At 44.5% G+C, this 143,231-nt stretch overlaps 5 protein-coding genes and 2 long non-coding RNA genes across 11 annotated transcripts; 3 read left to right on the plus strand and 4 right to left on the minus strand.

Moving 5' to 3' along the window:
* The first annotated feature begins 1,140 nt into the window (after positions 1 to 1,140).
* Positions 1,141 to 15,159, plus strand: LOC127578933 (dysbindin-like). Its single transcript, XM_052031522.1, has 4 exons — positions 1,141 to 1,274; positions 6,069 to 6,218; positions 13,719 to 13,859; positions 14,239 to 15,159. The coding sequence occupies exons 1-4, from the start codon at positions 1,238 to 1,240 to the stop codon at positions 14,469 to 14,471; spliced, it is 561 nt and encodes a 186-aa protein (XP_051887482.1). The 5' UTR covers positions 1,141 to 1,237; the 3' UTR covers positions 14,472 to 15,159.
* LOC127578934 (uncharacterized) lies at positions 14,318 to 19,194 on the minus strand. The gene is made up of 3 exons (XR_007957597.1): positions 19,093 to 19,194; positions 15,330 to 15,411; positions 14,318 to 14,454 (listed from the first exon to the last, which is right to left on the minus strand). It is a non-coding gene; the product is annotated as an uncharacterized LOC127578934 (long non-coding RNA).
* Positions 19,195 to 31,920: 12,726 nt separating this feature from the next.
* LOC127578989 (uncharacterized) lies at positions 31,921 to 38,373 on the minus strand. Of its 2 annotated transcripts, XR_007957616.1 has the most exons (3): positions 38,209 to 38,373; positions 36,403 to 36,627; positions 31,921 to 32,005 (listed from the first exon to the last, which is right to left on the minus strand). It is a non-coding gene; the product is annotated as an uncharacterized LOC127578989 (long non-coding RNA). The 2 variants fall into 2 exon arrangements; XR_007957615.1 differs by lacking the exon at positions 31,921 to 32,005 and having other exon boundaries at positions 36,177 to 36,627.
* Positions 38,374 to 38,500: 127 nt separating this feature from the next.
* On the plus strand, positions 38,501 to 48,288 carry LOC127578988 (cytochrome c oxidase subunit 4 isoform 1, mitochondrial-like). 3 transcript variants are annotated; one of them, XM_052031601.1, is made up of 5 exons: positions 38,501 to 38,562; positions 39,988 to 40,078; positions 42,606 to 42,770; positions 43,757 to 43,888; positions 47,961 to 48,288. In XM_052031601.1, exons 2-5 carry the CDS (start codon positions 39,988 to 39,990, stop codon positions 48,095 to 48,097), a joined length of 525 nt encoding a protein of 174 aa, XP_051887561.1. In that variant the 5' UTR covers positions 38,501 to 38,562; the 3' UTR covers positions 48,098 to 48,288. The 3 variants fall into 3 exon arrangements, with proteins under 3 accessions (XP_051887561.1, XP_051887562.1, XP_051887563.1); XM_052031602.1 differs by lacking the exon at positions 38,501 to 38,562 and adding an exon at positions 38,573 to 38,738; XM_052031603.1 differs by lacking the exon at positions 38,501 to 38,562 and adding an exon at positions 39,389 to 39,412.
* A 767-nt stretch (positions 48,289 to 49,055) lies between these two features.
* On the minus strand, positions 49,056 to 69,744 carry LOC127578997 (bcl-2-like protein 1). The gene is made up of 2 exons (XM_052031619.1): positions 69,218 to 69,744; positions 49,056 to 50,286 (listed from the first exon to the last, which is right to left on the minus strand). The coding sequence occupies exons 1-2, from the start codon at positions 69,671 to 69,673 to the stop codon at positions 50,146 to 50,148; spliced, it is 597 nt and encodes a 198-aa protein (XP_051887579.1). The 5' UTR covers positions 69,674 to 69,744; the 3' UTR covers positions 49,056 to 50,145.
* Positions 69,745 to 99,620: 29,876 nt separating this feature from the next.
* tpx2 (TPX2 microtubule nucleation factor) lies at positions 99,621 to 124,334 on the plus strand. 2 transcript variants are annotated; one of them, XM_052031284.1, is made up of 16 exons: positions 99,621 to 99,779; positions 104,052 to 104,234; positions 107,657 to 107,747; positions 110,045 to 110,158; positions 111,024 to 111,116; positions 111,997 to 112,133; positions 115,685 to 115,830; positions 117,889 to 118,066; positions 118,269 to 118,404; positions 119,493 to 119,709; positions 119,880 to 119,978; positions 120,566 to 120,742; positions 121,363 to 121,509; positions 121,689 to 121,800; positions 122,772 to 122,956; positions 123,985 to 124,334. In XM_052031284.1, the coding sequence occupies exons 1-16, from the start codon at positions 99,680 to 99,682 to the stop codon at positions 124,093 to 124,095; spliced, it is 2,226 nt and encodes a 741-aa protein (XP_051887244.1). In that variant the 5' UTR covers positions 99,621 to 99,679; the 3' UTR covers positions 124,096 to 124,334. The 2 variants fall into 2 exon arrangements, with proteins under 2 accessions (XP_051887244.1, XP_051887245.1); XM_052031285.1 differs by lacking the exon at positions 111,024 to 111,116 and having other exon boundaries at positions 99,630 to 99,779.
* A 134-nt stretch (positions 124,335 to 124,468) lies between these two features.
* Positions 124,469 to 134,833, minus strand: eapp (e2f-associated phosphoprotein). The gene is made up of 6 exons (XM_052031286.1): positions 134,471 to 134,833; positions 130,404 to 130,582; positions 129,634 to 129,738; positions 127,605 to 127,725; positions 126,481 to 126,594; positions 124,469 to 125,591 (listed from the first exon to the last, which is right to left on the minus strand). Exons 1-6 carry the CDS (start codon positions 134,542 to 134,544, stop codon positions 125,324 to 125,326), a joined length of 861 nt encoding a protein of 286 aa, XP_051887246.1. The 5' UTR covers positions 134,545 to 134,833; the 3' UTR covers positions 124,469 to 125,323.
* Between the last annotated feature and the right edge of the window lie 8,398 nt (positions 134,834 to 143,231).

Below are 143,231 nucleotides of genomic sequence, written 5' to 3' on the forward strand. Positions count from 1 at the left end.
CATTCCAAAAGCAAAATCTGAGAGTCTGCATCTGATGGGACAGTGTAAAGTCTAAATTAATCAGCTTGGGATCACAACCCAGTTTGGAGTCACAAAGATAAAAAAAATTGATTCACAAAGATGTTTGAAGTCTAGTTTTTCTTCACTTGGCAATGTAATTGATTTACTAACAGCTTCATTTTTGGGGTTGCAAAATATTTCCAGACTTTAAATGGAGTCATGTTGAGGAAAATGTTGAGAAGTGCTAGTGTAGAAGAAATATGACTCTGTATTTAACCCATGCCCTGGGAATATATGCTTGATTCAGTGTAGAGGGAGTTTTACTCTGTATCTAACCTGTACTGTTTCTTCTCTGGGAGTATTTGATGGAATGGTGTAAGAAGGAAATTTATACAGTATTGAATCAGCGCTGTCTCTGCCCTGGGAGTATTCAAGGGGACGTTGTAGAGGGAGGTTTACTCTGTATCAAACCAGTGTTGTCTCTGTCCTGGGAGTTTTTAATGGGACAGCGTAAGAGTGAGGTTTACCCTGTATCTAACCCTAACCTTTGCTATACCCGTCCTGGAAGTAGTTGATGAGTTATTGGGTTTCTGAAATGACAGTGTTCCAACAGTCCAATGTTGTCCAACGGTCTCTCGTGTTATGGAAAATGTTACCAAAAAAGTTTGAAACATTAAACATGGTGTAATGTGACTGGAGCTCTTACTATGTTCTCACAAGGACTATTAGTGTAAGGACAATTTTATAGTATTACTCATCTGTTAATTTCCAGCCTTCTGTTAAAACTCCTGACAAGAGCCCAGAGAGTGCTTCTGAGAAATGAAGTGATTTAAGGAGCTGGCTGGCTGTCCTGATTCACACTCTGCAGCAGCAGGGGAGGGAACAGAGCAATGGACAAAGAGAATCTTCAAGTCTGACCCTTGCCCCCTCAGCAAGAGACATTTACATAGCTGATCCAAATGTCTTTATACAACTCTAGCAACAGTGAGTGCAGAGAGGCTGGCTAGTGTACAAGAAAGCAATGTGCTGCTGCCAGTACCCCTGCGTGTGGTTTGAATGGTTGGTGCCACATTAGCTATGAGATGTGAGAGCCTGTGGTTAATGTGCAGCTGTTGCCAGTTCTTGTCAAACACTGGGAAGCAGTCAGTCCAGCCACAAGCTTCAGCTCGCTGCCAGAGGCTACAGACACCTGCTAATCACCCTCTGGATTCTGAGAAGTTCCTATTCTTCTGTAGAGATGTCAGGTCAGGGGACATCCAGCAAGAGAAACCCCTGTAAGTAATAACCTACCCCAACATTCCATTATATTATCTATCTGCTGGGATCCAGAGGAAGGATGGCTCACAGGAAAGGAATGTGAGAAAATAACCAGTCTTAAGGCGTATCAAAGAAAGGCAGGGGCTGATGCTGAGTCACTAGCTCCCAGCATTTCATCCTGCATTTATTGCACCTCAGATTTGAACAGCCGGCAACTTGTCAGTAATGTTGCAAAGAGGGGGAGATTTTCAAACTCAAAGTTGTGTGACAGCGTGAGACAAAACACTGACATGGTGTGCCACACAGTAAGTCAGTCAGACTCCTTCCGTGTGAGGTTTTTTTAGTAAGTTTAATATTTAGCAGTGTATGGCAGTAACTAAATATTACACTGAATACAGTACTCAGTATGACAGTGCTCCGTGTGGCAGTGAGTGAATACTGTATCCAGATCTAGGTGCCACACTTTAGGAAAGATGTAAGATCTTTAGAGAAGATTGTTATTTAAATGATTTCTGGGATGAGAGACTTTAGTACTGTGAGTAGAGAGGAGCTGGGGTTGTTCTCCTTGGAACAGGGGAGGTTGAGGGAAGATGTGATGCAGTCAATTAAAATCATGAAGGGTTTAGACAGTTGATAGATGAAATTGTTCCCATTGGGCAAAGGGGTCAAGAACGGGGAGACATAGAATGAAGGTTGTTGGCAAAAGAACCAAAATTAACCTGAGGCAAAATGTTTCTGTGCAATGAATGACAAGGCTCTGGAATGTATTACTGGGGGTAGTGGAGGAGGCAGATTCAACTGTAGCATTCCAAAAGGGAGTTTGTGCTGCTCCCATCATCATTTCTACACTCCTCATTGAACCTTTGCCTCAGTAATACAGCTAGTTCTGCTATAACACGTTTCCAAAGTGCAAATTGGATATAATGCGAGTGATGAACTATGGAACACTATTTGTGTTACACAGGCTGAATTGTTTATAATGTGATTTCGATCGGAATTAGAGAACCACTTCAGATTTACTTTGGAAAGAGACAAGCTTAAAAAAGTTGTCTTGGGGGGGGGGGGGGGGGGGGAGTCTTTGAGGACAAAGAACTGTTTCCATGTAACCTCCCCGCAGTAATCAGACACCATTGTCTCTAAAGAACACAGGCTGCTAGTTTCACTGCAGGAGGCATTTGGAAATTGACAAGCGATCCTATTGATACTTGGGCGAGGATATTTTATTAAAGGATGTAACGTACAGTTTTTAGTATTTTTAGCACTGTAACAAAATTAATTTATAGCTCTTAAAAACACTTTTATTTTTGAAAATCCTGCAGGAAAAATATCTTAGTTATTGCGGGTCTGAAACTTTCTAGTTCCTAACTTCCTTTTTCCCATTGACACGATTTTTAATCACACAGTTTTCTATAAGATGAGGTTTTTTTAGAAGCACAACTATTGTGTTATAGCAGAACTACCTGTACTGATAAAGTGAGGTAGATACACAATGACAAACATTTAATGAAGTATTTCAGCTGGGAAAAGAAAATCCATAAGAAAAGTGATCGATGTGAGATTACAATGTTGCCATGAAGAATGGTGAGCCTGAAGGGAAGCAGTAATAAACGACCATAGAATTTGGGTAAAGGGGGAGATTACATAGAACATTACAGCACAGTACAGGCCCTTCGGCCCATGATGTTGTGCCGACATCTTATCCTGCTCTAATATCCATCTAACCCTTCCCTCCCACATTGCCCTCCATTTCTCTATCATTCATGTGTTTATCTAAGAGTCTCCCAAATGTCCCTAATGTATTTGCCCCCACAACCTCTGCTGGCAGTGCGTTCCACATACCCACCTCTCTGTGTAAAAAAAACTTACCTCTGACATCCCCCTTGTATCTTCTTCCAATCTCCTTAAGATTATGCCCCCTCGTGTTAGCCATTTTCACCCTGGGAAAAAGTCTCTGACTGTCCACTTGATCTATGCCTCTTATCATCTTGTACATGTCTATCAAGTCACCTCTCATCCTCCTTCTCTCCAAAAAGAAAAGCCCGAGCTCACTCAACCTATCCTCATAAGACATGCTTTCCAACCCAGGCAGCATCCTGGCAAATCTCCTCTGCACCCTCTCTAAAGCTTCCACATCCTTCCTATAATGAGGTAACCAGAACTGAACACAATACTCCAAGTGTGGTCTAACCAGAGTTCTATAGAGCTGCAACATCACCTCGTGGCTCTTGAATTCAATACCTCAACTAATGAAGGCCAACACACCATACACCTTCTGAACAACCCTATCGATCTGTGTGGCAACCTTGAGGGATCTATGGACGTGGACTCCAAGATCCCTCTGTGGTCCCGCAGAGCCAATGACAGCACCAATTATAATGGGGATTAAAGAAATGGCTGAGGCATTGAAACTAATATTCTGCAGAAGATACAATAACTGTAGCAGAAATGGAGGGAAAACAATCAATAGTCTAAGGACAGTGAAGTACTTAAAATCATTAAATCACTAAAGAAAAAGTACCGGAGAAATTAAGGGGACTAAAACCAAATAATTCCTTGAACCTGATGGCCTACATCCCAGATTTCTAAAAGCTGAGATAGCGAAGGCATCAGTGATCATCTTCCAACATTTCTAAGATTCTGGAACAGTCCCAACAGTTTTCAAGAGAACAAGCATAACACTTTCTTCTTAAGGAAGAGAGAGAAAAACTAGGGAACAGGAGACCATCTGTGGTTAGAAACATTAGAATTCTTCATTAAGGATGTCGTAAATCATAATATGATTAGGCAGTGTTTATGAAGACCATATTTGATAAACCTAAGAGTTTTTTGACGGTGCAACTGTAGATCAGAGGGAAACAATGGATGTAATATATCTGGATTTTCAAAAGGCATTTTATAAGTACTGGGCTGAAGGTTGCTGCATAAAATAGGGGTTAAGGAGGTTATAAGTAACGTATTACCAGAATTGAAGATTGGTTAGAGCTTTGGGAACTGAGATTTGGAACAAATGGATTGTTTACAGATTGTGAGCAGTTTTGGTCTCTGTACCTAAAAATACGTATTGGAGATAGAGATTGGAATCAGTGCAGCATAGATCCACTAGGCTGATTCTTGGGATGGGTAGGGAGGAGGGAATACTGCCCATTGTTGAAAGATTGTGGCCCATATTCATTGAAACTTAGAAGAATGAGAGGCAAATTCATTGAAGCATACTAGAATACAATAGGGATTAATAGGTTGGATGTCAATAAGCTGTCTGCCCAAGCTGGAGAATCCAGCGGGGAGAAATGAGGAGAAGCAAGATGAGGAGAAATTTTGAGGATTAAATATCTTTGGAATTTTCTGCCTCAGAGGGTTGTAGATTCTCCATCACTGAGCATATTCAAGAGCAAGTTCAAAGGATTTTGAACAGATGAAATGGAGGTCATGGGAAAGTAGTTGAAGTCAAGATCAGATTCAGTGGCAGAGCAGGTTTGGGGGGAGGGTGGGGTTGGGATGAATGGCCAATTCCTGCTCTGATTTCTTAGTTCTTATTGGCCAGGTCATGAGGATAAACATTGTGGCAGAATATAATTCTGCTGCAGTCGATTGCCCACAGTGTATCAGGCATGCCCAGTTCTAAGCTTCCAGATTAGTTCTGAATCAATCCCATTCACCTCAGTAACTGTGCCACACAACGTGCTGCAGGGTGTCTTTAGTGTGAACTGGGACTCCTCCCAACAAGATCTACTAGGTGGTCACGTCCGACAATATCGTCATTGAGATGTACCTTGGGCAGGTAGACGGATGACGTCAAATAGATTTCTCCCATGTGCTGTTTCCCTTACCACTTTGCACTGCAGTAGTATTATTGCTGCATCCTATGGGACACAGCCAGAACTCTTGGTAATAGATATTGAAACCTGCCATACAAAGAACATTCTCTGCCCCTGCTGATCTGTGCTTCTTCCCAGTGAGATTCAACATGGCGGAACACTGATTCATCTGTTAAGGGAGAAGACTAAGTAGTAATCCACAGGTTCCCTTACCCAATTTTAACCTGTTATCATGGGAACTTCATGAAGTTGTTGATAATGTTGAGGACTCCCAACGCTACACCCTCCTGACCACAGACCAGTGTGCTCCCACTACTATACTACTGGTGGGACAATATAGCTTGAGTACACTGTTAATGACAGAGCAATCTACAACACTTCAAATTATGGTCCTGTGAGTACAATCGTCAGACTATTTCTTGACAAGACTATGGGAAGCCCCTACTAATTAGGCACTATCTCCTAACAACTGGTGCATAGGGCTTTCTAGGTCCATCTGGTTTGGTCTGCTGTTTTCTTACCCAGATCCACTACCCAGTAAAATGCCTGGTGATTTTACCCTTACTTTGCTTTTTCAGAATGGTGTAATAAAATTCCATGGCTTCCAAGGTCATTTTAGAGAGCAGAAGATTCAGCTGAATTGCTGAGAGTTTGGACTCAGAATTGTCAGATACATGGGGATTCCTGGTCAAATTGGAAAAGCATCCAACAAGTCAACTGGATTTCTTCAAAGGGAGTACATGGAGGACAAACACACTATCCCTTACTACCCATCCACCCACCCCATTCTGCTCATAAAAACAGGAGTGGAAGCAAGTCATCCGTGACTGTCTGAGAAATAGAAGGTCAGATTGAATATGGACACCAGGTTTCCTTCCCATTAGAATATTAGCAAACCTGATGGGTTTTACTGAAAATCAGGTGGCTTTGTCTGTGCCATCATTGATATTAGCTTATTTATTTCCAGACTGTGACTGTTATGCTCATTTTTTCCAGCCGAGCCGGAACACCCTCTGAGGTTGCTGAGTGCTGAGTACACCCATGCGATGAAGCTCAGGGACCGGCAGAGTTTCTTTGAAGATGTGTTCCAGCCTGATGCAGACTGCTGCATCCCCAGATCATACTGGCAGATCAAGCCACAGAGGCGTGAGTAGCAATCGGTCTCTTCCAATATCACACTGCACTGATTGCTTCGATTTGGTGCTCCAGATGCTGGAGCAGGACCTAATCCTGACACCATTCTGACTCAACAAGTGCTGACTTTTTTTCTTTTTGTTCCTTCATGGGATCTAAAAATCACAGGCGATCCTGGCATTTATTGCCCATCCCTACAGGCTGCTGAACTGAGGAGGCTGATAGATGTGGAGTTGCATATTGGCCAGATTGATTGACCTTTTCCCCTTTGAACAACGTTAGGCTAACTGGATGGGCTTTTATGAAGTGATGCTGCCAGCCTTCCCTTGCTGTTGGTGAGCGTAAGAACATAACAAATAGAAAAAGGAATCGACCATTCAGGCCCTTGTGCCTTGTCCACTAGCCAATAAGATCATGGCTTACCTCCAGCACTAGTGAAATATCCTACGATTCCTTTAATATCCATAAAATATCAATATTAATCTCTTCTTTTGAATGTAATCAGTGATTCAGCCTCCATTGCCTTCTTGCATATTGAAAAAAATTTCTTTTCTACTTAGTCCTGAATGGCCCATCTCTTACTTTGAGACAGTGATCTCTGTTTCTAGAGCACCCCCCACCACCGAACCAGAGGAAGCATCAGCCCCACATCCACCCTGTCTGGCCCAGTAAGAATTCTGTGTTTCAATGAAATCAACTCTCATTCTTTGTATCTTAAGACAGTACAGCCCTAGTCTGCTTAACCTCTCTTCATACGACAAACCCACCATGTCAGGAATCATTCTGGTGAATCTTCATTACGCTAACTCTTTTGCAAGTATATCCTTCCTGAGAATGGGAAATAGAGAAGCGTTTACAATCTTTTCTTTTGCTTCTCATTAAATTATTCTTTTATATTACCTTTCATTTCCTTATTTCTTGTTTTTTAATGAATTCTGAAATGTTCCCAATTCACTTACTGCTCTTTTTGGCAATATTATACGCCACTTCCTTTAATCTAACATTTTTAACTTCTTGTCAGCCTTGGCTGGATCACTGTTCTGATTGGGATTTACTGCTTTTAAAGGGATATATAATTTTTACAAACTATACATTAATTTGTTATATGTCTGCTGTTGCTTGTTGACAGTTATACCTTTTCATGTTGTTTCCCAGTTTAGCATAGCCAACTCACACCTCATGCCTTCAGTTTGTTTTGTTTAGATTTAAGACCCAAGCTTCAGAATGAACAAAATCAAAACTGAAAATGCCAAAAACACTCAGTGGGTCAGGCAGCATCTGTGGAAGGAGAAGCAGAGTCAATGTTTAAGGTCAATGATCCTTCATCAGAACTGGAAAATTGAGAAAACAAGTGAGTGTTTAAGCTGCAGATATGGATAAGGGAATGTCTGTGGCAGACTGCAGACCATATTGCTTTTAGTGCTGGTTGTTAGAGAGACAAAGAACAAAAGAACATGCTACAACAGTGAGATGCATAACTCTACAGTTGCCTGCAATCTGATACAAAAGAGGATATTGGAAATACCCAGCTGGTCAGGCAGCCTGGCATCATACAGAGATAAAGCAAGGAAACAGGCCCTTCGAACCACCATCCATGCCAACCACCAATTGTCTGTTTACAGTAGTCCTACATTAATCCCATTTTTTAAATTCTCGCTACATTCTCAACATCTCTCTCCAGATTCTACCAGTCCCCTGCACACTTGGGGCAATTTGCAGTGGCCAATTAACCAACCAACCTGTACAACTTTGGGTTGTGGGACAGAACTAGAGCACCTGGAGGAAACCCATGCAGTCACAGGGAGAACATGCAAACTCCACACAGACAGCACCCAAGGTCAGGACTGAACTTTGGTCTCTGCGAGACAGTGGCCCTACTAGCTGTGTCACTGTGCCACCAATCTGTGGAGAAAGGAAAAACAGGTGGATGACCTGACACAAACACGAAAGGCTGGTTACTTGAAACTGTAGAGTTCAATACTGAGTCCCAAGGAAGGATGAGGTGCAGTTCCTTGAGTTTACATTGGTCTAGTGGCCATCTTATATTGGTGACTGTTTTGTATTGGGACTACCTTCCACTGCTGAGTGAATTTGCTGGTGAGTGCTTTATGCTGTTGAATGCCATGTGTGGATGAATGCCTTCTGCTAATGACTGTTGTCCCGGGCTATGCATTCTGCTGGTGTTTGTTTTCTGCTAGTGATTACCTTCTCTTAGTGCCTGCCTGGTGTTGGTGACTACATTTGGCTGTTGAATGCCTTCTGCTGATGATCATCTTATGTTGGTGACTACTCTGTGTTGGCAGTGCCTTCTAGTAACTCCTTGCTAGTGACTCCATTCTGCTGGTGACTGCCTTCCCTGGTGACAGTCTTCAGCTGGTGAATGCTTGGTTGTCTTCACCTGATGACTGCCTTCAGCTGGAGCCACCTTCTGCTGAAGATCGCTTTCTACTTTGGTCTCTCTCCCGATGATTCCATTCTGCAGGTAACTGCTTTTTGTTGCCTTCTAATGTTGACTGCCTTTTCCCAGTTCCAACTCCCGGTACCTGTCCTCTGCTGATAACTGTCATCCTCAGCTCTGCACTTTGCTGGAGTCTAGCTTCTACTGGTGACTCCTGTCTGCTGGTCAGTGCCTTCAGCTGGTTACTGAATTCTGCTGGTGTCCCCTTCTCCTGGTACCTCTCATCTTCTGAGACTGTGTTCTGCTTGTGAGTGCTATTGGCTGATATTAGCTTCTGCTGGTGACTAGAGATTTGCTGATGACTGCTTTCAACTGGTAATTGAATTCTGCCAGTGACTGCTGTTTGCTAGAATGATCTTCTCCTGATAACTGACTTCTGTGGGTGACCTGGTTACCCTCAAGTGCTGGTGAGTATCTTCCCTGGTGTCTGGCTTCTGCTGGTGACAGACACATACTGGTAAACATTTTCTGCTTGGACTGTCATCTCCTGGTAAATTCTCTCTCCTGGTGCCTGCCTTCTGGCACTGACTGCTTTTTGCTGCAACTGTCTTCTGCTGATGACTGTCTTCATCTAGTGACTACCTTCTGCTCATGATCATCTCCATTTGATTACCTACTCCTGGTGCTTGCCTTCCCATGGTGACTTTCTTCTGCTGGCATCTATTTTCTACTGGTAATTATCTTCTATTGAGACCTGTCTTCTGATAACTGCTTCTGCTGGTACCCAGTTTGGCTGGTGACCCTGTTTTGCTGGTTATCCCCATCTGCTGGTGACTGGTTCCCTGGTGTCTGACTTATGCTGCTGACAGATAACTACCAGTGAACGTTTTCTGCTGGTAACTGCCTTCTCCTTTTGGCTAAGTTCTGTTGATGATTAAATTCTTCTGGTGCCTGCCTTCTGCGAATAACTACCTTCACCTGGTGGCTAACTTCTGCTGTTGATCTCTCTCCTGGTGATTATATTCTGCTGGTGACTGCCTTTTGATGTTGACTTTTCCTATTGCCTACCTCCTGGTAGTAAATGTCACCCTGAGTTCTGCATTTTGCTGGAGTCTTCCTTCTACAGGTTCCTATTGTCTGCTGGTCACTGGGATCAAATGCGGCAGGAGACTGACTATATGAATGGCTCCATTTGCTTGACTTCTGCTGGTAAATGAATTTTGCTGGTGAATGAATTTTGCTGGTGACTGCTTCCTGCTGGATCTGTCATGTCCAGATGTTGGCCATCTGCAGGTCGATGCCTCCTCCTGCTACCTGCTTTGCGCTCATGACTTAATTCTGCTGGTAACAGAATTCTGCTGGAATTGCCCTCTGAGGGTGACCCCATTCTACTGGTTACCTCCAAAAGCGAGTGACTGTCTTCCCTGGTATTTGTCTTCCAGTGACTGAATTCTGCTGGTGATGGACATACACTGGTCGGAGACAGCTGCTGGGGCTGCCTCTTCCTGGTGACCGCTTTCTGCTAGGGCTGTCTTCTGCTGGTGACTCCTGTTAGTGACTACCTTTTGCAGGTGATCAACCTCACACGGTGCTGGCCTTTTCATAGTGATTACCTTTTTCTGGTGCCTTCCTTCTGCTGGAACAGTTTTCTTCTGGTAGCTGCATGCTGCTGGTGATCTCCATCTGCCCTCAACTGTCATCTGCTGAAGACTGCCTTCCCTGGTGTCTGGCTTCTGCTGCTGCTGATAAATCTGATGACTATTTTGTTGTTGGTCACTGCCTTTTTCCAGTGACTATCTTCTGCAGGTGATTATTCTCTCCTGGTGCTTACTCTCTGATTTTACCTTCACTCAATGGCAGAATGTCTTCTCTTGCTGAGTGTCTTATCTCCATGACTGTCTTCTGTTTGTGACATCCTTCTGCTGGTGTCTATTTTTCTGCTGGTGATTATCTTCTGATGGTATTGGTATTGGTTTATTATTGTCACTTGTACTGAGGAACAGTGAAAAGCTTGTCTTACAAACTGACTGTACAGGTCAATTCATTACACAGTGCAGTTACATTGAATTATTACAGAGTGCATTGAAGTAGTACAGGTAAAAACAATAACAGTACAGTGTCACAGCTACAGAGAAAGTGCAGTGCAATAAGGTGCAAGGTCACAACAAGATAGATCGTGAGGTCATAGTCCATCTCATTGTATAAGGAAACCGTTCAATAGTCTTATCGCAGTGGGGTAGAAGCTGTCCTTAAGTCTGGTAGTACGTGCCCTCAGGCTCCTGATGGTGGCTGCCTTCTACTGGTGCCTACTTTCTGGTGGTGACAGCCTGCTCTTGCTTGCTTTCAGGTAGCGACTGCTTTCTGCTGGAACTGCCTTCTCCTAGTGACTTCCTTCTGCTGGTGATGTCCTTCTGCTTTTCACTACCATCTTCTGGTGACTTATGTTTGTGATGACCTTTTGCTGGTGATTCCCTTCTGGGTCTGCCTTTTGGTGGTGTGAATTCTGCTGGCGACTGCCTTCTGCCAACGATTATAATCTGCTGGTGACTGCCTTCCCTGCTGACAAGCATCCTGTTGGGAAATGCCTTCCGCTGGTGACTGCTTTCTGCTTGGACTTTCTTCTAGTGACTGCCTTTTGCTGGTGTCTCTTTTTTGCTGTTCACAGCATTCTCCTCAGTAACTACTTACTATTCATGACTACTTTCTGTCACTCACTGAATTCTGCTAGTGACTAATTTCTGCTGGCAGATGCTTCTTGCTGGTGACTACCATCTGCTGGTGACTATATTTTGCTAGCAACTTCTCCCTTCTGGAGAATGTCATGTCCCGATGAGTACCATATGCTGTTCACTATTCTCTGCTGGTGCCTCCCTTCTGTCTATGTTTGAATTCTGCTGATGGCAGCCTTCTTCTACATAGAACACTACAGCACAGTACAGGCCCTTCAGCCCACAATGTGGTGCCGACATTTTATCCTGCTCTAATATCTTTCTAACCCTTCCTTCCCACATTGTCCCATTTCTCTATCATTCACGTGTCTATCTAAAAGTCTCTTAAATGTCCCTAATGTATCTGCCCCCATACACCCACCCACCACTCTGTGTAAAAAAATTTACCCGACATCCCCCTTATACCTTCCTCCAATCACCTTAAAATTATGTCCCCTTGTGTTAGCCATTGTCGCCCTGGGAAAGAGTCGCTGACTGTCTAGGGGAAAAGGGGGACACCATTTTCCCCTGGTGTCCCCCTTTTACTGGTGTCTCCATTGTGCTGGTGACTGCCTTATCATGATGACTATCTTCAGGTGGTAATTGAATTTTCCTGGAGACTACATTCTGGTGTAGCTGCCTTCTGCTGGTCAATACCTTCTCCTGCTGACTACCTTATGTTGGTGCCTGCCTTCTGCAGGTGAGGAAGGGAGAGTCAGAAATGGACTGAAGAGAGGCATGGAAATTTGAAGCAAAGTTGAACAAGTAATGCCAAGATAACAAACGGCAGTGACGTTACCTCCTAGTTTGATACATTCAATAAAACAATCGACACACGTTAATTCCTTCTTTCTCAGTGCAGACAGAACTCAAAAATGGAACAGAATCAAAGAAGCACAAAAATCTACAGGTGTTTGGGCCCTTGTCAGCTGAAAACAATTTATTTCCACTGATTCAATGTTGAGTTCCTTATGGTGCAGATCCATAGTTTCTCAATGTTGTGGGTGTTTTTGCCTCTACAATCCATTTAGACTGACTTCCAGGCCTAACCTATTTCTTTTCACTTCCATTAATTAGCTAAATACATGCCATCAATGATATACCTCTCTGTAAAGAGAAATAGGTTCTCTCCATAAGCTCCAGGCCCTTCATTATTTTATGCATGTCATTTAAGTCTCTCCTCAGCTTTCCTTGTTCCAAAGAAACACCTCAGTCCATGCTATCTTTGCAAAGATATAAAATTCTCTAATGTTTGGCAATATCCTTGTGACTGCTGCTGTGCTTTCTCTGGGATAATCACATCCTTCCTGTTATTATGGTGGTCAGGACAGTACTCATTATAGGTATCTGGCTAAAACCTACTTAGTGTTTTAAATAGTTTTAGTGTAAGCACCCTTCACCTTTAGAGACAATCTCAGAGAAACATCATAGTGGGAAAAAAGGATGGCTAAGACACAAATAAATCCTTTGCATCTGCCTTTACTGCAACAGACTGGATTCTCCAACCCCCATTCTGGCAGTGACAGCTCTTATCGGTACTTTATGTTGGTAGTTCAATAAAAGCATGTGCTTCCTTGCACCACCAACCTTCTAATTTCACCAGCTATTGAAGCTGCTGTCCCCCCGCGAGGAGCTCAATGTCCTCATGGAATCTTTTGGTCTTGCATTGGCAAAGGGTCCCCAATCCATGTAGTGCAAATATGAGTCAGCTCCTTACCTCAACAAACCAGCCCATAAGAAACGTGGCAACCAGGAACATACCATAAAACATATAACAATCTAATGTAACACAGCAGATACCACAGCAATGTGGTCTGCCCCTCAATATGTAATTATTGGCTTCAACATCTAAGCGAACATAGCCATACAAAAGAAAGATGGGGAAAGACCATGTGTCAACAATCTCAATACTTTTAGTTAGCTCTGATTGTGCACGTTTACAGAGTATCACTGACTGGGAAATTGACTTTAGCAGCCAATTTCTCTTAGTTTTCTTGGTTATATCTTCAGGATTAAAAAAAATTAAAAGCTACCGGGGCTACAAACATAGTTAAAAATAATATGCATGAGAAAGGCCTTTAACACATTTAAGGTAATTCACAGAAGGCTCATACAAAGGCCACCTCCAAAAACAGTCCTGGATAACTTGTCTTGCGATAGTCCTAAACAGTGAGTGGGAAGAGCAGGGAAGCATAAGAGAAGGGGAAGAGGAATAGGCAAAGTAGTACAGAGGTAAACTGTGAATCTATTGTGAATCCATTTTGAAAATACATCCTCTTCCAAGCTTTCAAAGGAAGAAAAAAAAGGTCAGTTTGGAACTTGAAGGAAAAGGAAGACAGTTATGATCTCTGGGCCAGGCAGGCAATCTCCATTACTTGTGGCTGAAGAGTTTCCTTTCTCCCACAGCACCACTGGAAAGTGTTTCCTCAATGGAAGTTAATGTGGACATGTTGGAGCAGGAGGACCTCTTGGACATGCCTGACCACGAAGTACTTGATGACTTCTTCAATTTCAACATGGATGGCTTTGAGGTATCTGCACTGTCAGGTAAGCAAGAAGCAGAGGGAAGCAGTGGATATTTGGGTCTACTCTTGTCACACAAGTGTTACTGATCAGGAAACCTCAGAAATCCTTTGCCAAAATACCTGGGATATATAGCTGGCTGAATGACCCAGGCAAGTGGGATTCCCAATGATATTCTAGTGGAAGGTATGTCAGTTTCCATTATACATGGGGATATTGTGTTGGAAGTCTAGAGTAGCAACAGCTATCCAGGGTCTAATCTATGTGAGAACCTGCTTTGTCCAGCTGCTTCTAATCTTGGGATGGTGGATATTAGCAGTTTTGGCTTTGTGAAAGTATTTTCTTAAATTGTTTTTGAATGTTTACTATTCCCTTTAATAACCAGTGCTATTTCTTCACACAGAAGAACAGTTTTATAATAGTCAGATTACTCTTAAAGGTCAAAATTCTTCAGAAATAAAATCCAGGATGTTATCCATCTCCTCTCATTCCACGGACCCAAAGAGCCTGAATTCAGCCAGTGGAGCCGAGACACCAACTGTTCAGTCAGATGAGGAGGACGTCCAGGATGACACTTCTTTATTTACAGCAAGCACAGACCAGGACATTGTGACACAATCTGGAAAGGAAAGCTAACATTGAATGCCAGCACCTGACAGAGAACAGCACAACTGAAGTAGATGTGCAAATATCAAAGGGGATAGGAGCAGGAGTGAATAGAAATGTGTTTTTTTTACTATTGTTGCACTAAGTTAAAAATGACACACGGATTCCCAATAACATAGCAAATCTTAGCCAAAGAGGGATTCTGTCATCCACAGACTGCCAATCACACACAGACTCTGGCACACACAAGGACTCCCACTTAAAAACGGAATCCTAGTCACATACTGATCCAGTTATGCGTGAAGTCAGAGTATCACAGTTCCAATAAACAGACTCTAACATAGCCAACAGATAGTATTTTTGTTGCATGTAGGATATAGATAGATTCAGTCATGCCTGTATCCAAGATCATTGATATAAACACTAATGCTTTGATACAGATAGATGCCAACATTTATGGAAGGAAAATCATATAGACTCATTCATTCTTATACCAGTACCTTAAGGAGACAATTCCTTATGGGGCTATTAACATTTGGAGTAATATCAGATGATGCCAATCAGGCACTAGGCAACAGCACAGGTTACTGATCTGAGACAGGTTGTAACACGAAAGCACTATTGAGGTTCCAATACAGAATATTAAATGAATTTTCATTACAAAGAAGTGATACCTCAAAATGTGGCTTAAGGAAGAGAACTGATTGTTTGTTGGAACACAGCGACCTGCCATTTAATAAAATTGACTTTTATCACGAAAAGGACACGAGTGTATGAAGCTGTAATAGAGATTTATTTCATTTTTTTTAATAAACAATGATAAATATCTAAGTTACAGTATTCTGGTCTCAAATGTTTTACATAAATATCTATTTTAATGTGCTTTACCTGTGGAATACACAATAAAGAGCCATCCAAGTTTTTCAACGTTCAAATCACTTCCAAGTTGTTTCAATGTCACACTGGTGAGCTATATGGAACATAATTTCTCCAATCAGAAAAAAATGTACATTGATTTATTACTGTCACATGTACTGAGGTACAGTGAAAAACTTTGTTTTGCATGCCATCTATACAGATCATTTCATTGCAACAGTGCATTGAGGTAGTACAAGGGAAAACAATAACAGAATGCAGAATAAAGTATTATGTCAGAGAAAGTGCAGTGCAGGCAGACAATAAGGTGCAAGGCCATTAACTATAGACTGTGAGGTCTTATCGTACTGGGGGACTATTCAATAGTCTTATAACAGCAGGATAGAAGCTGTCCTTGAGCCTGGTGATACATGCTTTCAGACTTTTGTATCTTCTGCCTGATGGGAGGGGGAAAAGGGAGAATGTCTGGGGTGAGTGGTGTCCATGTGCTGAGCTGTGTCCATAACTCTCTGCAGTTTCTTGTGGTCATGGGCAGAGCAGTTGCCGTACCAAGCTGTGATACATCTGGATAGGATGCTTTCTATAGTGCATCGATAAAAAATGGTGAGGGTCAAAGGGGACATGCCAGATTTCTTTAGACTCCTGAGGAAGTAGAGACACTGGTGCACTTTCTTGATCATGGCATCTATGTGGTTGGACCAGGACAGGCTTTTGGTGTTGTTCACTCCTAAGAACTTGAAGCTCTCAATCCTCTCGACCTCAGTACCATTAATGTAAACAAGAGCATGTGCACCACAGCTCTTCCTGAAGTCAATGACCAGCTCTCTTGTTTTGCTAACATTGAAGGAAAGGTTGTTGTCATGAAACCATGCCACAAGGTTATCTTCTTCCTGTACTCCAACTCATTGTTATTTGAGATTCGGGCCACTACAGTGGTGTCATCTGCAAATTTGTAGATGGAGTTAGAGCAGAATCTGGCCACGCAGTCATGAGTGTATAGGGAGTAGAGGGCTGAGGACGCAGCTTTGTGGAGCACCAGTGTTGAGAATAATCGTGCTGGAGGTGTTGTTGCCTATCCTCACTGATTGTGATCTGTTGGTCAGGAAGTCAAGGATCCAGTTGCAAAGGGAGGTGTTGAGTCCCAGGTCTAGGAGTTTGGAGATGAGTTTGCTTGGAATTATAATATTGAAGGCGGAGCTGTAGTCAATAAGCAGTAGTATAATGTAGGTGGCTTTACTGTCTAGATGTTCCAGAATGTAGGGCCAGGGAGATGGCATCCACCATGGACGTGTTTCAGTGGTAGACGAATTGCAGTGGGTTGAGGTTGTCTGGGAGGCTGCAGTTAATGTATGCCTTGACCAGCCTCTCGAAGTACTTCATGAATGGTAGATAACAGAGCCACTGGGTGGTAGTCATTAAGGCACATTACCTTATTTTTCTTAGTTATCGGGATGATAGTGGACTTCTCAAAGCAGGATTTTTTGCTTCACAAGATCCTCCTCTCAACAAGTACATTTTTTCATATGACTGTATCTGTTTTTTCCTACCACCCTTACTAGTCCAGCTTCCACCTACAAAGATATGTTCCAATTATCCTCACCCACTCTGATGTCACTTTCCACACATTGTCCACTCTGAGTAAAGAATTCTCTCCTGAACTGCTCACTGGAACATATCACTCATTACGATATTCTTCTGGCCCTTAACTTTCTCTCTCAACCCGAATACTTTGGGAATTTTTATTGAAGTAAATTGAAAATGTAAAGAAGGTCTTTCTTCACACAACTTATCCACCCATGCATCTCACAATAGGTGATTAATTTCTCTCAGCAGTAGGACGTGTGTAAGCTGTGCCTCAAGGACAGTTTTCTAACTAGTTGCCGTATAAATTACTCTTTCAGATCTTCTCAAAACCTCCTCTGTTCCAAGAGCACCCCTGCTTCTGTCTATCCACATAACTAAAGTCCCCTGGAATCATTTTGGTGAATCTCTTCTACACTCTCTCCAAAGCCTTAATGTCATTCCTAAGATGCAGTGCCCAGAACTGGACACAAGACTCCACTTGTGGCCAGTCCAGTGTTTCATATGTATTTATCATAATTTCCTTGATTTCATACTCCTTGCTTCTATAAAACCAAGGATCATGTATGCTTTTTTAAAACCACTTTCTGAAGCTGTCCTGCCTCTTTCAACAAACTCTGCACATGTACCCACTAATTTTTTGATCTTTTGCCTCTTTTAGACATCCTCTTTTGAGTTGCCTCCTGTCATTCTTAGTACCAAAATATAACACTTAATAATTCTAAGCCTGAAATTTCATCTGCCACCTATTCACTCATTCCACCAGTCTGCCCTTATCTCCCTGAAGTCTAACCTAGAGTGCATTTGAAGTGATGTTGACGACACATGTTGACTATAGGCTGAATGGTACTTCATGACCAGCACAGACACGATAGGCAGAATGACCTCCATTGTTATTGTAAATGTATAAAGATTCTACCCCAATCTGCTTTACAACTAATTGATTACTTTTCATTGAAGAGTAGCCTCTGTTGTAATGTAGCAAACAGGACAGTATATGTATTAAGAGCAAGATTTCACAAACAGCCAGATAATCTACTTCAATAACATTGATTGAGGGATTAATATGGATCAACTGATACAGAGGAACTCCTTATTCTTTTTCCAAGAATGCCTTGGACTGTTTTGACTTCACTTGAGAAAGCAAAACAACACTTAAGCATAAAAACAAAGCCCTGGAGGAAATCAGCAGGTTAAGCAGTATCTGTGGAAGCAAAGGGATAGTTGAGATTTCAGGTCATGGGTCTACATCATGACTCCTGGTGCAGGGTCACGACCTGAAACATGGACTATCCCTTTGCCTTCATAGGTGCTACTTAACCCATTGAGTTCCTTCAGTAGTTTGCTTTTTGCTTCGGGTTCCAGCATCTGTAGTCTCTCATGTCAACACAAGGAAATACACTTCAAGAGCTATGCCTTGCAGGCTATGGACCATACACTGGAAGATGGGGTTTGCCTCTTCTGCTGCCGGCTGAGACACAATGGGCCAAACAACTTTGTGTCATAAATTTTCAATTAATGTCTCATTTGAAAGAGGGTACTTGTGTTAGAAGCTCTAGAGAGCATCACAAAGACGTGTATGTGGATCTTTTCAAGGCAATGAAGAAGAGTACAAGAACCTCCTCACACCCGGCACATTGTTCAGCGTTGGGTTACAATGACAAGGATGCAATGAAAAGAAACATGATGTCATGCTGATATGATGCAAGTCTTTACACAAATAGAAATATAAATGCATGGTAGTTGCAAATATTGCAAATAAATTATGATGGGGGGGGGGGAAGCAAACCTGTAGCCCTGGTGAGCTGGAATCAGTGGGGAGGAAGGGGCAGAGCAGGAGCGGAGGGGAACCTGGACCTGCGGTGTAGGGGTTACCGAGACCCACGGCGGTGGGGATACTGAGCCCCGCCGAGAGCTGGAGGTCTGGGCCCTGATAGGCCGCGGGGCCGTCACCTCACCTCACCTCACCTCACCGGGCCGGACAGCCGCAGTTTGTGACGCGGCCTGTGCCCGGCCCCGTCACCCCAACCCGCCAAAGCTTTGCGGCTGAAAACCCGTCCCCGGGAATGGGATCGTGCCCGCGGTTCCCGGAGCCGCCGCCGCCGCCGGATCCAGGCCCCCCGTTCGCAGCGCAGGTAAGGGGAAAGGCTAGGCTGAGGTAAGGGGGTGGGGGGTGAAAAGGTGACAGCCCCACCTTACGCTCCGCTCCCTCTTGTACTCCCAGGCCGCCGCCGCCGAGCCGGAGACTCCTGAGGACCGTTACCGCCAGGACATGAACCACCTGAAGCAGGTAAACCCACGCTTGTCCAGCGCGCCTACCCCTTCCACCAATCGGCTGCCTCGCCACCGTGTGCCTGCCCCACTTCCACCAATCGGCTGCCTCGCCACCGTGTGCCTGCCCCACTTCCACCAATCGGCTGCCTCGCCACCGTGTGCCTGCCCCACTTCCACCAATCGCGTGCCTCGCCACCGCGCGCCTACTCTCGTCACCAATCGGCTGCCCTGTCGCCACCTGCCTGCCCTCGCCACCAATCACCTACCCCCGCCACCGCGCGCCTATTCTCGCCACCAATCGGCTGCCCCGTCGCCAAGTGCCTGCCCTAACCACCAATCGGCTGCCCCGCCCTCGCACGCCTCTCCCCCCCCCCTCCCCCACACACACCGTGCGGCGGCCGCGCTGCTGCCGCCCCCGCTTTTCCCGCCTTCTCGCCCACGGCCGTCGCCTGCTCCAAGCCGGCGCGACGACCCGCACTCGGGGCGAGCCCATCTGTTCTGTGGCGGCTACTCCCATCGGGGACGTGATAACTGCAGCCATTACCATATCCACCGGGACCCCGATGAGTCGGACCTCTTCACTGGAGGATCGAGGGTCGGCTGTCCTGTGTGGAGCTTAGCAAATAAATCCCCCAACAGGGTTCGGTCGATGCTTCTGCAACCATGTCAGCCCATGTGCGACCTCTGTGAATCCAGTGCAGTTGTCACTATAACAAAACCATTCACCCCCAGAGATGGAGGGGCTTTCAGAGGGGTAGGGGAAGCTGGCCCCACCGTTCTGTGTCAGTTCTCGGGGATATCAGTTGGCAAAGAAGCTTGGAAACTCAGCAAACAATAGTATTTTTCCCTTCAGCTCCAGTGACGCTAACGATTTTTGCTCTAATTTATACAGATACGGAGGGATCTCAAATTATTGCAAATGTTTAATTGTTTGAATGAAAAGCTCTTCCTCCTGCAAGAAGTAGTCACTGAGAGTTGGAAACTGCTGCAGATGGACCAGCGTTATTACCATTACCTCAGCACTGCGAGGTGAGGAAACATAAACACATGGGCAGAACAGATAAGCCTGCTAGTTTAAGAGCCCATGTTTAAATATTGTGAAGTTTATCGTTTATACAAATTAGGAGCAGGAGCAGGTCATGGCCCCCTTAGCCTCAATCATTCTATTTGCAAAACAGATTCAGTCTTATCTCAATCTCTGTTAAAGTGTACCATACCCGGTGAACCATGGTGATAGTAGTGGCTCAGTTGATTGCACTCATCTCTGATTCAGAAGGTTGTGGGTTCACGCTTCTCGGGTTAGTGACATAATTGAGTTTAAAATCTCTGTGTAGTGGTCAGGGAGTGCTGCATTGGGACTAATTTGGGACTAGAACCATGGTCAGCATGGATGAGTTGGGCCATGCTGTGTTGTTCTATGACTCTAGGTGTTGCCTTAAACAGAGCCCTGTGTAAAATATTCCATAATATTATTTGTAAAGCTTTGAGGTTCTAACATCCAGGCCAACATTTATCTTTCAACCAGCAGTTGATCTGGTTATTTTTTCACAGCTGTTTAAACTTGTTATATGCAGATTATCTGCATTGTTTTGCATATGTTAATAATGACATCAGTTCACTGAACATTCCAGCAAATTTGGAGGATTTTGCGGAGGCACCATTGGCAGCATCATTCTGGGGCCTTAAGGTGCTTTCTGAAGGTAGTACAAATCTCAGAAGCAGATAGGATGGCAGGGATCACAGCTGTCCAGTGGACAATGAGTTCTGTGCCATGTTTGATCTTCAAAGACAGTTGGCCAGAGGCTATGCATTGAAGGCAGTGGTGAATTTCATCATTAATGTTTGCTTTCACTGAGAGGTAACCCTTGAAATACGGAAAGTGGTCTACGTTTTCCATGGCCTCACCATGTACCTTTATTACTGAAGAGTGGGGTTGTACTGCAGGGGCAGGTTTGTAGTGGACATTTGTTTTGCAAATGTTGGAAGTAAAGCCCATAATCTCATATCAAGGCTCTAATTACACACAATCAGCTTTGTGGGCAAATCACATAGCTTGCATGCATGGCTCTAGACTCCCAAAACGAACACTCTATTCTGAGCTTTGCCATGGAAAGAGGAAAAGTTTCCAGGATGTTCTCAAATCTGTCTTGAAAAGAAAATTGCAAAACTCCGGGGCATCCCTGGCCCAAATTCACCCAAAATGGAGAAGGAGCATTGAGGATGGTACTGAGAAGATTGGGGGTACACGGGAGCTCAGCATAAACAGTGGAAGGAGTAATCCACCTCACAAACTACCCACTCACCCATCCTGCCGGGCAGCTCCTGCCCATCAGGTAGAGTTCGCAGTCCCCTTGTTGACCTAGAGAAACAAAGGACTGCAGGTACTGGAATCTAGATGAAAAACATGATGATGCTGGAGGAACTCAGCGGGCCAGGCAGCATCCGTGGAGAAAAGCAGGCGGTCAACGTTTCGGGTCAGGGCCCTTCTTCAGTCAGGAATTGAAGGGTTCTCCATCCCACCCTTATGCCTTGTAGGGGGTGGGATGGGTTTGGGATGTCAGGATACCAGCCTCTCATTTTTGTAGACTCACATTTTTTCAAAGAATGCTTTATTCATAAAATGTTGAGATCATTATCTCATTTACTGTGCCAGGTAACTTAATACATTCACTTATAATGTGTCAACATCATTAATGTTTCGTTCTCAAACATTCCATAAGTGAAATGTTTGAGAGGCTATTACACAGGGCCCAGCCCCTCAGAGTCCAGTTGCAGCAGGAGCCTAGACTGTGGTCCTTCCCCACAGAGCCTTTGCTGTGGCTGCACCAACCCTCAGTGCATCCCTCCGCACAGACTGTGGCACCGTGGATTGTGCCAGTTGGCAATGTTTGCTTGCGGACATCTTGCGTTGGAAGAGTAAATGTTTTCAGCAGACCCGACTGTGTCTTTCACTCAATTAATGATCTTCCAGCAGTAGTTGTTTCTTTCAGTAGCATAGCGCACCAAGTCCTGTGATATGCCGCTGTTAGGGATCAACCTTAACAAAGACCACTGCGTCCTTTTCCAAATTTTCTTGGAAATCACACAGTCCATAAGGAGGCGGTCGACCATCTCATCTGCATAGCAGCCACCTCAAGGGCAGCCTTTTGTGGCCTCGGTAGCTGATCAAGTTGCAGAAAACTGACTCTGGTGGATTCATCAATAGTAATGCAATTGAATATCAAGGTGATTGGCTTCCTCTTGTTAAACTGTCATTGTGTGACAGTTGTCTGGCGCAATTGTTACTTGCCTCTCAATGTTGCCCAGGTCTTGCTGCAGTTATGGATGGATCACTGAATCTCTGAGGAGTTGCGAATTGATCTGAATAATAATCAGCAAACTTTTTGTTTTGTGATAGTCATTGATGAAGTGGGTGACAGTAACTTCATTGAGTGGTTATTTCCTTTGGGTTCACGTGATTTACCCAGCTCTGGTGCAGCAAGTGAATTTATTCTCCCTCTAGTCTGCGGTGTTTTTTTCTCTATCAGCATTCAGAAATTTCTAAGTGCCTCAGATCCTCCAGGGAAAGGATTTAAAGCTCCACTTTAATACTTGGCTTCTTTAGTCTAACATTACTGAGCTTCCAGCTGGTAGGGTTCCAGACAGACCATAAAGGAACATCAGATTTGTGTAAGTTTATCATGAACTCAGTATTTCTGTACTTCTATAAAACCTAGGATCAAAAATGTTACCAAGAGTTTTGTTAACCTGTCTTCTCACTTCTACTGCTCTACTATCTGAATCCTTAATTTCTCATGCTTGTTTTAGGTTTAATCATTTAGTGGTTATGTCACATTTTCTTATGACAGAGGAAGAACATTTAGTCCATGCTGGCTCCCAGAGCAAATCCCATTCTCTCACTTATTTACTATTAACCTGTTCTCTCATACATGCCCATCAATTCCTCTCTGATTCTCCAGTTACCCACCTACACTAGGAGTAATTTCACTGAAACAATTAACCTACCCTCGTGCCTGTAAGATCTGAGAGGTAACCCATATCATCACTGGGAGGATGTGCAAATTCCACACAGACAGCACCAGAGGTCAGGATCGAACACAAGTTGCTGGAGCTGTGACTAACTGCTGTGCTATAGTGCCACCCATCTTATTCTTCTCCCAAAGTGTATTAGGATTTCAGCTCCCAACTATCTGGGCAACCTTTTTAAATCTACCCAAAGTGGCACAATCCTCTCATGCTAAAACACATCCTGTATTAACTGAAAATATTGGTACTCTTTCATAGTTAACCTATGTTCAGTTTATTTCAATAAACTGAGAAGAATAAGTTACTGTTTAAAACCCTCCCGATTAAAGATATCCATTAACCACAGTTCTTTACTTTCTATTATTTAATCGACCTTTAATCCTGCCACTGCATTCCTGCCTTTAATTAATTTTAATAACAAGCCTCCTATGTGGCACCTTATTAAATACTTCTTGGAAAATCCATACACATAACATCCAGTGCATCTCCTTTATAAGTACACTCCACTGTTTGCACAAAAATCTCCATTAATTCTGTCAGATGTAACTTGCTAGCTGATTTCCAATATCCCATGTCTTTTGAAGTGAGGATTAATTTCTGTCCTGTGGGTCTAGAAACTGTATTTATCTTTATACTTCTGTGAACAATTAGGAATCCTCAACTTTCTTCTGATTGATTTGTATATCTGAACCAGGAGATAATTTTGTATATTGCTGCGAATGGTATGTGCATTATATTCATGTACACATGCCTGAAATTCTTCCCCTCATTTTCTCAGCCTCTCTACTCCCTCTCTCTTTCTCCAATCCTTCTTAAAACTTACCTTTTTGACCAAGTCTTTGATTACCATTCTATTATCTCCTTCTGTGATTTGGTATCAAATACGGTTTGATAATGTTTCTCTGAATAGTTGTGGGATGTTTTACTGTATTTAAGTGCAGTATGCTTTTAGTACACAAAAACTAGAAAACTGCAGATGCTGGAAGTTTGCAATAAAACAGAAAATGATTACAGCACTCAGTAAGTCAATTCAGGATCTGTGAAGAGAGAAATGGCAAAGTGCAGTCAGAACACAATGAATTTCAAATGAAATGTTCTCAGATGGAGAGAAAAGATCCCGTAGCCGTATTTCATGGAAGAGCTGAAAAGTTATCGCTGTTATCCTAGTCAATATTTATCCTTTAATCAGCATAGATAAAATGGGTTATCTTAGAATTATCATACTGCAGATTTTAGGAGTTTGACGTGTGCACATGGGTTGCCATGTATGATATATTACAGTGGCAGGAGTTCAAAAGTCTTGTCAAGTTCAAATATTTAACTGTAAAGCAGTTTGGGGTATCTCAAAAGGGATGTGCTGAACCCAATATAGATGCAAATTTTTATGAATATGAACATAATAATATGATTTAGTGTACAAGTGTCATTAGTTCTCTTCCAGTATGTATGATTTGTTATTCATCAGCAAACATTGCACATCCACTTAATTGTCTCTGAATACTCTCAATCTCCCCTAAACAAGACAATGACATCATTGGGGAATTTGGTATAACTGGAAATTCCCTCCCTTGCCACTGAAAATTCTGCACTCCACCTGACACCACTATCAATCTCTTACCCGTTTTCCATTGTCTTGCTTTAAATTTCAGGCCACTTTCAGTTCAGCTCATTGATTCATTTCGCATCCACTTTAAAAGGTCTACAAAAATTCCTTTTTAAAAGGAATCATGATTTTCACTTTCACTTCAAGAAGCATCAGGAATCTTTTTAAAAAGTGTCCAATAGTTAGCTTGCCCCTTCCAAACACTTCTCTTTGGATACATGCATTCCCTGCCTCCAAGTTTGGCGGAAGCGGTTTTCAAAAAAAGCATTTGGTGAAGAGGAGAAATTTGCAGGGCTGTGAGAAGTGGTGTGTAGTTAGTTTAGTGCAGTGCTGTGGGTCCCTCCTGCCTCTCAAGCCATTAAGCTCTACCTGGAATTGGTCAGGTTATTATTGCTGGCAATCATAATGTTTGCATTTTTTTCCATGCACTTGGGTTTTATAACACCTTGTAAATGAAATAAAATCTAACTTAAATATATAAATATTACCATGAAAAATTTAATTAGGGGGTTAAAACTTTGTAGTATAACTGCAGTTACCAATAAAAACATACACACAGAAAATAAATATGCATACAAAAATTACATTTAATATTTGGTTTAAATAGGTATGTACCTATGCACAATGTGTATGTTTACATCACTTCAATGTCAAAGTGCTTCAGAATACATTATATTTCTTTCTTTTGAATCCACTAAGATTATTTTTATCTCCAACTCTGGAGCAACCAACATGCAGCTGACCATAGGAAAAGCATTGAGTTTCAAGATTAAGGCTGCCAGCTTTTAGTGATTGGCCTTGCGCCTCGTTAATGCTCATAGCAAAACTAAGTTGAACAAGGAACTGAAGTCACTTGTATTGAAAGGGTAGATCAGATGGGATAATTGGTATCTGAGAGATTTTACCTGTCATTATTGTAGCCTCAGTTACATGTGGTGGTAATATTTGAACTGATAATCTTGTGCCATTGAAGAGTGTTGGTGGATCCAAGTTCCCGAGTAGCACGATTGGAGCTCCTTTTTGTTCAAGATTATATGATGGTGACAGAGAGCTTAAAACTTCAGCAGGAAAATATACAGCCTGATTAACGGCTGTCACACTGTCAATAGATTTATATTGTGCAGGTTGTCCAGGAAGGTTTGATAGAAGGTCTTTATTCATGGCCTGCACTGCATCATTTTTTGGTGCTAAAATTGCTCTTTCATGCAACTATTGGTAATTCAAATAGTGTCGAGCGACATTTGGGAAAACAGCTTGCATCAGATCATGAAGTGATGTAGCAATTTGTCCCAGGTTTTTCATCAAAATCATTCCTGTTGAGTCTTCGTTTTTAATTTCCCCTTTTCCTAATTTGAATAAATTCGAAGCAAACTCTCTCACAGATGGATCACCTGTCAAATTCAAGTGTAACTGTTTAATATTTTCCCAAATATACAATGCTTTAATACAAGCTTTCAATACATCTGCTTTAGTACCTCGTGGAATTACTTGTAGCATTTGACAAATATCTCCAGCTCGCACTAAAGTAAAACCTCCCATTAATTTATCATTGTGTCTAAGATCTTGCAACATTCAATCTAATGCTTCAGTGGTTGCTTTATGAACCACTGTACATTCATTACAGACAATAAATTTACAATCTTTTACATTTTTTTTACTCTGCAGTTCCCCAACTAATGTTATATGTTGGAATCTCCACACTTACTAAATTTAAGGGGAGTTTAAAGCTGAATGTGTAGTTCTCCCCCCATCAGAAGTGTCGAAGCAATGCCTGACGATGCCACGGCCAAGGCAATCATGTCATGTCTTTGAACTTTAGCCAAAAGTAAATTAATAAGAAAAAATGTTCTCATTCCGCCAGAAGTATTGAAAAAAGTATGATTCCTTCATCATGGAGCGATGGAGGATGAGGGGGGACCTGATAGAGGTGTATAAGATGATGAGAGGCATTGATTGTGTGGATAGTCAGAGGCTTTTTCCTAGGGCTGAAATGGTTGCCACAAGAGGACCCAGGTTTAAGGTGCTGGGGAGTAGGTATAGAGGAAATGTCAGGGGTATGTTTTGCACTCAGAGAGTGGTGAGTGCGTGGAATGAGCAGCTGGATACGGTGGTAGAGGTGGATACGATAGGGTCTTTTAAGAGACTTTTGGATAGGTACATGGAGCTGAGAAAAATAGAGGGCTATGGGTAAGCCTAGTAATTTCTAAGGTAGGGACATGTTCAGCACAGCTTTGTGGGCCGAAGGGCCTGAATTGTGCTGTAGGTTTTCTACATTTCTATTGTAAACAGCCTCGTTGTATCTAAGGCATTTGTTTAATGTCTCATTTAACTTGGTTCTTTCTCTTCTATATATACTTTTAACTGGTTTACATTGTAGATCATGTCTCTCATAAACTCGGTGCACAAGTCTTCAGTTTCTATTTGTGGTTCAGGTTGACCAAAAGTACTTGGGTCAGGTCCACCCAAATATTTAGTACCTCAAAAACAGAATCTGAAAAAAAAATTGTCAATTTTCAATGAGGAAAATTTAAAATTAGGTCCTCTTTGGGCTGTGCAGTGCCTCCTGGGGGGGGGGGGGGGGGGGTAGAAAAACTGACAGTGTAGCACACATCCTTATGTTGAACATCACTTACGTGAAAAATTTCAGATTTCTAGGTTGTTACGTTACTGAGTTATGCGCAGGACGAAAGGACATTCTGTATTATAGACCTTTAGATGATGCTTTCAGATCAAATATTTCTTTATCCTTTTTCCACATTCTTCTGTTTCCTGTTTTAATGAGGCAACCCACACCATACTATACCTTTGCTCTTGACTCTTATCCCCTCTTCTCAGATTTTTCCGATGGCTTCCTGAGCGTATCCCACTTCCGTGCCGTAGAATCATGTGCCGACCTTCGCCGTGCCGGTCAGTAAGGCGATGCTGCACTCGATCTTGCTGGGAAAGTTTGCTGTAAATGGTGAGTTCAGAGAAATCAAACACCCACACCTAATGCACAGCAACCTTGCTGTGTCACAGTGTGAGGCTGTTAGGCCTAGAATTTCATTATTGCATCCCTTTTGAAACAGCACATCACACCAGTTACCCTTCAGCCAACCATAGTTTAGTCCATGCCAGGAAGGAACGACCCATATGAACCACCCCAAGATCACCGACCTCAACACCACCCACCTCACCCTTCCCAAACCCACTGCACCCTCATCCCAACACCACTGTCACCCTGCACCCTAGTCCCAACACATCCCTAATCTGGCCCATCCTAACATTACTCACCCTGCACACGAGTCCCAAAACACTCCTATACTGTCCCTTCCCAATAACACTCAGCCTGCACCCTAGTCTCAACACCCCCACACCCTGCCCAATCCCAACACCTCTCATCTTGCATTCTAGTCCCAGCACCGCCCCCACTCTACCCCATCCCAACATCACTCATCCTGCATTCTAGACCCAACACAACCCCACCCTGCCAATATCCCATCCCAATACCGTCCATCCCACCCCTGTCCCAACAACCCCCACCTTATCCTTATTTGCCAACCTGCACCCCCATCCCTATGCACCTATATTGCTCCTGTCCATTGACGTTGGCAAGAAAGGAGCAGAAATGTCCAGGCATTCTCCTGGTGTTACTGTTTCTCATTGGCCTCAATATTTCAAACATCTTGCAGAGTTACACTGGTGTTGGGTGGATGGTCAGAGCTTCACTTGTGATGAGTGCAGGTTGTGTTCCACGTATGGAATGAGCCTAGTGTCCTGATGGGCTATTTTGGACAGCATTGTGGCTCATGCACACCAGAATTGCTACATTCATTATTTATTCAGATAGGTTCCTCAGAGAATATCCTGACTGCTGACAAGGCTCTACCTGCAATGCGCTGCACACTCATTTTATCTGAATGCATCTGGGATCCTGGGCCTGACTAAATCAAATATTCTTTCAAAGGTAGGTTTATCATTTTATCTAGAGCTCTTTGTATTTTCTTTTAAGTTTGTCAGTTTGTGTTTGTGTGGCTTATGCTTTGATTGGACATTTTTTGAAGTAGCTATTTCCCTTCAGTATTCTTCGTTACCACAGTCATTTACTTCACAATATGCAAAGTGCTGAGCCTTTCTTCCTGTTGTTAATATGAGGAAGATAATTTAATGAAAGCCCTGCAAATGTAGACATAGCACTGCCTAGGTTATTCACCTGCATTTATCACTGCAGAGGATTGCACATGTTCTTTGAGCTGTCAGAGGAAATCATACTACACAAGATGAACTGCCACAAATGCAGCATACAACCTATGAATATGAGGGCTAGCACACCATGAAGTATTCTTGGTATTGCTCACTCAAAGTAGCCCAAAGTTTATCTGCTACCTCAGACAATCTATAGTTAACAGCTATCTAAACCAAGTGATAGAGAACACCCTGAGTTTCTTTGGATGTTACTTCCTCTATCAGGCACAGCAGTGTGGATGTTAGGTAGTTCTTTTTCACTGACCTTCCGATCCTTGGCGGTGTCACTGAAACATCAACATGCATACAATTGGTCACTTCCAGTGAGCAGTCCACTTTGGGTATGTTATTGTGTGAAGAAGCCCCCAGGATGAGGGAGATGAAGGATTTGCCTCATGTATGGCTTTTAGTTCTACTGTGCGGCCTCCAATTCCAGAGAATTGCTTTGCTGGAAGTCATAATTCTACCTGTAAGGGAGGTAACATCCAAATCTAGCACAAGGTGTGAGGATGACGGTTGTGTGCAGTGGTTGAAATGGCATCATCCAGGTGGTCTGGGAGCTCCTATTCTGGGATGGCACAATATTTGATGGATTCCACAGGAAATGTGCAGAAATAAGAATGTGCTTACCTTTGCTCGGGTCCTGTTATCAACAAGATTTATTCTGCAGCCAATTCTAGGGGATCTTGAAGAATATATTGACTTAGGTGACACCCTCCCTGCATCCATTTTGCAGTTAATAGTGCTTCCACTCCTCCCCTCAACCGTATAGACACCTTCTAGGAAATTATCCAGTTCTCCAATAACAAACAGAGAAACGAAATACATGCTTCTGTTGTGCCAGCTTGATCAGTTATTTCTGTGCTTTTGTTCCCACTACATTTCTGACACCTGCTGCAGCCCCTTAATGCTTGCACATTGCAGGATTTTCCAAAAATCCCTAAAACCTGTGACTAAGCCACAGCAGGAACACTGTGTCCACTTCTAGGCACTTCACATGAAGGAAAAATGGCCAGGGCTTAGAGGAAGATTTACCAACAACTGAAAGTTACATAAACTGAGGACTTACTCCTTTAGTGCAGAGATGATTATTATTACAACACAGAATGGAGTCCATGCTGATGCCCAGAAGGGCAATCCCATCAGTCTCATTCTTCCTCTCCTTAATTCCTGGTGCCTCCCGCAACCTATAGGAGCTTTGGTGATATACTGGCATTCCGTGGACAAACCCTGTGATCTTGCCAGCATTAATAACTTCTCATCCACCCAGTGGTTTAGGTCCACTCTGACCGGGAGCTTGGTGGTGGTCAAGTGCAGCATTGTAGTCAGGAATATTCGTAAACACGTCAGGGTAGTGATGTAGCCTTGCTTGACTCCTGCCCTAACCTCAGTGAGGTTTGTGATGGGTCGGATACTGATAATCATTCCTCATACATTGTGGAGCCTGTCAGCAATGGTGATTGTCTCTGAGATGCATCCATACTGACTGCAGAAGGACAGCTCCTTTTGGGCTTGGTGAAGTCAGCAAAGAGCAGTTCTATGTTGTTCCTGACATTTTTCCTGTAGGCAGTAAGTCGTGAAAATCACGTCACTGGTACTTCTTGAGGACCTGAAGCAACATTGAAATTTTGGGAGGACCTCTTGATCAAGTAACAGGAGACAGTTCAGAAGGGCCATTGTAATGCTCTCTGTTACAAAGAACAGTAATTTGAATTTTCCTTTTGTTGAAGTTTGTCACGATTGCAGCCATTTGGGATTTCCTTGCCCTGCCACATCCTCACGAGGGTGTGACAGTGTGGCACAAGTTCCACTACACCATCAACTCCAGATGCCTCATTATTCATCAGGTTTATGGTATCCTCACCTCATAGTTCCTGTCCTACTGCCTATTACAAGTTGGATATTTCCATTCTTGTTGACAATGGCCTTGATTGATAATCAAGGAACTGATTACAGGTATTAATCATCCAAGTAACCAGATGCACCTAATGCATAATAATGTTATACAGCAGGTGGTTGTGATCTGAAATACATCGCCTGAAAGTAGATTCAAAATTAGATATTGGGTAAATATTTGGAAAGGAGAAATTTGAGGGCCGTGTGAAAACAAAGTGAGACTCATTGGGAAACCTTTTCAAAAGAATCAGCGCCAGCATGGAAGGGCCAAAGGCTTCAGTGCTGTATCGTGCTAGGATTCTATAAGTACACTACAGCCCAGTCTCTCTTACCGTGGCTTAGGAGGAGGTTCACCAGCCCAAAGATTAAGGATTTTGTGTTTTTTTTCTGTGCCAGCTCAAAAGCATTTTTATGATTTTTACCATTCTTAGAAAACCAAAATATTTAACTACAATTCCTAGGTTCATTCCTGATATTGGAAGGACTTCGACACCTAAGGCTGTGGACAAAATATTGCAGTCACCCCCATACTTAAGGGGATGCCTGCCACACCTTTATGATATGTGGCAGACACTGCACCAAGGAAGTGATCATTCCCGTGCCTATATGTCCTGCTTTCCAAATCAGAATGCTGAAATAATCATACCAATAGAGAACAGAAGATTGTTTTAGTGGTAGAAGGTTAGATTTTCACAGTTGCATGGAGCTGAACTTCCGTATCTCACTCTTTCAGAAGCAGAGCACAGATGGTAAGAACTGTTCATGTTCGGGCACCACCTGCTGATGGAAACCTGAAACACAAGGAGCATGTCTTGCAGTAGTTAATATAAGAAAGTCTTAACTATGAAGTGAAATAAAACTATGCATGTTTGGAAATATGAAATAAAACAGAAAGGCTGCAACATACAGCGAGTCCAGCATCATCAGTTGTCAGTCAACACTGGCTGTGACCAAGTTCCAATGATAAATCAATCAAAGGTATTGTTCAGGATTTTGTGGCTTTCCTAATGATGACTGGGACAAGACTGTGAAGGGGTGAGGCGTGTGCTCATTCTCAACTCCCATGCAGTCACACACGCACATACTGAAAACGGAGCAGAAATAATTAGGTCATTTTTCAGGTTGCCACAATGCAATAATCAAAGCTTAGCCTCAGCAAATTAGAATCTGTATCAATGACTTTGATGAAGGGTCTGAATATAGTACATCCACATTTTCTATTAATACAAGAGGGAGCGTAGAAGTGAGCTGTGAGCAGAATACCAGGGTATAGATGAGCTAAATGAATTGGTCAAAATATTGTCAATGGAAAGAAGTGTTGTTCACTTCTGTAGAATAAGTAGAATAGCTGAAAATTATTTCAGTAGTAAAAGGACTGGGAGGTCATTCATTGGAATCCTTTTAAACAAAAGTTATGCCACAAGTGCAACTAAGTGGATTAGGAAAGTCACTGGCACATTGCCTTTATTAAAAAAAACAGATTGGAGTGTAAGAGTATAGATATACCTAATCTTGATCAAGGATCTTGATAAGGCCACACTTGGAGTACTGTGTACAGTTTTGGTATGTTTAACCAAGGAAGGATAAATTTACCATGGAGGGTATGCAGCAAATAATCACTGGGCTGAGACAAAGCAAATGCTGGAAAACTAAAATAAAAACAGGAAATGCTGGAAAATGCTGAGCAGATTAGGATGTGTCTGTGGCAACAGTGTTAATATTTTAGGGCAATGACCTCCAGAACTGGAAAAAGTTAAGAGGCAATCTAATTTAAAGTAACAGAGAAAGGAGGGAGGTCTGTGATAGGGTAGAAGGCAAGAGAAATTAAGTCAAAAGGGCTGTTTGTGCAAGGTGAAAAAGAGTGTAAGAGATAAATAAAGATGAGTCCAGATGAGGTATAAGTGGGAATCATCATCTGATATCACAAATGGAAAATACTGCAGATACTGGAAATCTGAAATAAAAGCAGGGTGGGTTGCAAATGAGGATTCAACTTTTTAAACTGCATGACAGGGCATTTGCTTAGAAACATTTCCCTACCTGGAGGTGACTAAAACAAGGGGTGGCAGATGATCACTGAGGACTGAGATAAGAGTCATAGAGCAATACAGCACGGATACAGGCCCTTCGGCTCAACCAGTCCATGCCGACCACAGTGCCCACCTAGCTAGTCCCAATTTCCTGCATTCGGCCCATATCCCTCCAAGACCCGCCCCTCCCTGTACCTATCCAAGTTCTCCTTAAATGATACTATGGTATCTGCCTCAACCTCTGGCAGCTCGTTCCATATACTCACCACCCTCTGCGTGAAAAAGTTGCCCCTTGGGTCCCTTTTAAATTTTTCCCCTCTCACCCTAAAACCTGTGCCCTCTACCTTTGGTCTCCCCTACCCTGGGGAAAAGACTGTTACTGTCGACCTTATCTATGCCAATATCTATATCTATTATCTACATTGCCCATCCCTAACTGTCATTGAGAAGGTGTCGGTAAGCTATCCTGAACCACTGCAGTCCTCTGCTGAGAATATTCCCAAAGTGCTCCCAGGAATGGAGTTCCAGGATTTAGACCCAGCAATATCCTTCCAAATCAGGATGGTGTGTGATTAGGAGGGGGGCTTGCAGCTGGTGTTCCCATGTATCTGCTGCCCTTGTCCTTCCTGGTGATGCAGCTCACAGATTTGGGAGGCGCTAAAGGAGCAACCTAACCATAGTGCATTTTATATGTGGTACACACGGCAGCCACTGAAGCCAGTGGAGGAGGAATTGAACGTTTAGGATGGTGCCAATCAACAGGCTGCTTTGCCGGAGTTGCTCTCATGCAGACAAGTGCAGAGTATTCCGTCACACTCCTGACTTGCAGCTCATATATGGGGAAAAGGCTTTAGGATGTCAAGAGGTGAGTCACTCACCACGGGATACTAGCATTTGATCTGCGCTTGAAACCACCATACTTATGTGGCTGGTTGAGTTTCTGGTCCAGCTTATTCAAAATTTCAAAAGAAAAGGCAAAAGAGGGAAAGGAGATGGGGTAGCTTTGTCTGGCAACAGAGTTACACAAGGTGGTGAAGAAGGTGTTTGGCACACTTGCCTTCATCGGTTGGGGAAATGAGTACAAGAGTATGGATGTCACGTTGCAGCTATGCAAGATGACGGCAAGACCGCAATTGGTGTATTGTGTGCTGTTCTGGTCACCAAACGATATGAACAACGTGATTAAGCTAGACTGGGTGCAGAAAAGATTCACAAGGATGTTGCTTGGACTGGAGGGCTCGAGTTATGAGGAGAAACCGGATAGGCTGGGACTGTTTTCCCTGGAGCAGAGAAGGCTGAGAGGAGTGACCTTATAGAAGTTCTTAAAACCATGAGGAGCTGTTAGTTCTGGAGATGATGGGGTTGAAATGAAATGATTCCACCTTATAACCACGATCATCTTCTTTGTGCTGGGCATGACTCCAGCCAGTGGAGAGTTCCCTTGGATTTAATTAATTTTTCCCAGGGTACCTTGATGCACTGAGAAACTTCTTCACTCAAAGGGTTCTGCTTCTTTAGATTTTTTATCTCATAGGGCTGTGGGATATCCATTTGCTAAGTATATTCAAGAGAAAGATTGATAGAGGATATGGGGAAGGTGGATTTAAAAAGGCTGCGAGCAGGTAAGACCTCATTAATGTCAGACCGGCAATATTTGCATGGAGGGAAAGAAGCAAATTAAAAAGGTTGTGAGCTGTAAAAGAGTGGCCATTTTGAGAAGGGCTATTTTGAGGGTGGAAATGCTGTGCTTGAGGTCTAACTGCAGAGGCTTTTATGAGTGAGGCTTAGGCAAGGAGGTAGTCAAGGTAAAGTCCTTTTTTCTTTAAAGCCAGTAATAACTTGAGGAGTAGAAATGGCAGTCATTGGAGTGGTATGCTCCATCTGTGAAATAGGTATTGGTTTATTATTGTCACTTGTACCAATGTACAGTGAAAAACTGGTCTTGCAAACTGATCATACAAATCAATTCATTACACAGTACAGTTACATTGAGTTAGTACAGAGTGCATTGATGTACTACAGGTGGGTGAGGTCAAATGTCCCTGATGACTATGTTTGCAGGAATTGTATCCAACTGCAGCTTGTTTCAAACAGTGTGGATCAGCTGGAGTGGCATTTGGACTCAGGAGCATACAGGAGGCAGAAGGTATCATAGGAGTTCCAGGGAAGTGGCCACACTGTAGGTTCAGCCAGATAGAATGGGTGATTGCCAGGAAGGGTAGGCAGATATACGGAGTACCATGTGGCTATTCCCCTCTAGCAGGTATACTGCTTTGGACACTGTTGTGGGGTGGGGGGGGGGGTGGGTGGCCTCTCAGAAGAAAGCCGCAGCCAGAGCAGTGGCATCAGGGCTGGCTCTGTCGTACAGCAGGGAAGGTCAAAGACTAGACAAGTGGTAGTGATAAGGGACTGCGTAGTCAGGAACACAGATAGGCATTTCTGTGGCTGCAAGCAAGACTCCAGGGTGGTGTGTTGCCTCACTGATGCTATGGTCAAGGATGTCTCTGAGTAGATACAGGTCATTCTGAAAGGGGAAAGTGAGCAGCCAGAGGTTGTGGTCCATGTTGGTTCTAATGACATAGGCAGGAAGAGAGATGAAGTCCTGCATAGTGAACTTAGGGAGTTAGGTGGAAAGTTGAAAAGAAGGACCTCTAGGGCTGTAATCTTAGGATTACTCCCTATGCCATGCGCTAGTGAGGCCAGGTGTGGCTAAAGAAAGGGCTTTGGATATCTGGATCATTGGGAACTCTTCCAAGGCAGGTGGGACCTGTACGAGAAGGACGGATTTCACCTAAACTGGAGGGGAACCAATGTCCTTGCAGGGAGGTTTGCTGGTGCTACTTGGGAGGGTTTAAACTAGTGTGGCAAGGGGCTGGGAAATGGAGCAGTAGGTCAGCAGGTAGAGTGATTGAGAAAAGAAGGTAGAGGTAAGGTAAACCTAATAGGAAAAACAGGCAGAACCAGAATAATCAACATGGCAAGAATGATGGTCTGAAGAGTATTTATTTTAATGCAAGGAGTACAGCAAGTAAGGCAGATGAGCTTAGAGCCTGGATTAGTACATGGAACCACAGTATTGTAGCCATTACAGAAACTAGGTGGAGAGGAGAGAAAGAATAGCAGCTCAGTGTTCCAGGACACAGATGTTTCAAATGGGAAAGAGGTGGGGTGTTGCATTTTTGATTTGGGTGTCGTTGCAGATTAACTGGACTCTGACAACTTGCACTCATTTCTCACTCCCTTTATTTACTTGTGCACAAGGAGAACACTTCAGCCCCTGTCACCGAATCGCTCTAAAGCTGCAGTAGAGTTCTCTTTTTATACAGATATTGACCAATTAAAATCTTGTGCACCTTAGAATCCCTCATTTGCATACATAAAATACCAATCACCTTACATCAATATAGGTGCTAATAACCAATAGAAACTATACGTTAATGGCCAATAATACCTTAGTGTTAGTAAAGTAATTGTCCAATAGTTAGTGTGTGCCTTGCATCCTTCGTTTGCATCCTTGTATTGGTGTGCGTGGTGGCCTCGGCTCCCATGCTGTACAAAGAGGAGCTCTGCCCTCAAGGACCTTGCTCAGCACGGGTGACTGCACACTGCAAACCGTCTCTGCTTGCACATCTTAAACCTCACCTTGCCGCAGCTTTCACACGTTCTCCCTTTTGTCCTGGAAAAGATAGCACAAATCTTACTGAGTTTCAATAGCACAGAGTTTCTGGAACTCCGTAATGACTTCATCAGGGGCAGTTGGCTGTTCTGTGGGCCATCAACCCACAGAGTGATCTCAGGCAACAAATATCACAACCAGCAGGCCCCTAACAGTAGGAAGTCTAACGCTAATCAGTTCTGGAGGGCCACAGTGCGAATTGCTACCATCTCAGCTGTAATGTCCTTAATGGCCTGGCTCGAGTCCTGTAATGCTAGGGCCGTCTCAATAGCCAATCTCTCCATTGCCGAGGCCATGTTTTCATGAGCTGGTCACCAGAATGGAGCCGCTATTATCCTGAGAGGCTGATAGAAAGGCTGATACCATCCCTCAAAGCAAGTGCAAAGCCAAGGCTCGTCCTTATGGGCAGTGCAGTTTCTTATCTCCCTTTGGCTCTGGTGTCGTTAGCAAAGTAGAAGACGGAATGGAGTTAACTATGATTAATGGCTACTGGTGTTAATGTCAAACAGATGAACATCCACACCACGAGTGAAAGCATGTTGCAGTATTGTGTGGCACTAACACAAACTCTAAAAGGTTTCCATCAACAGGTAATTGAAGCCCAAAAGGTCATAACGACTACAGAATGTCATGCCTGCCAGTCAGGGAATTGGGCACTCGTGAAATCCTATCGACTGAAACATTGCCTTGAACCCGGGTGGGAAGGTCCATTATCAAGTGTTGCTGACCACCCATTACTGCCGTGAAGGTCCAAGGGAAGCTGACATGGGTCCATGCATCACACATCAAACCTGCTGCGCCACCACTGGACCAGGGAACCAGTGGCAAAGACCCCAAAGTCAAGAACTAACTAACGGAATTATTTGGTCATTACTGTACGCGGTTTTAGTTATTATGTGTCTTAGGTTATGGATATTCTGTGTTCCTGTCCTTTACTTAAGTGCAGAACCACATTATACCATCTCATGTGGAGATAGGCCTGTCACACGGTATGGAGGGCAGCGGCTCTGGCCACTTGCTTCCTTCCACAACTTAGCCCGTCTGTTTGTCAGGATTGTGTCGCTCGGCCGCCCCAGTGGATTGAGGGTGGGTACGGGCAGGTGGGGAAGCGTTTACGCAGTAAAGCTTTCATCGATTGCGGCACCACCTTGCCCGTAAAGTGTGGTCTATTGTCACGACATCTTCTCAGGGATTGCAAACCTTTATCGCTCAACCAACGTTGGGCAAAACCAGAAAATGTTGGCCTCAGAAAGCCAAGCAGCATCTGTGGAGAGAGAAACTGGGGTTAACGTCTCAGGACTGACGACGGGTCATTAAGCTGTTTCTCTGTCCACAGGCGTGGTCGACTATGAGTGTTCCCAAAATTTTCTGCGTCTTTTTTTAAATTTCCGGTGTCTTTTTTGTTCTGTTTCCCACATTACTCAAGCCGTTTATCGACAGTGTTGTGCAAACCAAATTCCAACCCAGCAATGGATTCCGGCAGGTTCAGAGATGAGCTGGAAGTGGATGGGAGGTGTTTACGGTCGGGGGGGAGGTGCAGTCTGTGTGGATCGCACGGGAGCGCTCACCCCACACACCCACCGGGGTTCGTGCAGCGCCAGCGGCCTGGGGAGAGGCATCAACCTGGTCCCTCCGTGAAACTGCCGCTGCGCCACCTGCGGCTCCATTCCGGCCCCGCCCCGCGCTCTGAGTTCAACTCCGCCCTCGGCGAGCGGCCAACGCCAGCCCTTGGGGGGGGGCTACAAACCAGGGACCTACCCGCTCCCCAACTATCGCCGTAAAAGCGCCGGGCGAGAAAAGTTTGGAGGCGTTTGGTAAAGTTTGGAAAAGTTTTGGTAAAGTTTTGGAAAAGTTTGTGGCGGCGGCTCCCATGATGCCGCAGAGAGCCGGCGTGGCCCCGCCCGCAGCCTGTGCACCCGGGGAGGAAGAGGCACGGTAGGTGGAGGGCAATCCGGTGCTGGGCCTGGAGCTGGAGCACACCGCACCCCCCACCCCCCAAAAAAAACCCGCGCTCACCCCGGGCGGATCTGGTCCGAGCAGCGGACTGGGCGCTGGCGTCGCCCGCCGGCCCCGGATCCGAGAGCCGGCCGGTCGGCCCCCCGCCGCTGGAGGTCAGATCGGACGCGCTCCCTCCATTTCCCCCCCCCCCCCCCCCCCCCCCCCGACGCCTGGTTCTCGTGTTAAATACAAATCGCAGTGGTGCAAAGCCGAGGAGCGCAGGAGAGGGTGGCGGGGAGTGGGCGAACAGCGAGACATGAGGGGGTGGGGGCAGGAGGGAGGCGAGAAGTGAAAGTAGTGGCTGGAGGGAGAGGGGAACTGGGGGAAAGGAGACACCTGAGGTTCTGCAGCAACACACACACACAGTGCTGGAGGGACTCAGCAGGTCGGGCAGCATCTGAGACCCTTCATCGGGATCCGAAACGTTGACTGTTTATTTCCCTCCATAGATGCTGCCTGACCTGCTGAGTTCTTCCGGCAGTTTGTGTGTGTGTGTGTAACTGGGTAAAAGGCGGGGGTGAGGGAGGAGGTGGTGAAGGGTTGAAGTGAAAGAGGGGAGAGGGCTCGGGGAAGTGAGGGAGGGCTGCCGGTGAGCAAAGCGGTGAATCTGCAGCGAGGGAGGGAGGTGCCGAGCGCTGGGTCTGTGCCCGTGTTGAGATTGGGCTTCGGTTGGTGGGCAGGATACCGCAGTGCGCAATAACAGGCGGACCTGAGCAGCAACTGGTCCTACGGCGAGGTCGCAGCCGACGGGAGCCTTGTGATCATTTGTCATTGGGGAAACGGGAAGGTTGGTCTGGTCTGGTATTCTCTGGTACAGTCACGTTGTCCAACGACACCGGGTTTCGGCGCTGTTGACTTTTTGTCTTGTTGAGGTTTAATTTCCTCCAGCCCGTATTAATGAAACGCAGGGAGCGGGAAGGTGATTGAGGACAAATTGACAGTGACGCCAAAACCTGAAGGGCGTCCCGTCACATCTTTCTGCACCGACGCGGGTCACCAGCTGGAGTTCTCTGCTCCCACGCCCCGGCCAAGCGATGGCAGGAGATGTGCGCAGTGAAACTCGGAACAGCTTTCACTAGGCGTTGATAAAATCCGGGCAAGCAAAGTGGATTGTTCTCCTTGTAACGTGCCAGCTCACCAAGGTCTTGAAGCCCCTTTTGTCCCGCCAACAATTTGATTCGGTAATGTCCAATATTTATGAAGGGAGGGGGCAGAAGCTCCCCAATAGGAACATTAACCAAATTCGTCCCTCCATCAGTGTCCAGCTGCCGTGTTTAAACGATTCCCGTTGAGCCTTAAAGCTTCACTGTGTCCCTAACTTTGCTCTTCTAACAAAACGAATTGTGTGTTATTTGATTGCAGATGTTGGGTTTTTCTGTGTTTCGAGGGGCTAACCTCCTGAGAGCCCGGAGTCTGTTATCTGCTGCCTGTGTTCGAACAGTTCACGGACATGGTGAGCACCCGTCCCTTTTGCATCCAAACTACCCCTGATCCCAAGTCATTGGTACATGATCACACCTGCTTGTAATGAATACCGTGGTCTGAGGGGGAACTGTGAGATACTGGACGAGTTATGCAGAAACCTGCACGAATGACCCAAAGATACAGGTTCAAATCCCAGCACAGTAAAAAGGGGATTAAAATTTAATGAATTCTACAGAAACGTGGGATAAATAATGGTGATTAAAAATTGCTGGAACGTGATTGCTTCTGGTTCACCCTCCTTTAGGGAAAGAAGCCTGACCTGTCAGGGACTCCAGATGTTAACTTGCCTCATAAGTAGTTCCTCAAGTCACTCACTGCACTGAAATCCTCAAACAAAACCGATGAGTAAAACTAGATGGAGCTCCCAGAAGGCATAACTGACCAGATGAAGTGCACCCAGCCAAAACTGGGTGAAAAATCCGACCTTTTGGTCACCAGCCAGGAACACCTGCCAGATGCCACCATTAGATGAAAACTGTGATGTGGTGCAGGGTTAAACAGATAGTGGTAATTGAACACGTGGTTGACATGTGAAGACTGGCCACTTGAGCAGGACATTGGAATGCACTTGCTAATTCTGGAATAACATTTTTGGATTTTTATTATTGTCACATGTACTGAGATACAATGAAGAGCTTTTGTTTGCATGCCATCTAGACAGATCATGTCATACATAATTATATCAATGTAGTAAAAGGAAAACAATGCAGAATATAGTGTTGCAATTACAGAGAAATTGCACTGCAGGCAGACAAAGTGCAAGGGCCTCAGTGAAGTAGATTGGGAGATCAAGAATTCATCTTTTAGTGTATGAGAGGTCCATTCAAGACTCTTAACAGTGGGATAGAAACTTGCCTTGAGACTGGTGGTTCTTGTTCTCTGGCTTTTGTATCTTCTGCCCAACGGGAGAGGAGAGAAGAGGGAATGTCTGGGTTGGGAGTGCAGAGAAGGAAACATGAGGTGCAAAACATTTGTGAGGGAAGGTTATGACCTCCTGAAGCAGATCCTGACTGAGACCCCACTGGTACAAGTAACTCTTCCAACCCTTCAACTGATTTATGGTCTAGAATAACTGAACCAGCTGTACCTGTACCAGTACCAGGGAAGGGCAGGCTACCCCATTCACTGTTACAGTGGTGGCCACTGGCCAGTGATACAGTCTACGTTGTGACTGATCCTAATGTGTGCTGAACATCGTATAGTGATCAGCTGACAGAGTGCTGGATTTGATTTTAGCTCCTTCCTATAAGTGTGATTGAAGCAAATCTACCTCCAGAACATCTACTTTTCCAAAATCTCCCTTTAATTTTATTTGAAGTTTGAGTCCAGTGAGGGATTATTTTTACTGGGGAGCAGGATGGCAAAGCTAAGAAAGGACAGCACAACCCAGTTACTGAGCAGCTACAGGACAGAGCGGACACAAAGTAAGGCTTCAGCTATCCTATTCTAAGTATTAACACAACTCTAAAATAATTCCCATGTGCATAAGGGAAATCAGAAATAAAGCAGGAAATGCTCAGCAGATCAGGCAACATCTATAGAGAGAGAAACAGTTAATGTGTTTTGTCAATTATCTTCCATCAAAAGAATTATTTATTTAAAGAAACATTTCTGCTCCACCAGTGTGATAGGTTTGCAGTTCAGCACCGCATTTTCCCTCCAGGATATTTATACAGGGTTGTGGTGGGAAGAACACTGTAGAAGTTAGTGTTCGGTGACAAGCCAAACCTCCTTAACCTCTGAAGAAAGTAAAGATGCTGGTGAATTTTCGTCCACTGTTTCATAAAGACCTAACAAACTGGAGCAAGTATCGGCCAATTGACCCATTGAGCTTGGTCTGCCACTGAAGTTCTGCTGGGACTTTATTCCTTGGAGCGTAGGAGACTGACGGGTGACCTTACAGATGTGTATAAAGTCATGTGGGGCATAGCCAGGGTGTCTTTTTCCCAGGGTTGAGGAATCAAGAACTAGGGGGCATAGGTTTAAGGTGAGAGGGGAAAGATTTAATAGGAACCCGAGGGGCAACTTTTTCATGCAGAGGATGATGGGTATGGTAATTGGTTTATTATTGTCACATTGTACTGAGGTACAGTGAAAAACTTTGTTTTGCATGCCATCCATACAGATCATTTCATTACATCAGTACATTGAGGTAGTACAAGGGAAAACAATGCAGACGTATGTGGAATGAGCTGCCAGAGGAAGTGGTTGAGGCAGGCACAATAACAGCATTTAAAGGACAGTGGGACAGGTACGTGGATAGGAAAGGTTTAGAAGGTTATGGGCCAAACGCTGGCAAATGGGACTCGTTTGGATGGGGCATCTTGGTTGGCATGGACCAGTTGGGCTGAAGGGCCTGTTTCTGTGCTGTGTGACTATGAATGAATTATGGAGATTGTGGATAGAAGGAGCAGGAGATACACGCTGACGGGGAATGAGAGGGTGGGACTCGCTGTGTATGTGGTATGCTAACAGCTCTGCACATTATTATTCAGAGATTGTCCAGCAGGAAGACCTGTCAGTGCCGATGTACTGTGATCGGAGGGATACACCACTCCCTGACGTTCCCTATTTCAAGAAGCTGAACGCGGAGCAGATGGCACTGAAAGAAAAGGAGAAGAGTTCCTGGACCGATCTGACCAATGAAGAGAAGGTCGCACGTAAGGCAACCTGAGCCGCTTGGCAAATGACATTTCTTCACGTTGATTGGACGTTGGTGCTGAGAAACTGAACATCGTGCATTCTGTCAAGCCAGTATTTAAACCGAGTGCTCCCAGCTGAGCTATGGCCTTTGTTAGATCCAGAGTAAACCATCATGGTCAGCTTAGTTGTGAGACTCACTCCCATAAAGGGAAGAGAGTCATTTTGCCCATCTTGGGCAGTGGAGCAGTGTCCAAAACTGCCGCTTGGAATGGATCCAATGTTCATTTCTGGAGTATGTGTTGGCCATGCCCACTGGGACCCAGAATTGGAATTGGTTTATTATTGTCACTTCTACCGAGGTACAGTGGAAAAACTTGGTCTTTCATACCGTTTGTACAGATCAATTCATTACACAGCGCATTGAGGTTGTACAAGGTAAGTCAATAACAGAATGCAGAATAAAGTGTCACGGCTACTGAGAAAGTGCAGTGAAGGTAGAATTGCAACACCTGCAGATTATCCTTTAAAAGAAACCCATAAAGGCTCTGATACTCTAGCCCATTGGTCTAGGCTGGATTCAATAGCACATCAAAGGAGCAGGCTAAGCTATCTTATTACTTAATTGCAGGCACTTGTACAAACATTTGGCCCATTGGGTCTGTTGGTGATGTCACTTTCATTCCTGGGTGAGGAAAGAGAGAGAAACTGTACATACCAAACAATGCAGCTTCTCCCGGGAGTGAGAAGGCTCTGACCTCACCCAGGGCCATGTGTGAGACAGCAGAGAGGCTCATTCGGGAAGGACTGCAAACTTCAAAGACAGACGATGGCCCCTGAATCCCCACAGCTCTTTGCAGCTCAGAAAATGGATTTTCTTTTTTTTCCCCAAAAATCACCAAAGAGAATTTCTGACCGTCTCATTTGTCACCAAGAGGAGGGGGTATAATTCAATTAATATTTTTTTGCCTGCTTATGGATTGATCCTGTGTTTGTTTTATTCTAGTGTATCGTATAGCTTTCAACCAGACCTACACGGAGATGACCAAAGCAACCAATGAGTGGAAGACTGTGCTGGGTGGTGTGTTTGTTTTCCTCGGATTCACTGGCCTGATCGTGTGGTGGCAGAGGATGTACGGTGAGCGCCCCCCCCCCCCGCCCCCCACCTTTCATCAGCAGACTTTACAAATTACAAGATGGAGAGATTAATTGGGAGACTTTGGAACCTGTGTTACTGATTGGGTCTGACTTGCTTGGCAACAGGTTCAAACACAGCCATGCAACAGCACTGACTGCTGCCAACTGGGGCTTCAGAACTGCCTGGTATTTGGGGTTGAGTGCTCTTTGGTTTCTGTTTGAGGATGCCTCCTCCAGTTTTACTTCAGTTCACCCAAGGCTTCTGTGGAGGCTCCTTCAAAAGAGTTCCTCCATCACTAGCAACAACTTTACTATAAACCTTGTGCCTGGAGTACACACAGTCACAAGGTGCTTGTAACTCATCTCTCAATTCAAACATTTTTTTCTCAATATAAAGGCTCTAACTATTGGTATTTCCTCATTTCTGCTGTTCCCTGCTGCCAAACAGTATATAGTTGTAAGCGCTTGCTCACTCTCAACTGAGACTGAAGGTTGAGAGTTGAAGCCCCATTTTGGCACAGAATCCAAGCCAATATTCTGCACTGTCGAAGCTGCCTGTAAACCAAGGGGGCTTCTCAGTGGATGCAAATAATTCCATGACCTTATTTGAAGGCAACGTGGCAGTTTGTTCAACCGACTTCTCGAGATGATCTGGTTGCTTTGTCATTGATAATGGTGTCATCTTGGTGTGTGAAGGGAAAACTGCAGTTTTTCCTATTTGTATCAAGAACTATACTTCAAAATTACTTGATAAGATTTGGGGGTAAAAAAATCTACAGGACACCTTGAGGTTATTGCAGAAGAGTCTCCTTCAAAGGCTTGTCCTCCTTCTGCACTGTCACCCATGCATTCCTTGAGCAATGTCTTTGTCTGTGGGCTAATCCTCTGGTATATCCTGTATCCTAGCAAGAGTATCAAAAACAGCAACTGTTTCCACGTGGATCTAGACATGCCCCTCCCTCATTGTTAAAATGCTTGCCAATGTCCACTTCTGAATGGGCTGACACCCTCCAACTAAAGCTTGGAGAAAGCAAAACCATTATTTTTTTGGTCTGTGTCACAAATTCCATGCTTCTCCAGTAACTTACGACCATCCCTAGTGACTGAGGCAGAAGCAAACAGTTTGGTAGCTTGGCATTCTGTTTAACAGCACAGTTGTCTTTTGTATTTATCAGGCCTGAATCCTGTCCAAACTCATCTCGTTCTAAAACCCTCACTATGCCTTTGCCACCAGATTTTGTATTTCAATGCTCTCCTGGCCAGGCCAACACCTAACAACCCCTCCATTCTAATATAGGGTCTTGGATCTGAAACATCAGTCTGTCCACAGTGCAGCAATACTGTGTCTCATAATGGCTTGTTACATAGTCAGGTGACACTGTCTGGTGACGAGCTTACTTGTGGTTTTCTGCAGTTGACTATCTTTTGCAGAGTGTCTGGTTCCCAGTCTGATGCCTTTTTGTTTCAAGTCCTGCTGCCTAGGTTTCTCCACCCAATGTCTCTTCTTGTGTTATCACTAACGTTGGCCATTTCAGTATGAAAGTAAACAGAAAGGGGTGTCCACGTAACTGAGAGTCTGGTGATCTTTGTCTTTCTGTTTATCTATCAGAGCAGGGACTCACAAGCTGGAGTATTGTTCTTGCAGTGCATCAGGTTAATTCTGCCCATTGACAGCCTCCAGTTTTGATACCTTCACATTTACAAATTGAGTTAGGTTTGTGTTCCATTCCGTGTCCCCATGTCTGTCACTCTTATATCCTCTAGACTTACCCTATGTCCATGCATACACCATGGATCAGGAATTCTCTAACCCAAGGTTGTGTCCAAGGTTAGGCAGGCTGTATGTGTTAACAAACATTAGGGTGTGGCCTCCTGTAATGGTTGGATCATTCACACTGATCCCAGCTGGTACCTACACTGGCCCCAGGGCTCCTGATGCATTGCCATCATTGGGCAGTGACCCTTCCATGAGGTGCTGTGGGCTGTGTCCACAAAACCACCCTGATAGAACTTTGGAAGCAGTTGAAGAAAAAAAAGTATCATTTATTTGAAAACAAAGAAAATTACCAAAAGGAAAGTCTAATCTCACCACTTAAATGAAGGTTGGAGACTCTATGCCACTGACTGGGGCTACATTACAGGTGTCAACCAAAGCTGGTGTAAAGCTGCAGAGCCATGTGTCTGACCCCTCCACTCAGCAATTCACGCAAGCCCCGTCCCTCAATGGCAAGGCCAGGGCTGGAACAAGAGGTTGAAAGCGTGCACATTCGACCTCAGCACATTCCCTCTGGTTCCGCTGCTGGTTGTCAATGAGCCTGTTGCCCAGACATCAGCACGTTTCACCCAAGACTATTTGATCTGGTTTCCAACCCCACAAGACTTGGCTCTTGGACATTTAGTTGGAAACTCCCATTGTTGGATCTTCAGATTTACTCCTGTGTACACTGGTAGCCTGTAGAACACTTGACTCGTTAGTGTTCTCATTCATCCAGTTTGACTGTGTCTGGTTAAAACCTCTATCATTAACTGTTGTGGTCCTCACTGCCACATTATGAACCTGTGTCAAGGAACTGGGAATTGAGGGGCATTTGAAGGTTGGATGTTGAAGTTCTTATTGCTCAGTGCCAAAAGACAAGGCTATGATGATCTCCCTTGGCTCATCTACTGTGGCTGCCACTAATGTGACTCAAACCAAAAAATACTGCCAATGCTATAAATCTGAAAAACAATGCTAGAAACAGTTGGGTCAGGCAGCAACTGTAGAGAGAGAAAAACAGTTAACATTTCAGATCATCATACTGTTAGTGACAAGTGTGCTTTAAGTTGCAAAGGGGGTGGGAATTTTGTTTTCTGCCCTTGTTCATCTCCCTCATGTACAATTCTAGCAGATCAGGAAACATTCATTTCTCGTACAACATCTGTCACCTGGATTCTCAATCTCCACCTTATCACAGATATTCCTTTGTTCTGTCCAGCTTTCCCCACTCCCTCCCCTGCAACTTAAAACAGGCTTGTTCTGACTTTTGCAGTTCCAGTAGAAAATTGTCTACCCAAAGGATTGTTTTTCCCACTCTGCACAAGTGCTGAGCATTTCCAGAGTCACTTATGCTACTACCACCACCAGCAGAGCAATGTCTAACCCCATCTGCAGAAGAGTATTAAAGTTATCACTTGTCTGCATCTTATTGGTTATTGCAGCAATGGCTTGCCACATCTTTTGACTCAGGTTTTCAAAGTGTCACAAGTTCAGATCCTGTTAGTCTCTGTTTTTCCATCACCCCTTGGGGATAAGATGTTTAGCTTCACATTACATTGGCAATCCCCAGCTGCACCACTCAACTGCCAGACTGCTTCAATGACTGCAACAAAGCTGAAAAAGCAAATCTATTCTTGGTTTCAACAGCACCTTGGGTGGCAGAGGACATGTTTGGCTCAAACAATAATCCTAGCCATCAATGCAAAAGCAAAAATACTGCAGCTGTTGGAAATCCAAAACACAAACAAGGCAGGAAATACTCAACAAGTTGTATGTGTGCAGTTGAAACTAGTTTTCACATGTGTAGCTATTTCTTTCCCACCTTATGCAACTTAATGCTGGAGGGGCTGTCACTGACTCCTGTGTTACAAATAATTTCAGCTTTTCCCCCACTCGACCATTAGATGTTTCTGACAGACACCTCCATCTCCCAACATATCAAACTGAACCGTCATCCTGGCCTGCAGTTCCCTTTTCAGGGCCTCATCTATTCCTGTCTGCATTCTAAAGTCTGCAGCCTCCCCTGACCACACATGCACTATAACATTTGCCACCCCACCCATTATCTTGAGACCCCAGAGCTGTTCCAGCCCTCTCTGCAAATTTCCACTAGCCTAACTTCTCTCCTTTCGTAATTTTTTTTTCCCCCTCCAAGCAAACTTTCAATAACCCCACCTAATAGGTCTTCCTGGATTAGCAGCTCCTTTTCCTTCTCTTCAATGCTGACAGGGATGGCATGCTGCCTTAACACTGGGTAAAAGCTGTGTGATTCTTGCTGTGCTATGAACTAATTGTGGCTTTCCTATTTATTGTTCAGTGTACCCTGATCAACCACACACCTTTAGTGAGGAGTGGCAGCAAAAGCAAGCCCAGAGAATGCTGGACATGCGCATGAATCCTATCGAGGGATTTGCCTCCAAATGGGACTACGAGAAGAACGAGTGGAAGAAGTGATCATTTTCACTCGAGCCTGAGATTCCAACAGATCCTCACCAATAGAACTACTTTAAATGGCCTAACTCCATCCACCTGTGGTGTCAAAATGAAATGCAAAATAACCGTATATGTGCCTTCAGCAGCATTTAAATATTGAAAATGTCACAGCAGTTACAATGCAACTTGTAATAAAGGTTGCTCTTATAAAATTCTGTTGTACTCATGTTTGAGAAATATCACCAGCACAATTCACTATGTGAAATGGATGGGATCGAAACAGTCCCTTCTTGGTAGGGAAGTGTCCATGAACTTGCACTCTTTGTTCCATGTACACACACACATACACTAGGAGGAGGATTCCGCGGTGTGATTATTGGCATACATTATCCCTATCCAGGACCAAATAGGGAATCAGCTGTAAATTTACATAAAGTAACTGCTCTAAAGGCACCATCCATCTGCACTACTGGCAATGAAGTTGCAGGCACAGCTCTGCACCAGTTCCACTGCTGACCAAACATGTGACCCCACATAACTAAACAGGTCCAGGCTCACTTGCTGTGGGCCAATTTGATCCTCAGAAGGCTGAGGGAAACAAAATTAAACAGCAAGTTATGATCTGGAATGCAATGCTTGAAAAGGGCACTGGAAGTAAACGTAATTGTAACTTTAAAAGGAGTTTGTTCTTTAAAAAAAATTGGAGAGTTACAGGGAAAGAGCAGAAGGAACGAACTGGGAAATGCAGCAAAGACAGCACAAGCCAAATGAACTATTACAAGCAAAAGGACAGATGTATTTGTGCTGCAATTGGCTTCTGGGATAAAGTAACCAGGATTCTCCCTCCAGATCATTATCCATTGTCAACTGGCACACTATGAGCACCCAGGTACAGCAACAGGCTTTTCAATGCCACAAGAGTTAAAATTGTCAAGCAATGTGTGCAGCATCAGGGAAAAATGCAAAAAACACCAGAAAGCAGAATTTTAATGTTTAATTTAAAAACAAATCATTTTAATTTAAATTTTAAGATATTCTGTGTAAAATAAGTCTTACTCCTAATGTGGTGTAAGCAGCAAACTAACAAGGAATGATTACAATGAATAGTGACCACTGTCACACTTACGGCATTCACATGATCCAATATTTTAAAATAAAGTTTGTACAATAAGGAAATGTGGGGACCTGCACTCCACACAATCTTTTGCAAATGATCATTTCACATCATCTTGAGAAAATGGTAAGACCCCTTTCGAATTCCTGCTGAGAAACAAGTTGAAGCTTCAATCTGCAGACTGCACCGTGAAGGCTGACTCAAACTCTTCCACATTATCCTTTGATTATGATCACCTAGGAGGCTTCAAGAACATACCCCATTTGAAACTGGCTTGGTGTCAGCACTGAGTGCACGCCCCATCCAACCACATCAATTCCAGCCAATTAGAAAGAATATTGAATGTGTAAGTAAAACGTCAAAAAGGTGCACCCCTCTCTATCTTGTAGATTATTCTCCCAGCTCCTGGAGGGCATTTCTCACTACTTTGGTTTTTAGGCTTCAGATGTCCTGGGAACATGCAGCAGCTTTCTCCTATGCTGCAGGTACATCACTCTTGAATCCCAAGGACTTGGTTTTCTTCTGATACAGTCTCCCTCCCATTCTGCTCAGTCATTTATGACAGGGTGCATCTCAAAACTGTCAGAACAGCTCTGAAAGCCTGAACTCATGTCCTCCACCTTTGGCAATCCAGCACGAGGTCACATCAGCGGCAGAGGCACAGTTTATGTGCCCAATTCCAAATTCCTCAATCAAATCTTAGCTTCACTCATTGTAGTTGACTTTCATGCAGATAATCTTCATTCTGTCACAGCACCAGCCTGAATGGTTCATATTTGTAAACTGAATACACATACACAATGCAAAACGTACGAGTAGCTGAGAGTTGGTCCCATTACAGGAATAAACTGCGATCCACTGCAGCAGCTTTCAGAGTCGCGCCAGTCCAATGACAGCATCTTTGTATGTAGCGGTTGTTGACCGAGGCTCGCTTCTTAGTGTAGTTTCATAGCCGTTACCTTCTCCGGGCCAGGTACACAGCGAAGGCCAGTGTCGCACCCACAGCCATTACGGCCATAAACCATTTCAAGGCCATCTCCTGTAACTCACGGTTACGAGCAGCAGCATTATTCCCATATAGCACCACAAAGGCATCCTGGGGAAACAAAGCACAGACAAGTCAGCTGCCAGCGCCAGATCAACACTTCAATTATTCACGGTTTCAAAGCTTATTCAAGAGTCCAGGGTTGAGTCCTAGACAATCATAGCAAGATCCTTTTCTAAACCACAGCCAAGGTTCCAGGTTTAATCCTTGCTCTTTACCACTTAGATGGTGGAAACCACAATAATAATTCATTTTCTCTATTTACGTGGTGATGTCAGTAAGATTGAATTATTTGCATGCATCTTCTTACCCAGAGTAATTGAATGATTCCTGCAAGTTACTCAGAAAATTGGAAGCTGACTATGGAGTGCCTGACCAGAACTAAATGTAGGTCATAGCAGGCACAGTTCCCAAGGGATACGAGTTAATTGATTAGATTTCACAGCGATCATGCAGCTTTCATTATCCTTCCAGTGCCATCTACAGATTTATTGAATTCAGTAACACAATGTGGTACTGAGGTGGGATGTGAACTCTCAACCTTCGAGTTGCTAGTCCAGTGAGAACATGCCCACGTTACCTGTGTGTCACTAGTTGATAATTAACCTCACTGGAGTGGAGGGACACACCGATAAAAAACACACCAAATAAAGACAGGAACAAGGAATGAAAGCCCTACAGCCAAACACACTAACGAGCTTCACAGGAAAGAATGGAACTTGAGGGGGAAGGTGTGAAAGCTGCAAACAGCTTTAAGTGTTAGTCTGTTCAGTCACATGAGGCTGAAAAAAAACCTGGCAAACTCTCATGAAGAAGCCTTGTTCCAAAATACAATCATAAATGAGTCACTGTGTAGGATGAGCCAATAGAGTGCAAAGTCACCAGGGGCAAAATATCTTGATGCTCTGAAGCCGAATTTAACAAACTGCAGTGACTGACCATGAGACGAGGGAACCCAGTTACTGTCGTACATACAGTGTGTGATACTGCTATTACTGTTATTGTTTGGAATATTCAACATTTTAACTTGCCTTTACATCTACAAGGCATACTGAATGTGCGTGTGCAATGCAAAAAACACTCTGCTGGAGGAACGCAGAGGGTCAAGCAGCATCTGTGGGAGGAAAGGAATTGTCGACAGTTTGGGTCAAAGCCCTGCTGACTTCTGCCAGCATATTGTTTGTTGCTCCAGATTCCAGCGTCTGACGTCTCTCGTGTCTCCACTGTGGGTGCAATTCCCTTCAATCTTCAGTTATTGAAGCAGTCCGTGCCCACGTGCAATATTCAGTCTATGGCTGATTAAGTGGGAAGTGACTTCTGCAGGTCAATGACCATCTCCTATAAGTGGGCATCCTTCCATTGCCCTGTAATATTCTGTTGGTTAAAATAAAAATCACCAATGACCAAAAACATAACTGGACTAACCACAAATAACACAACTACAAAAAAAAGATCAGAGGCAGTGTGTTCTGCACTGAGTAACAAAATTAGAAGTGTGATGGAATATTCCCCACCTGCCTGGACACATTTAGCTATAACAGCACCCTGGAAGCTCACTGCACACCTCCCCCCCCCCCCCCCCCCCCCCCACACACAATGCAATCAGCTTGACTGAAAGCCCATACAACAGGTTAATTAGCTAACCCCTTCACCACAGATAAGACTGCGACTGTAGTGTGCCTCATCTGAGTCCTCATCCACAAGTCCCAAATATCTGAGTCCTCATCCACAAGTCCCAAATCCTCTCACTGGCAGGCAGAATATTGGTTAACTTGGTGAACAGTGAGAGGAGGATGGAAGACTCCCAGGACTGTTGACATGAATGGTCCTCTCTGCATGACGAAGTGTACCAACCTGTGAAGCCTTCAACAGCATCTCCTAAGCATGCTACTTCTACTACTGTAACAAGCAAGATCAGGAGCATGGGAACACCACCACCGGTCTCCACTCCAAGTCATACCAGCCTAACTTAGAAGCATATTCCCATTCCTTCTCTATGACTAGAGCAAAATCTTGGAAGTGCCAAACTGTGGGAGTAACATCAACTCTCAACCAGCTTCAAGAGCGACGAGGGATGAGCAAATAATTGGTGGACTTGGCAGTGACACCCGCTCCCAACAATATTATCCTTTGATGTTCTGTACCAGGGTTTTACAGCCCACACAGCATTACAAGCACAGGTCACAAACAGGCCATTGAACTACTAACAGATGACAGGCAGTGCACAGCTCCAGCCCACTAACAGCAATCTAGTTGACTCTTAATTGCCCTCTGAAAAGACCCTATTAGTCATTCAATTGAATCAAAATCTATTTAAAAACACAATTACGACAGCCAGATGGACCATTTGGCACCAAGCTGATGAGGACACTGCTTAATGGCCCCCAGGCTATCAACCTTGGAAAAGTCCCACTTATATTTGGTGACTAGTGTTTAAATTGGTAGATGTGTCCTCGGAGCAACAGAAGCCATGCTCAGAGAATCATACCAGGCTCCTTCATCATTCCTGGATACGTGCTGTTGCATCAGAGAGAGCGAGCGAGACAGGCTAACCAAAGGTGGCAGTACAGTGATCCACACAGGACGACAGGAGGGAATAGCCCGAGTCTTCCACACTGGTTCCAGACCCTATGACATCCAAGCACCAGAGCAACAGAATTTCCTCCCTATGCCTTCCCTCTGCAGAGGGAATAGCGTTCTTCCACATTGAGCAACATTTGGAAAAATTACTGAGGGCAGCAAAGGCAAATCATCTCCTCTAAATGGGTGACTATACTGAGGCAAATGCTGAAGGGCAAGGTTGACACACTGTACCTGTGACAGGTGGTGAGAGAGCCAACAAGGCAAGATAAATTTACTCAACCTTGTCTTTAGCAAACTATCCTAAGCAGCAGTGATAACAGTGACCACCACTCTGTTTCTATACAGAGAAAGTCCCTAAAAGTCTTGGCACTGAGAACATCTGTTAATGGTTTTAAAAGAAGGTAGTTTCAGAAGAGATCTGGGAATCTAAAACTGGGTGTATACAAGGTGCCGTGGGCCATCAGCAGTAGATCCGCACATCATTTACCACCTGTAACTTCATAGCCCAGCATATCCCTCACTCCAAAGTTAATATCGAGCAAGGCATCTAACACCAGCTCAATGAGTGCAAGGCAAACCTAAAAAGGAGGCTCCAACCTGATGAAGCTACAATACAGGACTACGTGCGTGCTAAACAGCAAAAATAACATGTGGTTGACAAAGCTAAGCATCGCATAACCAGCTGATCAGATCAAAAGTCTTAGTCCTGCCACTTCACTTGTGGGTGGGGTGCACAATTTTCAGCCATTGGTAGGAGACTCCAAGAACAATCCTGTACTAAATAGCAGAGGCCAGCAAGAGTGTGAGAAGACAAATCGCTACCCTCAACCAGAAATGATGTATGTGTGTTTCATCCCAGGGAACCCACCATTCACATCCCCTCAGAAAATGAAGCAGCCCATGCTGCCACACAGCGTTAGCTAGACATTATTCAAGCTTGGATAAGTGACAAGTACCATTTGACCCACACAAGCCACAGGCAATGGACATTTCCAATAAAATTCTATCACATTTGGCTGACATTCAAGGAATTACCATTGCTCAGCCTCACTTCATTTTGACAGGAAACACAAAACTGGACTAGCCGTAGGAACCAGTCACAAGAACACTTGCTTGATACAACCTTAATCAACAGGCTGGCACTCTTCTTTAGAAAAAGGCTGAGGAATGACTTGACAGCTGTTTAAAATGGCAGACAATTTGAAAGGGTGAGTGTTAAAAATGCTTTTATCAGCAGAGTCCATAACTCTGTCATAAACATAACAAGTCACTAATAAATTCAGGAGAAAGAACATGGAGCTCATGACCACATTGAAAGAAGGATAAACAACTAGAAGGGGAAGGAAGATGTGCACGTCTGTGGGATAAATAGAAGGATCAGTTGATGGGAGAGATGGTTTCCATGGAAATATGGACCATGTCACTGATGTCGCTGCTGCTTTTGTGCTGTAAAGTTCTCCAACTCAGAATGCAAGGAATTAATCTGTGATTCTCCTGGTACAACTACTCATGGAGTGAGCTTCCCTAAGTAATCAGGGGAGCGTTTACATTTAGGTTCTGAGCTTGGAGAATGTTGAACCAGTTCGGTTCTGACAGGCTACCTCGGTCAATTCCCAAACCGGGGCTAAACCCGAGTGGAGCCCCTGCTCCCTCATTTCTACATCTTTGCATGACGTCACACCAGCCAATCCACGTGTGAATCTTGTGCAAGGATTCAATCCTCTACTACTCAAAGGTCAATGAAGGGAATATAGTAAATCTTAACACAGATTTTCAGAAGATGCTTGATTAAATTTACTTTTATTAATTTGTGGGATGCATGCATTGCTGGTAAGGTCACAATTGCCCATCTCTCAAGTGCTCTGAGGTGGTGGTGGTGGGCTACTTTCTTGAACCACTACAGTCCTTCCAGTGAAGGTACTTCCACAGTCTTGTCGGGTAGGGATTCAGATCTGGCAACCCTGTAGGAACGGTGATATAGATTCAAGTTAGAATGGAGAGAGATGTAGAGGGGGACCTGTACATGGTGTTCTATGTTTCCGCTGCCCTTGTGCTTCTTATGGTAGAGGTCACAAGCTTGCAATATTTTTTTTTTGGAGCACAATAGGCAAATAACTGCTGCGTTTGTTAGATGGTACATACTACTGAGCATCAATAGAGGGAATGATTTAGGGTAGAAAGTGAGGTGCATGTCATATATACAGCGTTACCCTGAATGGTATTCAGCTTTAGGTGTTATTGGAGCTATACATATTCAGACAAGTGAAGGGTATTGCACACCACTTCTGACTTCTCACTAGGAAATGGTGGAGAGGCACTCATCACAGGAGGTGCAGTCTCTGACCTGCTCCAGTAGCCACAGAATTTATGTGGTTGGTACGGTTGAGTTTCCAGTTAACAGTGATCTTTATGTTACTGGTGGGGAACCTGGATGTCACTGAAGGTTGAGGCTATGTCATTAGACGTTCTATCACCAGAAATGGGCATTGCTTGGCACTTGTGTGGTAGAAATGTCACTTGCCCCCAAAATGCCAGTTAGCAAAATTGAGGCCCATGAAACAGAATAATTAGTAGCAAGGATAATAAAAACAAATCATCTTAATGGATGTGAAGAGGAGATTCATGGCAAATGCTCATTTCTTCCCCATACAGGAAATTGCCAGACAAGTCTGCAGAATTTTAAGTGCTAAGACAATTGCTTTCACCAAAATATTTTGATGGCTTGGTTACAGATGTGCTGGGTGAAATTTCAACATTCATAGAGGATACCAAACATGTCATAAATGGTGAGAAGAGTAAACTTCCAGAGAATGTATCTAGCCTAGCAGAATGGGTGGACAAATGGCAACAAAACTTGTTATAGAAAAATGTGAAGGAATACACTTTGTCAGAAATAATCAATAGTGACAAAAGACAAAATGGTGAGTTCTAAAATATATATGCAGGAAGAGGGACTTTGATGTACAGATACATTCATCTTTGATCGTGGCAAGACACATTGAGAGATTAGCTGGCAGAGAATCTAGGATCTTGAACTTCATAAATGCAAGGAAAGAGTACAAATACCAGTATGGTCATATTGAATTTTTAAACAGAAGACTGTCAAGCCACAAATGGAGTATTGTGTACAATTCTGGCCATCATACTCTGGAAAACTGGGCAGAAAACACATGCGCAGAAATGGTGAAGATTTACTTGAATGGTTCCAGGTACGAGGGCTCTCAGCTAAAGTTACACTGGAGAAGTTGGAATTACTTCTTCATAGAAAACAAAGAGGCTGGGAAAAGATTTCACTGATGTATACAAGATCACACTATACTTAGATAGGGGTCCAGTAGCAAAGTGATTACATGAATGCCAGAGGGCTGGAGCACTGATCCAGATACACAAGTTCGAATCCTACAATGGCAGTTAGGAAATTTAAACCAACGTAAGCTAATATTCTGTATTTTTTCCCCAAAAAGGGTTGTATTCTGTAACTGTAAACACAAAACTATCAGATGGCTATTAAAAAGCTGTCTGGTTTGCTCATATCCTTCAGGAAAATTATGCCTCCAATTCTGGAAACCGTCAGAGAGAAATACCCTCTCAGCAGCAACCCATTCCACCCATCAATCCCCTTGTTTCAATAAGATCACCTCTCACTCTTCTAAACACTAATGAGTGAAGGACTAATCTGTTCAAACTCTCTCTATACACAAACCTCTTCCTCTCAGTGAACCTTCTCTGCACTCCCTCCAATGCAAGCAAATCCTTCTTTTAATACTGAGACCAAAATCATATGTGGTACTCTGTGGTCTCACCAATGCTGACACTGCCACTGACAACAGTACCTTGTGAACATATAATTATGAAAGAGAAACTGTCACCATCAGCAGATGGTTCAAGAACTGAGAACACAGACTCAACATGGTGGATAAGATATATGGGGTTAGGGTGGAAATGTGAGCATTTTTAAAATATATACAGATTGTGCCCTTGATCTGAAACATGCTGCATGTAAGGAAAGGTTTTATGGAAATTAATTCCCATTTTCACACTTGCATTACATTCTGTGGCACTGTTCTTGTGTGAAATAAGCTTCACAACAGATACAGCAGCTCACACTGGGCATCCACGAGGCAATGTGAACCATGAGCAGAAGTGTATTCCACTACAATCTGTAGTCTCATGGATTGGCTTCTACCTTGATAAACAAGTCCAGAGTCAACCCTGGCTCAGTGAGAGAAGGGCATGGCAGGAGCAGCAAATGGCACACCTAAAGAATTATGTGCCTCCATGACAAAGCTGTAACACATGACTACACATACTAAATCGCAAAAGCAGCAAGGAACAGAGAGCCAAATGATCTCCCAACCAACAAATCTGGTCAAAATTTAACAGTCCTGCCACTGAGTCATGAACAATGGTAGACAATTAAACAGCTAACAGGAGGAAGAGATACCATGAAAATGCAACCCTTGATGGTGGGCAAGTTCCAAAGACGAGGCTGAAGTACTTCACAAGACAAAAGGAACAGAAGTAGGCCATTCAGCCCATCAAGTCTGCTCCGCTACCTAACCACGAGCTAAACTATTCCCATCTAGCCCCAATTCCCGGCCTTTTCAACCATTTGGAACCATGTTCACACAGAGGTGGTGAATGGATGATCCACTTCAGCTTCCTCCTGAGATTCCCATCATTACACGAGACAGTTTTCACCAATTCACTCCTTACGAGATGAAGAAATGCCTCCAAGTGCTGGATACAACAAAGGCCATGGGACCAGACATCATTCCAACTGTAGTACTGGACCCGTGCTGCTAAGCCATTCCTCTAGCTCAGCTGTTTATAATAGTTACAGCATGGCTTCTACCCAAGAATGTGGAAAACTACCCATGTACGAAGTGATAGATCCAAACCAGTAAATTACTATCCCGTCCAACTTCAATCAGCAACAAACTGCGAGTGACAGCGCTGTCACATGGCAATCATGCAGCAATATCTGCTCATCGACACCCTGCTTGGATTTCACCAGGAGTGCTCAGCTTCCGACATCCTCACAGCTTTGGTCCAAACATGGAGCAAAGAGCTCAGTTTCAGAGGCAAAGTGAGAATGACTACCGTTGACATCAAGGCAGCATTTGAATGGGTTTTGAATAAAGGGGGAAAACACTCCAACTTTGTCATACCTTAGATGAAGTAAAATGGTTGTGGTTCAATCATCCCAGCCCAAGGACATCACTGCAGGAGTTTGTCAGGGAAGTGTCCTTGGCCCAATCTTAAGCTGCTTCATCAACTACCGTCCATCCACAAGGTCAGATGTGGGAACACTCACTGCTGATTGCACAATGCTCAATTTCACTCAACTCAGCAAGTGAAGAGGTCAATGCCTACAGCCAGCAAGACAAAGGCAACATTCAGGCATGGGCTAGTATGTGGCAAGCAACATTCGCTCCACAAGTCGGGAGGCCATTACCACTTCCAACAGAAGAATCTACTACCCCAGTTTTAACCTTCAGTGATATTACAACTGTCATGTCTCCCAGCATCAATGTCCCAGAGATCATTGACCAGAAACTCAACACCATCAGCCACATAAATTCTGTGGCCACTAGAGGTTGGGTATTCTGTGGCAAATGACTCCCTGACACCTCAAAGCCTTTCCATCATCTACAAGGTTCAAGTCAGGAGCAGGGGGAATAGTCTCTGTTTGCTGGATGAGTGCAACTACAATGGTATTCAAGAAGCTCATCGCCATCCAGGACAAAGCAGCCCACTTGATGAGCACCCCATTCACTACCATAAACATTTATTCTCTCTACTCCAGTGTAGCGAGTACCATTTACAAAATGCACTGCAGTTAATCACCTAAGCTACTCCAATACCACCTCCCAAATCCGCGATTCCTATCAAGGAGTACAAAGACAGCAGGCGCATGGGAACAATACCACCAGTGTTACCCATCCCCACTTGGAAATATCCCTGTTCCTTCTTTGTCAGTGTCTAACTCCAGGAACTCCCATTCAACAGCTCTGCGGTGGCACCTTCATCACACAGACAGCAACAGTTCAAGATTCAAGCCGAGAACCTGCCACCCATTTCCCAAAGGCAACAAAGTGCTAGTAGTGTCAAAGGTGGTCACATCCTGAAAAATTAGTTAAAAAGTAGAGGAGTGGTCAACGATGTCTTTCAGAAAGAAAATGAGGAAACAGTAGATTAATGGAATGGACTGGATCCATCTGCAAGTTGCCATGGACTTCATGGGCCAAATGGCACCATGAGCTGTGATTCCACGAATTAAAGATACTCACAATGATCTGTTGCACACTACTGATGAGCCACTGGGACAAGATTATCATGAGTGCAAATATTTTGTGATGCACTCATCCCCATACAGATTGTTTGCTGCTTTGCTGGACACGTTTAGGGTTGCCAATACTGTATTTAAAAAAAAGGGTTTGCTTAGTGTGCTGTGGTTACGCTGCTGCTTATGGGGCTCCAAAAGGGAGTTAACAGCAGTCTAAATGTTTTGGAATAAAAATGACTTCTACAATACAAGACCAAAATTTTGAAATAGTTCTCACATTCCAGGATCCACCTAGTCCCTGCAACACCTACATGCTGTGCTTTACTGCTTCGACAGCTGACTCAGAGAGGGGCACAGCTTGCTCTACCTCAACAAGAATGATTTTACTCAATGGTTTCTTATAAATTCGTGTTTGAAGTGTCACTTCAAAGCAGGCTTCTATTTATTCCAGAGGTCAAGTGACCGTTCTCGTTGCTCACCTGGAAATCCTGGCCATGACATCCATCTGGGACAAACACTATCCTGGAATCATTCTGCTCAGGCCAGGACTGAACCTCTATGTTTGAGAGGTCAGAAAAACATGAAAAAAAAGGGTATCCCATATGGATCTTGCATAGAGCCCGAGAGACTGGACCACTGGCAACCCTAGGCATGATGGATCTGCACTCGCACAATAGTCTGCAGGAAACTGATAGCTACAAGAAAGCAGAGTTAACACTTGATTGTCAGCAACTTGTTGCAAGTCTGATATTGGTTACATTTCTCAAAGTAAAAACCTTTCCTGGAATTTTATCTTTCAAATCAGAGAAGCAATGCACAAATATTTCTCTTGTTATCAACAGAGTTTCAGGCATTTCCTCTGCCCTTTTAGTAAAATCAGGCACACCCCAAACATTAAAGGGAGGGATCCCTCACTGCCAATTGCAGGAGTGCTGCACAGAATTTCCATATGGATTCTTTCCAATATTCCACTGCAGATTCCGTAATTATGGTCTGCTCCTTTCTTCCTTGCCCAACCCCCTTAAGTCCCACTTCCCATCTCAGCTGACACCTTACACCTCCCTGCCAAACTTCACTTAAATGCATCTGTGGGGTACACATGTGTACATTAAAGAGGCAAAGAAACTTGTATGATGTATTGTAAGATTAGAGTTTTGATAAATTCTACTTACAGCAACAGTTACAGGACACAGAATAAACACCCTTGTTTGAAGCTAACTTCATAAGTGAAGAACTCTCACTACACATGGCGCTTACCTCTTGTACATTCACTATGTAACTACATGTACACGACCACATCTCTGGCCTGTAACTACATGACTCACCGAACTACATACAAATACGTACTCTGCTTTCCCTCTCTGAAGGAAAAAATTAAACATATTTCATAACTTTACACAACCATTACAACTGTTGACTGGGTTCTTTAGTCAGTTATCCCTCTTCAACCATGTGCTTGTTTCTGAAATATTCATTCTAGGAATTTGTAATCCCTTAATCTGACTCACTGACTCAAAAGTAGCTGATGCTATATCAATGTCAGGATTAGATTCATCATCATACATTCCTTTATAGCTCTGTGATCATTTGACACAATTTCCAATGTGAACTCAAGTATCTTATCAGACTGCATGTGTGAATGATTTCACTAAGTTCCCATTGTTGAGTCTTACTTGTGCTTACTGCTCTGATGAAACTAACTCCTGCAGTTCCCTGAAACATCTTTTGCTTCAGTCACTACCTCTCCCACCAGTTCCTCCTCTAAGTTACACCAGCTGTATGAAAAGAAGGCAATGCATTGACAGCTCAGAGTAATACCAGTAAAAGAGTATGGCATCATTTTTAGTTAAGCAATGTATTAATCAATGATTCATCTCAAAACTAAAGTCATCTTGGAATACTTCCAAGGCTTCTTTTAAACATGTCATGATCTCTACTATTACACTGGAAACAGGATGATACAAAAGAATCGTTAGATATTTAATGCTATTGCAAAAGATCTTTAGAAAGAGGAGTAACCGAATAGGCTCAAGACTGCTCTGCCATTCAAATTACACTACATAAAATCCTCAAACAAAAATGTGAGATGAACTGTGACCCATTGTTGGAATCTAATTCTACTAATATCCTACACACAGCAAAAAATCCATCACAACTCTTGAATGCTATGTTCCACTGTTATACAAGTAATTGCTTATCCAGCATCAATCCATTTTGAATGCATGATGAGCACAATGAAATGATTGCTTCCCTTTGTCAAAAATCAACGTGGTCTTGTTGGAATAGTTAAGTCCAACATTACCATAGTTTGTATCACTCTGTACTCCTGGCAAACCGTACACACAAATGCAACTTCCTTTAACTCTTTACCCAATAAACTCCCAGCAATGGCCTTCACATTGACGATTTCAGTGAATCCGATACGTAGTTCGTCTGCAATCCTTTTCCTGAGAACACATGGAATGACTTCTTCATTTCCCTACTTTAAACATTTTTTATTGGTTGAATATAAAACCTGCAATTTATAGAAAAGGTGTAAAGCTTCACCCAGACACTTGCTCAATCTAGTCCATCCTCCCCATAGTTACGTTACTTTGATTCTGGGGACAATGACATGTTCACTCTCAGTTTATCTCAGCTTTTGGTTGAATGTGCTAAATTTATAACTCTTCTATCACACATCTTTGCAAGTTGAAGTATTCATCTAACTTCTCTATTATTGCTGCAAAAAAAACTGTAGCTTTCTGCAGAGCGTTTAAGTTAGTGGCACACAGTTCAGAACCAGTCTGCTCAAATAATACTTTTTCCTGCATTTCCTCACTGAAGCATTCAATACCTGTGCATTCTAAGCACCATCTTCTAGCTCAATAATGTTACTGGCTATTAAAAACATCTCCATCTTCTCGATGTAGGATGTGAATGATTCACACGACTTGTTTTGAATCCCTGAGCTGCTCAAGAAGCAGACTTGTTTTCTTATTTTTCCAACTGAAACATTGCTGCCACACTCAAGTCTCCTGTAAGTTTGCAAGTTCATCTTCAGTTTGGTTCATGATTTGCACTGTTGTTCCTTCCTTCAATGTTATTTTAACAATTAGTTGGTGCAGCTTCAAGAATGATGCTGCTGTCAGCATTCAAACAATTGCCTGGAGTTCTCAGGGTTTCCCTTTCATCTGATCCATGTGACCCACAGAAAGTTGAAATTGGTTTACAGTCAGGAGGAAGAACCACTGGGGACTGTTTTTTTTGGCAATTTCATTGTTGCTCATGGTTTCTCTCTCCCACCCCCACCACCCCCCCCAAACACACACACACACAGAATTCATGAGGTAAAGATGCTGCTCTTAAATATGCAAAAGTGATTTTGTTTTCACTTTTTAAAAAAATTCTGATCCTTGTCATCAATTGCAGTGTATCCCAAGGTGGAACTTGGATGCTACTAGAAAGTCCGAACAGCTACAAAGCACAGGAACTTTGAACAAGTGGATATTTATGCTAACTCTAACAGCAAAGAACTTGCACTGTACATGGTGCTAACGTCACGTGTGATGTCCTAACAACATCCCAGACATATTTGTATAATATATACAAATACACCACAACTCCTGCCTCTTTGGGAGAAACAGAAAAATGTACAGAAGGAAAAGAGATGCAAGAGCTCCAATAGTAACTTTATGGCACTCTGCAGCATAACTGAACAAACACATTGCATTTATTTACTGTGCCACATACCAGACGATACTTTTGTAATCCCTGCCGTTCTCACGCAAAACCTCATCCAAAGCTGTGGGATCAAGAACGTGTTTGAAACAGCAACCCCACCCCCTTTTACACAAGATGGAGCTAGGGCTAGACATCTACTCAAATGGAGGTGAAGCCTGAAATAACTTAGCTCCAAGGAAGCATCATGTCTGTTCCAGCCAAGATATTGCTGGAAGAAAGCCAAAATTCAACTCCACTGCTACCCGTCCTTTGCTGGTGCAACTGAAATTTTTGTTGAAACCAACCGCATGGATGGCTTAAAAATGCTGTGCAACCTTCAGTAAGTGCAACAATGCTGATGGCAATAAGCTATCAGAGCAGCAGTGTCATTTTGTCAGTTGGGTAGACTTTCCCCAATCCAAAAGGTTGAAGGTTCAACTTCACCACTGATGTTTCCATTCAATACTGAGCCCTCAAAGTGGCTGTCTGTCAGATGAAACATTAAGTCCCCCTTTGGCTGCTCAGTGGGATAGAAGAGATCGCACAACAACAATTAAGTACGAGATTCCGCAGAGCAGGAGATCCCCAGTGCTCTCAATCAACATTCAAGGTAAGATTTCTTTATTAGTCACATGTACATTGAAACACAGGGAAGTACATCTTTTGCGTAGTGTTCTGGGGGCAGCCCGCAAGTGTCGCCACGCTTCCAGCACCAACATAGCATGCCCACAACTTCCTACCCCGTACGTCTTTGGAATGTGGGAGGAAACCGGAGCACCCGGAGGAAACCCACGCAGACAGAGGAAGAACGTACAAACTCCTTACAGGAAGCAGCTGGAATTGAACCTGAGTCGCTGGCGCTGTAATAGCGTTACGCTAACCGCTATACTACCATAATACCGGGATCTTGCTGCACACATAATTGGCTGGTGTGTTTATATCGCAGCAATAGAACAAAAATAATTCACTGCATCTAAACCACTTTAAAGACATCCACAGGATGTAATCAAGTGCTATACAACTGCATTGCCCTCACTGAAGTATAAATAACCAAAATCTCTGAAGTGCCATAGGAGGAGAGATTGAATACGTCTCCAATCTGTAGAGTTTATAAGAAGGAGAGGTACAAAATTCTGAGCTCAGTCTTAAAATAAGAGGTAGGCCATTTTGGACTGAAAGGAGGGAACATTTCTTCATCCAAAGGAAGGCAAATCCTTGGAATTCTCTACCCTGGAGGGGTATAGGTGCTCAGTTATGATCAAAAGATTTTTGAATATTAAGGGAACTAAAGCGTGTGTGGATAATGCAGGAACAATCGGAGGTAGATCATTAGCCATGATCTTGTTGAATGGTGGAGCAGCTGAAGGGGTTGTATGGTCACTCCTGCTCCCGTTTCTTATGTTCCTTACATGAAGCTTGCTTTCTCATCGGCCCACAGTTCACAATGCATACGACCATCTCGCCTGTGCTCATCATCCTCACCGCTCTGCTGCTGGGCTGCTCACCGCATCAGCTACCTCCACTGCAGGTTTGCCAACAGTAGCTGAGAATCCTCAAGTCACCCCAACTCACTGAAAGGAGTGGTCCATCACATCAGAGGAGCACTGTTGAGGCTGTGGATAATGACTCAAGGTACAAAGCAACTCCTCCCACTGGCTGCCAGTCCCGTGGCTCACCAAACAACATGCTTGTCATCAGGGACCACATCAAGCTTACGCTGATCTTCTGCTTCAAGCCCAAGTCCATATCTGACTCTAGACCCAGGTGTACTATATTCGTGGGCACAGGTTTGTCATTGCAGAACAGCTGAAAGCACCAGTGGCATAGGTCTGCCACTCTATAACAGTGGGGTACAATACTAGTGGCACAGTTACTACCAAAGGTACAGTACTGGTGGATAGAGGTATGATGCAACTCTGGGATACAATTTTGCAGAACAAGTTAGAGGGGAGCAGAGGAGCAACCACGAGAACTATCACTTTAAATGTGACAAAAAATTATTGATGAAGGGTCATCAACCTGAAACATTAACTGTTGCTTTCTCCACTGGCATCACTTGACTTGCTCATGATTAGCATCCAGTTACACAAGATTAAAATAAAACACGTTATCTCTGACTGGCTCTTGCAAGTGGCAAGTCTGGTCCTGCCTGCAAAGAAGTCATGCATCTGTCTTAAGCGAAAGGAAAGGGTTAACATATTCTCCATCCCAGTCTATTGCGTGGATTATCAATTTGTACTCTCCCAGACTCTATAACAGTGGGGTACAATACTAGTGGCACAGTTACTACCAAAGGTACAGTACTGGTGGATAGAGGTATGTTGCAACTCTGGGATACAATTTTGCAGAACAAGTTAGAGGGGAGCAGAGGAGCAACCACGAGAACTATCACTTTAAATGTGACAAAAAATTATTGATGAAGGGTCATCAACCTGAAACATTAACTGTTGCTTTCTCCACTGGCATCACTTGACTTGCTCATGATTAGCATCCAGTTACACAAGATTAAAATAAAACACGTTATCTCTGACTGGCTCTTGCAAGTGGCAAGTCTGGTCCTGCCTGCAAAGAAGTCATGCATCTGTCTTAAGCGAAAGGAAAGGGTTAACATATTCTCCATCCCAGTCTATTGCGTGGATTATCAATTTGTACTCTCCCAGAATATTGTTTTCTTGATACTCCTTTCTCACTCGAACAAAACTGAGGCCTACATATTTTTAAATATCAAAAGGAATAAAAAGATACAAGATAAGTGCAGGAAGTAGGCACTGGGTGAAAGATCAGTCACTATCTAACTAGGCAGAAGGGGGTGGAATGGGTTACAGCTGATTCCATGTTCTTGTGCTCAGCAATTGTACTGGATACTTCAAGGCTGCATCAGCTGAGTTCCTATTTCTCAAATGCTCCCTCTTTAATTTCTACTTCCAGTTATGACTGATTCTTCCAATAACCTCCATCCTCAAATCTCCAAACATTCACTGTGTTTTGGTGAAACAAGCCCCTGGTCCCTCCAGCAGCTAGAATTCAAATAAAAACAGAAAATGCAGACAATAACAAGAGATTGAAGCAGCAACTGTAGAGAAAGGAACAATTTACATTTCAAATGCTCTGGGTACAGCTGAAACTATTAACCGATTTTCTCCGACAGAACTTGCCACACCAGAGTTCTTCCGGTTTCACATAACCAATTTAGTAAAGTTTTCAGCAGTGAGTCTGGAATGCTCTGCCCCAGTGGGTGGTGGAAGCTGGATTATAAATATTTATGTGGAGGTGGATAAATATTTGTTGGATCCAGGTGTAAAGGGGTGTGGAGAAATGGCACAGAAGGGGAGCTGAAGCCAGCATGGATCAGCCATGATCATATTAAATGGCACGATAGGCTTGAAGAGCCTGATAACCTACTCCTGCTCCTAATTTCAGCAACACACACACACACACAAAATGCTGGAGGAACTCAGCAGGTCAGGCAGCATTTATGGATGGAAATAAACAGTCAACGTTTCCAGTCAACACCCTTCATCAGGACTGATGGGGATCTCAACCAGAAACGTTGACTGTTTATTTCCCTCTATAGATGCTGCCTGACCCGAGTTCCTCCAGCACTTTGTGTGTGTTGCTCCAGATTCCAGCATCTGCAGAATCTCTTGGGTGTCCTGCTCCTATGTTCTTGAGAGTCATTTTCCACTCCTACCCTCAAGTCTACATCCCGTCCTATTCATCCATTGCCCTTTACAAAGCATCATCAGTGATCTTGTACTTGAACTTGTGCAGTAAAGCTAATGGTGCTGGGATAATGTGCTTTATTAGCTAGAAAACTGGCATAGTCCAGAAACTGGAATACATCATTTCATCCATTGATCCTGATCTGCTATTCAAAACCAAAGATGATGAAACAGTACTTTATGCTGGGACACTACCTCTTGTATTAAGTATGCATGCTGCAAGGGTTCTGTGATTGCTACATCTGTCCAGTGCTGCTGGGGCAATGGTTGCTCATCAGCTCCCATTTCATCAGAGGACTGAATGTTGCAATTAATAGAAATGCTCACTGACCTGACTCCAACCAGATTAGAAGTGTGGTATTTTGCACTTTCAAAAAAATTAGTGACCACAAAAGGAATCCAGAAATATTCAGATAAACATTCAGAGATTTATTTTGATCTGAAAGCAGCATAATAGTGCTTTCCTGCAGGATTTTATTATGCAGGATAGGTACCTAATCCACACACAGAAATGCAGAGGAAACAGAGAAGTAGTTTACTGGGTTAATCAGTGAGGGATTTCTAAAGATACTGCAAATGATGAATTGCAATCATTGATTAGCCATATTTGAAATTCCAAGTGGAGTTCCACACCCAAGGTAACAACAGGTCTCATTCTACCCAAGTATTCAATAAGAGTTGTAGTTACCTAGAAGCAATTTAAACCCTGTGTTCCAATGTCAATTGTGACTCAGTAGAAGCCCCCTAGCTACAGAGATTGTGTGTTCAAACATCACCCCAAGGGATGGAGTCCAAAAGAAATGTGGCCCTGTTGCAACCATACAGTGCTTTAGTAAGACCATACCTGGAGTACAGTATACAATCTTCTTCTCCTTATTTAAGGATAGATATAGTTCCAATTGAGACAGTTCAACAAAACTTCATCAAGCTAATTCCAGAGAGCAAGGGTTTGCAAAAACTACTTTTGTTGTTCTCCTTGGAGGAAAGATTTGATAGAGCTGTACATGATCATCACTGGTTTAGCCAGAGTAAATAGATGGAAGCTGTTCCCTTCAGTGGATAGGTCAAGAACCAAAGGACACAGATTCAAATTCTTGAGCAAAAGAAATGAGGATGTGAGGAAAACCCTTTTTTTCATAAATTCAGAGCATTTATGATCTGGAATTCACTGCCTGAAAGGTGGTTGAAATAAAGCCAAGCTGTGCTTTGAAACAGTCACTCAAGACAGAATGCAACAGGGAAAGAGCAGGCGAATGGAACTGATAGGATTGCTCTGAGGAGCCAACGTACTGCAATGGGCTGATGATCATAGATTTAGGGCACAAAAATATGCCAAAGGACTGCTACGTCCACCATCAGGCCACCAGACCTCCAGTGAGACCACCTGTCATGACGCCAAACCCACTGAGCTCACCCATCAGGCAACATCACTTCAACCCAGAAACAAAGAACCAAAATCAAATGAGAATAACATCTCCTCTAAACTGTGCTGAAAATTCTAAATACATCCCATCTATGGCAGTTTAACTGAATAACTGGCTGTGCAGGATACCAAGAATTTTAGACAGAGACTATAGATATAGAGGATATTTACTTATGGAACAGTCTGATAATGCAGAAATACCAGCCTGTTGTGGAGTGTAGGGTACAGGGATTCAACAACAGTTACACTAATGCACTGGTGAAGCTAACAATGCCAACACAACACGTGTAGGGAATGGCAGCTCCACAATTCAGCTGCCTCGTAAACACAAACCCATATAATGGGAAAGCACTTAATACACTGATTTCTCCAAATTCATCAGCCATCCAGTTTTTACTTAGCATTGACCATCATAACTTCCTCATTAAAAGAGGATTGTGATAATCCGTAAATTCCTATAATTCATCTTTATTCACATTCGTAACTATGTCTCAAATATTTAACTTTGCGCTTCTGCAATATTACATGTTTTTATCCACACATCCTCTCCCATTTTTACATTCATTTTCCCCTCAGATTGCCATTCAGAATTAAAAATCAATGGCATTGGTGTAGGATTAGTGCAAATGGGTGATTGATGGACTGAGTCACGCCTATGTTGGGGGCAAGGTATCAGTGGGATCTGATAATGGAAGATCAGGGGTCATGGATCCTGCGCTGGAAATAGGATAACTAGAACAAGGTCACAGAATCAGATACCTTGGGTGACGAGGGCATATTATGACTGGAGGTCTCTGAATCGGGCTCAAGTATATTAGGGCAAGTTTCCAAGAAGGAAGCCTTGGGATTGTATATCCTGTTTACTGAACTGTACCGCGGGCAACAGGGCGAGGGGAGTGGGAGTTGCACACAGTATGAATGGAGGGGGGTGGAGTCAAAAGTTCAGGTGGTCCAGAACAGGGAAAGGATCACAGAACCAGCCACGCTGCACTGGGGATGGGGTCGGAGGGAGGGTAAGGTGCCTTTGGGAATAGACTGGGGGGAGGATTAGTCTGCGTTGGGGTGGCGAGGTGCCGTGCTGGGGACGGGGTGGAGGGGGACGGGACGGGGTGGGGGGTGGAGGGGGACGGGACGGGGTGGGGGGTGGCGGGGGGGGGGAGGGACGGGGTGGGGGGTGGCGGGGGGGGGGAGGAACGGGGTCGGGGGAGGGGACGGGGTGGGGTGGGGGAAGAAGGGAAGGAAGGGGACGGCCGCCACCCTTACCCAGCCGCCCTCCTGTTGGATCCACGGCTCCAGGTTGCTCTCCAGGTAGGTGCTCATCCAGTGGGCGATGCGCGGCACCAGCGCTCCCATCTCCTTCTCGGCGCTCTCCACACACAGCGCCGCCCCGAAGCAGAAGAAGGCGACCAGGCGGCCCCAGTTGACGCCGTCGCGGAACAGCTCGCCCACCACCTGCTCGAAGCGCCGGTACACCGTGTCCGGGGTGACCCGCAGCTGAGCCGACAGGTCGCTGAAGGCCCGGCGGTAGCGCAGCTCGAACTCCTCGGCCGCCTCTCGCAGGGCCTGGCAGGTGCGCTCGGCCTCGGGCCCGGCGGCGGCGGCCACCCCCCCATCGGGCCCGGCCGCGCCGTCCTGCTCGCACAGCCGGCTCCAGCTGTGGCCCCGCTGCTGCAGTCTGTAGCGGAGGAAGTCGGTGACCAGCTCTCTGCTGCTGCACATCCTGCGGCCTCGGCCCCCCTCACACGCTGCGCATAGCGCGCACGGCGGCTGCCCGGGCGGCTCCGCTCACACGGCACCAAGCAGCGGCCCCGCCCTCCCGCCCGTCGGCGCCGGACGGCCCACTCCGCCAGCAGCCAATGGGCGCCGCCAGCCCGCCTCCACAGGGGCGCGGCCAGACCAATCCCGGCCGCCCGTTGCTGCTGGCCCCGCCCCCAGCCTTGCCCCACCCCTCAGAGCCAACGATCAGCGCTGATTCCATCCCCTCCCCTCACGGCGCTCAGGTAACCCGCAGCCCATCTGTTCCTCCCCCCGTCTCCTGCTCCCCCCCGGTCCCACCACACCCGCTTCTTTCTACCTCCCCTTTACCCAGTTTCACCTGCTTATCACCCAAACACCCGACCTACTGGGTCCTTTATCCCCACCCCTCCCCTCCCCACCTTCCCATCCCCTCCCCTCCTTCCCATCCCTACCCCTCCCCTCCCATCCCCTCCCCACCTTCCCATCCCCACCCCTCCCCTCCCCTCCCCCACCCCTCCTTCCCATCCCTACCCCTCCCCTCCCCTCCCCCATCCCATCCCCACCCCTCCCCTCCCCCCATCCCATCCCCACCCCTCCCCACCCCTCCCCCCCTTCCCATCCCCACCCCTCCCCTCCCCTCCCCACCTTCCCATCCCCACCCCTCCCCTCCCCTCCCCACCTTCCCATCCCTACCCCTCCCCTCCCCTCCCCACCTTCCCATCCCTCCCCCACCCCTCCCCTCCCCACCTTCCCATCCCCACCCCTCCCCTCCCCTCCCCACCTTCCCATCCCCACCCCTCCCCTCCCCTCCCCACCTTCCCATCCCTCCCCTCCCCTCCCCTCCCCACCTTCCCATCCCTCCCCCACCCCTCCCCTCCCCACCTTCCCATCCCTCCCCTCCCCTCCCCTCCCCACCTTCCCATCCCCACCCCTCCCCTCCCCTCCCCACCTTCCCATCCCCACCCCTCCCCTCCCCACCTTCCCACCTTCCCATCCCCACCCCTCCCCTCCCCTCCCCTCCCCACCTTCCCATCCCTACCCCACCCCTCCCCTCCCCACCTTCCCATCCCCACCCCTCCCCTCCCCACCTTCCCATCCCTACCCCTCCCCTCCCCACCCCACCTTCCCATCCCCACCCCACCCCTCCCCTCCCCACCCCACCTTCCCATCCCTACCCCTCCCCTCCCCACCTTCCCATCCCTACCCCTCCCCTCCCCTCCCCACCTTCCCATCCCTACCCCACCCCTCCCCACCTTCCCATCCCTACCCCACCCCTCCCCCACCCCTCCCCTCCCCTCCCCACCTTCCCATCCCTACCCCACCCCTCCCCTCCCCACCCTTCCCATCCCTACCCCATCCCTCCCCACTCCTCACCCCTACCCCTCCCCACCCTTCCTATCCCTACCTCACCCCATCCCTCCCCACTCCACTCCCCCCCACTTCTTCCCACCCCACCCCCCCCCACTTCTTCCCACCCCACCCCACTGTTCCCATTTGCCCACCCTTATCTGGTTCCACTCAACACCTTCATTTCTCATCAGATTCCACAATCTGCAGCCTTTAATTACGTCCACTTATTACCTCCCAGCCTCTGTCTCTCTCCATCCTTCGCTCCTCCACCATTCCATCAATCACTCCTCACCCGAATCCACCTATTGCTTGCCACCTCCTCTCTCCCCACTCCCCCTCATTTCGTTATATTGGCTGATTCCCCCTTACACTCTCAGTCCTGATGCAGGGTCTCGACCCGAAATGTTGACCATGCCTTTGCCTCCACGGATGCTGCCTGATCCATTCAGTTCCTCCAACTTGTTTTTGCTTCAGATTCCAGCATGTGCAGTCTCTTTTGTCTCTCGTCATCCCATCGGAGCTCAAATCCTACTAAACCCCCTCCCTGCCAATTCCTCCCTCCCAAACTCACCCATTCCCAATCTCAGCCCTCCAAAACCTCAATCCACTCTCTCTTTCGCACCACATTCTCACCATTCCCCATCCTCATCCCCTTCCCACCTCCTCCCCAATCCATCCTCACCTCACTGATGCTTCGTAACCCAACTTCTAGTAAGCGCTTATGTTCCATAATAAATGAAAATTAAAGAAAAACTGTAGCTGCTGGAAAATGCTGGAAAAACTCAGCAAGTCAATCAGCATCTGTTTTTCCAGTATTTTGTAGTTTTGCTTATTTTCCATATTCTTTCGTATCCTTATCCTAACAAAGTTTTGAATTTTTTGATTTGCCTTTTGGGATAACCCCCTCCCCCCATCCTATTGAATGCTGTTAGCACTGTAAATGTTTATTATCTCTCAAACTTCTAAACTGAAAGCAATACAAGTCATAGTGATATTTAAGTCCCAATACTCTTATGGATATGCATCCCTTCCACGGAGAGTATTTTTCTTAGTGAAACACTATCTCAGTTTCTCTCTCTACGGATGTCGACCTGGCCCACTGATTATTCTAGCATTTTCTGTTTTTATATCTTTAAGTTTTGACCAGCAATTAAGGATGAAAGCATAATTTCCATCCCCTTGTATTCCAGGTTGAGATCAAAAGCAACGTTCCATAAAGCTGTTTAGATTATTTTGTACTCCTGTTTTGGCCCCTGTTTTTGGTGGTGAGCGAATGAGGTATAGGGATCACTCTGGCATGATTTTGCATCTTTCCAATCATTTTCAAACCATTAATGTTTTTGCAGTTAACTACCTAGTTCTTTTAATATGCTTGGAAGAAAACCATCAGGTTATGTAGATTTGTGGATCTTGCTCCTTTGTTTACTGCACTTTCAATCTTTTTCAGGAGTGTTTCTGAGTTCATCTTTCAATAGTAAAAGAAATAAGAGACTTCCGATGCTGGCATCTGGAGCAGGAACTGCCAGAGGAACTCAGTGGTCAGGCAGCATCTGTGGAGACAGAGGTGGGGTCGAGACCATGCATCAGGACTGAGAGTGTAGAAGGGAGATGGCCTGTATAAAGTGGTTAAGGGAAGGGGTGAGGCAAGAGCCAGCAGGTGTAGGTAGGACCGGATGAGGGGGGGAGGAGGTTTTGAGGTAAAGGCTAGAAGGTGATATGGAGACAAAGAGCTGCAAATTCTGGAATCTGGTAAGTAAGGAAGGTGGGAAGTAGAACCAGATACGGGAGGGATGATGGGCGGATGGAACCAGATGGGGGAAGGGAAATAAATTGGAACGGAGGGGAGTGAGAGAACCAGAGTGGGTCAGAAGGAGAGAGAAAGGAACACGGGGTGTGGGTTACATGAAACTGGAAAATTCAGTGTTCATACCATAAGACCATAACATATAGGAACAGAATTAGGCCATTCGGCCCATCGAGTCACTCCAACATTCAATCATAGCTGATTTTTTCAACCCCATTCTCCTGCCTCCTCCCCGTAACCCTTAACCCCTTTACCAATCAAGAACCTATCAATCTCTGGCTTAAGTACACCCTTGGCCTCCACAGCCCTCTGTGGCAATGAATTCCACAGATTCACCACCCTCTGGCTGAAGACCATTGTTTTATAGACTACCCATGCGGAATATGAGGCACTGTTCTTCTAGTGTGTGCCCTGGCAGTGGATAAGGCCAAGGATAGACAGGTCAGTATGGGAAGGGAAGCTGAAATGGCTTGTAACTGGGAGCTGGAGATGACCATTGCAGAGCACGGGTGCTTGGCAAGGCACTTGCCTGTTGTACGTTGGTCTTGCTGCTGTAGAGGAGGCCACTTCAGGAGCACCGAATGCAATAGATAAGGTTGGCAGAGGTGCATGTGAATCTCTGCCTCATCTGGAAGGGCGGTTGAGATCCCTGGATGGTGGTGAGGGAGGACATGTAGGGACAGGTGTTGCACCTCCACAGTTGTGAGGAGAGTGATAAGCAAACCAAGGAGTCACGGAGAGAATGATACTGCAGCAAGTGTGGGAAGGGAAAGATGGGATTCATGGTGGTATTGTCTGGCAGCTGGCAGAAATGACAAAATGTAATTACAGGTCCTTCCCAGCTTATGAACACTCAACTTCTGCACAGTTTATACATATAAATGAGCGTTTGGGAGAGGAGTGAGATGGATTTACCGGCTGCTACGGGGCTGCAGGCATCTTCTGCTGTGTGGGAACTTAGTTCGTGGCCACATTCTGATTTGCAAACTGGTCGGGTTACAAACAGTTCCTATCTTAACCTCCAGAGAACCTGTATATATTGTTCTATCATTGCAAGTAATCCTTAATCTCTTTTATTCAATTGAAATGGGTCCTGCTTCTAATCTTTTGCTATCATGTTCTTTTTTTCTACTGTTATTTCATTGTCTCTATCTAATGGAATTATTCCCAACCTGCTCCTTGCTCATACTGCTTCCTCAATTTGTTGTATACTGCTGCGTTTAGTTGCCAGACCTATTCTTTTGTTTCAGTTTTTCCTACTTGGTACACTCAGTCCTCCCACAAGGCTGTATGGGGGCAGGGGCATTTTTGACTGGAACAAAACAAAGGGTACAATATCTATTGGAATTCAGTCAACAGCTCAACACTACCATAGGTGACAGAGCAAGGGCAATGTATCAGGATGATGCTTTTTTAACATTCATTGATCAGATGTGACTATCACTGGCAGTGCCAACAATGATTGTCCATTGCCATTTGTCCTTGAGAAGGCAGTGATGAACCATCTTGAACCACCACAGTACTTCTGGTGTAAGTAATGCTGTTGGGTGGGGAATTACAGCCAGCAGTGATAAAAATAATGGTGATATGTTTCTAAGTCAAGGTGGTGTGTGACTGGGAGGGAGAACTGCAGGTAGTAGTGCTTGCAGGCACCTGCCACACTTGTTCTTCTTGTGCCACGGGTTTGGGGAGTGGCTGCAGGTGAAGCCAAGTTGAGTAACTGCAGTGCATTTTATAAATGGTACACGCTGAAACTTTGCTGGTGTTGCTCTTCTTGAGGGTTGGTAGAGATGTACTCATCAGAGCAAGCAGAGAGTATTCCATAACCCTCCTGACTTGTGTCTTATAGATGGTAAAAAGATTTTTGGGAGTCAGGAGGTGACTCATTTGCCACAGGATACTAACCTTTGATCTTCCCTTTTAGCCACGGTATTTATGTGACAGGTTCATTTAAGTTTCTGGTCAGTGGTGACCACAAGATATTGCAGCTTGGGAACTCGGCAATGCCATCAAATGTCAAGGGTAGGTGGTTAGAACTCTCTCAGTGGAGGTGGTCATTGCTTGGCACTTGTGCAATGTGAATGTCATTTGACTATTGCCGAATATGGTTTAGGTCTTATTTAGGTATGGACTACTTCATTTACTAAGGAGTTGTTAATAGAAATGAATATAGTGAACTCGTATGCAAACATTTTCACTTCTGCCCTTCTGATGAAAGGAACATCACTGATGAAGCAGCTAAAGCTGGCTGACCTGGGACACTGCCCAGAGGGACTCATTTAGTGGCGACCTGGAGCTTGGATGATTGACCTCCAACATCCCGAACCACCTTCCCTGTGGAAGGAAATCTCCTGGTTCCAACCGCTGCAATACCTTCCCCCTTGATGTACATTGACCTATTTATTAGGACTCCTTGATGCCACACTTAGTCAAATTCTCCTTTGATCAAGGGCCATTAATCTCACCTAACTTCTGGATTATAAGAAAGTAGACTCAGGTGCCAGGGGTAATGCCACTTTTCAATAGATCTCGAGTGCCCATTAAAATAAAAATGTTCCACTGAAGCAGGATGAGGTGAACTAATTTCTTGACATCACAGTATCAGCCTCCCAAACAACCATCCCATAACTTATTCCGACCTTCAGGCAGGTGGCTCATCATTGATGTCTCCGCTCAGAGCTGCTTCTAGTAGTAGTGTTACAATGGCAGCAGACCATAGCACGTTTATTGACAGGGACTGGTATCAATCGGTCTTTGGGCCTCTTGACTTTGACACACACTGAACAAGCAATACCGAATCTAGATCCATGTCAAACACTATCCCAGACTGTTGAGCTCTGCTAGGATCACAGTAATTATTATAAGTATTCAACACAACGCAAATTGTATTTCTAGCACATTGAACAGTTCCTTCGGAATAATGAAAGGGGAGGGGAGTGGAAGAAGTGTCTGATGGAAGAGGCTGGAAGGTAGGGACAAGGGGAATCCCATCCTTGTTCTGGAAGGGAGGAGAGGGGTTATAAGGAGAAGTGCAATGAAACAGATGCTGTTGAGATCCCTGTCAATTACAGTGGACGGAAAACATTAGTGAAGAAAAAGAAGTATCAGATGCACTAGTGTGAAGGGTGACATCATCAGAACAGACGTAATGGAGACTGAGAAACTGAGCAAATGGAAAGGAGTCCTTTTCAGATGGGAGGAAGCAGTGTCAAGGTAATTGATACATTTTGACCAGGTTTTATTTTAACTGTTAAAGTGTGTTAAGACAAAAAGTGCCAAAATCAATTCATAACCATGTTCAGCCAGAACTGCTGAGTGGCTGATTCATCTCAACTTCCTCCTGAGAACCCTCTGGAGGCACACCGTGTGATACCAAGAAATGGCTGAGAGCACGGTGCTGATGAAAAGCTGTGGGAGCAGACAAAATCTCAAATGTAACACTGCAAACTCGCATTCTGGAACGAGACATGCTCCTCGCCAGAGTCACAACACTGAAACCTGCTTGGTACATCAGAAATTTGCTCAAGTTTGTCCTGTTCACAAATAACGGGACAAATTTAATCCTGTTAATTACAGCCCAATCAGTCTGCTCTCAGTTATCACCAAAGTGATGGAAGGTGTCATCCAAATGTACTCAAGCAGCACTAATTTTCCACATTTAAAATGTTTATTGCATAATTTAGTCTGTTTGGTTTTTTAAAGCTCCGTGAAAATAAACCCTGATTTTTTTTTTCTTTCCTGAATTTTTTGTTGTTTATTTGGTTTCTATTCCAACTTTCTTCAACTTCGTTTCAATGAAAGAATGAAATGTGAAAAACGCCCACAAAAATACTTTGAATCAGTACAAAACAATCTGATTTTAAATATCTCAGCAAATCAAAAGAACAATAAACATTACTCACAGTTATTATGTCCTGATTAAAAACATAACATGCAGGAAACACACAGTCAACCAGGCATCAACCAGGAAGAGCATAAGTGAACATTTTAATCGGTGACTTTCCATCAGAACAGTTAACAATTTCAGATTTGAACCATGATTTACTCAGTTGTCAGCTGCTTGGAGTGGAGAATCCCTACACCAAACACACTGGGAGTGGGGGTAGGTGCATGCAGAGGCTTGAACATGAGTATCCTCTTGGGTGGTCTACACTATTGGGATTAAGCCAGTTTTTTCAGCCTCTCCAAGGGCATGGAAGCCAGGGTTGCCAACAATGGGTGAGATCATCCACCCGATATCCAAGCCCCACTCACCTTGTGGTTGTGGCCAAGTTGGCAGACCAACTCTGTACCACTTGTCCACCATTTGTGCTTGTGGGGAGCTCATGTGACCCACGCACATGCGCACTGATGATGTCACTTGCTTGATTTCACAGGCAATTGACATGGCAATCCTTGGTGGTGTCTCTCACCTGTGTTCTTTATAGTGGGAGAGGCCCCTCCCAAAAAAATCACCATGGCTTCCATACTAATCAGCTGATTGGTATGGATTAAAAAAAACATTTAATAAAATATTAGAACGAGCTTCCTGTCCTCAGGTGCTGAAAATGCTGAGAATACTCAGCAGGTAAGATGGTCTACCTCCTCCCCAAGATCCACAAGAAAGACTGTCCTGGAAGATCCATTGTTTCAGCTACTCTTGACTCAATTCTTTCTCCCCTTGTCCAGTCCCTTCACCACCACCCTCACATGCCTAATTGAATTCATTCTTAGATTGAACACCAGGGTTTCGACCCAAAACATCAAATATCCCTTTGCCTCCACAGACGCTACTTGACCCAGTGAGTTCCTCCAGCAGTTTGTTTTAAACTTCTCCTGTAACCCCACAATTCCACTCACTATCTCCAAATCAAGGTGTAGCTCTGGACACTCACACTAGTCCAAGCTAATGCCATTTTTTGTTGGATGCATGGAGAAGTCCTTGTTCCAGCCCAATCAGCCCCAGTCCCTCTCCTTATTTCTTCCCAGTACATTGGTGGCTGCATTAATACTGCTTTCTGCACTCGTGCAAATGGTGTAGCGCTTAGCGTAACGCTATTACAGCACCAGCAACCCGGGTTCAAATCCGGCCGCTGTCTGTAACGACTTTGTACGTTCTCCCCGTGCCTGTGTGGGTTTCCTCCGGGTGCTCCGGTTTCCTCCCACATTCCAAAGACGTATGGGTTAGGAAGTTGTGGGCATGCTATGTTGGTGCCGGAAGTGTGGCGACACTTGCGGGCTGCCCCCAGAACACACTACACAAAGACGCATTTCACTGTGTGTTTTGATGTACATGTGACTAATAAAGATATCTTGATCTTAATATTTCTGTGCCAAGGCATCAGTTATATGGGGCATAAGTGATTTGAAATGTAAGAACTCTGCATAATATTGGTCTCCTTATTCTTGTTCATGTTCTGAGAAGATTTACTAGATTAATACCTGGAAGATGATCCACTGCGATGTTAACTCAGTTTGCCTCTCTCTACCTGATCTGCTGAGTATTTCCAATTCCTCTTTTACTTCAGATTACCAGCAGTGTTCTACATCTTACATTTCCATTCTCTCTCTGCTGCCCTCATTCTTCTCCCTCTACTTACAGTCCTCCAGATTGCTTGGCTATGATTTACAGGATTTGATTTCCCTCTCTTTGAATGTCACCAAAAGCAATTGTGTCACCTGGATCACCTCTGTTATCACCCTAATCACAGATGTCCTCTTTGCTCCCTCCACCCCTTGCCCTTCCTCCAACATGAAGCACATTTATTTTCTCCCTTTTTGAGTTCTGATGAAGGGTTGTTGGCCTGAAACGTTAACTCTGCTTCTCTCTCCAAAGATGCTGACTGGCTCACTGAGGACTTCCAGCACTTTTTGTCCTTACTCCTGTCTTTGTTTAATTTGTCCCCGAAATATCTCTGCCTTGTTAGCTGATATTTTAGACAATCAGTGATAATATTTACAAAATTCAGCCCCATTCCACCCCAACCAAGAGCCTCTTCCCATCCCAGAGTGAGCCCAGGAGTAGACAGGGTCTCACTCGACTAGAAGCCTCTCACCACTCAGATGTCCAATTGTACTGAAAAATCTTGGCAGAGCTCTATTGGTGAATGAAGTTAAACCACAGAGTGGTGCTACAAGGGAGTGGCAAGGGGGCAGTCAGATGGTGGCCAGCTCAGTTATTGGCAACCACTCCACTGAATGACAAGCCATTCTGTCTGAATGGAAACAATGGTGGATACTTTTCTAATTCCCAGTTGGTAGGTTGGATGATCTGGTCTGGCCCATCACTTCTCAAAAATAAGGACTTCTGTGGCCTCGGTTTGCTTTAGCTTGGAAATCAGCAGCAAGCTGACAGTTCCATCCCCGGTATCACTTGGCTAGGGACAAAACCAGACCCAATCTTTGTAGTTCAGCTACTCAGGCTGGGAAAATTACACAGGAAATGGGCATTCTGTACTGATATCACATGGGATAAGTCTCCATGATGAGGAAACACAGAAGTTTAAAAGAGGCACATTAGTGAAAGCAAACTAATGTGTCAAAGGAACAAAGATTCAGGGCTGTGAAAGGAGACTTTAAAACAGATGCTTGTTCAGTCTCATTTTGGCTTAATGGGAGAACTGTAGCCTCAAGTCGCAAATCTACTTCAGACATTTGAACCCTTAAACTATCTTACCTTGGATCTTGGAACGCATGAAATCAGAAAGCATGAAATCATGAAATCAGCCATTTGGCTGCTAGAACGTGCTCCAGAATTCAAAAGAATGAGGCTGAGCTAATCCTGACCTCAGCTCCATTTTCCTGCATGATCACCCTCGACTCCCCTATAATTCAAATATTCTCAACCTTTGATATATTCAATGACTTGGATTCCACAGGTCTGGGGGTGGGGGTGGGGGGTTAGGGTGGAAAGTAGAGATTTCTGGAGATTCAGAACTCTCTGAAGCCAGAAAATCTCCTTCACGTTCATCTTAACTGGGCGGCCCCTTATTCTGAAATTTGGTCCCGAGACAATGATGTGAAAGGTGCCATAAAAATGTATAAAAATCCTTTCTTTATTTACACAGATGAAAGGAAATTGAAGTCAGGATTCATATAAGAGACAGTAAGATACTACAATGGGAAGTCCATATGGTGGAACTCTAAAAGGATTTGTTCAATTGAGCTGAAAGGTTATCGTTGTTCAAACTTACCTTGTATCCTGGTTTCTCCCAGCATATGACGTATATCAGCCTAAGCAGCTGATATTTGACACAGCTGGCTCTTTATTCTCTTCCTGACACTCTTGTTTCATCTTATTGGAACTGCTGTCTTTGAGTTCTACAGGGGACAAAGAAACATTTGTTCAGCACAAGCTTTCGGTTATAATGTTATGTTCAGTATTGGTTGATATCTTGTTTGATAAGGGTAGCTTGTAGCTTAGCCACACAGATCAGGAGGTGCCATGTGCATAAGCTTTGTGTGGAGGATATTCATTTGGCCTCTGGTGATAGTGAAGATGTTCATCTCCCAAGAAAGGAAATGGGGAATAAACCAGATTTTCCACTCCTGATTAACATCTGATTAACTTGTATAAATTTATTTGTGCCTGTGTAAACAAAAGCTGAATGAGGCAGGGACTCAGTTTAGTGTTTGTATGTCGCATAGTGAATATCCACCCAGTGTTCACATAGCTCAGTCATTTTGGCCTCTCTTCTTTGGCAGTCCTTTGAGATCAAGGATAATTTGCTTTCATTCTGGTTCTGTGGGTGCTGAGGAGGCTGATGAGGCCAGTGAGGGAATCACAGACTCTTCCACAGACGGGGCAGGAGGTGCCCTGATGGAAAGGGCAGATGGGTGGTTTGTGAGGTGGTGTGCTCCTTCTGCCGCTTCTGTGTGCTCCCGATACATGGACCTGAGGTTCTCCAGAACATCCCAAATGGGCAGCGCAGTGATGCAGCCAGTAGAGCTGCTGCCATACAGCTCGAGGAACCGAGTTCAATCCCGACCTTGGGACCTTGCATGTTCTCCCTTTGATCATGTGGGATTTCTCCGGATGCTCTGGTTTCATCCCACATCCCAAAGACATGCAGATTTGTAGGTTAAGTGGCCAGTGTAAATTGACCCTGGCGTACAGGTAAGTGGTAGAATCTGGGGGGAGTTGATGGGAATGTGGGGAGAATAAAAAAAATGAGATTAACGCAGTATTAGCGGAAATAGGTAGTTGATGGTTGGCATTGACTTGGTGTGCCAAAATGCCTGTTTCCATGCTGTATCTCTCTATGCCTCTCTCTATCTCTCTCTTTATGTCTCTATGCATCTTCTTTGCCGTGAGTGACCACAAGCCAGAGATTCCCAGGAATCAATGGGGATGTAGCATTTGTTCAAGGACGGTTTGAGCACATCCTTGAATCTTTTCCTCTGTCTACCTGGTAATGTCTGCCTGTGACAGGAATACCCTCTGCTTTGGGGGTCTGGTGTCAGGCATGTAAACCTTCCTGTGACCTACTGAGCATAGTTGACTGAGTATAACTGGGCCTCAATGCTGGGGATGGTGGTCTGGGAGAGGACACTGACATTGATTCACTTATCCTTCCAGTGAATTTGGAGAACTTTGCGGAGAAGGTTTGGTGGTATTTTTCCAGTGCCTTAAGGTGCCTGTTGTAGATAGTCCAAGTCTCTGAAGCATAAAAGAGGGCAGGGATCACTGCTGTCCATTAAATCATGAGTTTTGTGAAAGTAGTGATGAACCTCATCATTGATGTCTGCCTTCATGGACAACCTTTATTGTTGGAGGGAAGCATGATGCTGCAGGGATGGGCTGGTAGAGGACTTTAGCCTTGTTCATCTTGAGTGTAAGGTCTATCCTCTCATATGCTTCAGTGAACAGACCAACAATGGCTTGGTGCTTGGTCTCTGAGCATGTACCAGCATAACCAATATCTGCATACGGAACCACAGCTACTGAGGTTTGGCTTTTAGTTCTGAAGGTTAGTTCCACAGCCGCAGGAAGGTTGTTGGAGGTTACAGGCAACATTGCAGCAAGAAAGATTGAGAAAAGTGTTGGGGCAAAGATGCAGCCCTGTTTGACATCACTCAGTTGGGCTGTGTTTTGGACCCGAAGGTTAGCTTCATGGCTTGCATGCTGTGATGGAGCAAATGTAAACTGAAGATGAATTTCTGTGGGGAGTCAAATTTGAGGACAATGTTCCACAGTCCCTCCAGAATGATGGAGTCAAAGACTTTAGTAGGTTAAAAAAAGGCAATATAGTCCACTATGCCTGTAGATGGATGGAATCCACACTGTGATCCAGGGAGCAGCCCCTCAGTCATTGGGAGGAGGCAGTTCAGAAGAGCCTTGGTGATGACTTTCCCTGAAGCAGACAGCAGGGAGACCACTCAGTATTTACCGCAGTCAGACATCTCCTTTCTTGGTGATGGTCATGATTACAATACCTCTGGCATATCCTCTTCCCACATGTGAACAACCAGATTGTGGATTTGTGACTGAGGCTTTTCAGTGACCAGTTTTAGGATTTTAGTGGGGATAAGGTAATGGGTGGGAAGTTCAAGGGAGATGTCAGAGGGAGGTTTTTTACCCAGAGAGTGGTTGGTGCAGGGAATGCGCTGCCTGGGGTGGTGGTGGAGGTTGATACGTTGGGCAAGTTCAAGAGATTGTTAGATAAGCATATGGAGGAATTTAAGATAGAGGGATATGTGGGAGGAAGGGGTTAGATAGTCTTAGGAGTGGTTTGAAGGTCGGCACAACATGGTGGGCTGAAGGGCCTGTATTGTGCTGTATTGTTCTGTGGTTCTATGGTATACCAATGGCTGCTGAGGCTTTGTATTGGTATTGGTTTAGTATTGTCACTTGTACCGAGGTACAGTGAAAAACCTGTCTTGCGTACCGATCGTACAGGTCAATTAATTACACAGTGCAGTTATATTGAATTAGTACAGAGTGCATTGAGGTAGTACAGGTAAAAACAATAACAGTACAGAGTAAAGTGTCACAGCTGCAGAGAAAGTGAAGTGCAATAAGGTGCAAGGTCACAACAAGGTAGATCATGAGGTCAGAGTCCATCTCTTCGTATAAGGGAACTGTTCAATAGTCTTATCACAGTGGGGTAGAAGCTGTCCTTAAATCTGGTGGTATGTGCCCTTAGGCTCCTGTATCTTCTGCCTAATGGAAGAGGAGAGAAGAGAGAATGACCCGGGTGGGTGAGGTCTTTGATTATGCTGGTTGCTTCACCAAGACAACGAGAGGTAAAGACAGAGTCCAAGGAGGGGAGGCTGGTGTCCGTGATGCGCTGGGCTGTGTCCACAACTCTCTGCAGTTTCTTGCGGTCCTGGGCAGAGCAGTTGCTGTACCAAGCTGTGATGCATCCAGATAGGATGTTTTCTATGGTGCATCGATAAAAGTTGGTGAATGTCAAAGGGGACATACCAAATTTCTTTAGCCTCCTGAGGAAGTAGAGGCACTGGTGAGCTTTCTTGGCTGTGCATGTGGCCTTCTCGACAACTTGTCGATTAGGAGTGGCAGCAGGGCTGGCTTGAATAGGTTGCTACGGGATGGAGTCAAGCCTCCCATCCAGAACAGTCACAGTTGAGGTCTTTAAAGTTTTCCCTCAAGCAAGGCGTTGACTCCCTCTCTACTCCTGATGAGATTAGCCCATTATTGGCTCTCAGTAGGTTGGGGCGTTGGCGTTAGGGTCCTAGATGGCTTTTACCGTGCTGTAGAACCCACATACATCATGGCTGTTGGCAAGTTGCTGAACCTCCTGCATTCTCTTTATCTATCTTCTGTTCTCTAGGTCCTGGATTTTCTGTTGGACCTCTGCCTTTTGTTGCCTGTAGAGTTGTTTCTTTTGTCTTGAGGGCAATTGGAGCTTCCAATCCAGGAATGCCTTACGTTTGCAGTTAATTAGCTCCTAATTATTCTCATCAAATCAGTGCTCGTTATTCTTTGTAGAGGAGCCATAATTCTCTTCACAGGGTCCAATTATGGCTGACTGCAGGAAACTCCATAAATTGTGGATACTTTGCAAGCGTTACCTGGGAATTGACAGGTTGTCTCTGAGTTGCTCTCTGATAAAAGCTGCCTTTGTGGTGAATTTGACGACTTTGACACTGATATTGTGGCAGATCTTCTGTTGATGCTGATGTTTTGGGGTCAGGTTGAGCTGATCAGGCGGTGATCAGTCCAGCAGTTATTAGTAACAGTCATGGCATGAGTGATGGAAACAAGTTTGTGGTCTTTTGGTCAGATGACGATATAACCTGACAGGCATCAGTGCTTGAACTCAGGGTGATTCCGTAATGTCTCGGGCTTGTTGTTATGACCAAGTCATGCTTCAAGCAATTCATCAAGAGAAAAACTCAGTTGGAGTTGGCCTTCCCAACTCCCTCTATGCCGATGATGCTTTGCAAGAGGTTTACATTCCTTCCAATCCTGGCACTGATGCCCAGGAGGATTGGGTTTGTCTCCCTTTAGGATGCAGACCAGGAGTTTTTCAAAGTCCTCTTTGGCCTCAGCTGAAGATTCCAGGATGGGGCACGAGCACTGATGACTTTTGTGCGTTGTTTCTGTGTTACAGTGAGTCATAGGGTCATAAACTGTCCATTAATTCTGCAGGGTGAGCTGCTGTAACACTGGACCAGCTTGTTCTTAATGGTGAGGCTCATTCTTTGAAGATGGCAATTTTCTTTCAGTTTGTCCTTCCAGAAGAAGGTATAGCACCATCTTGTGCTTTCAGTTGGCCACCTCCTGTAAGTCATGTCGCACTCAAAGCATCCGAGTTCCCACGCTATGATAGTAAGCAGGATTCAGGCCCGTCACTGTCAGGATTGAGCATGAGGGTCCTGCCATTCCAGGTCCCGAATTTCTAATTGAGGAGAGGAAGTTGTCGGTTCGTGGCTTCCCTTAACATGTGGCAGTTGTTGCACACAGCAATCACATAGCAAGGTTTTGCTTGATGCAGTGGCGAAAGGTCCAAACAACTGGAAACCAGGCTCTGCTGGAAGTCTGAAAATGCTCACAAATGAGTGGACATACATGAGGTCACTTTGGTGAAGTGCTGTGAAATTTGAAATTAACTCGAGTGCCTCTAGGGAAGAAAGCAGGCATAAAAATAGCTGAGCCAGTGCAGCCTGGACAGAAACATAATGAGGCAGATTGTCCAACCTTCTGACTGGCAGCTGTATTTTGGGTCAGCTCCAGTCTCTGAGACAACGACCATCTGATCGTTCTACTCATCAATCAAGTCAGTCCCTTGCCAAGGCACTGAGGTTTGCATCACTGGGATTGCTTCCCTCCTACTCAATACCTATAGATGCTTGAGCACTGGTCAGGTGGTTTCATGTGGCGCAGCCAGTTACTTTCAGTTGTCAGTGGGTTTTACCTTTCTTTATCCCTTTAATTTTGCTTACAGTATTATCATGAGAACTGCGGAACCATACAGCAAGGAAACTGGGCCTTTGGACCATTAAGTCTGTGATTATTTACAATAATCCTACATTAATCCCATTTAATGGCTCTCCTTCATTAGGAGTTTGAGGAGATTTGGTACCTCACCAAAGACTCTTGCAAATTTCTACAGATGTACGGTGGAGAGCATTCTGACTGGTTGCATCACCGCCTGGTACGGAGGCTCCAATGCTCAGGATCAAAAGAGGCTGCAGAGGGTTGTAGACTCAGCCAGCTCCATCACAGGCACAAGCCTCACCACCACCGAGGACATCTTCAAGTGGTGGTGTCTCAAGAAGGCAGCATCCATCACTGAGGACCCTCACCATCCGAGACATGCCCTCTTCTCATTACTACCATTGGGGAGGAGGTACAGGAGCCTGAAGACCCACACTCAACGATTCAGGAACAGCTTCTTCCCCTCCGCCATCAGATTTCTGAACGGTCCATGAACCCATGAACACTACCTCATTATTTCCTCTTTTGCCCTGTTTATTTACATTTGTAACTTATAGTAATGTTTATGTCTTGCACTTCTTCCGATAAACAACAAATTTCATGACATACGTCAGTGATAATAAACCTGATTCTGACTCTTTTTTTATTTTCACATTGCCATCAATTCTTCCTGTATCTATCGTTCACCTAAATATCAGGGACAATTTATAGTGGCTAATTAAACTGCCAACCTGCATGTCTTTGGGATGTGGGAGGAAGCCCATACAGTCAAATGGAGAATGTTCGGACTCCACACAGATAGCACTGAAGATCAGGACTGAATCAAGGTCATTGGAATTGTGATGCAGCAGTACTGCACTGCCCATAACCATGTGAGCATTCATTCTACTTGAACAACAGCAATTGCTGCACCACTGCAAGTGTTGGATCTGCTTCCATGGCATCTTTATTCACCTTGGGAAAAAAAAATGAAACTGGGTTGAGTTTGCGATCCCTCAGCAGCATAAGTACTTTAATATTGTGAACTTCCTTTTACCTTTGCAATTCCTGACATAGTGTGGCTTACCAGCCATGGGGTGATCAGATAATTAGCTGGCAAACTCAGGAGATGCAAGTGCTTTTGGCAATTTCACAGTTCAGGGAAGCGTATTATGTTTCTTGCCAGAGGTTGGTACTGCTTGACTTACTAGATGGGTGCGTGGGTGAAAGTAACTTAAATTTCTGACTGGTTTGTCTGTACTAATAAGCAAAGCCTATTTTATCTTTTTGTATGGATTGCGTTAGTCACTTTTTTACTGGTGTGTTGTACTGTCTTTACTGGCTTACTTTCAGCTGCTTGAATATACAGGTCACAATTTCCAAACTTGCAGCCGACACAAAGCTTGGAAATGCAGTGAACTATAAGGAGGATAGACAGATGTCAAATGGACATAGACAGGCTGGTGAAATGGTCAGACATGTGGAGATGAAATTTGACATAGGAAAAATGCAATGCGTTACACTTCCATTGGCAAATCGAGCCGAGACAATGTCAACAAGAATTCTAAGAGGACCATAGGAACAGAGAGATCTGGGATTATATCTGCATAGACCTTGCTACATGGGAGAAAGCTGTTAAAAAACTGGGATTATCACTACTCTAAGTTTAGAGTTGCCAAGGACATAGAGGGGGTGTAAAGAGAGTTACCAGAATGATTCCAGGAAAACTTAGTTATGTGGATAAATTGGAGAATCTGGGTGAGTAGGGAATGGTGTAGGCAGATTTAGAGGAGGGGTGGTGTGGATGGGGATGGTGTGGGCAGGTGGCCTTGGGATGATGTTTGTGGGCATGGATGTTGGTATAGGCAGGGGGAGGCATTGTGAGTGGCAGGGGAGTGCCAGCTCTACTCACTGAGACCTCCAAACCACATGGATCTCCACTGCTCTACCTCAAGGAGCATTGTGTTTAGGGTAGCACTCAGTAAACTGATGGTCCTTCTGCAATCATCAACAACCACATTCAGTGGTGCTAATTTCAAGGTCTTTTGGAGACATCTCTTCCGTGCTCACTTGATACTGCACCTTATGTGGTGCATGTAGTTATCATTGTCTGGCTCGTGCTGGAAAGGCTTCCTGGGGGGGCTATCAGCCTCGGCACCATCTTGATGAAAGTAGTCAGCTCCCTCACTGTAACTCACAGCTCCTCTTGTGTAAAAGAAAATTAAAGTGATCTCACAACAACAACAACAGACCAAAAGGACACTTCACCGATGAGCACCATCCACCAAGTTTTGGAGATAGTGTGTGCAGTTTTGGGCCCCTTATCTTAGAAAGGATGTACTGCTGTTGGAGAGACTTCAGAGAAGATTTACGAGGATGATTCCCGGAATGCAAGGGCTTACATACGAGGAGCGAGTATAGAAGAATAAGAGGGGACCTCATAGAAACATTTCGAATGTTGAAAGGATTGGACAGAGTAGATGTGGCTAAGTTGTTTCCCTTGGTGGGTGAGTCCAGGACAAGAGGGCACAATCTTAGAATTAGAGGGTAGCCATTTAAAACAGAGATGAGGATGGTCGTGGATTTATGGAATTGGTTGCCACACACAGCTGTGGAGGCCCGATCATTGGGAGTGTTTAAGGAGGAGATTGATAGGTATCTAATTAGTCAGGGTATCAAGGGATATGGGGAAAAGGCCGGGAATTGGAGCTAGATGGGAGAATAGTTTAGCTCATGGTGAAGTGGCGGAGCAGACTCGATGGGCCGAAGGGCCTACTTCTGCTCCTTTGTCTTGTGATCTTGTGAAGATAAACCATGTTAGGAGGTGCCCCTATATCTCCTGGTGAGTTGTATGCTCCCTACTGAAAAAAGTGTTTAAAAATACAAGATATGGGAACCAGCACCTTAAAAATAAAGAAGTATAGTTAGGAAAGTTAGGAGCCAGGGCAGGAGCGAGCTTAAGAATATCGGCACAGCGATGCAAGTAATAGTTTAACCCCCTTGCTCTTTGAAAATACATCATGGGATCTTTTACATTTAAGCCAACAATGCAGAATTTCAGTGCACTGTTGTCCTGACTACAGGGCGTAACCTTCAATTTAAAGATTGAAGTCAGGAGGCATTTCTTCACATAGTGTAGAAACCTGGAAAACACCAGCCCAAAAGGGTCATTTACAAATTTATAAAACCAAAACTGATAATATTTATTGAGCAAGGTTATTAAGGGAAAGGGAACTAAGGTGGGGATATGGAATTAAGATCCAGTTCAGTCCACAGATCAGGCTTGAGGAGCTAAAAGGCATGTTCTCTTAGCGTTCCACTGAGGCGTCAGCACAGAGTATGTGCTCAAAATCTGGAGAAGGACTTAAACCAACAATCCACCTGACTACGAATAGTTCTGCCACTGACTAATGCTAACCCTGTTGTCTCAGTCTGTGAATTGGAATGTCAGTCTGCAGTCTCTCTTACTTTAGAATCTCTGACTATGGATTCAAATGTATATCTCAAAGGCCGAGAAATTTCTGTTTAGGTTGCATGTGGTCAAGATCTCTGGAAGCATAAAATCTCCAGCTGAATCCTCATCAGTAGACTGACTACCCCTGTTGAACCTGTAGAGCTGGAAATTCTTCTGCATGCAAACAGAAATGTTAAGTCCGTGCTGTGCAGGGAAACTGCAGCTGTTTGTTCATACAACTGGAACATGGGTTTAGATTGTGCTTTGAGTGTTAATGTGTTATGAGCTGAGAATGCTTTGTTTAGCTTGTTACCTGCACAGCAGCCGTAACACTGAGGGACTGCCTAAAAGAGAGAAGCAGCACTGCTCAAAATACTTGCACAGTGCTATGCACAAATGGTTATGCTTAACATTCAGCGAGGTAGGAAGTAGGTTCCCCAACTCACAAATATGGACTTCAGCTTTCTTATGGAGCAGGTGGAGAGAGGTTCTCTGCACAAGGAATGCCAAGAGTGGAGATGAAATGACACTGGCAGCAGGTAACCAGAGATTCTCTTTTCCATAAGTATACTTCCTTTATAAAGTATATTGTAATACAATTGGAACAAGTTATTATTTACATTCAAGCAATTAAATGCATTCACTTACACTGTGTCAATATTTCATCAATGATAGAGGTGGCTTAGGGGATCTCATGTGAAGGAAGTAAGCAAATATGTAATCAGCCCCTTTAGCTGACCCCCCCCCCCCCCCCCCCCCCCCCCCCCCCACCGCTCCTCATTTATTTTTGTCAGGCAGTCCCTCGGGGTCGAGGGTGGCTTGCCTCCGCTCCAGTTCTGTGGGTTCTGAGGTGACTGATAAGGCCAATGTGGGGCCTGCAGACTCTGCTCCTGGAAGTGATTGGTGGCTAGGTGGGTGGGCAGACCATTGCATTAATTGGTGTGTTTATATTTGTTGCCTGTACCTCTGAAAAAGCACCATGCACTCACCATCAGCATGGTCTTTTTGTCATTGCAGAGTCACTGGACCTACTATCGACCCAGCTCCCATCCCGTGCATGAGGAAGACACAAACCACAACAAGGACGAGAAGAGGTCATTGTGCCTTTGCACCTGACATTACCAAGGACCACTGCTCAGACAGTGGCATTTGCAAGACCGGAACAGGCTAAAACGAGAGCCATACATTTCATACAGAGAGACACTTTGCCTAACTATGCAGAGGGATTAGGAAGCTGGTGTCAACTACCTGGACAGTGAGTTCTGGCCTTGTTTGTGCTCGAGGAGTACATATGTGTGAAGGCTATTATGTACACATGTTGATAGACGACGCACATTGTCCAGCCTGCCTGAGAGCCAGCAAGAGAAGCATGGGGGAATCCTTCCCTAACCTCTCATGTGACTTTATGTCAAGGTAGGAGAGAAATGATGGCACCATGGTGGCTTTCCCGCAGTTCAGGGCAAGATGGAATAGAGTTTTGCTTCCTTTGGCACAAGAAGCTGCTGGCCAAATGCCAAATTGTATCAGTGGAGCCTCAGTCTGTTCCGATCAGAGTGCTGCTTGCTGCTACCCGGGAGCAGACTTTTTCCATCCAGAGAGCTAGCACCGGGAGTTACCATTGCTGTTGGAGTGTGCTGAGACACGATGGCAGCGATGCAGTCTGACTTACAGCAGATGAAGTCCATTGAATATTCGGCCCCACCAGAGTTCCAAAGAAACTGCAAAACAAGGAAGTCCTGCCCTCTGTGGGAGTCAATATCTTTCCAACCACATCTGGCTCTTTTATGAGGGCCTCATTTGTGGCCTGTAGCCACAGACTATTCAGTCAAATTGAAATCATTAAAATAATGAAATATTTTGATAGTGATATAGAGATAATGTTTTCACCAATAGGAAAGGGCATAGCTGACAGCCATCAATAAAAGATAGTCACCAAGAAATTCAATAGAGAATTCAGAAGAAACTTTATCTAAGGAGCTGTGAGAAACTTATTCCCACAGGGAATGTTGAGGCAAATGGTATTGACACATTTAAGGAGAGGCTGGGCAAGCATGTGATAGGGTAGGGAAGGGAATGGGGGGTTACTATGATAGCTTTAGATGAGGAAGAACTACAGGAGATTCGAGCGGATCATAAATACTGAAATGCATTGGTTTGATCAAAAGTGTCAATCACCAACAGCCTGTCCTGGTCAAATCACGTAGATGCCACGGCCAAGAAAGCTCACCAGCGCCTCTACTTCCTCAGGAGGCTAAAGAAATTCGGTTTGTCCCCTTTGACACTCACCAACTTTTATCGATGCACCATAGAAAGCATCCTATCTGGATGCATCATGGCTTGGTATGGCAACTGCTCTGCCCAGGACCGCAAGAAACGGCAGAGAGTCATGGACACAGCCCAGCGCCTCACAGACACCAGCCTCCCCTCCTTGGACTCTGTCTTTACCTCTCGCTGTCTTGGTGAAGCAGCCAGCATAATCAAAGACCCTACCCACCTGGGTCATTCTCTCTTCTCTCCTGTTCCATCAGGTAGAAGATACAGGAGCCTGAGGGCACATACCACCAGGCTGAAGGACAGCTTCTACCCCACTGTGATAAGATTATTGAACGGTTCCCTTATATGATGAGATGGACTATGACCTCACGATCTACCTTGTTGTGACCTTGCACCTTATTGCACTGCACTTTCTCTGTAGCTGTGACACTTTACTCTGTACTGTTATTGTTTTTACCTGTACTACATCAATGCACTCTGTACTAATCCAAAGTAACTGCACTGTGTAATGAATTGACCTGTACGATCGGTTTGCAAGACAATTTTTTCACTGTACCTCAGTACAAATGACAATAATAAAGCAATACCAATACCAAAAGGCTCACTTCTACACTTTATATCCTGCATATATCATTTAAGATTTGGGGAATCGTAATTGTCCATCAATGAATGCACTGAAGGAAGTAGCCTTCCACCAGTGTGGCAGCAGTCACCTTGGGGTCACTGCATAGAAGCATTAGGCCCTGAAAACTAATTTGGAAAACTGCCACCAAGCAAAAGCAAAAGAAGTACCTATTATTGTGCAGTGTGTACATTTTCTTTGACCGAAATGGTCAAAATATTATAGTCATTAAACTCAAAAGGTTAATGACCTGAAATGTTAACACTGTTTTACTCTCTGAGTACTTCCAGCACTTTCTGCTTTCGTATTCATTAAATAGTTTGGTACCATATATTCCAGTCTGTCTGCTTCAATGGTTTGTGCATTTGGGATAATGAAGAAGGTTTTAAAAGAATGGAATACCACATTCTGTTGTGGTGCAATGGTCACTACATTGGATAAGATTTATCTCTAATCAATGTCTGAGAGTCAGGTCAGATTTACTGTGTAAGTGACCATTTTGTACAGTATGTATTATTGCAAAAAGCCCCCAGTAATTCTTCCTCCAAACTATATGCATCTTCTGCAGGAGTAAAGTGATGTTTTTCTCTGATATTCTTGAAAGAAATGGAAGCAAAGAAGTTTCAAAGATCAAGAACATCACATTGTGGCCTCTTAGAACCTGTAGTTCCTTCCTTTTCTCATCTAGGATGAAAAGTGTTAGTTCCCCTCAGAGATAGCTTATGGTGCAGATCCTTCTGTTCAATCTGTTACTAGTTAAGTAGAGTTGAAGAGTCACATTAACATCGCAGAGATTAATGAATACTGATGGGGATATGATCAGAAGTGCTCAAGACTTTCAAGACTTGTATGATCCAAGTGACAGAATGCACTCTCACCTTGGTACCCTGGCTTTAAATACCAGGGCTCCCTGCTTGGGTATGGAGCATTGGAGGATGTCTAGCAGTTTCATTGGAATAATCTCAGGGTTCAGACAGATTATGAGATTTAAACTTGGTAGAAGTTTGAGAGGTAATTTGATCCAAGATGTGTAATGTGTTAAAAAGAGTTTGATAGAGAAAACAATAATTTTGAGCACTTCTGTTCAATTTGAAATGAGTTAACAACCTGGTCTTCTGTGCCATGTAACTATCTGTAACAAAACACAGTAAATCTCTGATAATCTGGAACCCTGGAGACTTTGGTGGCGCCAGATTAGCAGATATTCCGGAATATTGGATGTTACTCTTATTAATACCCAACACACTTAACCCTTTTACATGTTACACATTAGTATAATATTTTTCCCCTAGTGAACCAGGTGAGTTTAAAGGGAGCAGGAAATAGAATTCGGTGAATTTCAGCTTGTATGTTTCAGATTGATGACTGGTGTTTCAGATGCCGACCCTGGCTGCACGTCCAACCCACAGTCAAGACCCCGACCTTGGCTGCACTCTGGACCCCTGGGTCTAGCCGTACACTCCACACGCAGTCTGGATCTCCAGCTCACATTCTGGACTTCTGAATGAGCCGGATGCCTGCCGAACCATCAGGATGTTTGAACAATTGGATGCTGGATTTTTGAAGTTTTACCCTCAATGATCAAGTTAGGAATTAAATGGCCAAGGGTACTTTATGTTTGGAAAAGTCCAGCACAATAGAAAAGGAGGGTTGGGGTCAGAGAGTGGTGGGGTGAGAGGTAGCCACGATAACAATAGGCAACGTATTTAATTGTGAGAAATGGGATATAGAATCAGTAATGGGGAAGATAACAAGTAACAAAGGATGAAAATAGTTAGGACAATGGTTTACAGGACTGCCGTGAGCAGAACAGTTCTGAGTGTAAGTACTTTGGGGCTTTTGCATTAAGAATTCAGTGTATTTGTTTATAAAATTGAACAAGAAACGTGAGAACATGAAGAGGTGGGGAAAGCTTATCGAACTTTCAACAAGTTGCAATAAGGAGGTTTGGGGGCAGTGGATGTCATGGAAACGCAATTTTCAGGGATGTCAGGGATATATAAATTTTCATTGAAATGCCATTGACTCTCGGGTATGTGCCTTCATTTATGGAGTTCCTTTTTTTTCTGTAATAAATAGCATGCCACTCTCTGCACAGAGGAATACACTGTACTGAAATGTCCAGCCCCGTCAATTTATGAAATTTTGCTTCATGAAATTTTTCCAGGAATGCATCCCTTTTTTTAAATCAGGTAATGGCTGTTTTGTGCCAGGAATGATCATGGACAAGGTGTTCTGGGGTGAGAGGTGGGTGATTGGTCAAGCAATGATACAATGTCTTTTAGGTCTGCCTCAGATGTAGACAAAATTTCTTGAACCATTTTTTGAAATCTTATGTTGCTGTTTTCAATTCCTATTCCACTGTGTATATTTAGTAATTTGTTCAACTTCACTCACTCATACAAAACATACAATAAATACTACATCCAGCTTAAAAAAATACAAACCATAGATATTTATACTCCACTTTTCAGTATTTTTGAAACTACATGATTAAAATGTTCTATTATATAGATTTTCTATGATATATGCATTTTTAAATTCAAAGACACATGTCATCTGTGGCCCCTAATTTCTGGAACATAAGCGAGTTTAAGCCACCCTCCAGCCACCTGTTTTCAAGTACATTTTTTCATAAAATTTGCAAAAACATAATAATATATTCATCTGTCACAAGACAGAGCATTCTGCTTATAAGATTCACATTACATCAGTGTGATATTCATTTTTAATTTACATGACTTCTGTGATCAAAATGCCAGGGAAATTTTTACGTGGGTTCCAGCCCCTCGATGTGCAATGGCAGCAGGGGATCTTCCCCATAGAGACTCTGCTATGGCTGATTGCAGAGTCTGGCGAGGATGGAGTAATTTTAATTTAATTTTAAAAATGTGCTTGTTTAGTTTGCTTTCAGGTAATTCCCTTGACCTTGTAGTTTTAAATTGGTGTGATTTAAAGTAGCTATTAGTGTCCTAGCTAAAGAGCTGGAACTGGTTAACTTAAGTAGCTCGCGTACTATTATCTGGGAATACAAAACATGGCCCTACCTAGAGCACAATGTGCTTTTAGCACAAAATCCTGCAAGTGCAGCATCCACAGTGTATGGCCGTTGGTGATGAGCAAGGAACTTAGGTGAGGGTCGTGCAATGTTGATACAGTTAAATATTAGTAAATTGGTTTATTATTGTCACATGTACCGAGGTACAGTGAAAAACTTGTCTTGCATACCATCCATACAGATCAATTCATTACAACAGTGCATTGAGGTCGTACAAGGTAAAACAATAACAGAGTGCAGAATGAAGTGTCACAGCTACAGAGAAAGTGCAGTGCAGGCAGACAGTAAGGTGCAAGGTCACAATGAGGTAGACTGTGAAGGCAAGAGTCCATCTAGGGAACCGTTCAATAGTCTTACAACAGCAGGATAGAAGCTGTCCTTGAGTCTGGTGGTAAATCAATGCTTTTCTCATTCTTAAACAGTCCCTTGGGATTGAGGATGATTTTTTTCCACTCCAGTTTAGTGAGCTCTGAGGTGGGCTAACGAGGCCGGACCGTTCCACAGTTGGAGTAGAAGGAACCTGACTGGTAGGTGGGTGGGGAGTTTGTGAGGTGGTCCAGGGCCTCTGTGTGCATCTGATGTATGGACTCGAGGTTCTCAATGTGATCCTGAATGCTCCTTCTCCACTTTGAGTGGTCATGGGCCAGAAATCCCCCAAAGTCAGTGGGGATGCTGCAATACTTTAAGGAGGCTTTGAACATATCCCTGGAAGAGGTTCCCATCTACCTGGGAACCTCTTTCCATGACAGAGCTCAGAATAAATGTGTCTGTTTTGGGATGTGACATCGGACATATGAATGACACAGCCTGTCCAAAGTAGCTGACTGAATATAACTAGGGACTCAATCCTGAAGATGTTTTCCTGGGAGAGGACACTGGTGTTAGTGCACTTATCCCTCCAGTGAGTTTGGATTTTGCAGAGACAGTGTTGGTGATATGTTTCCAGTGAAGCATTCCAGCATTGAAAGCTCCACCTTTCCTCAAGGAAAAAGAAATGGTTCAGCACCTGAAGGCAGATATCCAGCAGAAGACCTAGAACTTAAAGAAGAGAAGCTGGATGGAGAAAGAACAGGAGACTCAGAAGCTTGCTGACAGCCATGTCCTGCACAGGTTCCTCAGCAACGTAAAAGACATTTAGGCCAAAACAGCAAGGGCCCATCCTACTGAGAGCCAAGAGCAGGGTGGGGGTGTGATCTCATCAGGGACAGAGAGGTAGTCGACACCTGCTGGTAGAATACTTTAAAGATCTCCTCAACCATGACTCACAACCTATTACGACCAGCCTTGTCGCCAGTCCTCAACGACAAGTTGGGAAACCCATACCTCAACATCTCAAGGCTTCTAGAGCAGACAAAATCCATAAGCTCAGCAGTAAACACCTTTAGTTATGAAACCCCAATCTCAGTATCCACATCTGAGAGGAGGAGAATATACCAAGGGACCCTGGAAATACACTAATCATGACCATCTTCAAGTAATGAGACAAGTTCAACTGACCAAAAGAGCTGCTCCCCAAATCACAGGATGGATTCAATCCATTTGGAGGCATGGTGGATTTGATCTTCATTGCACAACAACTCTAAGGAACAACAGCAGTCACTATACACGGCTTTTGTCAACATCACTAAAGTCTTTTATTCCATCAATTGGGAGGGATTGTGGAAAACCCTCCTCAGTTCAGCTGCCCACAGAAATTTGTCTCCATCTTACATTTACTCCATGATGACATGCAAGGCTTGATACTAAACAATTGATTTAAGAGGAAATCTCAGTGAAGATTGGTGTCAAACATGGTTGCACCTTTACCCCAACATTTTTCTCAACCTTTCTCCTTTTTTTGCAGATGGAACTGTGGTGCAGCAAGTTGAGCTGCTGTCTCACAGTTCCAGCAACCCAGGTTCAATCCTGACCTCTGGGACTGTCCGTGTGGAACTTGTATGTCCTCTGTGACCATGTGGGTTTCCCCGGGTGTTCCTGTCTCCTCCCATGTCTCAGACATTAGGTTGGTTGGGTGATTACCACTGTACATCGCCCCTAGAATGTAGGTAAGTGGCAGATGCTGGGGGGACGGGTGGGAAGAGGCATTTGTTGGGAATGTGGGGAGAAACAAGATGGTATGAGTAAAGAATTAGTGCTTGACAATGGGCCAGACAGTGAGCTAAAAGGCCAATTTCTATGCTGTATGACCATGACCCTAATTTTGCACCTCACCTCCAACAAATGGGAAACTATTCAATCTGTGGTGACTACATTCCAGGACCAAGGTCACCCAAATCTCAGTAGTTGTGCTGCAGTATGCAGTTGATGCTTATCTTTGCATAGGCTATAAAGTCAAGGTGCAAGCAATGGATACGAGAGGATGCCTCCATGAATATCTGCAAGACAAAGATAATCGACCAAGCTGCCCCCACTGCACCACAGCGCCCTTCAACAATACAAGTTAACAGAGGGACCCTGGAAAACACAGACCACTTCCCATATCTCAGGAGCCAGCATCTTCAGTGCCCCAGCACTGCCTGAACTCTGGTCCAGGATGCAGTCACACCTGTTAGCTTACATACCGTGGCACTGGTCAGTAAAAGTGAGGGACATATGTGTGTAGAAGCAGGTATGCTGATCCAGAAAGTAGTGTTGCCGGAACCTCAGCCTCAGCCCTTGTGTTTGTCTCCCAAGCACAAGGTTCTTGTGATCTATGTGACTGAGAGCAGATAATGAGCAAACTGAGCACAGCACAGCGGTCAAGCTGGGGGAATGAAAAGGGAATGTCGTGGTAATGGGGAACACAATTGTTTGGGGAATCAATACTGTTCTCTGCAACCACGAGAGTGAATCCCTAAGGCGGTATTGCTGGAAACTTGGGAGTGGGAGGGAAAAGATCCAATTGTGGGGATCCTCGCAGAAACCAATGGCACAGATAGGACAAAGACAGAAGTTTTCTGAAGGACTGAAGTTAAGGTCCAAATTAAAAAGCAAAACCATTAAGGTATTAATCTTGCATATTGGCATAGGATAAATAAGAAAATGGAATGTATGGCTAAAAGATTGTTGTGAAAGAAATTGGTTTCAATTCATGGGGTGATGGGAAAATAGGGAGCTGTTCTTTGGAATGGACTTCATTTGACTTGGGCTGGGACCACTACCTGAGAGAATAGAATAATTCAGGCTGTAGGTAAATTTTTAAACAAAATAGTAGGAAGGGAGGGGGTTCTTGTTGAGAGGTTCATTAAGATATTTTAAGGAAGGACAAAACAACAGCTGAGGGTAGCAAAATCGATATTAGTAACCAGTGAATGTCAGGAAAGAATAGAGCATACAAGCATAATTCCAATTAGACTAAGAGCAGGGAAAATGGTAGAAAAGCAAAATTTAAGGCACTTCATTTGAATGCACGTGGCATTAATAATTAACACTGAATTAGTAACATGATAAATAAATGGTTATAATCTAGTAACTGTAACAGTGACATTGCATTGAGTGAGGATTAAATATTGCAGTCTACTTACTTTTAGAAAAGAGTAGACATGGCATTAAAGATTAGGATAAAGGTAGTAATGAGGAAGAATATAATGTAGAATTAAGTTGGATGGAGCTCAGAACAAGTAAAAGGCAGAAAATATTGGTGGAGTTGTATATACACGGTAAATTGGTGGAAGTTGTGGGCGTGCTATGTTGGCACCGGAAGCGTGGCGACACTTGCGGACTGCCCCCAGAAGACTCTACACAAAAGATGCATTTCACTGTGTGTTTCAATGTACATGTGACTAATAAAGATATCTCTTCTTATATAGGCACACATGCAACAGCAGCGAAGCCTTAATCTGTGACACTATCCCAGAGAGCTTTTCCAGCTTCTTCACCAAGCTTCTGTGCATCCCTCAGCATGCAACCCTGAAATGTGTCACTGTGCAATATTTGGTCATAAACAGCTTCTTGCACTGGAAAACCAAGGTTTGGGCAGACTAAAGGGCATCATTCACTGAGTTGACAATCATCTGAATGCAGTTGGTGTTTATCTCTGTGCACATTCTTGGAAACAGCCCATAGAGCACAGAGCCCTGTGTTACGCAGCTATTGTAGATAAACTTCAACAAAAAAAATCATAGGGAAATTTGGAAATTTTTTTGTGCATCCCGTCTCTGCACTGATACAGGAGAATACCATCTCCACACTCCTGGCACGACATCTTCTGCTTCCCAGACCTGGCGATGTCATTGCCAGGAGTGTGGAGATGGTATTCTCCCGTATCAGTCCATTTTCAGTCTCCAGATAAACTGGAGAATAGCTTGGGTGACTGTTGTAACAAACAGTGTGGGCCACACCTGCCTCATAAATAGCAAAACTGACAGCACTTCACACCTGACAACAATGTTCTTTGCTACAATCCAGACTGTGTTATCACAATCCCAGTTTCTGTTTCACCTTGGCTATTATACTCCACCCACTTCTTGGTGCACGCCCAACTCTTCCCAACCATGTCCCCAGCATCTTCTGGTCATTGGACCTGACGGTGAAGGAAATAAAAGAATCAGTAGGAAGAGTTGCCAAACAACCTGGTCTCTCTCTAACTCCACTTAGATCTGGTGCTGATACAGGATCCTACCATCTAGTGTCTACCAGCCTCTCCAATGACATCAGGGGGCGGGGCAATCCCCTGCCTCACAGCTCATTGGTCAGTTTAAATTTCCAATAGTCGAACTTCATTGGCCAAAGCTACAGCTTGCGGAAGATGATTGGCTAGCATATTTAAGAGCTCTCCGGTTAACCTCTGCCAATTCCAACCTCATGTATTTGTATCTCATGTACCGTTTCACCGTATCATCTTACCGCTAATGACAAAGATCATTCCAACCGGGCGGGACAACAGCGCCGCGCCGTATTCGGGAAGGAGCCGTTCGAGGTTCCCGCCCACCGGCGGCAACGTCATAGGGCAACTGTCCAGTCAGCGCGGGGCATCCGAGCGGAGCGGGCTGTGATTGGCCAGGGCCGATTCAAAGGACGGCGGTTGGGCCGTTGCATTCAAACGGTGCGCGCGGGCGCGGCGTTGTTCGCATCGGCTGGTCCCGCAATGGCCTCATCCCGCGGCAGCTGGAGCTACGACGCCCCGACCCACGTCGATTTCGGCAACCTGCAGGAGCACGACGACCCCACGGCCGACTACTGGTTCGGTAAGCGGAGCCCGGGCCGCCATCTCCGCCCGGGCCCCCGAGCTGGGGCGCAAGGGGTGGCGGCCGCCCCCTCTTTGTCCCGGTGCCGGCTGTAGCCCGGGGTATCCCCACACTGGTCTCCTATCGCATTTACCCGCTTTCAGTAATGCCTCTAGTGCCTACAAAGCCCCTGCGTTTGCCCTTCGCCTCCTCCAGGCCGGTGCTGTGCAGTCATTGGCGTGCCCTGGGAGGGGATCCCTCCTGTAAATGGTACCTGGTGCATGGCGAGCACTCTCAAATACTGACATTCTCTCCTGTGGGGGGGGGGGTTAGACGATACCCCAGTGCACTGAGGTAGCTCCGCTTTGGGTAGTGGCAGCCACCCCCACAGAGCCTGCCTGCTGTAACACCTCCCTGACTGGCCATCTTTGTGCTACATCCAGAACTGTCCTCGGTTGCACCAAGTTCTGTCATCAACCTTCACTCATCCTGGTTGTCCTGTCCTCGGGTTATCTTTTAAATTCCTGTTTTTGAGTTCCTCAAGGATGCTGCTCTTCCGCTACCCCCTGTTTGGCTTCCCTACACGCCCCTGGAAATGGATAAACTTTCTGGAATGTCGCCGTTAGTTGCTTGTGACTTCAGCTGCTGGGACCCCCCCCCCCCCCCCCCAAAAAGTGCTACAATTCATTCCCAAGGCTCTCATTTAAGATATTTGTTCCAATGGCCATTATGGAAATTTTGGTTTTAAATGATCACGATTGAGAATAAAATATTCCAAATGTTTTCTCTTAGGAGTGAAGCCTTGATAGAAGGATAAGAAGGAAGTCTAAAGAGGATTTTTCCTTGAGACATCTGTATGATCAGTTTGGGTGGAAGTAAGGAACAGCAAGGAGCAGAAAACATTGGAAATTGCTAATTCACCCTCCTATGGTTTACATTAACACTATTTTTAAGTCAGGAAATTAAATGTGCATGCACAAATCATGGTGGAACTTCAATCTACATGTACACTGAGCAAATCAAGTTGCACTAATAGTGCAGAGGACTGATTCTGAGATCACCATAGAGATGGTGAATGGGTTACTTGCAATATTCTGGAGTTGAAGAATGAGAAGTAACAATATAACTCCACTTTGTGAGGGAGTGATTAAAATTAACTACACAGCAGTTGTTGGTCTGACATCAATAGTGGGGCACAAATTAAGGGGGTGTTAATGGGGCATGTGAAAAATAATAGGATTGGAGAGAGTTAATGGACTCCATTGTAGGATTATACAGGTTACTTTTGAGTTCAGGGACTATAACTAGTGGGATGCTGTAAAGGTTGTTGCTTGAACCCAATCTGTTTACAAACTATCAATGTGAGATAAGTGGCAGTTAGAATTGAAGATGCATGGGGGCTTCAAAGGATTATAGACGTGCTAAGTAGGTGGTGTTGCAGATGGGATACAATGTGGAAAATATAATATTATCCACTCACTCCTGTATCCTTTCCTGGAAAGAGGGATCCCTTCATAAATGAAAACATTTATGTTTCATTTATGGAAACATGAGTGTTTCCAGGAGGATATGTAGGAAGGGAAACAGTTAATGTTTTGGGTCCAAGACTCCTCATCAAAACTGGGAGAGAAAACATTTGGATTTCAGTTGCAGAGAAGGTGGGGGAAGGGTGGGTTGAGAAAGGGGATTATTTCTGGGTAAAACCAAATGAGTAAGTGTAGTAGTTAATAACAGAGTACAGGCTGTTCCTAGGTTACAGCAGGGTTCTGCTCCTGTGAATTGTTTGTAAACTGAACAGTTCACAAGTCAGAAATGTGACTTTAAGCCAAGTTTGCATGTAGCAGAAGATGCCTGCAGCAACTGGGAAATCCATCCCTCAGGTCTCCCAAATGTTCATTTGTATGTATGGGCTGTAGGCGAGTCAGGTAAACTGGGGAGGACCTGTACACAGACAGAACAGTACAGTGTGTTGCTACTGGCAAGGCTGTGGTATGTGCTCAGCAGTTGAAATTACATTAATAGAAAAACAAACACTGAGCCAAAACTATGACACCAGAAATGGCCAGTACTGATACAGATAGTTACCCAAATTTGAGGAGTTCGATATCGAGTCCACAAGGCTGCATCATATTCAGATAGGATGAGTTTCTTTGAGTTTGCGTTGGGTCTCGTAACAATGCAGAAGCCACAAAGGATGGAATGAGAGTGGGATGGTGAATTAAAGTGGCAGGCATCAGAAAGTTCCGGGTCAATCCTGTGGACTGTGTAGGTGCTCTGCAAAGCGATCATACTATCTGCATTTGGTTTCTCCAATGTGGAGGAGGCCATATTATGAGCATGGAATGCATACAATAAATCGTAGGAAGTGCAAGTGAATCACTGCTTCATGTGGAAAGACTGGATGGTGGGAAGGTATGAAAGAGCAGGGAGTGTTGGGTGGAGACAAGAATGGAGCAGGGAGTTGTGAAGGAAGCAATTCCTCTGAAATATGGGGAGAGGTATGTGGTAGCTGTTAGATGTGATAACTAGATTTCTGAAATGGGGAAGTGAAGGTTATAGTGGTATTTGAAAACTAGTGCAGAATTTTAGTACTGATCTAGGTCCACCAGCCCGTGATAAGTGAAAAGATGTGCTCCCGTTTGGAGGGTTGCAAGTGATAGGTGCAGGAAGTGGATGAGATCATGGGCTGTGTTCACTATGGTAGAGGGGAAGTCATGGTTTAGGTGTGAAGGTGATGGAGAATGGAATGGAGTCCTTGCAGGAGGCTGGGTGGAAGGAGGTGTAATTAAGGTAGCTGTGGGAGTTTAGACTTGTTATCCGTTTAGATTCTGCTGATGAGCAGGACTGCTTTGGAGGAAATCAGACTGGCTCTAGATTTCAAATCTGAGTCATTGTTTTCAGTTATCTTAAATGTTTGAATTTGAGAACAAACAAGCAAAACCCATCTTTGCATTTGCTGTCTCTAGACTTCTATTCCCATGTACTCTTGGCTAGCTTCTACATGCTACACTCCAAAATAGAACACATCTGAAAGCCTGCTGTCCATGTCCTAACTTGTGTTCATTTCACTTATCACACCTGTGCTGATGGACTTAGATCAGTATTGTGACTTTGAAATTCTGCGCTAGTTTTCAAATCTCCATAACCTTGTTTTCCGTATTTTAGAAATCTAATTTTACATCTAATGGCTACAGTTTCTAGCATCCCATTTGGATAGAAGTTCTGCAGTTTCTTTTGTAAAACTGCAGCTTTAAAGTTCTTAATGCACCCCTTCAACAAAACTTTTGGCTGCTAGTTTCTAAAGGTATTAATATTCCTGTCAAATGCTTGGCATTCTTTTCTAGCTTTTAAAGTCGCTATGCTGCTGCATTAACTATAACATTTTTGTTCCATTAAATATACCTTGCAATTTGAAATTCTTCACATACTTTTAAAACTTTGCTTGTTTCCAGATTATTGCAACTTGTGCACATTGCTCCCAGGGTCAATCTCTGAAGAATACTACTTTAACTTTTACTAATGTGTAGCTACCCTCAATCCAATTTTCTGCCCTGTGCCTAGCTTGTTATCTATGTTGCACCTATGCCCTAAGGTTGAGGATTTGTCTGACCCTTCCTGTGCTCCAGCCTTGAAAGACTAAATATCACTGGGAGGAGAGAAGGGGAAGAAAGAATCATAATGTGTTCCAAAACAAGAATGGGACATTAAGATCCCTTAAATGTTCCAGAATTCCAGATTTCATTTCCAGAGATGGTTTCAAGGTCATAGATTCTGGATTATTCCTATTCTCTCTCCCTCCATCCTTTACCAAGTTTCTGTAATCTGTATGTATAGCTTGACCATTTACGTGTCAGTATGTTTTGAGGTGAGTGTCATACTCCAGATGTAGTTTGAACCATTGAATCTCAATTCCATTTTTCCAGAAGTTCACTTTGGGGGGAAAAAAAGTTGATCATTGCTTGAAATTTTAATTCCCGTCCACAAAGATTTGGCCTACCCATTTGGTTTCTATATTGTTAAAACTGAATTGTGTCCCTTTGAATTCCAACACACTTGTGATTTTAAAAACAGTTCAGAATTCCCTCAAATAATCAACCCAGATTAAAAGCTTTACTTGTACTGTGGTTTGCCTGACTGCAGCCACATTGATAGCTGTAGATCTCATATTGAAGGTGGTAGCAGCAGCTAAGTAGAGGTATTACCTGAAGTAGTGCACTCCTGCACTTTAGCTATAATTCTCCTTGGAGCTATTGTTCAATCTCAATAATTATAGTATATTGTCTTGGTTCGTAGATTGGCAAATTGAACAAGATGGAGCTACAGCAATTACTATGCCCAAGGCAGTACCAATCGTACAAAATCAGAATTTTGGAGCGGATCAAATTCAGCAAAATGGAGCAGGAACTAGCCCTGTCCCACACAGCCAAGATATGAGAACACATGAAGATTCTTCTGAAACAGAGGTTGCATCTACAAGTGAGAATTTGACTTTTTGCATTATTCATTTATGGGGTAGTTACTAGTGAATAAAACAAGCCTAAATCAATCTTGAGCTTCTATTCCTTGCACTTAAAGGCAAACTTTACCAAATTTCTGGTTCACATTATTGTTTAACTGTGTAATTTTTTTTTCTAGCTTGTTTGCTGCAGTAGGAATTATTTAACTTGCAAAGTTGTCTATTTACAGAAAGATACTTGTCATCTATAGTAATAAAGGGCTGCCTTGGTCTGCTTAGCTTCCTTACTCCACTGATATCTGATATTGAGTTGAAGTTCCTTTGTGCTTTTTAGTTGAATCTGACAACACTTGATCTGGACTATTAACTGACACATGGAAGATTACTGGTATCCATGTACTTGATGAAATTTGTGGGTGAAAATTTGGAAAAGGTTATTTGCCAAAGTTTGTAATATTACAGTTGGCACTTGTGTTTGGCTGTGATCACTGATATTGAAAATCTGTTTCCACATGGTTAAGGAAATTTGCTACTTGTTTTTTTTCCCCCCTTGGAATCGACAAGGTGTGCTCATTCTACTTCAGACATTTGTTCTTTTACTATTCTGACAATTTTTGATTTGTGCAGTCAGCAAGAGACATTGCTCAGACACGCAATTGTCTGGTCTCCTCTATCCAGTCTCTGCTCTTTCAAGGTGTCTTGCTTGACTAAGCTGAGGTTTGTGGTTATTTTGAGATCATGTTTATCTGTAACTGCCTAGCTGAGGAAAATCAATGAATTTTCAACTTTTGTGATGGTGTCTAGAAGGACAGTGTTATTGGTATAGTGAGCAATTTAATATTTGTGATATTACTCATTTGATAATTCATTTTGCCAAAGAGCAAGTCTCCCCATTTTGTATGCCAAGAATAAGATACTGTAAATACTTCAATATGAGGGGGGAAAATGTCCTGGTGTGCACAAGTCATGGTAATTGAGTCATAAGGCACCAAAATAACCCTTTGGCTCACTGTTTCTGTTGACAATCAAGGACTCATCTATACTAATTCTATTGTCCAGTAGTTGTCCTGTAGCCTCAGTCCTTGGCAATTCAGATGCTCATCTAGGTACTCAAATATTGGTTTCTCTGCCTCCACCCCTCTGGCATTCATCCTTGGGTCCCTTCTCCCTTCTACGTTTTGGCTTAAACCTGTGGTCTCTGGTTTTGTATATGTCTGCTATAGGGGGAAATGTTTCTTATTACAGAAACTAATCTGGCATACTTGGAACTTTTATGTCACATTAGCAGATTTGCTGGATTATTGGATGTTATTTCTATTAACACTTCACTGACTTTTCACTATTTTAATAATTTTTCAGTAATGGATGAGTTTAAAGACAATGTAGGAAACACAAGCTAGTGAGCTAGAAAACAGTGCTGGGAGCAGGGCCTTGGTGAGCTAGAATGGATTATCCTTGCTATGCATAACCATCAACCTTCATGTTGTCTGTACACTTGGTAATCGTACCGCCAGCATTCGCATCTTAATGTACATAACAAGCAGTAAGGATCCCAGCACTGATCTGTTGCACACCACTGGTCACAGTGCTCCGTTCACAAAAGTAGTCCTCCATCATCCTCTGCTTTCCATTACCAAGATAATTTTGGATCAAAATTGCCCTTCAGTCCATAGACCAGTCTCCTGTAAGCTTCAGCATCCTCTGGAGTCTGGATATTGGACTATCACTCTAGAAAGGGTAACCATGCTTTGTTATATTTAGGGAGGCAGGGGTAATTGGTTGTGAAAGTTGAGGTTAAGATTAAGACCTGGCTGCCTGACCAGACAGTCAGTTGAATGGAGTCAAGAATTTGCTTGGATGCTGCAGATTGGAAAAGTTCTGAAGAATTTAAACAAGATGAGAAGCTTGTATTAAACCATTGAGAACTGTGACAGGCTTTTCATTGAGTTAAAACTTGAAGTGCACATGCGTGGGCATAGATGTCTTGGTGTATTACCAGAATAATTGAAGTTGCCTATCTTGAGAATATAGGAACATTTGTTTAGGCTGATCTTTAGGATGAGCCAAGGTAAAATGAAACACTTAAATTTGGTTTAAACTTGTATTGTAATCTTACTGTGAGGGAAATATGATGCTGGAGAAACTCCGCAGGCCAGGGAGCATCTGTGGAGAAAAGCAGGTGGTCAAAGTTTTGGGTCAGGACCATTCAGGACTGAAGATAAGAAAAGGGGAAGCCCAATATGTAGGAAGGAAAAGCAGAGCAGTGATAGGTGGACAAAAGAGGGGAGGTGGGGTGGACACAAGGTGGTGATGGGTAGATGCAGGTAAGAGATAGTGATAGGTGAGGGAGGAGGGGAGAGCAGATCCCCAGGAGATGGGTCAAAGGTAAGGAGAGGAAAAGGGAATGTAGAAAGAGGCATGGTTGGGAGCGATGTGGAGATTAAAGTGGGAGAATTCAATGTTCATGCCATTAGGCTGCAAGGTTCCAAGATGGAAAATGAGGTGCTGTTCCTCCAGTCTGTGCTTGGAGTTCTCCTGGCAGTGGAGGAGGCCAGATATCAGTCCTCTGCCGCCTCTCTGCCAAGAGAATTCCAGGTGCAAACTCTAAGAACAACACCTCATTTTCCATCTTGGAACCTTGCAGCCTAACGGCATGAACATTGAATTATCCCACTTTAAGTAATTCCCTCCCCCACCCCCACCAAAACCTTGTGCACACCCTCTCCCCTCTTGTCCACCTATCACTGCTCTGCTTTTCCCTCCTATATGTCGGGCTTTCCCTTTTCCTATCTTCAGTCCTGAGGAGGGGTCCTGATGCAAAACATTGACTGCCTGCTTTTCTCCACAGATGCTGCCTGGCCTGCTGAGTTCCTCCAGCATCATCGTGTTTTTCATCTAGATTCCAGCATCTGCAGTCATTTGCTTCACTATGGAAATGTTTTTTTTAAATCCCAAGACAAATAGTCACAAATTGAATTGTTGCCAATAAAAATCAAGTTACAGCTTTTTTTTCCAAATTTCGCATGTTGTAAAATGGTTTACTTTGTGAAGTGGAGACCACTGTAGACACCAGGGGAAACTAAATTGTGCACAATAAGGGGTCTCAGCAATGTGATAGATGAGGGTGGAGAAAATAAATCTTAAATAGCACCTTGTGATCTTTTTTCCTCCACTTGAAGACAGAGGAAGCCTAGGTTTTGTATCACAAATGACAATACACATTTCTTCAATACTACAGAATATTGGCCAAGCTTGCGTGAACGCATAGCCTTCAAGCGAGTTCCCAGTGATTAATTAGACAAATTCAGTACGATCTTCTAAATTCAAATGTTTCATGTTTTATTTACTTCCTGATTATTGTTAAATCTTTTCAGCTTTAACTTTTAAAATGCATTTGTTACTTTGTCATAACTTTAGAGCTGTTTACTTTTTTCTTCTGTAGAAGATGCACCTGATAAGCCACCACAAAACTTGGCAACCTCCCTGGAAGAATGGAGATCCAAATCAAACAAGACTACTGTGCCATTGAGAAGGCAAGTAATAAGCGTGCTTTTGTGAAATAGATGTTCCCCAATGTCTCCTTTGGTGGTGGGGGCAGGTAGGAAGAAACTGCCTGAAAAGGAGCCCCTAAACTGAGTTCTGTTTAGCTGTTATTCTAAGGTGACAGAAATAAAGGTTTCTGGTGTTTCTTGACTTCCAGGAATGTATATTGAGGAGGATGGGTCTCTTGTGTTTTCTCCATCCTACATAGGGTAGGAAACACTGATTCGAGACCAGGAGAGTGAGGTGGATGTGATTGAAGATTGGAGTCTATAAATTGTTAAATCCTTTGGGAGAAATAGAAAGTACCAATTCCTTAGGATGCAAAGAACACTTTAGCAAATTCATAATGATGGGGAAGTGAGGTAATTGAGACCCTGGGGATCAGAGGACAGTAGTCATTACTTTGATTTGTCATGAGTTTTGTCTTCACTCAGTGGCATGAATCTGTAGTGCTCGGGCTGTATTTGGTATTGAGCACGTTTCAGTCACTTAAAATTTCTATCCTTCACCTGAAAATACTAATGGTATTTCCAATGAACTGTTTGATGTAATTATATTGTTCTTGATATTTATGCCTCCTTTTGTCAGCATATTCTGTTTACATCTTGATCCGAGATTTTGTTCTTTGCTTCCCTTTTGCCTGGTTCTGAATCTATCATCATCTTGGCTATTCACTTGTTTGCATATTTTTTTATTTCCTGATTTAAGATCCTCTTCCAACAATTCCTTAATTGCTTTGTTTCCCTCCCCTTGATTGTTCTCTTTTCTTGAAAGAAAACATTAATATGTTGGCCATTCTTTCCACATGTCCTTTTAATCTGCTTCCACTTTGTTACTGTAAATGAGGGTGGCACAGTGGTAGAACTACTGCCTCACAGATCCAGCAACCCCAGGTCCATTTCTGACTTCTGGTGCCTTCAGTGTGGAGTTTGCATGTTCTCCCTGTTACTGCATGCATTTCCTCTGCTTCTCTCAATTTACCAATCCATACCTGAGATTAGTTAGCCACTAATAATAGCCTTTGGTGTGTAGATGAGTGATAGAATCTTGGGTGGGGGGGGGGGGGGGGTGGGGTGTTAGGGATTGATGACAATGAGGGAAAATAAACTATTTGTGTAGGATAAGCAAAAATTGGTATTTGTTGAGCAGAAGGGTCTGTTGCCATGCTGTATAGCTACACATTTGATGATCTTTTGGCTCCAAGTCACATTGGAGCCAGCTTTTAAAAGGATTTGATATTTAAGACAAAACAATAGGTGGAAGCCCAATTATACGCAAGTCAAAATGTCATGATACAGCAGTTTATGAAAGTAAAAGAAAATGATAGGAGGGTGCCATCTGGACAATGGATGAGATGGAGAATTTTGGCTTGATGGTATTTGGCTGAATTGTTGCAAGTGACTTTCATTAGTGAAAATTCAGGCTATTAACAATTGCATCTACAATATTGTAGAAAAATTGTGAATCTGTCAGGTTAAATTGGCTATTCAGATGTATATCCTGGGGTTTGGAACAAACCTAGAACCTGCTAATGTAGGAATTATTAGGTGAAAGTTTTCAACAGGCTGGAAGCATGAGTTGTACTAATTTTAAGGAAGTCTTTTAATCCAGGCAACCACAAACTTGTATGAAGCTAATAATGAAAACAATAAGTCTTTAAGGGACAACACAAAAAGTGCTGGAGGAACTCAGCTGGTCAGGCAGCATCTATGGAGGGAAATAAACAGTCGACATTTTGGGTCGAGGCCCTTCATCAGCCAGAATAAAGTGGTGGGGGAGGAATGTGGGTAGGTACAAGGGAAATGGACAGTATGATGTCCAATGACAGTGATGTCTCTTGAATAATAAAAAAATAACTAGAGAATATTGCAGATATTGGATTTGTTTAATGGACCTTTGAATATGTTTAAACCTGCATGCTAGAATAATTAAAAGCATCAGATTAGCTATACTAAGACTGAATGGAGAGCATTCCATGGAAGCCAATAAGTCTTTGACCTATTTTCTTCTGCATTAATTTGGCTATGAAATCCAAATATCAGCTTGTTGTTAGTGGAAGATTGAGGAGACAAAAGATGATTTAAGATTTGGATTGAAGTAGAATTGAGTGAGGCGGATGAAATTCAAAAAGGATTGCTGAATTGTTTAATTATAGTGCACAAGACTGAACTAGCAGAAATGGGAATTTTAATCCTGTGATATCTGGACAATCTGAAATGTTTTCTGAATTTTGAATTGTGTACTTTTTAGCTTCTACTAAAGTTCTCTCAATTTGATTTGTCATTAGATCGACCCGCAGACCATCTGAACAATTGAGAAAACAATTGGGCACCATTAGAGCTGCCAGGCGATCTCAGGACGTGAATTTGACAGAACCTCCAGTTAACAAAAAAGCTCGGTTGTAAGTTGCCTAGTGTATTTCAATTTCCTTTACCAAATTGAATGCACACCTTGCTGAAAAGGCAGTGGTCTGTTCTGGATGACTGAAATGCTGCTCTGTAACATGAGCAATCAAAGGTCATTCTGGTCTTCCCAGTCTTGTGGGAATCCAAGTCTTTCTTTTACTGTCCCTTCCCTGATATAGCACTAATATCACTTTGTTAGGAAGTACTTGTGGGGGAACTTTCTTTCAAGTCAGAATCCTTCCACTTTGGCCTGGTATTTAAGCACTGTATATTTTGTTTAAAAAAAACAAGTCCTAGTCATATCTGCAACACTTGTTAAATGGGGAAGTTACATCATGGTGTTGAAATAACTGATTAAACTTGTCATTAATTATATACAAGGTTTGTGTAAAGCAATGTAGTTCTTGCCCAGCTGTTATTCCAATTAGATGTGCAAGAAATATGCCTGTCTGAGCCTGCACAATTTGTTTGGCAGTTTGTAAAATTTGCTTTAAACTAAATTTGGGCTAATTTTATTTTTAGCCCTTGATGGACTAAAACTTGTATAGCATATAGTGGTGTATTGGGCTGATGAATGAGATGTTAAGTCAAATCCCATCACAGCAGCTGGGGAATTTAAACTCTACTGGTTCATTTCCTTCTTTGGAAGGAAATCCACCTTCCTGTGGTCTGGCCTACATACAACTTCAAATTCACTTCACAGTGCTCTGAAATGGCCCAGAGAGCCATTTAGTGCAAGGGCATTTTGGGCATGGGCATTAAAAACTGACCTTGCCAGATTAAGTATAATCAACTAACAATTTTGTTTGGCAGTGTCTGTTCCAGATGGAAAACACAAAATGTTCTTTGTACTAAATCTAGGGATCCAAATGGAAAATGTTCCAAGAGCACAGCTGGTAGTCTAAATCGGAGTCAGGGCAGATTGACAATGCCTGGTACTCCTACAGTTCTCAGGTTAGTATTACTTTGGAAAGTAATGAACCAAGTTTTCAGGGAGCACTACTTTAAGATGGTATCTGATGTAGGTTTTCTAGAGATTGTATATTTAGCTGACAGTTTTGAGCTGTCCTTTGAATAAGTTTATCCATTTTGCATTCTTAACCATTGGGTGACAAATGTGCCAATTTGGGCTCTTAAGTTGACATACTAATTTCCCATTTCCTCTTTCCTCCTTCACCCCACTCCTGCCCATTGTAATATTGAGCAGCTCAGCAGCTAACTATATTGAAGCTTTATTTTAATAGATTTCTCCATTTGCCCTTTCAAATGGTTGCCACTGTTTGACCTTGCAATCCTTCTGTGCTTTATTTTCTAAGGCATTGCATCTTTCAAAAAAGACTTTATCCTCATCTAACTGCTGGCTGATTTGATGGTCTTCTGAATTCTTATCCCACGCAGCTGTGTTTTGTTTGTTCTACAGCCTTTCCTATGAAGTAATCTTCATGCTGTATTCAGAGTAAGGGTGAGAAGGGAACATGGTGTGATGCCCCTAGATTTTCCTTTCTGTGCTCTAGGAGATGCTGAATAAGAGTATAGTGGGTAAACTTGGATGCAGAATGATTTGCTGAAATATGGTGGGCTCGTGGAGTATGCCAAAATGAACTGAATGGAAAAAAAAGTCTGCCTGGCTGTAAATGCTATGGGAAATTTTGTCCCTTTCCATTCAGGATCACCTGTGGTAGTCATTTTGTGCTAGGGTAGATTTATCCATTGAGAAATATCTACTCTTGAGTTGTTATAGTTTCAGTCTGTGTGAATGTAAGCATAGTCCTTTGGTAGAAAAGGAACTCCTGATATTTTGAAATGGTTCAAAAGAATCTCCTTTTGCTTATAGAAGGCAGCAACGTATCGGTTCAAAGGGAAAAAGCACGGAAGAATTAGAGATGGAAAAAATTGCTCAATTTCAGAAGGAAATGGCAGAGCAGAGGAAACAAAATGAAGAATCGCTGAAGCTTGCCATCTCTGGTGCAGGTATACTTGCATATCAAAGACTGGAAGAATGGTTAACTATTATAGGCATTCAGGATGATGCTTTTAGGCTACGACTGAAGCAATTGATGAAGCTGACCCTTTTTTTTGCACTCCTTGCTACATTGATATGAAGTGAGAATGCTATTTTCTCTAGGTTTTAGCTAACAAGTGATGTCAACCACAGCAGTCTCCTTGGATTGGGAAATGGGCCATAAGTCAGCAAACCACGCTTTCATGCACAAAAACCTAGGAGGAGAATTGATAGTGTTGCAGGAAACTATCTACTTTGGTAAATGAGGATGTGTATAATTCCAGTAAATCAGTTTGTATTATGGAAGTTTTGTTCCATGGAATGAAATTCCTCATTTGAATTATTTTGTCATTTTGAGCACAATTGAAATCCACAGCAGGTTTCCAAAAGTTTCATGGTTTGAGTTTTCCACTTTGATTTAATAAAAATCAGTGCAAATTGAATATTTTCTGCATTAAAAGCAGTCTTTAGTGCCATGTTATTAATAGTTGAAAATGGGTCTGCCACAAGCTAAACCAGTCATGACTTAATGCCTGCAGCAAAATGGAGAATGCTTGAAATACTCAGCAGGTCGGGAAGTATCTGTGGTGAAAGTAACAGTTCAGGTACATGTCAATGACCCTCAGTCAGTATGGTCCTGAAATATTAACTATTTCTCTGCCAGTTTTCTGACTGACTTTATGCACTTTCAAAAGGTGTGCATAATATCTGAACCAGAAAAATTGGTCTGAGTGAAATGAATATTAAGCTGTGCAGGTGAATGGTAGAATTTGGAGTTGATGGAAACCTGGGAGGAATAAATTAAAAATTAGTGGAAGAATGGGATTGCTCAGAGCTGGTGTAGACTCTGCTCAGTGTCATCTCTTCCAATAGTTTTTTTGATTCTGTGGCTTATTTTTAAATTATAACTTCTTGATAGGGTGGAGCATAAATGTGTAAATATCTGCAGCATGTTTGGAGGGAAATGCAATTGTCGTGGCCGACTTTGTCCAATCAAAATGTAGATTAAAACTGGCAAGAGTATTGTAGAACAATTTGTGGAGTAAGTCGATGATTGCTGCTTAGAATGGTATGTTAAGGAGCCCATCTGGGAACATGCTATGGGTCATGAGTAAAGAGGAAGGATTAATAAGAGGTCTTGTGGTTAAAGAAACTCCTGGTAGCTGGTGACCACAATATGATAGAATTTCAGATGCAGTTTGAGGGTGAACCTCCATCTTCACTTTAAATAAGAGCAATTATAAAACTTTGAAGGTAGTTGTCTAAAATAGACTTGGAAAGTAAGCTAAGAGATGGACAGTGGTAGATATTCAAATAGCTGGTCCATGACACTCGACAGGAATTTATCCCAATTAGAAATTCTTTCCACAAATGCACAGCCTACGGTTAACAAGAGGTCAAGGATAATGTTAAATTGAAAAGTAGGGCACAGTGGCAAAGGCTAGTGGTAGGCCAGAGGACTAGGACATTTTTTATGATTCAGCAGTGAAAGACTAAAAAGCTCAAGGGAGAAAATTGATTTTTGAGAGAACCTGTGTATAATATCAAACCAGGAAGAGTTTCTAAGTATATGTAGATATGAAGAAAGTAGCTAAAGTTGGTCTAGAGAATGCCTGGTGAATTAATAATGGGAAACAAAGAAATGGCAGATACGTTAAATCAATCTTTTGCATCCATATTTGCCATGTAGAATGCTGCAACTCTCCCTATGATAACAAATGAGCTAATCTCAAATAACTGAGGAATTTGTAAAAATATCGATCACAAATGATAAAGTTATTAGAAATGTATGGTTAAAGGCAGCCAAATCACTGGGATCTGAAGGCTTGCATCCAAGGGTTTTAAAATTGTCTGGAGAGATGGTGGACCCACTGGTTGAAATTTTTCAGAATTTGCTCATTTCAGGGAGGATACTAGAAAATGGTGAAGATCACAAAGGGAGGGACACGAGGTGGGGAACTATAGGCAAGTTCAGCAATGTTGTTGGCAAGATGCTAGAGTCAATCAGAGGAAATAGCTAAATCATCTAGGAAAGACTAATAGCTAGTCAATATGGGTTTTTTGAAGGGTACAAAGGTGTTCTGTTCGTGTAGTGTATGTAGATTTCCAAAAAGCATTTGATAAGGGGCCCCATGAGAGACTGGTGCATAAATTAAGAGCCCCAGGTATTTGAGGAAGTGTGTTAGCAGTAACTGAAAATCAGCTGTCACATAGAAACTTGGAATAAATGTGTTCTTTTCAAGTTGGAGGGATGTAACTGGTGGTATACCCCAGAGATCTGTTCTTGGTCCTCAATTGTTTACAATATACATTAAGAGCCTGGAGGAGGGAACAAAATGTCAGGTTTCCAAGTTTTCTGATCATATGAAAATAGGTGGAAGGGCATTCTGTGAGAACACTTTGGTTATCCAACAGGATATGGATTGAGTGACTGGTTGAAAACCTGGCAAATGGAGTTTAATGTGGGGAAGTGTGACCATGTGCTTCAGAAAGAATCAAAAGGTAGACCGAAATGGAGAGACTGCAAATCTGAAGTTCAGAGGGATTGAAGAATTCTAGTGCATGAATCACAAAAAATCAGGCAGGTTTACAAGAATTTAAGACAATGGCATATTAATGTTTGGGAATAGGGAGGTTCTGTTAGTTTTATAGGGTGTCAGTGAGGCTACACCTGGAATACTGTACACAATTTTGCCTCCTTAAAAGGTATAGTGGTATTGGAGGCAGTCCAAAACAGACTTACCAGGCTAATTCCTGGGGTGAGAAGGTTGTCTTGTCAAGAGAGGCTAGACAATTTGGGTTTGTATTCATAATACCTACTCCTTGGAGTTTCGAAGAATAGGGGTGACTTTATTCAAATGTATAAGATCCTATGGGGGGGCTTGGTGGGGTAGATGTTGAGATGTTTCCACCAGTGGAAAAATTACAATCCAGGGGACGTAGCTACAAACTAAGGGGCCAGCCATTTAAACTGAGGTGTGTAAATTTTTTTTCTTCTCGAGGTAGTGAATCTCAGGAATTCTCTCTCTGAGGGTGGTGGAGACCAAATCATTAGAGAGATTTAAGGTGGAGATTGATTAAATACTTAAAGATTGAAGAATTGAGGGTTATGGGAAACTGGCACAGGAGCTGAGGCCAGCATAAATAGAATGGTGAGGCAGGCTTCAATTGCTGCCTCCTGCTCCTATCTTGTGTTTTGAATTGAACCTAAAATGAGAAGCAATCTGTACCATTTTAATAGCAGTAATTAAAGATGGTCTGTAACCATCTTGTAGAAGCAAGAACTTGTGGGATTAGGGATCTGTTTAAACTGGAATACTTCCTACCTGGTAGGTAAAAGGATTTGGTGAAACTGCTTTTGGCATAATATGCTATTGCTATGACAAAACTTAAATGCATCTGTGTGTTCATATTGACTTTAAACTGCAGCAGTCTTTTTTTGTTCATCTTTATCTGTCTTCACCATCACTAACTCAGTTAATTAACTTTTAATGAAAAACCTGCTTCCTACTGGTTTCAGGTCAGAGCAAGAAAAAGGTACAGATCCCAGTCACAAAGCCGGTGGATATAAAGTTCCACACAGATAAGCGCATACAAGCACATGAGGGACAAGTGTACAAGGAAGTGAACTTCACCAATGAACTGCGCAAACATAGACAATCACCTGTGAGTATTTTGTTACTGTAGAAATGCCTCATGATTCGGGTATCTGATTAACAAGGACTAAAAGTGGTTGTTTTTGTTAGTGTGATTTTCTTTGGTTTAATTTTGTAATAACTAGGCTCCCTTTACCCATTTGATAAATTATTAACTGTTTTTCTGTCCACATGCTGCCTGACTGAAGTATTTAGTGTTGTGCTTTTCTTGGGGGTGGGTTTCCTGCAGAATTTTGCTTTTGTATAAACGGTTCCTTTGTAGCTTTCAGTGGTTGAATAATTGGGAAGACTCCTGATAGCTGACATCTTTTGAGGCTGACTTCACGCAGTACCTATGTAGACTTATTTTCTTATATCTGAGAAAAGGATATTGTTCCAGTTGCAAACATTGTGTAATCCTGTTGCTTCATCAGTTGAAGCACCACACTTCCACCTGGTTCATTTTGCTGTAAATTTCCTTCTAGCTTTCCCTTAAATGTATCTGGGACATGCCTGCTTGACAGGCCCCAAGTATGTGTTGGCTATCTTCTAATACAATATGCTGGTCTGGCTCAGTACTTTATCCAAGGCAGGATGATCTGCTTGGTATTACTGCATGTACCCTGTTTCTGAGTAATACCAAGGTGTGAGCAACATCAAAGTTGAACTTGAGTCTAGAGGTTTTGCTGAGTTTAAAGTTGTTTGGTACTTTAAGCTGGAGTTGAACATCATTGGGTCAATGTAGAGACAAATGACACATGAATAGTGTGATGAAAGATTAATGATGGAAGCTCAGCTGAAACTGAAGACTGACGTGTTCCACAAATCACTTGATTTGTTTATGTTCTGTTGTAGCGAACATAACAGCAAATAGTGTGCTATAAACTATAAGGGAGTCTAGATAGCAGGCAGGTGGTGGTAAAAAGGCAAGTGTTCCATCTGTTGTTCCACTGCCAATTGACAAGGTCCAATGCTGCTGGAGTAAACCTATGACCCAGAAGGAAGCAAGGAGGGGCAAGGTGATTGGTGGCGTCATTTGGGGTTGATGGAAATAGAGGGTTGTTCTAGGGCCCCACACAATAGACCAAAGGCTAAAGGCAGATGTAGGGAAAGGAATTGAAGTGAAGGGGTCTGTTAGCCATGAGACAGACTTTACCCAAAACTCTTGAAGGTTCATCAAAACAGGAGGGTGTGGACTGAAGGAGAACTGAACCTGGGGAAATAGCTGTGGGAGATGATGCTGGATATACTCAATGGGCAGAATCTGCAAGGGGATCAGTGACATTTTGGGTCATCATTGTGACTGCAGGTGCTGCCTGACTTGTCAAGTATTTCTTGCATTTTCCCACATTTTCAGCATCTGCAATCAGCTGTACAACAGAAATGGGCCATTTGGCCCAATGCATCATGCTGACTTATCTATTCTAATCCCATTTACCAGCATGTGGTCTGGAGCCTTAATTCTTGGTGAGTGTAGTGCTTAAACACTTTAAATATTGATCTTCTCAGGCAGTGTGTTTTGTGTGACTTTCACCCCCCACCTTTACTCCTTGCCTTAAATATGCCCTCTGGTTTTAGATGTCTCCAATATGGGGAAAAGTTTCTCACTATCCACCCTTGTGCTCCTCAGTGCCTCTATCAGACTGCTCTGCCTCTGCTCCAGAGCAAAACTTACCTAGCCTATCCAGTCTCTCCTCATAACTGAAACTTTCTATCCCAGGTAACATCCTGGTAAATTCCTCTGCACGCTCTCCATCGCATTCATGTCCTTCCTATAGTGTAGCGACCAGAACTGTGCATGTTACTGCAGTGGTGACCTAACCAATGTCTTATGAAGTTGTATCATGACCTCCATGCTCTAGTATTTGCTGCTCTGGCTATTGAAGGCCAGCATCTTATATGCTTTCATCACCACCTTAACTAGCTGTACTGTTGCCTTTATTGATCTACAGATTTGTATGCCAAGGTTCCTTTGTTCCTCAGTCTTTTCAATATCTGAGAGATGCTATCGAGCATTTTCAGTTTACAAGTCCAAGAACAGGCTTGAGTGGGACAGAGATCATTGACCTATTGTTAACCTTTTCCCTAGACACGTGAACACAAAGGTGTTACAATACCAAAGCCTTTCAAACTCTCTTGTGGGAGCAAAAGGAAGCACGTGGAGACGGATAACCAAGAATATGTTTCACTGGCAGAGCAGGTAGAAGCATTTCAATGTCGGACACCATCACGATATCACCTGAGGAGCAGCCATCATGTGGAGGAAGGTAATGCAGATTTTTTTTTCTCTCTCTGGGATCATGTCTTAAATAACTCTACTGATGTGTGGATAACCTGTGTGGTGGGGGGGTGGAGCTCTGCAAAATCACCCCCTATTGGTGTGTTATAATGTGGGCATATTGAGCTTGGTGCTTTACTTTTCCCTCTAAAGGTTCTCTGTTTATGTAGTGTACATTCCCTCCTTTTTAGGTCCTTCCAGGCTGTCTGCAAAAGTGAAACTGACCAAACCTCACACTCCCTTACTGGCAACTAAGAGCCGTGCTCGACCAACCACATGTAAGAGTACAGTTGAAATAGAAGCTGAGGAGCTGGAGAAAATACAGTCGTAAGTATGTTTATTTTTTTTAAAGAAAAGCCTAGAATGTGCTTCACCCATCTGTTTGGTGCTGGATGTTTGGCCACATAAACGTGGTTGAAGTTAGAGCAGGTGTATGTATACTTGTGAACTGGATGAGGATTGCAACCTTTGTTTTGCAGGATTTCCCTTGTATAGTTGGCTAAGAGTTGTCCATTTGAAATGGTGCTTTTTGGGTAAAATTATAACAATACACAGTGCTGGGGGACCTCTGTTCTTCCAGCACTTTGTGTATTGCTCCAGATTCTAGCATCTGCAGAATTTCTTGTCTGAGTAAAATTATAGAATTAGTTAATATATTGCATGGGTTCCTTGCTCTCCATTCCATCCCAAGTCACCCCATAAAATGTGTAGGCAAAACCCTTGTACTCCAGAACATCAGTATGTGGCTGCAGCTACAAATGACATTCAGAAATCCATCTACAGAACTTTTGAAAGTAGCAAAGCTTGATTTCTTTGTTTCTGTTATAACTTTAATTTGTTGCTCAACATGCCAAATGCTTAAAATGGTGTTTTTCCAGGCTTAGCTGAGCTAAATATTCAGTCCTTCATAAATGAATGTTCCTTAAGAGGTGAAACAGACTGCTGTAGTATGTAGGAAAACCTTCCATGGTTGTACTGCATGGAAATGGGCACTTCAGCCCACTGAGAGTGCTAACCCATTTACGCTAAGCTCATTTTTATTCTTCCCACATTCCCATCAGCTCTGTTTCTACCACTCATCTACACACCGGGGCAATTTTATACTAGCCATTACACTTACAAACCTGCACATCTTTGGGATGTAGGGTGGAGCTGGAGTATCTGGGAGGTGGGGCAGAGATCCACCAGGAGAATGTTATAACGTTAATGCTGCTCCTTGCAGCAGAGATTGGGATCAAACCTGGGCTGTTGGGAGACGAGGCAGTAGCTCTACTAGCTGCATGACTGTGCAGTCTGTGGGGGCTTTCTCCATCAGGTTTTGGGTCCACCAGTCGACTTTGATTCTGATTAATGCTCTGATTTAATGGTTTATATTGAATATGGGAGCAGGGGTTCATGTCATCTTGCTTTTGCAGCTACAAGTTCAAAGCCCAGGAGGTAAACCCCAGAATCCTGGAAGGTGGCCCAGTTCTACCAAAGAAGCCGCCTGTCAAAGAACCAACAAAACCCATTGGCTTTGATTTGGAGATAGAGAAGCGCATTCGGGAAAGGGAGGAAAACCGAAAGCCTGAAGTGGAGGACCACAGCTTCCATTCACGGCCCTGCCCTTCCAGGATACTGGATGATGTTGTGGTAAAGATCCTCTTCCTTTGTAATATGTTGAAATTTAAGTGCTGTAATTTTATTGTGAAGCAAAATTCAGTTATCAGCTTAGGTTCAATTCTACACTATCCAGAATTGTAACTGGAAATTTTAAGTATTTTGTAGCTTGTTTCATGTGCTGCAAATTACTTTTCTCACAGGGAGTCCCAGAGAAAAAGACATTACCCATAACAATGCCCAAATCTCCAGCTTTTACTCTGAAGAACCGTGTGAGAATGCCACGTAAGGAGGAAGTGAAGGTGGGTGTGGAGATTGCACTTCAGTGGAATCCTTTATATAACTGAATGTTAAAAAAGTTGTCCTGACCTTTGCCAGTTTGACCATTAATCATTCCATTGTGGATAGTATTAGTAATCAGTACAGTGACCCATCTGAGTTTTCTAGTTATTACTGGAACAAGACTGACTTGGATTTTTGTTGCTCTTCCAATCCTTGCAAGTGTCAGTGATATTGGCCATGAGCATTGCTTTGCTGACTGCTGCCAGTCAGTACATTTGGAAGGCCAATTAGATGGAGTGAAATTGAAAACGCACCACTTGTGTTGATTAAATGTTTGACTTTTGAAGGGGTGGTGACAAGAAGTCTGCCTCACTAGATTTTAAATCCATCCTCAACCCCTAACCAGAATCCTATCTAGTGTTTTGGTCACTGGTGTGTTGGTCATTAGCATTATCAGAACATTCTTGTTTCAGTACAAGTTGAAATATTTTGACTGATTTTTGTGTTTGGGTTCTAAAATGGTTTTCTTCTGTTGCTAAAACTACACTCGTCCAGTGTTATTGGGTTGCATTTTGACACCTGTTTTTTTTATTCCTGAAACTTTCAGGAGGAAATGCATGTGATTAAAGCAAATCCCATGCCACACTATGCTGTACCATTCAAGCCAAAATCCACTGCAGAGAAAATTGTAGCAATTCAGCCTTTCTCATTTGAGGCCCGGGACAAAGAAAGAGAAGCATTAAAACAGAAGAAAATAGAGGAAATGCGCAAGAAGGAGGCTGAGGTAATCATCATGACAAATGATAGTGCTTAAAAAGGTGTAAATGTGTGCTGAAACCTACTAAACTGGATTTGAGTAGTTAACATGTGGAACCAGTAATTTATTGTCATCTACACCAGGGTGCAATGAAATTCCTTGCTCACATGAACTACAGAAAACAGTATACATTGTAATAATACAATAAGTACAATGAGTATAAAACAATGGAACATACAGGAGTACAAGATGCTTTGGGTACTGAAATCAAGAGGTATACTAAAGGTTTTGCTTCAGCTTGATGTTTGTCAACTACTTGAGAGGTCACTTATGTGGAGCTTGAATGAAGACATTCACAAATAAGGTTAAAAGAACAAGCAGGGGGCAATTAGTTCTGCTGGAACTTCTGCTTGGAAAAGGTGAAATCTGCTTCTTGTAGTACTTGAGTAAATTGAGTTGTAGGAAAAGGCTAGGGTGTGGACTAAATGGAGAGGTTTGAGAGCTGGCAGCAGTATGATTGGCTGAACAATTTTGTCCATGTAAAATTCTGGTTAATTGACCAACTGCATATGATTTAAGGTGATGTCTGATTGCTAACTGACTATACTTGGGAATTCACTTGTCATTGTAAATGGTGACTTCTGCAGGTTCCTGTGTTTAAAGCAAAGCTGCTTCCTGACTTTGAATTTGCCCGGCTACCTGATAAGGTGGTGAAGTCTGCGACCAAAGTAGAACCATTTTATCTACGACTAGAAGAACGTGGTGCTATCAAAGACCAAGAATGGGCACAGATGGTAAGTTTCTTCAGCCTTGTCCTGACTCTTCCAGTGAATTTGTAAGATAAACTGGCCATTTCTTTGGAATTCCTACCATTACTCCTGGGAAGTCTACTGCTGTGATTTCATGCAACCTACCCATGCACATGCACACTCTGCTCCATCAAAGTTGTTTTAAGACTAATTCCTCCTTGCAGATGAAGGAAGAGCTAAGAAAACAAAAAGAAGCAGCATGTTTTAAAGCCAGACCCAATTCTGTTGTTTACCGTGAGCCATTTCAACCAAAGAAGGCAGACCAATCATTAACAGGTATTTATTACCTTGGTTTGCAACTTTTATTATCAATTTAGAAATCTTGTGATCACATCTTTACTTCCCCATCACCCTGGCCCTATGTTTTGAACAATCTTCTCATTTGGTGTGAATTTTTACAAGTGTAGATGTTGCAGGATTGGTTTGACGCTTGGAAATGAGATCTTTAGTGCTAAACATGCTGTAGATGCAGTAATCTTAATTTCCCTGGTTACTTGCAAGCAAGCTGTAGAGCAAGGTACATCCATACCTGCATACTAAAGGAAGGTGCACTTGCCACCATTGATAGCTTGCTGCAGAAAACCAAGGTAGGAGGCAATGAACTAAGGTCAGTGAGGACTGTGGGGATTTAAGTTTCCAGCATGTGGGAAAATTTTAAAGTAGGTCAGTGACTGAAATGGGTTCAAAGGAAATTTGGGGCTGGTGGTGAAAAGGATAAACTCATTGGGGATGCAATTCAGAAAGGGCTTGAGGTTTGGATGGTGCAAGGATATTTGTCTGGTGGGTTGACACTGATACCAGGACATGTCATCTTGTGAATCTTTGGCATCATTGTCCCAAAAGAGTAGATCCTGAACTATTTAGTTTATTCAAAGCTGTGATTTTTTTTCTTTTTAAAAAAAAAACTATAATTAGAGGAATATGAGGTATGGGAATCAAGTTTGGACTAAAGATTGGATCTGCAGGAGACTGCAGATGCTGGAATCTGGAGCAACCAACAATCTGCTGGAGCAGCATTACTGGGGAGGGAGGAATTGATGTTTTGGGTTGAAACAAAACCCTGCATCAGGTCCTTGATGCATAAAATAATTGGCTAGGTCTATAGAGTCCAGATTTGGAGTATGGTGTTTTGGTGATGGTAGACTGGTGCCGAAAGAGGAATAAATTCTTTTGGTCTCTCTATATTTTAATTACTTGGGTATTCTGTATCAAAATCTTAATTTTTTTCCCATTTTGCCCAACCTTAGAAAGGTTTCCTTCTATGGCTCAAGAGAAGTTTGAATTAGCAACAGAGAAGCGTGCAAAAGAGCGTATAGAATTTGAAATGCGCAAAGCAGAAAAAGAAGCGATGCGAGAGAAACTTGAGGAGGAAAAGAAGAAAGAAGCTGAAGAACATGAAAGAGAAGAAATGGCTAAACTTCGGCAGGAGCTAGTGAGTATCTGGTGATCTGGAAATTGTCAACACCAACTAATTACTTGGATTGTGCAAGTCTTTCATTCATTTGTTCCAACTTGTAGCATAATTTATATCAGGAATGCTTGTCCAGAGCCACAAATGAAGAGCCTTTCACAACTGCAGACTACATCCAGTTGCTCTATTGATGGTGGCAGTTAGAGCATTTTGATATGGAACAGATTTATTGAATAATGAATGTCTGCAAAATCATACTTGGATGAGAAACAATCCAATCAATGCAACTAGTGTAAATGTTTCACTTCTAACTGCAAAGGTTCATGTAAATGCAAACTGGCCCAACTCCTCTCTTCAGCAATGATTTTTTAGGTTTTGTAGCACCAGGTCCCATTTGAGCTTTCAATGTGTTTGCAGATAGCTTTGCTCATGTTTAAAAAGCAAGAATAAACTAACTGCACTGTAACAAATGAACTGTGGCTACATCTTTATAATTATTTTGTACTTAAAGCCATCAACTAAAAGTTCCCATTTTATATTGTACCATGAGCAAGTTCAGAAAGGCAGAATTGTGCAGACTGACTTCCACAGATGCTCTTTCCAAATGCATAATTTTGCTCTGGGCTAAAGCTGTATAGCTTGTGATCTTTTGAACATACTGAAATCTTGGCTTTAGTCTCAATGCAGGGGAAAATGCTATACAGGAAACCTTGGGTACAACTAACATTCAATGGTACTGTTTGGTGCTTTGTTTTCCCCAGAAAATTCAAATGTTAAGTATGATTCTGGATAGCCATCCTTGCATTTCAAAGCACTGAATTTATCTTTGAGTAAATAACTTGCTGTTTAAGATTTTGCACTTGGGTTTGTATTCCTACTGTTTTACCCTTTGCATGGAAGGCAGTTTGCTTTTTGTGACATTTTTCTAAATTAAAAATTAGCCGCACCCCAGTTTGGGACAACAAATTCCCATTTTAGCATCTGTTAGCTCAGTGCTTGGCTTTGAATATTCAACTATAACTGAACTAACATCTTTTTTTCCCCCACAGGTACACAAAGCAAATCCTGTTCGACAGTATAAAAAAGTGGAAATCAAACCCAGTGATCAACCACTAACAGTTCCCCACACTCCTCACTTCTCTGAAAGATTTAGGCTGTAATATATGCTATTATGTTAACTCTAGAGGACTTGAAGCTATCTGTAATATTTCTAATTTCATTGCAGGATTACTACAGTTCTTATTACTAAGTCATGTTGCCAATAAAATTGATTTTAATGCTTTTGGTTACAGAATGTGTACTATCACTTGTTCTGTGCCAATGAAACTTTTCATATGGTGTATTTCCTTAATGAAAGGCAATTAAGGTAGAATAAACCAGAATGCTTCAATTATTGAAAGACCTGTATGAATGGTGCTTTTTTTTGGCAAGTGCATAAAACAAAAGCTGTCTAGCATTGTTGCTTGCTTTCAAGTTTTGTAGTTAACACCTTGATAAGAATATTTTCTGGTCAGTGCCTATTTTGGTTAAAACTGGCCAAATGTGCTGAATTGACATCTAATATTGGGCTTTTGACTGTTGGTTTTACTGTTAAATGTATTCCAAAGAATTCCACTGACCACCCCCTCAAAAAAAAATTGGGCTAGGCTGCTTTATTTAAAGGAAGCAGAGCCAGTAAAGCCCTTGGTTCCAGCAACCTGGCTTCAATCCTGACCTGCAGTGCTAGTTAGTGGAGTTCGTACATTCTCCCTGTGACTTGAGTTTCCACAGGGCATAGACTGACATGGACTATGTACAGAAGAGAATTAAAAGCAGAGGCTCTATAGGTCAGGAAGCACAAAAATTAATTGAATGGGACTTGGATGAACTTGATGATAAATAGGTCAATGGAATGATTAAATCTGATTGCTGCCTATCATTTGTGAGGGGGACATCTCACTAGAGAACATGGCCAAGACCAAATACTCCTTTTGGACATGTACAGAGCTGGAGGAAATTAATATTTGATTTCACTGTCCATGCATCTATACCTGGTAGTGTATCCAAGATTTTTAAGAAAATTAATGACCTCAGGATTTCAATGTAGATTTACCACAATTATTTGGTTCAGTTTTAAAACTTCCAATCTTAACCTCCCAGGATTGCAAAGCTAACATTACACTAATCAAAATAAGTAAAGTGAGCCAATATTGTAGACATGGTTTGTGTGTCAGTAGGATTACATCAGCAAGCAGGCTCTCTGGCCTGAACCAACTCTCAGAACCCAAGAGTCCACACCTGCCTGCTTGAAGTGGCTATTGTTACACAGTAATTAGACCAGTTAATCAACTCATCCATTGCAGCAGTGACTGGATGCCAACTCAAGAACAGATGCTATTTAAAGTGTATTTAACAATGGCTGGCCAAAACATTAAAGAAATGGTACACTTCATCTTTGTCAAAAACAGCTACTTCCACTGAACACTCTGCACAGCGCACTGGGTGGTATATCTCCTCCTCATCTTGTTCTGAGGTTTCTCCACTTGGATATTTCACCTTCTTGGATCTGTTCCTCCTTTTCTTGTTTGCAGGATTCTTGTACCTAAGAACTTCTCCTCTGTTAATGATACAATTCATCACAAACATAGCTCTGTACTGCTCTTTATACAAGTCGTGCCTGAAGGAAAAAATATTACATTTATGAGAAACTTTCCTCTCCTGCTTGTAAACCAACTGGTTTAAATAGTGGTATTCAACTTAACTCAAAGAAAAACTTGCTCTGGTGATGGAGCACAGGAGTAGGAAAGGGTTTTGATACAGGTGATGGACAGGGCCAGACCTGCATGACTACATCAACTATACCCTAGACTTTTAAGTGCTTCAACTTTTAGTAACTTGCTCCTTCTTTGTATTGTAACTGCCCACTTGTCATCCATTCACCTGTAATTTTTGTTTTCTCTCTTTAATAGTGTAGCCTGATCTGCTGGGTAATGCCCTACAGTTCTGTTAGTAACAACACATGAGAGAAAGCAGCAGAATGGGTTTCTAACTGCCACATTAATCCATTTGGTCTTGTCCTCAAGACATGTTCTTTGTTCTATCCATCCCTCCCCCACTTTTCTTGCTACTGTAAAGTAGATTTCTTGTTCCACAGATGCTGCCTAATCTGTTTTCAACATTTTGTTTCTAACTTCAGATTTCCTGCATCTACAGTGCCTGCCACACTGGGCTAACCTCAGACAAAAAAATATCAACCACAGCATTTATTTTACTGATGGAGTATTCCCTGAAGATGGTGATAGCTGAGGTAGATTGCCAAGCTTTGGTTAGTGTGTCATCCCACTTGTAGCACAAGCCATTTGAGTAATGCCACATCTGGATCTTTTATAGCTGATAAGCAAATATGAGAGTCCTGGCTGTTCTCTTGTTAGTGTAGCAGTCCTACTGCTGTTTCACCTGTGGCCAATGAATTTAATATAAACCTTAGACTAAACTGAACACAGGAATTCTGGTTAACTCAAGTTCAGGCCCACCAATGTACACACCTGTCAATTGCTGCTACTTACCGTTGGCAGTCCAGGCAGAGAGTTGTCATGCAAGCTGGGCAGTTCAAAACTGCATCACTGGTAGGGACTGGCAGAGATTCTGGCATGTTTGGTTGCTTATTAAATCCACGATACCTGTGAAAGAAATTGAAGGAAATATCTATTATTCCTGAGGTTTTACAGGAGTTTACAATTGAATATTCTGTGATAGAGAAGATAGATAACGTAGTTGATGCAATCTAATGAGTTAAGACTTTAATGGGACATCACATGGATGGCCTGGTAATTAAAATGGATAACAACCTGCCTGCAGCTTCAAAGGGGCTTAAGGTAGTTATTTGGTTTGGCCAAATGAAGGGCAGAGTTCCACCAGATCAATGCTGAGAACAGATTTACAATTTGTATGAATAATTTGGCTTGAATAATGTCTAAAACTGAGAAGGTTTGGAGCAAATCTCCTTAGTGAACAGAAAACTGTAGACCTGAATACAAAGTGGTTACTGTGAAATCAAACAGGACACTCAGAAGAAATAACTTTACCCAGAGTGGTAAAAATGTAGAATTTGCTATTACAGAGCAACTGAGGTAAACGGAGATACATTTAAGGGGGCAGCTAGACAAACACAAAGGGAACAGACAGTAATGCTGAAAATGTTAGATGAGGAATGAAGAAGCTCAAATGGATCATAAACCTTGGATCAAATATGTTTGATTCACAAATAAGAAAATGCCATTTAGCTCAAGTCAATACCACTTCTTAGAATAATCCCATCAATTTTATTAACCCACTTATTTCTGCGTAAACTGAACCTACTCCTATATCGCGTGCCTACCGACTCACCTACAACTGAACTACAATGGGAGATCTTTACAGTAGCCAGTTAACCTACAGCCCATACATCTCTGGGATGCAGGAAGAAACTAGACCTGGCTCCACTGAGATCACCCTAAGAAATCACCAAGATGCTGAGGAGCAGACATGGGCAGGGAGAAAGGAAGTTTAAAACTTAATTGCCAAAATTAAGTCCAGAACTAAGTCAAGCTTGGTGAACTTTAACAACTCTGATAGTACCAGGAACTGCACTTGTACATCTCAGAAGCTCCACTGTTTTGAGAGTTTAGATCAGTTGCAGTTTAACACTCACCCTCTCCTCTGCATGTCAACCCAGGCCTGGTCACGGTCATCCTGATCTGGGTCATACAACAGCTCGTCATTTGTCAGAACCTTTTGCCTCTTCTTGCGTTTCCTCTGTGAACCATTTCCTTCTGCAAGGATAACAGTGGCAGTTAAAGCCATTTTCAAACTTAAGCTATGCACCAGCTCCATATAATCAGCAGTAAACCAAAGCCAGCTTTAACATTCTCAAATTGCAAGGACCAAAGATTGCTTTTGCTACAAAGTATCTCTTGTTTAAAAAATAAATTAAAACATTATATGATTGTCCTGCTTCATATTTATGTAGAGAAAGCTTTTGGATTCATTCTAAGGGAGTTGGCTCACTGACAAGGCTGACATTTATTGGCCACCCTGATCCGTTTGAAGCAGCTTGCTGGGACACTACAGAGGCTACGGGTTGGAATGACACAGGCGAGGAGAGCAACTTCCCTCCCTCAGGGATACCAGCTGGCCCTTTAACAATAATCCAAAAGCATCATAAAGGCATCAAGCTTTTATTTCCACATTTCTGTTCTAAAACTGCCAAAGTGGCATTTCTCCATTTGCCTTGTAAACACAGATGACTTGATTGAACCCGAAGGAAGGTATTACGTGGCTCCGTGAGCCCACTGTGGATGTGGTGACTTTGGCATCATGTGGCTGCAGTCACAGTGACATTCTGTACAAGATGTTACTGAAGCAGTGAGGAACGAACAATCTGTCTGCAGCAACTGTTGTGTAATAAAACTGAGGCTTAGAAAAACAAAAGAGTTTTAGCCTGCATGTTAACTTCAGTGTAATCTGAAGTCTCATTACTCAGGCTGGGTTTGCCTATCCCTCCAGGTACAAAGAATTCAAGCCCACAGGACAGGTATGGAGGTGAGACCAGGCACCACTCACAATAAAGGGTCCAAACACGAAGGCCACTCATTCCACTGAATGTTCAGAGCAGCAGGTGACCGAGAGCAAGGCAGCAGGTACCAGACATGTAGTTTAGGCACCCAACCTGAACCTTTGCCCTGACCGTCCCAAGAGGGGACCTCCCTCGCCTGTATACTGATGCCATGGATAAAATCCTGCGATAGAATCTGGGCACAATACTTGCAGATGACAGATGAACCTCCTGATGCCTCAGGCCTTGATTGAATCCCACACTATCCCTGCAGTGGATCGCAGCGGTTATTGCTGCTGCCTCACAGCTCCAGGGACACAGGTTCAATCAGGTGTTGTCTATGCAGAATCTGCGCATTCCCTCTGTGACAGTGTGGGTTTCCTCCCACGTGCTAAAGAACTGCTGGCAAGTTAACTGGCGACTGCAAATCACCCCTGAGTGTAAATTAATGGCAAAACAAGCAAAGGGGAGTTGACTGGTAATACGTGAGAGAGAACAAGTAGCAAAGGTGCAGGGAAATAAGGAGCGGGGAATGGGACTGATGGGATTGTTCCCCAGGAGCTGACATAACCTGGTAGGCTCAGTGGGTGCCTTCTATGTCATTTAAGTACAAAGTAGGAATATGACCAACATGGAATGTGCCTCATTTAAAGCCAATAACCCCCACTCTGTTCCTTCTCTTCCTATGAAGAGATTACTTGCTCACGTCACAGAGCCAGCAGCTCTTAGAACTTTGCTTATGATTAATCTTCAGACTTCCCTTCACAGTGGGCTATTCGCCTGCAAAAGCCATCATTGGCAAGTCTAGAATCTAATTTTTGCAGCAGGTATCACTGTAAAATTATCATAGGGTTGGAAACTGTGGCTGAGTTTGCTTTCTTCAGCCTGGTCTGGGGTACCGAAGCCACTGGCAGTGCGTAGGGCATCCTCCGCAAGGCCAATAATAAACCATTCTTACCAAAGTCAACAAAAGGCACACAGTGGAATATGAGTGGCATCAGGATGCACTGAACCTGCTCCCAAGGTCACAGAAAGATGTGATTTGCAGATATCACAATTCCCCTAGTCAACATCACTACACATTCTTCCAACGGCAAGTAAGGGACCTGAATAAGTGAAGTCCTACCCTGCTCATCTTCTCCCTCAGAGTCCGAGTCAAAGTAAACTTCGTTGTAGTACTGATGCTGGGGAGCAGCTCGTGACTGAGAGCTTACAACACTGGAGGAAGCACCTGACAGGATGAAGGACCAAAGAGATTAACAGCAAAATCTTGTTAAAATTCCTTATGCGAGAAAATACTACTCGGGCAAGGCATGGAGCATTCTGAGAGAACTGAAACAGCCACAGGACTGGTACAGCGACCATCAGATAAAGAGCAAAGCTCCATCTACAACTGTCCTAACATCAGTTAGTGACAGAGTAAAACTCCATGTATATTGTCCCACAAAACACAGACAAGGCAGGTATAACTCAGTTTAGATACAAAGCACCCTTTTCATGGTACCACAGAGCAGGTACAGCATGTTAGTTATGGAGTAAAATGTACCCATAACTGTGCAATCAGAGAAGAGAGCTGTTACTTTCCAGTTGTCCACAATCATTCTTTTTGCACATTCATCTTGTTAATTTATCAGCAATTGGTGCAAAATTTGGGGCAGTTTTCTCCCTCCCTTGGCTCTGTGGTTACAAGGAACCAAATGTGGAGTTTGATATCTGCGAGCCTTGTCCAGACCATTAGTTTGAGCTGTAGTGTTCATAAAGTTAATTGGTTGACCGAACATCTATTTAAATTACTCTTCGGAAATCCATCTTCAGGGTTTAATTTAGTGAACCTGGAGACAAAAGAACAATGCAAAGTTCTGACGTACAGGAGGTGCATTGATAGTTCCTACACACCTTCGGCAGTGAGTGACCAGCTCCCCTCAATAACCTTCATGGTGGAGTCCAGCTCTGCTGCCATCTCCTTCTCAAATTCATCATCGCTGGATTCACTTTCACCCGTTAAACACTCCTTGATCAGTTTGCGTTTGCGTTCAGGCGTGCCATGGAGTAGAATGTCTAATTCATCCTCGGAGCTGGAAGGAGGACACAAAGCATTCATCTCCAATTAACACCCACGTCCACACAGCAAGGTGTCTGAAACATGCTGCTTCAAATGTGGAAAATTCCAATGACACTGATGGTCATAGATTGAATTTGTACTTAATGACACAGAAGAAATCCTTTAAGCTCATTGAATTATATCGGCTCCTGTGGAACTATCCCATCAGCCCCATTCCCCTGTACACCAGCAACTTGTTCTCTCACTCATGCCCACCAACTGTATTGTCGTAAAATCCCATCTGATTATTAATGTTCTTCAGGATAGGAGGTCTGTTACCTTTACCTGGTCTGCCCAATGTGTGACTCCAGACCCACTAATGCAACTGACTTTTCGGTATCTTGCTTCCTTGTAACCACAGAGCCACTGGAGGGAGAAAACTGCCCCAAATTTTGCACCAATTGCTGATAAATTAACAAGATGAATGTGCAAAAAGAATGATTGTGGAAAATTGGAAAGTAACAGCTCCCTTCTCTGATTGCACAGTTATGGGTATGTTTTACTCCATAACTAACATGCTGTACCTGCTCTGTGGTACCATGAAAAGGGTGCTTTGTATCTAAACTGAGTTATACCTGCCTTGTCTGTGTTTTATGGGACAATATACATGGAGTTTTACTCTGTCACTAACCGATGTTAGGACAGTTGTAGATGGAGCTTTGCTTTTTATCTGATGATCACTGTACCAGTCCTGTGACTGTTTCAGTTCTCTCAGAACACTCCAAGCCTTGCTGAGTAGTACTTTCTCTCATAAGGAATTTTTGCTATTAATATCTTTGGCACGGTAGTGTAGCGGTTAGCTTAACGCTTTACAGCGCCAGCGACCCGGGTACAATTCCGGCCGCTGTCAGTAAGGATTTTGTACGTTCTCCCCGTGTCTGCGTGGGTTTCCTCCAGGTGCTCCAGTTTCCTCCCACACTCCAAAGACGTACGGGTTAGGAAGTTGTGGGCATGTCAAGTTGGCGCCGGAAGCGTGGCGAAACTTGCGGGCTGCCCCCAGAACACTCTACGCAAAAGGTGCATTGTACTGTGTGTTTTGACGTACATGTGACTAATAAAGAAATCTTATCTCCTTTGATTTTTTTTTGTCATTGAACTACACTCGGGGTAACTTACAGTAGAAAGGAAAGAACCCATTGCATCACCTTTTCAGCCTCATTACCCATGGCAACATCCCAAAAATGTTACCCTGCTGTTTGAATGAGACACACAGTGACCAGAGAGGAATAGTCAGTTCCTTGTGTTCAAAATCTAGGCCCTGTCATTGAGCATTTAAAACATATTTAGCCACATACCAACCTGCACTTTCACTTTAATTCATCTCTCTCCTTTTGCTATTTATTTATATCCTTTAGTATCCTTTCATTTTTAGTTTATTCATTCACAGGATGCAGATGATATTAGTCAGGCCAGCATTCACTTCTCATTGTGAATGAACTGAATGGCTGATGTTCATTTCAAAAGGTACCAAAGAATCAGTTGCATTAGTGGGTCTGGAGTCACATAGGGCAGACCAGGTAAAGGTAGCAGACCTCCTATCCTGAAGAACCTTAATAATCAGATGGGATTTTACGATAATACAGTAGTTTTGTGTTCACCATTGCTGAGAGCTTTTTATTTATTCCAGATTACTTGAATTTAAATTACCCCAGCTGTTGCAAGGGGATTCAAACTCATGTCTACAGACCAACAGCCCAGGTCTCTGAATGCTAGTCAAGTAACTTTATCAGGTACGCAACAGGACCCCATCGTAATCTGCAAGATTTGAACATGATGGGAGAAGTCCAATGGATTCATAACCAATCACAAACGTTAACCCCATGTCTCTTTCCACAGATGCTGCCTGATCAGCTGAGCTTTTTCTGTTTTTACCTCAAATTTCCACCAAATGCAATTTTTACATTTTTATTTACGGCTAATATTAAATCTATCTACTCCTTCATTTGAGAACAGTTAATACTACCTTCGGTATCTATCACCGCTATTTACAAGTGAAAGTCTTTCTGCCGGAAGTCTGAAACCTACACTGATGTGGAACTATGCAATGCCCTGATGGGCAGAGCTCTACTTGTCAAAAGTTAAACCAGCATGGAGGTTAGGATAACATAAAACTACTTAAAAACCAGCACAGATCCCAGTGGAGGGGTCAGAAACAAAGGAGATGTCGAGGTTCTGACAAAGGGTCTTCAACGTGAAGCATTAACTGTTTCTCTTCTTTCAGATACAGCTTTGACCAGCTGAGTGTTTCCAGCATGTTCAGGTCAAGGTAACAGAATAAGTAAAGCTACCAAACGGCAAAATGCAAAAATACTGTCAAGATACATCAAAATCAACATCTTTTTGGAATTGTATGAGGAAAGAGGGGGTAGTCAGGAACAATGAGTTCTCCTCAAAATCTATAATGGTGATACTACAATAAATCAGAAAGCAATTAATTGTGAATTATTGCCTTGCACTAGTATTTACAATAAAACAGAACAGCAAGCCAGGGAGATTATTAAAGTCAAGAGTAATGTGAAGAACAGTAATGAATAAAGTAACGTCTCTGAAGAGTGGCGTATTTCCTGGACCTGGTGGTTTCTGTCTGGAGTCACAGAACTTGATGTGAACAGTGTAGGTCCAGCAATCCTGCATTAATGTCACACAACCGCTGTGACAGCCAGTGAAGTACAGAACCCAACCACGCCCCCCCCCCACCCCCACCCCCCGCTCCCCAGGCCCAACCAGTCGGTCAAACTGCGGGAATCACCGAGTGCCCCGATGGTCAACAACACGGGCAGGTTCATGAGATGATGCGGCCCTGCCGACCGCCACCTGAGCTCAGGCACTGTCACTGTCGGTGTACCTGTCCCCTCCCCTCCCCTCCCCTCCCCTCCCTCCCCTCCCTCCTCTCCCCTCCCTCCCTCCTCTCCCCTCCCTCCCCTCCTCCCCTCCCCTCCCCTCCCTCCCCTCCTCCCCTCCCCTCCCCTCCCTCCCCTCCCTCCTCTCCCCTCCCTCCCTCCCTCCTCTCCCCTCCCTCCCTCCTCTCCCCTCCCTCCCTCCTCTCCCCTCCCTCCCCTCCCTCCCCTCCCTCCCTCCTCTCCCCTCCCTCCCCTCCCTCCCCTCCCTCCCTCCTCTCCCCTCCCTCCCCCCCTCCTCTCCCCTCCCTCCCTCCTCTCCCCTCCCTCCCCTCCCTCCCTCCTCTCCCCTCCCCTCCCTCCCCTCCTCTCCTCTCCCCTCCCTCCCTCCTCTCCCCTCCCTCCCCTCCCTCCCTCCTCTCCCCTCCTCTCCCCTCCCTCCCTCCTCTCCCCTCCCCTCCCCTCCCCTCCTCCCCTCCCCTCCCTCCCCTCCTCCCCTCCCCTCCCTCCCCTCCCTCCTCTCCCCTCCCTCCCTCCTCTCCCCTCCCTCCTCTCCCCTCCCTCCCCTCCCTCCCTCCTCTCCCCTCCCTCCCCTCCCTCCCTCCTCTCCCCTCCCTCCCCTCCCTCCCTCCTCTCCCCTCCCTCCCCTCCCTCCCTCCTCTCCCCTCCCTCCCCTCCCTCCCTCCTCTCCCCTCCCTCCCCTCCCTCCCTCCTCTCCCCTCCCTCCCCTCCCTCCCTCCTCTCCCCTCCCTCCCCTCCCTCCCTCCCCTCCCTCCCTCCTCTCCCCTCCCTCCCCTCCCTCCCTCCTCTCCCCTCCCTCCCCCCCTCCCTCCCTCCTCTCCCCTCCCTCCCCCCCCTCCCTCCCTCCTCTCCCCTCCCTCCCCCGGGACCCAGCCTCTCCTCCCCGTCCCCTCCCTCCCCTCCCTCCCTCCTCTCCCCTCCCCTCCCTCCCCTCCCTCCCCTCCCTCCCCTCCCTCCTCTCCTCTCCCCTCCCCTCCCCTCCCTCCTCTCCCCTCCCCGCCCACCTGGACGCCTCCTCGCCCTCCTCCTCACTCGCCTCCTCCACCAGGTAGGGGTCTCCCTCCTCCGGCCGGTACATGTTGCGCTGCGCGGACCGATGACGGGGGACGGGACAGGCGGTGCACCCGGTGTGTGCGCGGCCTTTCCCTCCCCCCGGACCCCGGAGCGCGCACAACCGGTCCGGGGGCGATCATCGCCTTCAGTTCGCGTTCGTTTCCCCGGCTTCACATTTCAACTAAAACTAATTTCCTTGAATTCCCGCTTTTCATCGGTTCTCAGTCCTGCAGCGTTTCTGGAGGGTTATTTGTGCTTCTCTGCGTTGCAGTTTCGATGCTCCTGAATATTCTTTGTCCTGTTTCTGACGGTGAAACATCTGCACTGCAGACACCACCTCCCCCCCCCCCCCCCCCGGGACCCAGCCTCCCCTCCCCCCCCCCGGGACCCAGCCTCCCCTCCCCCCCCCGGGACCCCAGCCTCCCCTCCCCGTCCCCACCCCCCCCCCGGGACCCAGCCTCCCCTCCCCGTCCCCACCCCCGGGACCCCAGCCTCCCCTCCCTCCCCACCCCCCACCCCCGGGACCCAGCCTCCCCTCCCCCCCACCCCCGGGACCCAGCCTCCCCTCCCCCCCCCCACCCCCCCCCCCCCCGGGACCCAGCCTCCCCACCCCCGGGACCCAGCCTCCCCTCCCCGTCCCCACCCCCGGGACCCAGCCTCTCCTCCCCGTCCCCACCCCCCACCCCCGGGACCCCAGCCTCCCCTCCCCGTCCCCCCCCCCCCCCAGGACCCCAGCCTCCCCTCCCCGTCCCCACCCCCCCCCCGGGACCCAGCCTCCCCTCCCCGTCCCCACCCCCCCCCGGGACCCAGCCTCCCCTCCCCATCCCCACCCCCCCCCGGGACCCCAGCCTCCCCTCCCTCCCCACCCCCCACCCCCGGGACCCAGCCTCCCCTCCCCCACCACCCCCCACCCCCGGGACCCAGCCTCCCCTCCCCCCCCACCCCCCCCCCCCCCGGGACCCAGCCTCCCCACCCCCGGGACCCAGCCTCCCCTCCCCGTCCCCACCCCCGGGACCCAGCCTCCCCTCCCCCCCCCACCCCCCACCCCCGGGACCCAGCCTCCCCTCCCCCCCCACCCCCCCCCCCCCCGGGACCCAGCCTCCCCACCCCCGGGACCCAGCCTCCCCTCCCCGTCCCCACCCCCGGGACCCAGCCTCTCCTCCCCGTCCCCACCCCCCACCCCCGGGACCCCAGCCTCCCCTCCCCGTCCCCCCCCCCCAGGACCCCAGCCTCCCCTCCCCGTCCCCACCCCTCCCCCGGGACCCAGCCTCCCCTCCCCATCCCCACCCCCCACCCCCGGGACCCCAGCCTCCCCTCCCCGTCCCCCCCCCGGGACCCCAGCCTCCCCTCCCCGTCCCCACCCCCCCCCCCCGGGACCCAGCCTCCCCTCCCCGTCCCCACCCCCCACCCCCGGGACCCCAGCCTCCCCTCCCCGTCCCCACCCCTCACCCCCGGGACCCCAGCCTCCCCTCCCCGTCCCCACCCCTCACCCCCGGGACCCCAGCCTCCCCTCCGTGGACCCCGTCCCCACCCCTCACACCCAGTAAACCAGCCTCCTCTCCCTGGACCCCGTCCCCACCCCTCACACCCGGTAAACCAGCCTCCCCTCCGTGGACCCTGTCCCCACCTCTCGCTGCCTCAGTAAACCAGCCTCCCCTCCATGGACCCTGTCCGCACCTCTCACCGCCTCAGTAAACCAGCCTCTCCTCCATGAAGTCTGCACCTCTCGCTGCCTCGGTGAAGCAGGAAACATAATCAAAAACCCCACCCACCCCAGACATTCTCTCTTCTCCCTTCTCCCATCGGGCAGAAGATACAAAAGCCTGAAAGCACGTACCACCAGGCTCAAGGACAGCTTCTATCCCGCTGTTATAAGACTACTGAACAGTCCCCTAGAACTATAAGATGGACTCTTGACCTCACAATTTACCTTGTCTTGGCCGTTGCACCTTATTTTTTTGCCTGCACTGCACTTTCTCTGTAACTGGGACACGTTATTCTGCATCCTGCTATTGTTTTACCTTGTACTACCTCAATGCACTGTTGTAATGAAATGATCTGTATAGACGGCATGCAAAACAAAGTTTTTCACTGTACCTCGGTACACGTGACGATAATAAATCAATTTACCAATTTACTCTTTGTCTTTTTGAATTTTTGTCTTTTTAGATATTTATAGAAGCTTGCTTTTATATTCCTTACAAGCTTACTGTGTTTTTGCTCTCTTAATCAATGTCTTGGTCCTTTTTAGCCAAAATCTAAACTGCTCCCAATCCTTAGATTTGCCACTTTATCTGGCAACTTTATTTGACTGCTGTTTGGATGCAATACCCATTGTTAACTCTATGGCTGTGTCACTTTTCCATTTCAGTTTTTTATTTGCCAGACCTTCATGCCTTTCAGCAAAGCTCCCATTCTATCTTTACCTCGTCACTCCTCATACTTGTGTAGTTTCTTTTATTAAAGGAATTTAGGATTGTAGTTTTGCATAAAAATGCTTCACTTTCCACCTTATTGAAGAATCCTATCATGTTATGTTTAGTTTTCCCTCAATGACCCCACACAATGAGATCCTCAATTGATCCTTTCTCATTGTACAAAATGATAATGAAAAGTCTTCCCTCTGGATGATTCCTGAACGGAGCGATTTAGAAAATGAGGGCAGTAATTAAGAAGAGGGGTTCAGATTGGTGGGGCTGTGGAATCAGGTGGGGGGGTCAGCACAAGGGGGACGGGAGGGTGAAGTAAACTAGAAGGGAACAAGGGAGAGGAGGGATGGGAGAGGGTGACGACAGGTGAGAGAAAGAAGAGGGAGAGAAGGAGTGAGAGACGAGAGGGGATAGAGAGAGAAGTGAGAGAGAGGGTAGGGTCGGTCGGGGGGAGAAAGAAAGGGAGGGGGGAGTGAGCCGGGAGTAGCAAGGAAGGAAAGAGAGAGAGAAGGTGTGGGAGAGGAACGAAAGGAGGAAGAAGGTAGTGAGGTAGAAGACTGACGGAGAAGAGGAGGGAGGGGTGGGGAGGGAAGGAAGGGGAATGAAGGGAGGATGAGGAGGTCAAGTGAAAGCAAAGGGAGCATGAAAGGGGAGGTAAGGGGAGGGCATGGGGGAGACGGAGAGGAGGGAGAGGGAGGAAGGGGGAGTCAAGGGAGAGTAGGAGGGGAGAGAGAAAGAGCGTGGGAGGTGGAGGGAGGGAGGGAAAGGGAGGGGAAAGAGAAAGATGGGGAGAGGAAGGGCTTTGAGGGAGGGAGGACGGGGAGAGGGGGTAGATGGGAAGTGGAGTGGGGAGGGAGGAGGAAGAGAGAGGATGGGTCAGTGAGGGGAGTGCGTGAGAGAGGAGGAAACTAGGGGGAGAGGTGAGGAAAGGGAGGGAAAGCAGGCAGCGAGGGGGAGGGAGGGAGGGAGGGTGGATGGAGTTCGGGTGGAAGCGAGGGGGGGGAGTCAAGGGAGAGCGGGAGGGAGAGGAGGGCGTGAACAGATTGGCGAGGAGATGGCAGAGGGGAAGGAGAGGCGGGGCAGAGAGGGGGATGGTGAGAGAGGGCATTAAGGGAGAGAGGGAAGGGTGAGAGAGCTCTGAGGGAAGAATGGGGGGGAGAAGGTGCAGTGAGGGGTGTGTGTGAGGGAGGACAGAGGGGCGGCAGGAAGGCATGGGGGAGAGAGAAGAGAGAGGGTAGGGAGGGAGAGGAAGGGGAGGAGGGGTAGGGGAGGGGAGTGAGGAGAGGGGACAAAGGGTGGGAGGTTGGGAGGCAAGGACTGAGGGGTGGAAGAGGAGACGGACGGAAGTCATTGGGGCTCAGAGGTCGGTGGGAAGGGAGGGAACGTGGGGGCTGGGAGAGGGAGCAAAGGCGACCGAGGGGAGTGCGAGTGAGGGGGGGGGATGAAGAGAGGAGAGGGGAGGGGAGGGTGAGTAGCAGCGAGGGATCGGAGACAGAGGGGAAAGGACGATGGGGGAAAGGGAGGGGGGAGTGAGAAAAGTAGGGAGGGGGGGACGGGGAAGGAGAGGGAAGATGGAGGGTTGGCGGAGGGGAGGAGGGAAGGGGAAAGGCAGATGCGGTGTGTGAGAGGGGAGGGATGGGTGAGGGATTGGGAGGTACGGAAATAGGGAGTAAAACAAGGGAGGGAGAAACAAAGAGGGACGTAGAGGGAGTGTGGAGGGGGGGAGGGAGAAATGGCTGACCATGGGGGAGTGGGGAAAGGTGAGGAATGAGGAGAGGGAGAGGACAGGGACAGAGGGAGTATAGGGCAGCGATTAGCTGGGAGGGGGAGAGGTGGGTGAATGGTGGGGAGGGGAGAGAAGGAGAGAGAAGAGGCAGGACAGGGAGAGGGGAATGGAGGGATGGGTTAGACGGGCCAGACTCGGTTTACAGAACGAGGGAATACCATGCTGATTGCGCTGGGAGAGAATACTGCATTCTGTTCAGTGAGAGAGAACCCTACTCCAAACTGAAGAGAGAATACAGCACCATGAGTGTCAAGGACTAGCACTCAATATACCAAGAGGGAGAATACTGCTCCCACTGCAGAGAGAGAGCTGAAAGATCAGACTTACTGTGTTCAGACAAATTAGAAGTACTTCAATACTGTATTGAGAGAGGTGGAATACTGCACTGAGAATGTATGGAGAGAGAGAATATAGCACTCAGCATACATAGAGATAGAGAGAATATGGCACACATTATGACGATATAGAGGGAGAATACCGTACCCAGTTTGAAGAGATTGTGAATATTGCAATGTTGAGTGAGTGAGAGAGAGAGAGACAGAGAGAGAGGGAGGGAGGGAGGGGGAGAGAGAGAGAGGGGGGGGGGGAGGGAGGGAGGGAGGGAGAGAGAGAATTTTATAACAGCAGTGTGTGAGTGTGCTGCACTTAATGTGTTTTACTTTTTTAGGCAGTCTCTTGGAGATCAAGGATGACTTACTTCTGCTCTGGATCTGAGAGTTTCAAGATAACTAATGAAACCACTATTGGAACTGCAGACAGTTCCATAGATGGGACAGGTGGGTGGGTAGTTTGTCAGGTGGTGCCCTCAGAGCCTCTGTGTGCTGCTAGTGCATGAATGAGGTTCCCAGTATTATCCCTAATGCTTCTTTTCCACTTTTAGTGCTCTTGGACCAGAGATGCCCAACACTTTGTGGGATGTTGCATTTTTTCAAGGAGGCGTTGAGGAGTTTTCAATGGAACACAAATATTTTCCTCTGTTTGCCTGGTAATCTGTTCCTGGGTTGGAACAGAGCATCAGTTTAGTGTAGGACATGAGAACAAAGGGTCCTACCCGACAGACCCATTGAGTGTACAGCATAACTTCAATAATCCTCTGACAATTAGGAAATCCCAATGGTTTGGCATTACCTGGCAGTGTCTGCCACATTCCCCCTCACTGGGATCATGGTTCTGCCACTCCTTCCCCTCACTGGGGCCTGGTTCTCACACACCCTTCCCCGCGCTGGGCCCTGGTTCCCACACACCCTTCCCCGCGCTGGGCCCTGGTTCCCACACACCCTTCCCCGCGCTGGGCCCTGGTTCCCACACACCCTTCCCCGCGCTGGGCCCTGGTTCCCACACACCCTTCCCCGCGCTGGGCCCTGGTTCCCACACACCCTTCCCCGCGCTGGGCCCTGGTTCCCACACACCCTTCCCCGCGCTGGGCCCTGGTTCCCACACACCCTTCCCCGCGCTGGGCCCTGGTTCCCACACACCCTTCCCCGCGCTGGGCCCTGGTTCCCACACACCCTTCCCCGCGCTGGGCCCTGGTTCCCACACACCCTTCCCCGCGCTGGGCCCTGGTTCCCACACACCCTTCCACACACTGGACTCGGGCTCACGGTGAATGAACCAGCACTCCACTGTTCACCAACATTTGTGCACAATGGACATTTCAATGAAATACGAGAAACGTCCTCAATGCGGGAATAGTCCGCAAATAAAAGGGGAAGAGCATAAGGAGAAAGGGAAGTTGGAGAATTAAATATTGAGTTCAGAAGGCTGCCATGTGCCCAGGCGAAAGATGAGTTGTTGTTCCTCAAGCTTGCATTGGGCCTTGTTGTAACATTGCAGGAGGCCACCGATGACTGAGTCAGGGTGGGAGCAGGGTGGGGAATTAAAGTGACGGGCAACTGGAAGCTGGGGTCCCACCTGTAGACTGAATACTGGTGTCCTGCAAAGGGATCACCTAATTGAGTGTTTCCCGCATTTTCTGTTTTTAGTTAAGAGAAAAATGCTACCCAAAGGCACTCATCTTCGTTCCATCTCCTTCTTCCCCACACACCCTTGGTTTAGTGTATAATCAAGTCCAATAACCACCTAGGAATTCTTTTGGATAATGTTGCTGCAAAAGGAATTCGCTGGACTGAATCCTGTGACAAGGGGTTGATCTGGGAGAAGTTGAATAGGCTATACTCACTGGAGTATAATGTGAGATGATCTCATCCAAACATAACATTCCGAGTGAGTTTGATAGGGTAGGTGGTGAGGGGCTGTTGTCTCTGGTGGGAGCGTCCAGAAACAAGGAACCTATTCTCAAGAGAAGGGGCTGGCCATTTAAATTTGAGATGAGGAATTTTGTTTACTCAAGAGCTGAATCTTAGAATTCTCCATCCTCAAAGCCCGTGGATGCTCAGCTATTCAGCACATTCAAGTCTCTTCTTTGATTCTGGAATTAAGTTATATGATCAGAATGCTAAGGTAATGATGCTACTCAGCAGTACTTAGAGCTACACCTCCCTTTACCTCCTACTCCCCAGGTTTGGAGTTAATTGAACGGCTGAGCAGGCTTTCGGGGGTTCTTAACCTATTACCTCTCCCTTTCTGATTGAACAGCTCTTGTTGAAACTTACAACCACACTCATATTTGGTCTTTTAAGGGAATGCTTCACAACATTTAAAATATGAAAGCGCTGAGCTAGGTCATCCATCAGTCTCCCTTGGGTGGCGCTGGAAAGGAAACAAAATGCTTAGGCTCTGACAGTCAATGCAGTAACGCTGATGGTGCCACCAGTCGTACGGCCATCTACTCACCCAGTATATACACTAGATCACTTCCCTGGGCCTAGATCCTGAGACACTGCAGTCATTGTTTCTCTCATTGGAAAAGCTTAGGAATGAGTATAAAAGTGCAACCTTCAACTCAATGTGGTTTTGGTGGCTGTGAATTGTCACTGAAAAAAGTAGATTGTATGGTATTTCATCTCAGCACCAAGTTTCACCAGGTTCTGATGAAGGGTCCCAGACATGAAACATTATCTTTTTCTTTTTGCAGATGCTGCCTGACCTGCTGATTGTTCCAGCACTGTATGTCTTTTATTCCATGTTTCTTGGTAATGACATGATAAAAAAACTGCTAAAGCCATGCCACTTAGTTTAAGTACTTGGTCATCTCTTCAAACTCTCCTCTCCCAGCTTATTGCTTTCTGTATGCATAGGGATGTATTTTAATTTAATGGTGCTATATAAATGTAAGTAATTGTTGTAAAGGGCAGTTGGTACCAAATTTTGCTGGATTACACAGGTTGGAATAATAGTTAGCATGTACTGATTTAGATCCATGTTACAAGAAGCAATTAAGTGTTTTGTAAAAATGGTATACCTTTTTTCAAACTTTATGTTAGGCCTTTTATATTGTTAGAAATTGATTGTCATAATTAGTCAAAACCAATATTATTTTGAAGTGTGACTGTCAGGATTGGTAGATGTTATCCTTCTTGTCCAGATAATAGGGTATATCATAGTTGTCAGGAAGCCTGAGAGGGAAGGAGAATGTTGTGGGTGGAGAGTGATAGAGGAAATGATCAGAGTTTGCCTGATCTGTGTTAGTGAACGTGAGAGTGCTAAAGCCATATGCAATGGCACCATGAATTATTGAGGATCTTTAAACAGAAGATGAGATTAAGAAAAGTCAGGAAGGTAATGAAGGACAGGGGGCATAATGAACTGAGATGGAGGTGAATCAATGAGGATAATTGTTTGACGCAGAGGCTGAGGGAAGAAAGTAGAATATCTCCATAGAACAATACAGCACAATACAGGCCCTTCAGCCCACCATGTTGTGCCGCCCTTCAAACCACACCTAAGACTATCTAACCCCTTCCTCCCACATATCCCCCTATCTTCAATTCCTCCATATGCTTATCTAACAATCTCTTGAACCTGACCAACGTATCAGCCTCCACCACCACCCCAGGCAGCGCATTCCATGCACCAACCACTCTCTGGGTGAAAAACCTCCCTCTGACGTCTCCCTTGAACTTCCCACCCATTACCTTAAAGCTATGCCCTCTTGTATTGAGCATTGGTGCCCTGGGAAAGAGGCGCTGGCTGTCCACTCTATCTATTCCTCCTAATATTTTGTATACTTCTATCACGTCTCAGTGAAAAAATGTTTATTGTACTTCGGTAGATGGTAGAGAATGAGAATATTGAATGACAGGCAAGAAGGGTGCAGCAAGGTAAGATCTTCAAAGGAAGAAGAATGCTTCTTTAAATGAAGGAATTCTTCAGTAAACAGTTACAGGCCATCATGTGGTGTGAACTCTAAGAACTACCACCTGATTTCTGTAGGCAACATGTGCCATTGGAGGAAGGACAATCCACAAGGAATCAGTTTTTATACTTCCTTGTTTCCCACAGATTTACATAAAAAGCCATTTCACAAAGCAAAAATGATTCACTTCACATAGTGTTATGAAGCAGACAAGCACACTGAATGCAGCAGAAGTTATGGGG

Source organism: Pristis pectinata, chromosome 16, assembly GCF_009764475.1.
Source record: "Pristis pectinata isolate sPriPec2 chromosome 16, sPriPec2.1.pri, whole genome shotgun sequence".
Classification (NCBI taxonomy): Eukaryota; Metazoa; Chordata; class Chondrichthyes; order Rhinopristiformes; family Pristidae; genus Pristis; species Pristis pectinata.

What these genes read in the sequence shown, in the direction of transcription:
- LOC127578933 (XM_052031522.1), top strand. Translation starts at nt 1,238, where the DNA reads ATGTCAGGTCAGGGGACATCCAGCAAGAGAAACCCCT. An exon ending in ATCCAGCAAGAGAAACCCCT is followed by an intron (nt 1,275 to 6,068) that starts GTAAGTAATAAC and finishes CATTTTTTCCAG; the next exon opens with CCGAGCCGGAACACCCTCTG. An exon ending in GCAGATCAAGCCACAGAGGC is followed by an intron (nt 6,219 to 13,718) that starts GTGAGTAGCAAT and finishes TTTCTCCCACAG; the next exon opens with CACCACTGGAAAGTGTTTCC.
- LOC127578988 (XM_052031601.1), top strand. Translation starts at nt 39,988, where the DNA reads ATGTTGGGTTTTTCTGTGTTTCGAGGGGCTAACCTCCTGAGAGCCCGG. An exon ending in TCGAACAGTTCACGGACATG is followed by an intron (nt 40,079 to 42,605) that starts GTGAGCACCCGT and finishes ATTATTATTCAG; the next exon opens with AGATTGTCCAGCAGGAAGAC. An exon ending in GTGGTGGCAGAGGATGTACG is followed by an intron (nt 43,889 to 47,960) that starts GTGAGCGCCCCC and finishes TTTATTGTTCAG; the next exon opens with TGTACCCTGATCAACCACAC.
- LOC127578997 (XM_052031619.1), bottom strand. Translation starts at nt 69,673, where the DNA reads ATGTGCAGCAGCAGAGAGCTGGTCACCGACTTCCTCCGCTACAGACTG. An exon ending in TCCAACAGGAGGGCGGCTGG is followed by an intron (nt 50,287 to 69,217) that starts GTAAGGGTGGCG and finishes TTGTTTCCCCAG; the next exon opens with GATGCCTTTGTGGTGCTATA.
- tpx2 (XM_052031284.1), top strand. Translation starts at nt 99,680, where the DNA reads ATGGCCTCATCCCGCGGCAGCTGGAGCTACGACGCCCCGACCCACGTC. An exon ending in GTTAACAAAAAAGCTCGGTT is followed by an intron (nt 110,159 to 111,023) that starts GTAAGTTGCCTA and finishes TACTAAATCTAG; the next exon opens with GGATCCAAATGGAAAATGTT. An exon ending in ACCAAGAATGGGCACAGATG is followed by an intron (nt 121,510 to 121,688) that starts GTAAGTTTCTTC and finishes TCCTCCTTGCAG; the next exon opens with ATGAAGGAAGAGCTAAGAAA.
- eapp (XM_052031286.1), bottom strand. Translation starts at nt 134,544, where the DNA reads ATGTACCGGCCGGAGGAGGGAGACCCCTACCTGGTGGAGGAGGCGAGT. An exon ending in CTGGTCACTCACTGCCGAAG is followed by an intron (nt 129,739 to 130,403) that starts GTGTGTAGGAAC and finishes TCATCCTGTCAG; the next exon opens with GTGCTTCCTCCAGTGTTGTA. An exon ending in TGAGGGAGAAGATGAGCAGG is followed by an intron (nt 127,726 to 129,633) that starts GTAGGACTTCAC and finishes TTATCCTTGCAG; the next exon opens with AAGGAAATGGTTCACAGAGG.